Source organism: Uloborus diversus, chromosome 5 (genome assembly GCF_026930045.1).
Source record: "Uloborus diversus isolate 005 chromosome 5, Udiv.v.3.1, whole genome shotgun sequence".
Lineage (NCBI taxonomy): Eukaryota > Metazoa > Arthropoda > Arachnida > Araneae > Uloboridae > Uloborus > Uloborus diversus.
In genome coordinates this window covers 108974833-109079129 of record NC_072735.1, presented here as the reverse complement: position 1 = coordinate 109079129, position 104297 = coordinate 108974833, and the positions used below count along the sequence as shown (strand labels likewise).

The window sequence follows — 104297 nt, the reverse complement described above, 5'->3', positions numbered from 1 at the left end:
GGGACTTTTCCGCAATATCAAAGGGTTCATTACACTCCAAAGTGGATTACATAAGGATCACATTCCGTGATCCCGTATGAAACTGAAGTAATGAAAGCATGGGGGAGTTTTTTTATTTATGGAAGCAGATTGGACTTGGAGGCATGTTCCAGTAACTTTTATCCAGGCTTGTTCCGAACAAACTTTGATGTAGAACATCTAGTTTTGACTAGTAGAAATTTAATTACATTAAAAAGTCTAAAATCCAAAAATCAAAAACGTCAAAAAAACGAACGCACTCCCGTGGAGTTTAAAAAAAAAATCCTTTATATTCAGTAAACAATGAGTTCATTTCTCTTAAAATTGAGAACAAATGTGATTACATATTGCAGCGTTCGGAACTGTATTGTATGTTATCTTCATACATATTCTATAACCATTTTATTTTTTTGAATGGCATACTATTTTCTAAAACGGTATTGTCTTAGTTATAATTTTGAAAATCCGAACAATTTGAAAATCCAAACTGCCAGTGGCCCCAATTAGCTCGGTTTTTTTTTCTTGATATTCTACTGCATAACAATTAGCAATCAAAATTCCCATCAGGAAATTCTACTAATGAAGTTAGTCATACTAGTGAAAGAATTACTTTAAAAAATAATGAATTATTTGAGTAGTGGTAAATGTTTGCTTGTACAGATAACGGTAAAATAAGTTTTTTTATTAAATTTATTAAATAAGTTTCTTTATTAAAGAACATTTTCTCATAAATTTGTTAAAATAAGAACCAAAACCAAGAAGTTCTTGAACCTTTTGAATTTTCATAATACTTCAATGAATAAAAGTAGCGGAAAGATTACAAAAGGATATTTTTATAACCGGATGGTGTGATGAATCGCACTTTTGTGAGTTTATTTGAACCACGTTTTTATTTTCTCCATTTCCTTGGCTTGCCCTCTCGTGAAAACTAATTTTAAGTGTAATTACGAATGTGTTTGTGCTATAAACAATTTATTCCTACCATCAGTTGCAGCAATTCTTTATGATATTTTAAAAATGGATTTGTCTCAATTGTACTGAATTTTGATTAAAACATTTTTCGTTGATACAATACGAGTAAACAGTAATTTGTTGTCACTGGTATTAGCGTGCTGTTCTGTCTCGTTCTTCAGCTTTATACTCAGCAAGATAATATTTATAATACCTTGAGCTGCAAAAAGGTAATGCATAATCAGTTGGAACATATTTTCAGAAATTTACATAATTGTAAAGAATTCCGTAAAAAACGAAAACGAAGAAAAAAAAACCTAAGATCAAATTCATTGCAAATTTCAAACCAAAAAATTAATAAAAAGCAAACACAAATATATTCTGAACAGGAAGAAATCGTTCAAGATTAAGTTGTTATTGGAAAAGAATTGTCGCTTGAAGAACATTAACTATTTATATAAAATAGTTGTAACTGGTTAAGCTATAAATATTATAACGATACAAAAAAAAAAACTACCCAAAATACAAAAGAAACATCCACACACACACACAAATGATTTTTTTCAAAACCAACAAGATTAAGACCGGATTATTTGAAGATGAAGGACTTTCATGCAGCTACAGGAGGAGTATCGCGCATTATTAATAGTACCCTCGTCTTGCGTGAATTTAGAAGGAATATTTTCAACTGCAGGAAATTTTTTCACTAAACTGAGTTCCAAGTTTAGTGACAATTGAATAGATGAATTATGTTCATCGCTTTTACTGATTTTTTTCTGATATTTGTTCCTTCCTCTCACATTTGTTCACAATAAGTAAATAATGCATTTTTTGCATAAAATAATAAAATAAGGCAACGAACCATTATGTTTTTCAATGGTTTTTTTAAGGATATTTCTAATACCGGTATTAATAAGGCATTCCGGTATCACGTCAAAAAATACCGAATACCGGTATTGCATTTTTGGTCCGGTATTGTAATCCCTATACACGAGCTTAAACAGTTTGTAACTCGACTAGATGTTGTGATTTAACTTTAGTTAAGTAAAAGAACTTCAGAAAAATACTCAAAGGACTGTGAAGATACTATATAGCTGTTTTAGTTTCTTCTAGGAATAACGTTGTGAGAACTAAAATCAAAAATTTACTTGCATCGTAAGTACAGGGTGTTTCAAAATGAATAGCGGGGTTTTAACATGTTATAATATTTATTACACCAAACCTACAGCCACAAGTGATATATCAAATGAAAGAGAAACTCAAACAGTTTTGTTTGTTGGCATCAGTGCACATGCGCGTGAAATGTTTCTGCTGCAATCCGCCTTCTTATCTGGATACTTTACAGCTATGGCTCTTTTCTCAACTGACACAAAATGAACCAGAAAACTTCATTTTTCAGCAAGATGGTGCGTCGCCTCACTGGCATAATGAGGTACGCGATTGGCTTAACCTAACTGTACCCGACCGCTGGATTGGCAGTAAGGGGCCTAATGACAGGGCTTGTTTCTCATGGCCTCCACTGTCACCCGACCTAACGCCGTGTGATTTCTATCTTTGGTGGGTTATTAAGGACCGTGTGTATGTGCCTCCACTGCCAGCCGACCTTCCCGAATTAAGGAACAGGATTGAAGCAGCTGTTGCAGCAATTACTAATGAGACACTCATCAAAGTTTGGGAAGAACTCGCATATCGTCTTGACGTGTGCCGAGTGACGAATGGTGCTCACATTGAACACTTGTGGGCTATTATGCAAAAAACTGTTTGAGTTTCTCTTTCATTTGATATATCACTTGTGGCTGTAAGTTTGGTGTAATAAATATTATAACATGTTAAAACCCCGCTATTCATTTCGAAACACCCTGTAGTAAATTTCACTGAATTACTTCATTAAACATAACATAATCCATAATTTAATTGTTAGTACTTTTTTGCTTTCTTGTTTATTCATTTAATTTCGGTAAGTTTACCCTTTTCAGTTAAAAATAATTACTTTTAATGAATTATTTTTAATGCTATTAATTATGTGTTTATTACATTCAGTTTTTCTTAATAGTGAATAACTTGCTAAATCAAGTTGCTAGCATTTGAACCGCTGACATTTGTTTAAGCTGGGCCGACAAGATAAAAAATAAATCTTTACTAATAATAAAGCTCGAATTCTCTCTGTCTGGATATCGGGATCTCTGTCTGGATCTCTGTGACGTGCACAGCGCCTAAACCGTTCGGCCGATTTTCATGAAATTTGACACAAAATTAGTTTGTAGCCACTGGTGCCCACAGGAAGGGGGGGGGGGGATTATGGCACAAGTTGCGCCATCAAAAATTTTGGGTGCGATTTTTTTTTTTTTTTTTTGTAAACGAAATTTTTGGAGGAAACAAAAATATTTAAATTTATTCATTAAGAAATAGTAAGATGCAAGAATTATGAATTATACTTTTTTTACGCACTCCTTCCAAAATTTAGTAGCATTGAAAAAGAAATTTTTCAATAAAGACAGGATGGCATCAAATAATCTGTTGCAAAAAATGGTCAAAAGGTTTAAATTTCATTTTAATTTATCATGAATTTTTCTGGAACTAGTACAGATTTGTACCATGAACACGTGTGACAGCGATAAAAAAGAGGGGGTTAAAAACTGATAAAGTATTTTTTTTTGTAAGAATCTTGATCATTATGCTCCATCCTTTCACTTATTCATTAACCTGAAAAAAAATCAATAAGAATTCATCTTAAAGTTTAAAAAATATATTTATTTTAACCGTTGCCTGGCCAACATTAATATATCTTCTTTAAAAAACAAGTTTGAGCTTGTGTAGAATTTTTCATATCATTTACTTTGTATCATTTAAGTTTTTTTTTCTTTTTTTTCAATTTACTATGATTTTTTGATCACCAAATTTTTAACAATGTTTGACTCCACTGATGGAAGTAGAGTAGTTTCATCTTTTAGGGTAACGACCCCAGTAACTGGTACTTTGAGAGTTTGTCCTCAAACTTACCTCTCTTATCATTACTTAGAAAAAAAATATTCACTTGCAAATATTTTTGTATCAAAGAATGCACATCTGTGTATCTGTTTAGTTCACTAAAAACAAAAATATTTGAATTGATATTTTTATAAAAATATGTGTATAAAAAGTTACCAAAATCACCAGTAATTGGCACCTGATACCCCAGTGTATGACACCTTGAGATCTAGTAATTGGCACATGTTAATATAACTGGAAAATCACTTTATTTTTCACTTTTAGACTACATAAAAATTTCATCATCATAAGAAACATAATTAATGTTAATTTAAAATGGTTAATTTTACATATATAGATGTTGAATCACACATCTTAACGTTGAAAAAGTATTTTAGAGACATAAAAATAAATTTGGATTGTTACATGGAAAAAAATATCGAGGTTATTGTTGTTTCATTAGTCGGTATACAGTTTTTATTTTACGAATTATATATAGCCCACACCACAGAAAAAGGCACAGAAAAAGGAACCACAGAAAAAGGAACATTAACCTGATGAATCTAAGGGGCCAAAAAAAAAAAATGAAACGATTCTCTACAGTCGCAATACTTTACTGATAGCCAAACATATTTGTTTTTTATTTTTTCTCCTAAAAAATCAACAGTGTATTCTGTAGGATTCAAATCAATAGTAGAACCCATATTATATTGTTGCTGCAAAAGTATCAGAAATGAAATTAGTGACATATTGCACAACACATTAGTGACTATAGGCAGATATGCCAATTACTGGTGACTGGCAAAACAGAAGCACCACTAAATGGCATCCAACATTACTTCAAAAATACAAAAAGGGATAAAAAATATACTTCTACCCACTCAAAGTAACACCTTTCTACTAAACAAAGCTTTTGAAAATCAAAATTTAAAATATATTTTAAGCCGGGTTATAATGGATTGATGTGCATGCTTCCCTTAAGCCACAAAAGAAGATTTTGCAACAAAAATGGCTGATTTGACACAAGCCACAATTGTTTCTCTGGCCCATGCATTGTTACCATCTAGTAACATGAATTGAAGTTGTAATCTTTAAAGTAAATGTATATTCAGTTGATATATAGCCTTCTACTTTTAAAAAATTGGGTACAAATCTTATTTTAGGACATTTTTGTTGGAAGTGCCAATTACTGATGACCTGCCAATTACTGGAGTAGTTACCCTAATATCTTAACTATTTTTCACAAACCATTTTTACTTTCTTCTATATGTAACTCAGACGTGTAGTATTCATGACGTTCTCGAATTTGTTGTGCTCAATAGATGAATCATTTTGACCATTTCCGGAAATATCAAGTTCTGTATATGTGTGTATGACTGATTTTTGGTGGTTACATGAATGCGTGTTTAGGACTTCAATTTCGAAAAGCGTTCAGAAGAAGATTCCCTTATCATCATTAATGACCGTCATAAATTTTGTTTTTAAGGCTCGATTTCAAAACAATTTCTGAAGCAGAGCTGTGAATTTCTTTCTTCAATCCCATTATTGTAATTCATCTATAATAGATTTTCTGGAAGCTCAATTTCGCCAAACTCCTTGTGGACGGCAAATGAACCTCTCATCTCAATAATCTTCTCTCATATCATTAATCTTCCGAAAGATCGTCTAAAACTGCCATTTTAAAGATACAAGCTCGAAACATTTTCTGATGAAGGTCCCCAACCTCCCCTCCTGCTTCCCGCCGTTCTCGCAAACATCTTAAAAAATAGTCGTCAAATTCGTTTCTAGGGCTTAAATTCTGAAACATGTCCGGAGAAAATCTTCCGAGAATCCCCCCCCCCCCCCCCCCCCCGGTTCACAACATCATCGAAGGTCGGCTAAAATTGCATTTTTATAGCATCAATTTCGATAAACTGCCACAAGATGGCATTCAATTGCGTTTTTAGCATATAAAAGCTCAAAAAGTCCCCCCAACCCCCTAAAACGACTGAACATTGAAGACAATCTACAATTGCGTTTTTGAAGTTCCGATTTCGAACAACTGCTGCGGAAGAGCCATGGAACTTCAATTCTGCTTAACATTACCAATGATCGTCTAAAACTGCGTTTATAGAACTACAATTTCAAAATAGTTCCAAGGAACGACTCATGAATTCCCTTCTCCCTATCCTTACTTAGGATTGTCTAAAACAGTGCTATTGGAGTTTTGATTTCAAAAAATTGCAGCAAAGGACCTTCGAAACGAACATTACTGATAACCGTCAGAAACTACGTGTTAGAATCAAGTTTCGTGGGAGAGCGTCCGACAACTCCCCCTCCTTACGTCATAAAAGGTCGGCGAAACTTGCGTTTTAGGAGCTTCAGTTTTGAAACATTGACTGCCATTTAACATTGCCAAAGATTGCCTACAATCACGTTTTCAATACTTTAATTTCGAAAATTTTTCAAATATAACCGAAAACGATCCACAGTTGCGTTTTTTAAAGGCCTCAATTTCGCAAAATTGTCGCGGGAGGGTCAACAAGCGCCTCTGCCTAACATTACCAAATATCGTTTAAAACAGCGTTTTTAGATCTAGAATTTCAGAAAGATTCCCCTTCCCCCACCCCGGTTACATTACCAAACATTGTCTAAAACTGCATTTTTTGGTGTTTCAATTTCTAAAATTTGCCGCGAGAAGGACACTAAAACTTTCCTCTCTCTAACATTACTAACGATGGTCTAAAACTGCATTTTTAGAACTACAATTTTGAAAACATTCAAGGCCACAGCCACTGAACTCTCTTTTCCTGACATGATCGAAGCAATCTGCAAATGCATTTCTAAGAGCTTCAGTTTTGAAAAATTTCTGCCAAAGAGCAACCAAGCCTCTCCTCACCCTAAACATTATCGAAGATCGTTTGAAACTGCAATTTTAAAAATTATCGGGGGGGGGCGAAAACCCCAAGAAATTTTTGTTTCTGAGTTTATATAAAACTTATTGACCGGGTTCTTATCGCTTAGATCTAGTAAATACTCTCCCAAAGCAAAAACTGAAAATCTACTCTATCTCTCTATTTTAAAATACATTAGGGGAAAAGGTGGGATGAGAGCACTTGCTGAAACATACCTTCCCTCTTAGTTTTTTGCTCTCACGACGGCTCTGGGAAATTTAATATTATCATTATCTTAACTGCGATTTTTACGTAACTTAAAAATTTCGCTGAGACAGACAGGCAGCAAATAGAACGAATCTGGTAGCCGCAACGTTCAAAAAAGTTCCGAGCAAGCGGTAAAATTTAGCGAGAACCTAGTTTATTGATTGCTTGTACTTGAATTTGCAGTCGTAAATATAAGCAGTTCGTTTTCGTATTTGTTGTAACTTTATTTTGCTCAAGCAACTCTAATTCTTGAAGTTTTTTCAGATAATATTTTGATTAATTCAGAAAATTATGTGAATTTAACAGGAAATTGGTGACTCTAAAAAGTGTTATGTTTAACCTAATTTGAAAACAAGAGATTTAGGAAAAATTTTTGATGGGATTTTGCGCCATTGAGCTTGGGGGGATGGGCACCCCTGTTTGTAGTATTGGGGTGTACACCTCGAAGCGATTTTTCAAAAATTCGATTTTGTTCTTTTTCTATTCAAATTTTCAGAACATTTTACCCAGTAAATTATCATAACGTGGGAGAGAAAAATTACGTAATTATCATGACGTGGAAATGTAACATGAGCGAGCCATTTAACATAGCCAATTTGCGGGAAATTCATCATCCATTATTTGTAAATATATAAACGAACCAAATGACCTTTTAATTTTCTACTGCGGGCAAAGCCGTGCGGGTTCCACTAGTTAATAAATAAAGTAAGAGCAAATTTTACACAACCCTCAACAAATCTAATTTTAAGTTGATTGTGCTGAAATTAAATCCTTTTCCATGAAAATTTATTGTAATTTTGATCACTGCCATTTTTACTTACTTATTTATTTTTTTGAGAAAAAGAAGAAAAAATATTTAAAATGAAATTCAACAAATTACACCTCGATAATTGCTTGTAAAAAATAAAACTTAGAGCTCTTCTTCTGTGCTGAAATTAAAGCTCTCAACGTACTGGTACAATCAATAAATTCATTACCTTTGTCAATGTTAAGTACCGAGAATCATTATGTATGAATTAGAATAATATTCTTTTCTATTTCATGAAGCAAGAAAACTATGTTCACTGTCTCCATAATTAATGTTTAAGTGCTATTGGTTTTTCAGGCAAAAAGTTCCGAGTTTTTCAATATTAATGATTTTTGAATGTTCGAAAAATACCATTAACATAATGGAATAAAGCATTTTTTCTATATATAAGTACTAGTGATGTTCCGGATATCCGTATCCGTATCTGTATCCGCGGATATCCGAGGGAAAATAAAGATCTGTATCCGTATCCGTTACTTTTTTGACTTTTTTAAATATTTGAATAAAAAACTCTTAAATTCCGTTTAAATTAGGTTTATTCCCTATTTAAATTATAAGGTATTATTTCAGAAGCCAGTTTGTACCCCCCCCCCGCCCCTCTTGCAAAACGGAAGGGGAAATAAGTTTCACAAGTGTGTATCAGTGTGTCTTTTTGTGGCATCGTAGCTCCTAAACAGATGAACCTATTTTGATAGTTCATTTTTCGTTCAAAAGGTGACTTGATCGAAAGTGTTCTTAGCTTGGCCTTGTTTTGTAGAACTTTAATTATCGGAGATATTAATTAAAAACCGATTTTTTAAAACTTTTTTCAATTATAGTAGTAAAAATTTACCCGTAAGTTAAAAATGTTGGCCCTCATTGAAAGAACGAAGTTTTCTGCGTTTGATATTTATTTGAAACTTCCAACTTATATATAGTAGGAGCTATAATCTTGTTAAGTAAATTTTAAATGCAATTCTGAGCCTTTATACGCGTCATTGGGAGCGGTTTCATAGTCGGAAGATAAGGAGAAAAAGCTCAATGATTTTAAATTTTTACCTGCTGTCAGTTCATATTTGTTAACAAATGTGTGTTCTGAGCCGCGAAATTCATCGTAATATGAGGTCGGCTCTCAGGGACATGTTTTGTTTTTTGAATTTTTAATTTAATATTAGTTTTTGTTATTGATTTGGGTTTTCTGTTATTCTTCATTTTCGTTTTTCTCGGAATCCTTTAAGACTAAATTCTCTATTTACTGTTTGTAAAGGTGTTCCCGGCTCTGTATTTCGTCGGTCAGTGAAGTTCGGTGGGATGGGTCAGCGCTGCATTTATGCTGAAATAAAATGGAAAAATTATTTCTAGCCTGCCCAGTAGCAGCTTTACACTCTTGCTCCTGTATCCTACATCTACCGAGTAAGCAAAAAATAATTTTTTACATTCCATCTAAGCATTAATGCAGCGCTGACCCATTCCTTCCAACTCTCCCTCAATTTTAACGGAGGTTTCTTTAAAGAGTAAATCATAGTCTTGATTATATTTCTGCCGCAGTTGACATTTTTTGAAGAAACTGCCATTATTCTGACGGGAATACCTTCCGTAACAAATTTTACACTTGGATAGTTGAATTGGGTTGAAAAAAAAAAGATATCTGCATCCGTATCCGTATCCGCGGATCCTGACACTAATGATCCGGATCCGTATCCGTATCCGCGGATCTACTTTTTTAACGATCCGGCACATCATTAATAAGTACATATTCCACAAAATTCATATGAAATACGTATTCAAAAATCCTCTTGGAAAAAGAGTGCAAAATTTGCATGATAGATCAGGATGAATATAAATTCCATTTCAGATAAAGTAAGTAGCCTGAAATTTAACAGGTACGGATAGCTGAATTTTATTTGTTCATTGATACAATATAAATTCACTCGCGCTCTTTGCTCATGGAGAGCAACAGTATCGTGTTCCATTGTGTGAATATTTTAGTTTTATAGACATGTTCATGGGGGGGGGGGAAGACTAGTAATATTGCTTGCTTTTTGTAATTTTTTCATTGTGCCTTATACAGGGAGAACAGTAATTAACGCACTGATGTTAAAAAATAATTTTTCGAAAACTACTGATTCAAGAAAATTTATTTCAATTTTAAAACAAAGTACAATGCATGGGAATTTGTTTGATACATGTTTGATGTGTCTTTCATTCCCAGGTATGATATGGTGCAAACAAATAGCGAAACTCTGCATCACTCAATGAAGTGACGAAGTGCTTTCAATAACAGTCTGAATTGCAGTTTTCAGGACTTCGATGCTCTTGGGGTTTCCATTGTAAAATTTGCCTTTGATATAACTCCACAAAAATGAATCGCAGGGGTTTAAGTCAGGAGAATAGGATGCCGAATTAATTCCATCATTTTTCGATTTTGCCAAAATTCGCTCATTAAAGTGCTCTTCAAGCAGATTAAGCACTTCATTGGTACGATGAGGTGGTGCGCCGTCTTGCATGAACCACGTGCTTTCGAAATTCAGCTCAATTTAAATTTCTGGAACGAACTGATTTCCCAAAATTTCCACACATCGTTCAGAAGCGAGTCTGTTCGTTTTCTTAAGCTTAAAATCAGTTGAAAACTTCCTTTGAGTCACAGTTGGGCAGTTGTTGTTCAAATAATACATTCAAACCATGAAAAAGCTCGCAAAAACGCTATATCTCGACATTTTCACTGAAAAATAAACAACAAGAGCCAACTCAATAACATTGCGCAAAAAAAAAAAAAAAAAAAAAAAAAAAATCCGCCAACGCACTGAATCTAACCGCCAAGTTTGGACTTGATACGCCTAACAGTTTTCGAAAAATTGAGATTTCTTTTCAACGCGTTATTTACTGGTCACCCTGTATATTTTAGTTTCAATGAAATTTTTAATAGGTCACGTAAATAATTTTAAATAATCTTTTCCCGTCATGATAATGCGTTCTTTTTAATCTTTTGTTCAACTTGGTCTGATCTTTGTAGATTCTTATTCACTCTTTCTCATCTTTAAAGTAACCCCACAAGCATTTTCATCATTTACGGAAAAACACTGTTGTTTAAAATTTCCATTTTTGTTTTTTTAGATTCATTTTATGCTATCAGCTAGAGTTTAGATCAAATTTGTACATTTTAAATCGTTTTAAGAAGGAGTTGATTTCATTCTTTATTGAGCTTTTCTAAATGCTAACCAAATTATTTGTTTCACAAAACATTGCTCATTAAACATGAACAAATTTCAACTTTAATTTTCGCACACTAATAAAGAATATTATTATTCAAATACTAACTCAGGCCAGTCATTTAGGTGATCGGGGGAGAGGGAGGGATCAATAGCCTCCCCCCTGGAATTTGAAAACATAACGTAAATTTACATTTCTTATGTTTGTTGCTGTTTTTTTCCTATTATAGGTTTTGAACCCAGAATTTGCCATTAATAATAATTTATATTGACATATCAGCGGTACTTGCACGGCCTTGCTCATGGTAGAAAGTTTGAAGGCCATTTGGTTTGTCTTTATATTTACAGACAGAGACGCCGGGTTTTGAAAATCAGTGGGGGTGCTCAAACACAAAGTGCAAGAGCAAGGGGCATCCGATCAAAGGCAAACATTCATAATGTAACTTTGAAGAAAATGTGCTTCAGTTTTTTAAAGAGAAATACTTGACCGAAATTATTTTTTCACGAGAGAAAAACTCCGCAAGTGCAAGAAAATTGAATTGATGCAATTTTGTGCCAGAGAAAATATTAGTTTGAATCTTCATAAGTGATCAAAACCTAACAGTTCAGTTTTTTTTTTTTTTTGTTATGCTTACCTAAATGTAAAAAAATAAATAAATAAATGTACAAAATCAAACAAAAACAAATTGTTACTAACTGCTTACCAAATTTTTTTAAATGAGAAAAAACGAAAGTTGTTAAAATTAAGTACTAAGATTAGTATTTTTGAATAATAATAATAATAATAATAATAATAATAATAATAATAATAAAACCTTGCGTTGAATATGTTTAAATCCGTGTTAAAATAAAAACTGAAACCGTCGACGTAAATTATATAAACCATGAGAAGAATCTGAAAAATTGAACTTTGAAGAAAAAGTTTAAAAAATAACTGAAATACATTTTATTTTTTGAATTCTTGGATGGATGCCTTGACGTTCTATCTCGCTTAAAAAGATCTTGATTGCGAAAGAGCAATGAATTACACCTGTCAAATAAGTTACGAATTATCTAGCGAAGAAGTAATATAGTATTTGGGAATTAACATTTTTTGGGAAATCCCGGATTGTTATAAAATGAAGTGACCTTCGAGCTTGTTAGCATATGTAGGAAAAAATAGATACAATACAAATATAGCATATCAATGCGAGAAAAAAAGTATTCAATGATGAATGAGTGAGGGTAAATTTCATTAAAGGCGACATATTTTTGCCTCAACGGGACTAAAGAAAGAAAATGCTCAAGGGGGGGGGGGAGGGGAAGCAACTTTCTGTGACAGTGAACTTTAGCAGATCTCTAGTTTGGAGATCTAATTTATTTAGAAAATAGATTTCCTCCTTTATCGTATTTTCTGCTTTCGAATACTTACTGGTAGTGGGAGGTGCCACCATAAATATTTTACGGGTTGCTCGAGGATCGCAGCATCCCCAAAGTCGGCGCTCCTGCTTACAGATAACTTCTACTACACTTAAATAAATTTTGTTTCTCAAAAATTCTACATTTTCAATCGATTTGAACATTTTCTACCTATGACTACCAGTTGATTAGCCCATTTTGCGTCAACAGCGGAATTTCATGCGAGAAAAATGCAACAGAAAAAAAAATGTTTGCATGTAAAGTGTGGCTCAATTAGAGATGTGTCGTTCATGAACGTAGGAGTCAAAAAGAACGAATCTTTAAAATTAACGGATTTCTTCGTTCACTTAAAAAATGAAAGCCCGTTCTTTTAAACGGTGAGCAGTTTGGAACATTGTATTGATGCACTTGTGATAAAATCGCATTAAAAAAATTAAAAAAAAACATTCATCTTTAAATTTTTAAGTCTCAATTTTCTTAGTACAGTACAATATATTTATTTTGAATCTTTTTACTTTCTGCCTTTTATTTATCGTTTTTCTTTAACCGTTGCAGTTCATTTGCAATTTTAAAATGTATCCATTAGTAATGTTTTGTGCAACTTGTTTGGGCTACTAACAAAATGTTTGGACATTCCACTTGTCCCGTTCCACACAACTGATAAAATCCTTCTCACGCTTTCTGTCGCCAAAACTATTTCTAAAAATGCTTTTTATCACTTTTCTGCTGCTCCTTTTGTCTTTTATAACATTCCTATCAATTACCATCTATATTGATTTGGCTTTATTTTCAACTTGCTCGGCGACTTCCCAGTCGCTTATTTTACAATTAATATCCAGAGATTTTAAAAATAATTATGGCTATTTATTTTTTTTTCCTTTAAAAAAGTGTTGCGTTTTTGAGTAATCACGATTGCTTATTGTTTTTATTAGGCCGTTCTTGACGTTGTGGTTCCTTTTTCAGATTGGACCGGGGAATCTGCCAGCACCACCAGCCCCTACTCCTCTACCACTGTACCTACCAATGCACCCGCACTATAAACACACATACACAAACATGCTCCTACACACACGCACACGCACACACCCACACACACACACACACACAACACACACACACACAACACACACACACACCTATACACACGTAAACACGCTGGATAAGAGGTAGGCTTGGGCGACCCAGAAGCCGTTTCTAAAAACAATAACCTCAGTGAGTAGGGTCCTGTTGCAACTTGTGATCGCGAAAAACATATTTTGAATTCAAAGTGTCAGAATTCAAATTATTATCCACTATAATATTAAAATCTGTTCGCGTCCGTCTGTCTGTCTGTCTGAAGATCGATCTTCTCGAGAACCGCTGCGAATCAAGAGTCAAACGAAATACCAATCAATTCGAAATTTTCCAAACAAAACAATGGGACCAATCTCGTAATTGTGCGACTTTAATTAGCGGAGATATTAATTAAAACGTTAATTAACATAACGTTATTCAGGAATTTTTATTTCTTTCCTGTTGCCATTTTGCATATGGGTGAGCAAGTAAAATTCTAATAATTGTTTTAAAAGAGATTTTTTTGGCTGCTGTCCAAATCTTAAAACAGCGTTTCCATCTAGAATTTCATTTTAAATTAGTTTAAAATTGGTTGCTCTATTCAGACATAGCCTTTATTTTATCGTCTGTCCTTTTTTTATTTTTTACATTCAACGTTCTTAACTCTTTTCAGCATATGAAAGTTGTTTCTTCAGCTATGTTTATTGATTGTAGTGTAAGTTTATCATTCACCGGTCTCATATTTTGGTACATTTAGTATGTGCGACTAATTATGTTTATTTTGTTGGACTTTTTCCCGTCACATGGGTGAGTTTTCGAATTGTAATAACTCTTCTTTTACTTCATGTTTCTTTTTTTAACTATTGTTTGTATCATTAAAAGAACTGTTAAACTAAGTTTGTTTGGATTTCTTCAAGTGAAACAGAGTTGAACAAAAAATATTGTTTTTAAGGATTTTAACTAAAGCTAAATTGGAATCTGATGACTTGGTATTAAATTAATGCTTATTGGTATTTATTTAGTCTTGGTGCTTTAGTTTTACGTAATCAACCAAAAAGTGTATGTCATTTTATGTAAAAAGCTGATTGTAATTGTACATAAATATTTCAGATATAGTCTATCAGATGTAATTTATTTTAACGTGAGCACAGATTATAGTTGATAATGCATATAATTTTCATCTCTTGTGCTAATTGAAAATACTCATAACTTGTATCATTGATAACTATGGTTAACGTTAAAGAGATTTTTGCCAAAAATATGCTCTACTGGTGTTTTGCAAACCTTGCATTACGCGTATTTATTTACTCCTTAGCTCTTTAGAAACTTATGTCAGAGTAATACAAAAACATCAATTGGACATCTCTTTCATTTTTTAAGTAGCTCGTGCAACGCCGAGCACGCAGCTAGTTATTATTATTTTCTGTCCTCATCGGTACTGTGGAATAATTTTGAAGCTCCCTAACACTTAGGTGAGTCTTTTTTTTTTCTTTTTAAATTAAGTTATCCGGCACTCTGGCTGAGCTACCGATGTATTTGTTGCAATCTTTTCTTCGTTATACATGTTCTATTGGTAATATCATACGTGGGTCATTCTCTAGAAATGTGAAATTTTCCGTCCCATGTTTGCTGCAACCTCATAAATCGTTTTAAATTATTTTTTTTAATACCATTTATTTGTCACCTTCTACCAAACAAAATAACATGGATTTAACAGTGATAGGCAATACCTATTTTTGTTGAGACTAAAAAAATAAACTAAAAAGTCAAAGCTGTCTCTAGACTCAATGTTTGTCTTTTATGATCTAACTATACTGCAAATAAAACTAAAAAATATCTTGAAAAATATTTTTCATAACTGTCTCACATAATCAAATTCAAAACAAAGTTTCTTTTTTGTTTGATTGCAATTTAGAAATTTTTGAGGAACAGTTTTAATTTGTCCCTGACATTTTGCATCATTACCATCCAACAGTTTTTATACTCTTTCATGACTACTTTGAGGCACTGTTAACCAGAACAGTATTCAGCTTTAGTAGCAGCCACCTTAAGTTTGTTTGAAAAGCAAATATTTACTGTGTAGAAATCTTCATGCGTCTTGCAGCTTAGATGTATAGACATCAAATTAAGTAGAAAAATTTTATTGCTGTCATTACCATCCATACCCATTGATAGTTATTTTAAATATTATAATGTATTTTTGTTTTTTATTTGCTTACATTAGATGAACCTTTGATCAAAATGTGCAAAATTTTTAGAATGGTAGCTACAGTTAAGTTCATGTCAGGTAAAATAAAGTGAAATGTCATTACCATCCATGTCATTACCATCCAGCACAAAGCATTTAAAGATTTGGATGGTAATGACAGACTGAGGATAGAATAAAATTATTTGCTCTGTTTTTTTAATTATATACATTTTTACCTTCAAATTCAATACATTGAATTGTTTTTAATATTTTAAATGCATAATTTTCTTAAACTTACTTTTTGAAAATTATCTGTAATGTATAAGTACCTGTTGGGCAGTGGGTTGCTGTTATTTTTAATGGTCTATGGTTCCCAATTAACTATCATTTTGTAAATTACATTTTATTTTAAATTTATTGGTTTTAAATGTAATGTGTCTTAGGATGATAATTAATTCAGCCCTTAATGTGCAGGTGTTGTTGATTCAAACCAAAGTAATAGTCTGAGAATCCACTGTAGGGTAACACCCCCAGTAATTGGCACGGCACCAGTGATTGGCACTTCCAACAAAAATGTCCTAAAAAAGGCTCGTATCCAATTTTTTTTAAATAGAAGGCTATATACCAACTGAATGTACATTAATTTTAAAGATTATAACTTCAATTCATGTTACTAAATGGCAGCAGTACGTAGGAAAGAGAAACAATTGTGGCTTGTGTCAAATCAGCCATTTTTGTTGCAAAAGCTTTTTCTCTGGCTTAAGGGAAGCATGCACATAAATCCATTAAAATCTGACTTAAAATATATTTTAAATTTTCGTTGTCAAAAGTTTTGTTTAGTTGAAAGGTGTTACTTTAATTATGTAGAAGTATATTTTCGTCCCTATTTGGAATTTTAAAATAATGATGCACTCTCAGAAATGGACTTTCAAATTTGACGAAATTTTCTTCGTTTTTGACGAAACCACTTCCAGGGATATGCTCCGAGCGAACATTTCGTCAAATTGAAGAAACTGCTTTTGTTAGTGGTTTGAGGATGCGAATTTCGTCAAATGTAACGAAATATTTCTTCATTCTAGTTTCGTCAAATTAACAATCATTTTCGTAGTTTTAAGAGCATAGTTTTGTCAAATTAATTTTGTCATATATGAGGACGTTAATTTCGTAAATTTTTAAGAAAATTTATTTCCTTTTTTTTTTCCTTTGAGCACATTAGTTTTTTTTTTTTATATTTGAGAATACAGTCGAACCTCGTTAATTCGAACACGCTTAAAACAAATAACTGCTGAAATGAACTTTTTTGCAATCCTCGTCTTATTGTTTATTGTTTTTATAATAATCGATTTTAATGGTCCCTTTAAGTTCGTTATAACGAGGTTCGACTGTATTTTATAAGATTTGTGTGCGTGTGATCAAATCCTACCTTCAGAATCTTACCACCATAGTTTCCCACTTTATTGCGCATAGTCACTTTTACAGGCCCGTCATTTACGGGGTGAGGGGTCAATTGACCCCCCTCCCCCTCCGTCTTGATTTTTGAACATCGGCCGTTGTTTTAGTTCGTTTTCTGTAAAATTTTTATTCAGTACAGACTCTTTGTCATATTTGGGAAAAAACTGAAACAACGGGCCTGCAGCCCCCCCCCCATCAAAAAAAAGACAAGTAATTTTTGAAAAAAAGAAGCACATAAAATATGTCAAGCTAATTTTTATTTATGTAAAATTGCAAACAAACAACTTCTTAAAAAAGGTAAAACAAATCATTGCAGATTAAACTCCCCATGGTATCTAGTGAAACCCCCCATAATGGGGGTTTTCCTTTAAAAAATCTAATTTTTGTCGGATATTTTCCAAATTTGGCACAGAGGTTCGTTATTGGAGGCTCGGGAATTCACACAAGGTCGTTTATGTCCCTCTATGTGGGCGGGGGGGGGGGGGGGGGGCGGGGGGGGGACAGACAACCCCGCATTGGGGGTTCTCCGTATTAAAAAAATAGTTTCTGTCCGATCTTTTTTAAATTTTCCACAGAGGTTCTTAGATGCTTAAGAATCACGCAAGGTAGTTTTCATCACTTTATAAGGGGAGGGGGGGGGGGGCGTTCCTTGAAAAAATCCAATTTCTGTCGGATCTTTCCAAAATTTGACACATAGGCTCTTTGATGCACGGGGATTCACGCAGGGTAGTTTTCGGCCTTCTATGGGGGGGGGGGGGTAACCCCTATGGTAGTTTTCGTACAAAAAATCCAGTTTTTGTTGGATCTTTCCGAATTTGGCAGAGTTTTGTTATTTGATGCTCAGGAATTCTCATAGGGTGGTTTTCTTTCCGCTATGGGGGTCAACCCCCATACGGGATTGGTTCTTATAAAAAAACAGTTTTGATCATATCTTTTCCAAATTTGGAACAGAGGTCCTCTGATGCTCGGGAATTCACACATGGTAGTTTTCAATTCTCCATGATGGGGGGGGGAGCAACCCCGCATTGGGGGTTCTCCTTATATAAAATTTTTTTTTTGTCTGATCTTTTCTAAATTTGCCATAGAGGTTCTTTGATGCTCAGGAATTCACGGAGGTTAGCTTTCGTCAATGTATGGGTGGGGGGGGGCAACCCCAATGGGGGTTTTCATTGAAAAAAATTCATTTTTTGTCGGATCTTTCCAAAATTTGGCATAGAGGTTCGTTCATTGATGCTCAGGAATTCTCATAGGGTAGTTTTCGCCCCGCTATGGGGGACAACTACCAAATGAGGAGTTTTCTTACAAAAAACCAGTTTTATCATGTTTTTTCCAAAATTGTCACAGATGTCCTTTGACGCTCGGGAATTCCCGTTTTCGTCCCACTATGGAGTGGGAAACCACGTGTGTGTGTGGGGGGGGGGTCTTATAAGAACCCAATTTTTGTCTGAGATGTTCCAAATTTGGTACATTTGTCTTTTGATGTTTCGGAATTTTCATAGTGTAGTTTTCGTCCCGCTATGTGTGGCTAACCCCATAGGAGTTTTCATTATAAAAATCCAGTTTTCGTCGGATCTTTTCCAGATTCGGCCCAAATATCTTTTGATGCTGGAAATCCACATAGGATAGTTTCCCATGGGGTAGTATTCATATGGGGTACTACGCCATGTGATTAAAGAAACTATGTGCCAAATTAGAAAAAGATCTGACAAAAGCCTGGATTTTTGTAAGGAAAACTCCCCTAATTGGGGAGGGGGGGGGTGCCCCTAAAGCGGGAAGAATATTTCAAACTGTTTGAGCTACATCGCTACATCGCGATGTAAGGATGGCGATGCATCAGGATGTAGAAATTCCTACATCGCCCTGCCCCTACTGGGAATATGAAAGTGCCACTTTTATGCACAGTTAGATCGATATATGCTTGGGAGAAAATTGCTGAGAAGTTTCTTCTTCATTGCATCGCATTAAAAAATTCCAGAAAAAAAAAAAACATTTTTATCCAACTCATACCTCAAATTTCAAAGAAAAAGTACAATAAAATGGACAACTTTAAGTTAGTACATATTTGTTCTAAAATTAGATACAGAAAATAAAATTAGATAATCTTAAGAAAAAGCTTACATTTTTCTTTTTCCAATTAATTATTTGTTTTATTAATTTTGCTTGTATGTAGAATGTTTATTTGGCCAAATTTATGTTTAACACAGGAGCTTTATTATTGCATGCATTTCATACTTCATACTTTGAAAACAATTCCCTGCCAAAATTGCAAAAGGTATTTGAAAATATAAATCTTAAAAAAATGCAGATGTGAAATAAATCTTTTGGTAAAATTAATTTAGTGTAATGTTTGTTAAATAAGTATAAAAATATACCTTTGCTTTTTACCCCTAAGTTTTTATTTTTATTTCCAAACATGTGTAACATGAAATCAATGTATAATATACGAACATTTAGAATATTGTTATAATTATGAAAAGTCTTCGTCTGTCCTTGTTCCGATTATCTCCGTGATGTTGGATCCACCCTAAAAAAGTTTTAAAAAGAGAATATATACATAATAAGAAAAGGTTAAGTCCATGGGTGTATGCCCTCATGCACATGTATCTTTTTTCTATTTCGAGGAAAGTTTTACGATTAAATTCAGCAGTTTATTTCTGAAATAAAACATGTTTTCACGATTTCTTTCAAAATCTGAGTTTTTTTTTCTTAAGTTAAAAAGCTACGATTCGTTTGTGACTTTGAAAAGCATCTGATTTAATTTTCATATTTTTCAAAATATATGATTATTTCGATGCTGACAGCTTTTTTTCAAGCAGATTTCGAGAATGAGTTTTTTTTACAGCGGATGAACAAAATTTTTATTTAGGCAGATAGACTCTCAGTTAGTTTCTGAAATTAATTTCTGAATAATATTCTAGAATTAGAGTTTCTTCAATGTATCGAGAATCAGCATTATTTAGCCATTAAACGAGTTAATTCTTTTGCACATCAAGTCGTAAATTTTCATGTTTTTGAGCTACAAAAAAATCAAAAGTGCGAAAATTGTTGGTCTGTGATTTTTTTTTTTTAAATTTATTTTTGATTTTAACCAATAGCCAAAATACACCGTTTTTTTTCCGATTTTCGTGTTCCATTTTCTTCATGAATGTTTTCTGAAGTACTCCCCCCCCCCCCACCCACCCAAATTAGTTCCAATAAAGTAGTTATGAATTAAGTAGTACTGAAACTGGTGATTATGATTTTATTTGCACTTTTTTCAGGGATTTTATTGTGCTATGTTATCAATAAACAACATTTACTTACCGAGCTTTACCTCCTCAAACCACTACCAAATTAGAGTCAAAAAACCCAGGCTCCAACACTCGAAGCCACGCTCCATTTCATAAATTAACTAGTAATCACATAAAGCTACCTTCTAGCTGATGGAAACGGATTTAGTAGAAAAAAAAACTGATTTTTTTGCAATACTGGGGGTAGAGTACTTACAAAATGGGGCGTAGCTTAAGGGCGTGTGTACTTCGGATTTTTTTAACTCAGCTGGTAATGATTTTAAGAGGGAATGCTTGCCAAGTAAAGTTGTTAATTGATAGTATAGTACCTTGAAATCTTTAAAAAATATTCGAACAAAATCATAAAATCATCAGAATCGATCACTAGTACAAAAATATTCAAAAACGTAGCTCTATTTACTAGTTTGGGACGGAGACGAAGGGAGTATCACCTTTTAACTAAGCATATTTGATTCTTAAAATATGCAATTTTCACGCAGTAAATAAAAAAACGCCAAGGGAGAAGAGCTGCCAAAGATAGGGGAAATCAATAAAAAAAGTGCATTTTCTTGTTTGTTTGTGTCTTGAGAACTAATTAACTGATATCAATGGATTTTATTTCAAAGGTATATAATGAAAATAGGGACTAGTGTGGTGAGCAAATCTTGTTACATATATAAAGCTTATCATATATTTTCATTATCCTTTTAATTTTTCATATATTTTCATTATCCTTTCAATTTTTCAATTGAAGTTCGGTTAAATTTTCAGACATTTTACTTTATATCCAGCAAAATCACAACTCCAACTAAAAGATTTAGATTTATTGGAAGCTCATCTATAAAATGCATCTTAGTCTGATTTAATGCAGACCGGGATTTCTCACTTTTTGTTGACACTATCTTGAGGCGGCAAATATGGCAATAAAATTAATGCTGCATTTATTTTTGCTGTAGAAACTATGTATAACGGAAAAATTCATAATTATGACAAATCATGTAACACAAATTGACATAGAAAAACTTATAAATTTAGTGCATAAAGTGGGAAAATAAACAACAAAAAATGCTTATTATTGTTATTACAACTTTCAAACATGCTATACTATCTTTTCTTTTTTTCTTTTTAAATCGAGGTTAAACATTAAAACTTCACTTCAATAATTTATTTTAATTTGCGGAAAAATTGAGAAAATATTGAAAATATTCTGCTGAAATATCAAGCACAAAGATAGAGTTCTTTATGGAAATTAATATTTTCTCTATCTTAAAATGATTTTATCAAATTGATATTTACTTTACTTCATGTTTTATGCAAGTAAAAAAAAAGGCTGCACAAATAATGAACATAAGCACTTATTGCTAGAAACATCTGCCGCAGGGAAAGAGATTATATAAACAACGTGCGGTAAGCTGGTAAGCATATTGGGGGATTGGTATATAGTATTTGTTTAAGAAAATAAAAATGCAGAATGAAACTAATTTGAATCATTAAACTAAAAAATACACTTCGTTTAACAGAATTATTTTTGTAAAATTCATGGAAAAGAATGAAAACTCATAACCATGTCATATATTCCATTCTGAAATTAAAAGCTTCAAAGTTCTATGCCTTTTATAAAAGCGCTGTATTAATCATCTGTGTTAGTTAAGCTACGGTGGAGGGTTTTTTTTTTTTTTTGTAAGTTTAAATTCGTACAATCTTTTTAGTCATGTTTGTAATTTTTTTAACGAAATAAAGGAAGTACGCTTTTGAAAACAAATGTCAACGAACCAACATTTTCTTTTACAGATAAAAAAAAAACAACGCTAGCTAAGCCTAACGTGGAGGTGACTCAAAGTTAACACACCCAGAATTCTAAACCTAATCGAACCGTTCGTTTTCAATTTTAATGTGTTTTAAATACAACTATAAACACAACACTAAACAAAAAATGTAACAATACATAAAAGAAAGCACACTGCAAATACAAATTTCAATAAATACTAACCTTTTTTATGAATTCTTTAGAATAATTGAGGTAAGATAATTTAATGAGCAAATATAAGATTGAAATGAAAACTCCCAGAATGCACTGCAATGTGACGAAATCGGGACGAAATAATTTCGTGAAAAATTTGAGATTTCTGGTTTCGTCAAATATCACGTGATTCGGTGACAAAAGGATCGTCGAAAATAACGAAATAGTGCTCGAGGATTGCCGAACCGTCAAAATTGAGCGTTTCATTTTTGACAGTGTGGGTGCCATTTACTGGTGCTTCAATTTTGCTAGTCCCCAAAAATTGGCATGTGTGCCAAGTACTGGGGAAATAGCGTCATTTCCGCGATAAAGCTGAGTGAGGTTTTTGCGTAGATTACGAATATGATAAAGCGGAAATTGAAATCGGTAGCTTTTGTACAGTAATTGTCAAAAAAAGCATCAAAATCATCACCAGTGACTTTTACCAGAAAAAAATCCAAATGAAAGTTAGTCAGTAATTAATTTTATACTGGAGGCTTCGTCCTTTGCTCGATTCGCTCGCTAACCCCCGTTCGACACCTACAGTATCTCAATGCCGCCTGCAGCGGGTAGTTTTTCCAAGAGAAAGAAAACCGACTTGTTGCATTTGATAAATAAAAAAGAGGAAAACTTATGCAAAAAAGTATCCTATATGAGTTTTTAACTATATTTGGAGTAAACCTAACTTGGTACCTTGGTAGCATTCGTAAAATCAAAACTGTAAACCGAAGGATGAAACAGCATTAATTTCAATATCTTTTCCATGGAACATTTTAAATTTATGTTTTTATTTCTCTAAAATACTTTTCCAACATGAAGAAGAGTCATTTAGCATTAATTTATATAAAACTAGTAGTACCCCGCACGGCTTTGCCCGTAATAGAAAAATTAAAAGGTCTTTTGGTTCGCCTGTGTGGCGAATTTGCTCTCCAATCGGCTTGTACCCATGTTACGGTTTCACGTTATGATAATTTCGTATCTCGCCAATTGAATTCTGCCCATGTTACGGTTCCACGTTATGATAATTTCGTAATTTACTCGTCCATCTTATGATAATTTTGTTCCTAAAATTGGAATAGAAAAAGAACTACATCGAATTTTTGAAAAATCGGTTCGAGGTGCACACCCCATGCTATAAACTAATTCTGTGCAAAATTTCATGAAAATCGGCCAAACGATCTAGGCGCTATGCGCGTCACAGAGATCCGGACAGACAGAGATCCTGACAGACAGAGATCCTGACAGACAGTGATCCTGACAGACAGAGATCCCGACAGAGAGACTTTCTGCTTTATTATTAGTAAAGATTATCTACTTTACATTAACATTACTCATGTTTCTTATGCTGATAAAATTTGTATGTAATTTAAAGGTAAAAAAAAGTGATTTTCCAGTTCTATTAACATGTGCCAATTACTGGATCACAAGGTGTCATACACTGGGGTATCAGGTGCCAATTACTGGTGATTTTGGTAACTTTTTATATGCATATTTTTTTTATAAAAGTATCGATTCAAATATTTTTGATTTTAGTGAACCAAATAGATGCACAGATGTGCACTCTTTGATACAAAAATATTTGCAAGAGAGTATTTTTTTTTTCTAAGTACTGAAAACAGAGGTAAATTTAAGGACAAACTCTAAAAGTGCCAATTACTGGGGTCTTTACCCTATGTCCAGATCAAAAACAAAAAGTAATTTTGTTGGTCCGCAGAAGAGGACAAGCCCCAGATAGCCATAGAAGAGATGTTATACATTATTAAAGATCCTCCTATACTCATTTCTTGTAGATATTTTTGTTTAGCAAAAGAGGAACATAATTCGGTAAAGAAACTCGCAGCATCTGTATTTAATGAAATATAAATACATAAATAATGACGTCATAAAATTCTGTTTTGACAAAACATAGCATTTTGACGCTAATTTTACTGTATGTTTGCTTAAAGTTACTTTAAACATGTATATGTCATCAAAATCCTTCCATGGTCATTACCATCCTTGCTATAAAATTGCTTATCCTCAAACTATTAATGCTCCAATTATTAATTAAATATATTTTAAATAGTTATTTCTATTAGTATTTTAGAAAGTATATTTACTTTAGGTTATAAGACTTAAGTTTAACGAGTAAAAATAAATGAAATAATGTATTCAGTACATTAAAAGAGAAAAAGAAGAATCTAATTTTTTTTAAATTTATTTATTGAAAGACTTAAAATGATATATTTGTATTGTTTTCAGTCAGGCAATTACTAGTACTTAATTGTAAACCTTAAAACTACTAAAAAAAATTATTTTATGGAATTTCTACATGATTTTTAACATGGGATGGTAATGACAATTTTTCTCATTTTTACAAACTAAATCATCAAAATCTGCAAAATAAATGTACATGTTCAATGAACTATTGTAGTTCAACCAAGATACATATATTGTCTTTCTAAAAAATGCCAAACTGCATCCTTCCTAAAAAGTTCAAAAAGTTAAAAATCCAGGATGCAAAATTCCACATTGCTGGAGAATAATGATCCATGTATATATACATTGTTATAGTTCAAAAAAAAACTTAATAACCGACTTTTTTACACGCTGAAATGGAATCTGCGATTTTTTTAAATGGAAAACATATTTTACCATTGGCAACTGAGAAATAATCCAATAAAATGAACTATAACACAGAGGAAGAGTCATTTTGGTGCCCGGGTATAAGGAACTTCTTTCGTATAATTTTGGTGCACTGAGTTCAAATATGACATCAGTTTTGGCCCAGGAGTTCACATTTATAAAATATAACATTGAAATCTTTGTGACAAGGGTTTAAGTTACATCCATAGATCAAATAAAATACAAAACATGGAATTTTTATTCCTATTGTATTGTGCAAATATTCAGAACTCAATTACCAAAGAGACCAATTAGGCTGTTGACCAAGGGTCCCCGATTTTTAAGAGCTCAAAAAAGACTAAAATTGTAGTAGTCTATTATTTTAGAAAAGAAAAGAAAATTAAGCTACTCTCCTTTATTTATTTATATTTTTTTTACAAATGTGGCATGCTCTGCCTCCCAACAAATATTTTGAATGAGAGGTTCAAAATCTCAACACCCCTGAAACCATCATTGCTGGTTCTCCATTAATGTTTATGTTTATAAGACTTGACTGTAGAGGACCCCCAAAAAAGTTTGATTAGGGTCACTCTTTATATTAATCGAGTCCTGAAAATATTATATACAAAGATCCAAATTGTCTCAGATCACTCAACGCGAATATATGCAAAAAAACTATACTTGCGAGCTATTTACTCCATGTAGTGAATTTTCCCGAACGTAATTGGACTGAAGACTGATAATAGGGAAAATATGCTGGAAGTAATTTTTGTTTCAGTAGCCTATACTTGATTTACAAATGTGCAAAATGGAGTTAAAACTGCACATTTTGGGTAAAACGGCAGAACTTATCTGAAAAAGTAGAGCTGCTAGAGAAAAATAATTTCATATTTTGATTCAGTGCCTCAAACGTATCTAAAATCAGTTCCCAAACTCTAGGCACAAAAGAAAAAATATTTGGGGAATTATTTTGTTCCTCTGCGTAATTGTTTTATGCATCTAAACCTGAATAGCGTTTTTGTTATTAATTTTTCATAGCCATATTTTCTTACCTTTAGATTATTTTAGTTGTCTTTCCTCCAAAGAATATTACTGATCTAATGAAACATATTGAATGTAAGTGAGTATGTCGTTCAGAGAAATCACTTGCGACTTTTTTAAATGAATGAAGTCGTACAAATGAACGGATCAAAAGAAGGAACGATCCTTTGATGAACGGATCACTAAAAAGAACGACATTGCCCACCTCTAGGCTCAATATTGTTGGTGCACGGTGGAAGTGTTAAAAAACATGGAATTCGTAGGAAGTGTGAAAGGCAGAAAAGTTGTAAGCAAATCAAGACTTCCACAATTCATCTGGGAGTTTGACGCCAGCTTTCAACTAAAATTTATTTCCCATTGCAAGCCAAAAACGCCGCTTCAAGAAAAAAAAACGTGTTTCACAAACGCTGGATTATAGAAACACATGTTTTTCTAGTTTTCAACTGGTTTTGAATTGGATTCGTCCAAGACCGAGCGCTAACCGTTTTAACTGCACTGTATTCGTTTCCGCTTGTCGCTGAATTATGTAGTTTTTGGCTTCAAATTTGGGGAAAAATCACTAAGATGTTGTCAAATGCCATTCAATACATGATGTCACTTCTGTCGCATTACTTCCGTGATTTTACTACCATTGTAAGTTTCTTTAACTTTAAGACTTATGACTTTCAAAAACATTTGTTTTTTTTACCGATTTAACTTCATCAAAAGAGTTCGGTTATTAAGAAGTACTTGATATAAATGTATTTAATTAATGATGAATCTAACAAAAAAAATTTTTCCTGGAATTAGCTGGAATTAAAATGTTTTCACTATTCACAAAAAATATTGCCATTGTAAATTGAATCAGTAGTAATAAATCTATATCGCATAATTCAAGATTTTTCAATTTTAGTTCCGATGCAACCAGTGGCGTAGCTACAGTGTTTGCCGCCCCGGGCGTTTCTTCAACTTGCCGCCCTTTCGTTGTAAAATAGCTAATACATTAAACTGTCAAGGGTTTTTTTAATTAAAACTAAAGATTTATAGGAAAAAAAGACGCCATTTCTACATACTTACAAAAGAAAAAAAACAGAAGAGTTGGGAGCACACTTGGAGAATATTGCTAAATTTATGGGAAAAAACGCAATTTTAGGCAATTTTTAGTAAAATGAAGGGAAAGGTAGAGTTGGGTTTGCTCCCGATTTTTTTCAAAGCTAAAGCTTCTTTTAGTGTTTCTTTATTGACGTTAGGGAATCGGCGGGCACCGCAAGGAAATGTTCCGAAATCAAAGTTTTAAAATGCAACTATAAATCAATCTGCATTTCATTTTAATCAAAATTTTAAAATACTCTGTGGGTGGTGAGGTTAAGAAAATCGAAAATTTTCAGCTCTAAAATATGCAATTTTAGCCTATGTTTTGCAACGCATTGCATGTGTATTCTAATGCAGTTGTAGTCGTTAGAGGAGAGAGGGGTGTTGAGGTTTCGTACTGAAGTATCTTTGGTGATTTACAGGAATGGGGAAGGTTTGGCTTCTTTCTTTGAAAATTGTTCAGCACCAAAGTCTCAAAAACGCAGTTCTAGGCTATCTTTAGTGACGTTAAAGGGTTCCTTAATGACACCAAAAATGTTGTGAACCTAGACGGCTCTCTCGTGGAAAATTTCCGTAATTGACGCCCGACTTTTGGCTTTGTTTGACATTGATAATGTTAGGAGCAAAAGGGGGGCAGAGGAAGGTTTCCCTCCCAAAATTTTCTTAAAGCTGCAATTTTAGGCTAGCTTTACGAAAGAAGGATTAGTGAGCTCTCTCACCCCCTAATTTCAAAAGCAGAATTTTGGGCTGTCTTTGGGGACGTTAGGAAAAGTTCTGAGGAGTTCGGCTTTCCTTCCTCGGAAGTTTTTCGGAATTGAAGTTTCCAAAACGCAGTTCTAATCTTTGGAGACGCTAGATAGGGGGGGGGCACTTAAAAAGGTTTCTCTCCCGGAAAAATTACGAAACTGAAGTCCTGAAATGGTATTTTAAGCTACCTTTGATCACGTTAAGAGATGAAGGGTAATCAAGGTTTAAATGCTGTTTTCACAAATTGATTGAAGTATCGAAGCTTTAAAAACGTTATTTCAGGCTATATGTTGAGACTTTAGAAGAGAGGGTAGGGAGTTTTCTCCAAGAAATTTTAAGGCCTAAATATGTACTTTTTAGCTGATATGCTCGCTACGTTAGAGCAAAAGAGAGGGTTCGGGGTTCTACACAAAAATTTTTAAACATTGAGGTCTAAAACCGTATTTCTAAGCTATCTTCTGTGATATCAGGAAAAGAGATGAAATATTCGAGAGCTCTCCCTTGCTAAAAACATTTGGAGCTATCTTTCCCGCCTTTTGACTACAGAGTGGAGGTGAGAGAGGTTTCTAACTGGAATTAATTAAAACTGAATACGCTAAACGCAATTTTAGACTATGTTTGGCCAAGTTGAGGGTCCAAACCAAATGATGAAAAATGAAATTTGCTTGCCTTCCATAAGGAGTAGACTAACTTGTGATCGAAAGTTATCGGATATATTTTCTACTCTCAAATGCGAAAAAACAGAAATCCTTTTTACTTCTTTTGAAATAGAGAACTCTTGTAATGAATGAGAAATCAAAGCAAACTATGAAAGATATAAAACCACCCCTGTGATGAGCAATAAATTGTTCGTGTACCATTCTTCATCTCTCCTTCCCTTTCTTACTCTTGTCACGCCCCCTCAGAAAAAAACAAGGAATTGTACTGATATGCTATCAAAAAAGACTTTTGAAAGTTTTTGAAAGAAAGCAAAACGTTTTGTATAAAAGTAATTTTAATGTGGTAGTGTTAGTAACAAAAAAGTCTTACAATTCGAAGATTTTCTTTTTGCCTGCAGAAACAGATTAAAACCATAATTTACTTGTTTGAAAAATATGTGTTTTTTTCACATCAAAAGGGTTAATTTGCCGCCCCTCTAAAAGTGCCGCCCGGGGCGGACCGTCCCCTGCGCCCCACCCTAGCTACGCCACTGGATGCAACTATAAATGTAAGGCAAATGAAAAAGAAAAAAGAAAAATTTTGTTGCGTTCAGAAACCTACGCAAAATAAAACAAACATAGGCTTTACAAAAACATATGAAACAGGAAGGAAGTTTTCTTTCCTTAAAAAGCAAATTGATACTGTTACAAATTCTGTAAATAGTAATTATTGTAGTAACGTAACCTGTAAATAGTTTCCCGTAATGAATATACAACCCCTTAACATATGGCTAAAGTATACAACCCCTATTCTTTTTTCCTTTTCATTGATCAAAATTTGATAACGGTCTACGCATTTCGCGAAGAGGTAAGAATGTTGTAGAAAATTCTTTTCGGTGTATATAAGCCGTTAGCGATGGATAAACAGTTAGTTTCGATTCAGATTTCGAACTGAGGAGAGCTTTTGCTCTGTTTATAGCGAGGCATTTCGCTGTGTTGTTTTCGTATTTGGAAGTAAATACGTGTGTAAACGTTGAGTTTACGGTGTTGTGTGATAATTGCTTAATTGCTGATGAATAATTTAGCAGTTGTTGAAGATCTTTCCTGTACATAGTGTAAATAAATTTCCTGTGTTTTTATCAAGAACTGTGTCTTCATTTCAAGAAAGTGGAAGTCGCACCGAATCCGTTACAATTTGGCGCCCAACGTGGGGCTTCTTCTGGACTTTCTTGGAGTGAGTGTGACTTTGGACATTTTTTTTTCATAAAGACTGTTTGAATTTATAGACTTTGTTTTTATGGTGATTACTCGCGCAATGGATGACCAATTAAAACAACTTCTGGCAGCAATTAATGCCGTGAAAAGTGACTTGACCGAAAGTTTGGCGGCTAATCAAGAACAATTAAAAAATGATATGGCGACTAACCAAGAACAATTAAAAAATGAATTGGCGACTAACCAAGAACAATTGAAAAATGAATTGGCGACTAACCAAGAACAATTGAAAAATGAATTGGCGACTAACCAAGAACAGTTAAATAGTGATTTAACTGCTAAAATTACTACAAGTCAAGATGAAATAAAAAGGGACCTAACGTCGATGAAAACCATGATGGAGAATCAACTAACCGCAATGGGAGATAAAGTTGAGGCTCTGGAAGAAAAATTTGATACTGTGGAAGAGCGTATCGCCAATGTGGAAAATAAGTTGGAAGAAGAAGACAAGAAATTTACTCTACTTAAAGAAGAGATCTTTAAGGACGTGGAAAGGAGACTGGCGACCGCGGAAAGCAGCTCTGTACAGTTTGGCGCTCCCACATCGGTTGCTCGACCGTCCATTAAACTTGCCACATTTGATGGGAAAACTTCGTGGCAGGTTTACAAAACTCAGTTCATGATAGTGGCGGAAGCGAACGGATGGGACTCTGCTACCAAGGCCTGTCATCTTGCAGCATCCCTGAGAGGTGACGCAGCGGACATTCTCCAGACCCTTCCGGACAGCCAGCGCCTGGATTTCGCCGCCCTCACATCTGCGTTGGAGCTTCGCTTCGGTGAGAAGTGCCAGAAAGATTTCAGCCGACTCCAGTTGAAATCCCGTTTCCAGAAAACCGGGGAAACCCTGCAAGAGCTAGCGGCGGACGTCGAGAGATTGTCTCATCTTGCTTTTTGTGACTGTCCTGCGGATGTTCGAGACAACCTGGCACTCAACTACTACATCGACGGGGTTCGAGATCCGGAAATCCAGAAAGCTCTACGGATGGCGGATGTCAAAGACCTGAGTTCTGCTGTTGTGTATGCGATGAAGTTGGAGGCCGCCCAGCAAGCAACCCGCAAGGATCGCCATTCAATCCGCGGCGTGAAAACTGATGAGCCTGATCCGGTTTCGTCACGTTTTGCTGATCTGGAAAAGCAAATAAAAGAAATTGCAGGAATCCTCAAAAGGAATTCGGCTCCCAAGGACCATAATGGACAATCACTTAAGTGCTGGAAATGCGGTAGTGAAGGACACCTGCGAAGGAGTTGTCCGGCTCGCCAAGCTACGCGAGGGAAGGAAATCACCACCACTAGAGCTCTGCAGATTTCCTCTTCTAGTAGTGGCAGTGATGGACTTTTCATTTACGCACATGTAAATGGGAACCCCTGCAGACTGATTGTCGACACTGGAGCCAATGTGACAATCATTAGGACAGATGTGGCTCGTGAATTTGGATTGAAACTGCTGTGGACATCGCCACGCGTAAGTCTCCAGACTGTGACAGGTGACAAGATCGAGATTGACGGTAAAGTGGACTTGGAAATAGTGTTTGGGAATGCCACCTACCATCATACGGCATTCGTCGCTAATATCACGGACCCCTTCATTCTCGGATTGGACTTTTTGAAGAAATATGACTTCACTCTCGACTTCAAGACTAATGAGCTGCACTCGATGAGAGAAGACATAGCCGTTTTCCCTGCAGAAAGTGATGTAAAATCCGCTCATCAAATAATAGCCCAAACCGATTTATCGATTCCCTCAAGGTCAGAATCATTAATACCTGGCTCCCTTGAAGAAAGCAATAGTTTTCGATTTGGACTCATTGAATACCCTAACCTAAGCAATAGCCTAAAAGGAGTGCTGGTAGCATCTACGCTTGTGGACCTTTCTAAGGATGTAATTCCTGTGAGAGTCGCCAACGTGAGTGAAAGGCCAAGGAATATCCGGAAAGGCGAAGTGTTAGCAACTTGTACTCCCGTAAACTGCATCATTAGAAGAATCAATTCCCCCGAGACTGTGTCTTCTGAGTCCTTGACATCGAAGTTAATTGGGAGTGCACCCTTATCGAAGGATCAAAGAACTGCTGCGGAACAATTGGTGGACGACTTCAAGCATCTGTTTTCATCTACATCGGAGGATGTGGGCCGGACGAATTTAACGCAGCATAGGATCTACACTGGAGAACACCCCCCTATTAAACAGCATCCAAGACGACTACCGTTCGCCAAGAAGGAAGAAGTTGAAACCCTCCTGAAAGAGATGAAGGAGAATGATGTAATCGAACCTTCATCCAGTCCTTGGGCGTCTCCCATCGTCTTGGTCCGAAAGAAAGATGGCTCCACCAGATTTTGTGTCGATTACCGGCGGCTGAATGAAATCACCAAGAAAGACAGTTACCCTCTTCCACGGATAGACGATACCTTGGACACTCTTTCCGGACACAAGTGGTTTTCGACCCTGGACTTGAAGAGCGGCTACTGGCAGGTTGAGATACACCCTGAGGACCGAGAGAAGACAGCGTTTACAACTGGACAAGGCTTATGGCAGTTTAAAGTGATGCCCTTCGGCCTCTGCAATGCACCAGCTACGTTCGAGCGTCTTATGGAGACAGTGTTAAGAGGACTCTCTTACGAATCCTGTCTGGTCTACTTAGACGATATCATCATCGTGGGACGCAGCTTCGAAGAACATCTGGCAAATCTTAGGAAGGTGCTGCAAAAGCTTAAGGAAGCCAATCTGAAGTTAAGTCCGTCCAAATGTAATTTGTTCCGCCGGGAAGTGAACTATCTTGGTCACATCATCTCTTCTGAGGGTGTGCAAACCGATCCAGAGAAGGTATCTGCGGTCAAGAGTTGGAGTCGTCCCGAAAACATCCATCAGCTGCGAAGTTTCCTGGGGCTCTGCTCGTACTATAGGAAGTTTGTGAAGGGTTTTTCCAACATTGCACGACCTTTGCATAAGCTGACGGAGAGCAAGCAAAAGTTTGAATGGTCCAAAGAATGCGAAGATGCATTTCTACGACTGAAGGAGGCTTTAACATCAACGCCTATCCTCGCCTATCCTCAGCCTGAAAAATCCTTCATCCTGGACACTGATGCGAGCAACGAGGGCATCGGAGCTGTTTTATCCCAAGAAATTGACGGAAATGAACATGTCATCGCTTATTGGAGCAAATGCTTATCAAAGTCGGAGCGAAATTACTGCGTCACCAGAAAGGAGTTACTGGCCATAGTGAAAGCTGTAGAACACTTCCATCATTACCTCTACGGCCGAAAATTTCTGCTTCGGACAGATCATGCCTCATTAACTTGGCTTTTGAACTTCAAAAATCCGGAAGGTCAGATAGCCAGATGGATACAGCGGCTCCAGGAATATGACATGGAGATCAAGCATCGAAAAGGGTTATCTCACGGTAATGCTGACGCTTTATCAAGGAGACCTTGTCCTGAGAACTGCCACTATTGTTCCCGAATCGAGAAACAGTATGGAACGACTAGCCCTACCGCCTATCAGGTGACAGTGACTCCAACATCATCAGAACCTGATCCATGGAGTGATGACCAAGTTCGAAAAGATCAACTTGAAGACCCCGACATAAAACCAATTTTAGAGTTCATGGAAAGTGACAGTCGACGCCCTAGCTGGCAGGACGTTTCCATCTTCAGTCCTGCAACAAAAAGATACTGGGCTTTATGGAACTCACTCCATTTACGGAACGGCGTGCTACACCGGAAATGGGAATCTGACGACGGCAAGACATCTAGGTGGCAGTTACTACTTCCTCGATCCAGGATTTCAGATGTTCTGAAAGAAATACATAGTAGTGCGACTGGAGGACATTTTGGTGTCTTGAAAACTCTCAATAAAGTTCGGGAACGCTTCTTCTGGAGCAAGGCGAAGGATGACGTGGAGAAGTGGTGCCATTCTTGTGACGCCTGTGCTGCTCGTAAAGGACCGAAGAAAAGAAGCAGAGGGAAGCTACATCTGTACAACGTTGGAGCTCCTTTCGAACGAATTGGGATCGACATCCTGGGTCCTCTACCAAGAACTGCTGATGGGAACAAATACATTCTTGTTTCCATCGACTACTTCACCAAATGGCCGGAAGCATATCCCATTCCAGATCAAGAGGCTACCACCGTAGCAGAGACTCTAGTCCAACATTGGATCTCGAGATACGGAACACCTTTGCAGATTCATTCCGATCAAGGGAGGAATTTCATCTCTGCTGTGTTTAAGGGCCTATGTCAAATTTTCGGAATTGAGAAAACTAGGACAACACCACTACACCCACAATCGGACGGCATGGTGGAGAGATTTAACCGCACAATCCTGAATAATCTCTCACTTATGGTATCCAGAAATCAACAGGATTGGGACAAGAAGCTACCTTTGTTCCTGCTGGCCTACCGCAGTGCTGTCCACGAGACTACCGGATTTGCCCCATCTCAGATGCTCTTCGGACGAGAGCTTCGGCTACCTTGTGATCTCGTCTTCGGTCGTCCTCCGGATGCGCCTTCATCGCCTGAGGAGTACATCCAGGATCTCCAGGCCCGGTTGGAAGACGTTCATAACTTCGCACGAGAGCGAATCAACATCGCGGCGGAGAAGATGAAGACCCGATACGACACAAGGTCTACTGGACATGAATTCAACGAAGGCGACAAGGTTTGGTTATGGAATCCCATCCGACGGAAAGGTCTTTCACCCAAATTGCAGTCGCATTGGGATGGACCCTACAAAGTCGTTAACCGACTAAATGACGTCGTAGTGAGGATCCAAAAATCACCTAATGCAAAATTTAGGGTTGTACATTATGATCGGTTAGCCCCATACTATGGCCATAGTTCATGAGTATTATGTAAACAACCATGGTTGATAACATAAAAGTTGTAGATAATTAATTTTTGCTTTTAATGTTTAGTAATATTTCTTGTTATTATTGTGTTTTCTGTATCTGTTAGTTATTAATTAATGTGTATATTTGTAAACTTGTGATAGAAGTTTGGCACCCTTTCTGGGGATTGTACTGCCCGGGACGTGCAGTCCTTAGGAAGGGGGCAATGTTACAAATTCTGTAAATAGTAATTATTGTAGTAACGTAACCTGTAAATAGTTTCCCGTAATGAATATACAACCCCTTAACATATGGCTAAAGTATACAACCCCTATTCTTTTTTCCTTTTCATTGATCAAAATTTGATAACGGTCTACGCATTTCGCGAAGAGGTAAGAATGTTGTAGAAAATTCTTTTCGGTGTATATAAGCCGTTAGCGATGGATAAACAGTTAGTTTCGATTCAGATTTCGAACTGAGGAGAGCTTTTGCTCTGTTTATAGCGAGGCATTTCGCTGTGTTGTTTTCGTATTTGGAAGTAAATACGTGTGTAAACGTTGAGTTTACGGTGTTGTGTGATAATTGCTTAATTGCTGATGAATAATTTAGCAGTTGTTGAAGATCTTTCCTGTACATAGTGTAAATAAATTTCCTGTGTTTTTATCAAGAACTGTGTCTTCATTTCAAGAAAGTGGAAGTCGCACCGAATCCGTTACAATACATTTTTTCCGAAATTCAACATTTATAAAAGAACGTTGCAATAGCGCTTACTGTGCGATAAATAAATAATAATAATTTATAATTATGTTCCGTAAATAATAATTTATTGAACATAATTCAGTAAAAACTAAGAAAGTAAGAGCAGCCGACTGTATTTAACATTTAAAATATTTCAATTTAATTCATGTTAATAAAACAAAAAGGTTAGGATTGTTACAAAATAAAATACATTATTGAAAAGGTTGAGGAAAAAAGAAACAAATCGAAACAAAAGAACACAAGAACTAAACCGTGTGGGGGGGGGGGGAATTCCGTTGCGAAATAAATTCTATTCATTTTTAATTTTTGATTTATTCACAAGCTTAATCATTTAGCTTACTTAAAGTAAGCCTCTGATTCCGATTTTCTAAAAACAATTCTTCACATTTGAACGAAAAAAAAAAAAAAATCCCCTTACTTAAAATGCTTATACCTTTTTTCTCGTTAATTAATAGCTTTCGTTCTTTCTTCTAAAATTTTCTGGAAATATTTTTCCACTCTTTCGAATGAAACCAAGTTTGAGACAATATGACAGTTATTTCGAGTAAAAACATTCATTTTCGGGTCAAAAAATTAAATTTCGAATTAAAAAAAAAAGAACTTTTCATCGAATTCTATTCGAAACGGTCTGTAAACCATTCCAGAACTAACCTAGACAAGCTGAAAATTTCAATTAAATCGGTCTAGTGGATTCTGAATTTACACCGAACACACAAATTTAGATTTGAGTTTTAAATTTATTGAATTTTGTTGTAGCTCTAGCTTTGCATCTCTTATAACCATCTAGATACGCATGTCCCATCCATTTGTACAAAATCTACTGCACTTATTTTCGCAAAACTTGACATACATGTTATTTACCTCGCCAATTTAATAGTTTTACGAACAAAAAACCCATAATAAGATTATGGGCCTTAAACTGTTAATCTGATATACTGAATTACAATATTATCTTTTGTAACACATTATTTTTATTACGTTCTAGTTATTTGAACGTGTGCAGCAATCAGTAAGATTTTATTAGCTACCATCTTGAAAACCGCCACTGTTTTTTTAGTGAAATACATGTTTAATTTGAAACAGATTCCATTCCATTACTCTGAAACTCTATCTCCGCTTTCTCCTAACATTCCTGATCACACATTCGATCTGAAAATTGTCCGATTGTCTGAAAATACTTAATTCTACGCAATCCTCTATGAAGTATTATTCCCCAACCCGATCACAATATTTACAAACAAGAGAGAATTTGCGTTTAATAACAGAAATATGCTGGAGAGGGGCAAAGACGGCACAATGCCGAAACCCCTCGTACCACACAGCAACAACATTCAATCGATATAAACTTCAGATCCCTTCCCCCTAATGGCGCATGCGTTCCAGGCGCTCCCGAACGGTTACAGTTAGGAGCACGGGGCGCCCAGACTCAAAACACGATTGGATTTTTAGCGATGCGCATGTGTGGAAATACTTGCTCCGTGTTTTCCGCTTGCCTCCAATAATCCAAGGAAGCCCAAGAGGGAGCAACAGGGGACGCGACGAGATGTAAGAAAAACGAAGAGAGAGAGAAGGATTTCAGGGTAGATTACATTCAGGAAAACATTGATTTAGAGAGGTGAGTTATGTGAAAGCTTGTTGCCCAAACGTTTTTGCATAATGTTTGTCCGTGAGGAATGCTTGAACATTTTTCAGCAACACATTGATAAACAAGAACACATTGCAGTTTCAGGAAATAAGGGATGCTAATAAGTATGATTTTTAACATATCGTCGCCCCAGAGCAACAGTAGGATAGCTTAGTGTTATTTCTGGGATTAGATGTCTTACTGTTGCTCTGAGAGCACGATATTATTTGTCAATGAGTAAAATTTTACTTAAATGAGGATAAATTGCATTTAACTGAGAATTTAAATATCTACGAAAAGGTAAAAGAACATTTGAGAGACGCATAGCTATCGAACATTATTTAATATGGAAATATAATATAATTTTATATTAATGTGAAAATATACCAAAAGGCTGTGGCTTGTGGGAAATGCTTAAATTTTCAGATGAAAAATGACCAATGATCATAAATTTCGTTTGTGAGAAATAAGGAAGTAAATTAGAATGAGGTATGTTTTTACTGTATTAGTTCCTCGCGAGTGAAAACCTTAATTTAAAAAAATAATATTGCATTTGTTTAAATGTTCAGGTATTAGCAAAAATACACCCAACTCAATTGCACTGATGTATAAAACACTATTCTAATTTGAAAATGTAATTTGATTTAACTGTAATATAATATGAGTTAACTAATAGTTTGAAAATATATATCAAAGCATAATGATTCATGGAAAATGCATAAATGTTTTAGATGAAATTTTGATAAATAAGAGCACATTTCTATTTTAGGAAGTGAGGGAAGTAAATTAGAATCAAGTAGGGATTGCAATATCAGATCAAAAAATTCAATACCGGTATTCGGTATTTTTAAAACGTGATACCGGAATACCGGTACTAATACCGGTATTTAAAATTTCTCAAAAATTGCTTGAAAGCATAGTGTTTCGTTGCCACATTTCATAATTTTGTACAAAAATTGTATTATTAAGAACAAATTTGTGAACAAATATAAAATAAACAAATGTCATAATAAAAAATCAATACTAGTACAAAACATAATGCATCTATTGAATTGTCTCTAAGCCTGGAACTCATTTTAGTGCTCAACTTTCCTACAGTTGAAACTACTCTTTCTAAATTCCGCAGTTTGGTGGTACTGTTAACAATGCGTGATAAACCTCCTCTAATTTAATTGCCTAAAAGTATTTTATCTTCAAAAAAATTCGGTGTGTTGCATGTCATTTTTGGTTAAACCCTTTTGTGTGTGTGTTTCTTTCGTATTGTGTGTATTTCTATTATTTTTTTAAATTTAAAGCTAGTTGAAATTTCTCCCCTTTCCAATATTAACATCATTTTCTCTTCAACAGGAGGGTTTTTGTTTACTTTTTATTAGCACTTTGGTTTGAAATTTACGATAATTTGACCAAATGTGATCTTATTGGTTTCTCTTATTCGTTTTAGTTTTCTTTTCAAAATTCTTTGCAATTATAATTATGTAAAAATCTGAAAATATCTTTGAATTCGTGGAACATATTTATGTTTTTCCTCTATGCAAATTTTCAAGGCAATATATAATTTCTAAATATTATCTTGCCCAGTATGAAGCCAAATAGCGAGACAGCACAACAAACCAATACCGGTGCCAACAAATTACCATTTGTAATGCTAACAAAAAAAGTTTTTGTCAAAATTTAGTACAGTTGAGACAAACATTTAAGAAAAGAAATCATAAAGCGTTCCTGCAGTTGATGGTTTGAATAAATTTTTCATCAGACAAAGGGGGGGGGGGCATTCAAAATTACACTCGAAATTAACTTTTCCAAAAGGGAAAATGAGCTATCAGGGAAATGAAAAAAAAATACATGGTGCACAAAATACTTTTGTTTAATGATATTCTATTAGTTGATGCTTTTGAAGCTAAATTTTTACATCAGTAGATTGATTTCGGTTCTGTAGCATGGGAAAATAAATGTACATTTAAAATATAAGTAGATATTTAATAAGTTAAATTGAAAATTCTTGAATTAAAACTATTTATTATTTTCAACTAATACCGAAAATATCGGTATTTTCTTTTGCAAATACCGGTATTGCGAAATTGAAAAATTGCTCGAAATACCGGTATTCGGTATACCGGTATTGCAATCCCTAGAATCAAGCATGTTTTTCAATAGATTTCCTAACGAGTACAAAACTTAACTTAAAAAGAAATTAAATTGCATTTGGCTTATAGTTTGGCTATTAGCAAAAGTGTTCACACAATTTGACTGATGCATAGCTACATAATGCATCTTTATGTGAAAATTTAGTATAATTTAAGTACAAAATTAATGTGAAACTACTCATCAAAATGCTTTGGTACGTGGAAGTGCTTAAACATTTCAAATAAAGTTACGATAAATAAGATAGAAAAAATTTCAATTTCAGTAAGAAGAGACATAAATTGGAATCAAATATGTTTTCCACATATTGGTTACTTGTAAGCTTAAACGTTTAATTATTAAGAAGAAATGAATCTGTCTTGGATTGAAATTTTGGCAGCCAGCAAAAAACAAATGCTCAACACAATTCTGTTGACTCATAACTAAAACTACATAATAAAAGACGAGCAACATTTTAACGAGAAAATGTAATTTGATTTAGTATGAAATTAATGTTTAAATATATATTGAAATACAATGGGCCATGTGAGGTGCTCAAGAGTTAAATTAAATTACGAAAAATATGAATACAAATTCTTCAATTCTGGGAAGGAAGAGAAATAAGTTTCAATTTCCTGGCGTTTCAATTAACTGTCCTTGCTAAGTTTAGATAAAGACATTACCAGTCATTGCTGATTTCTTATTAAAATTTTTTAATTTTTTTTTGGTGACAACCAGTTATGTGTTATTTGATACCATGGACATTATGTTTATCAAGTAAGGAAAGTGCATTACTTCAAGTAAATGCACTTCATAGGGACACAATCTAACATGATGTTTCGTTCTACAGCAAGTACTTCATTGTCCGACAGCAAGTGTTTAATTGTTCCCCAACTGCAAGTATTTCATTGTACCCAACAATGAAGTTACTAAATTAGACATTATTTACAAACTTCTAATGTTAATTATCTTCATTTTGGTGTTGGAGATGAAACATGATGACAACCAACATGATGTTCATTGTACTCCGACAGCAAGTGCTTCATTGTACCCCGACAGCAAGTGTTTCACTGTACCCTTCAATGAAGTTACTTCGTTAGACATTATTTCCAAATTTCTAATGTTAATTATTTTCATTTTTGTTTTGGAAATATGAAGGCACCAGCACAAAGATAAGACAGCGCAGAAAAAATAGTTGCTACATATAATGCAGTAAAGCTTCGTTCACGCGTCTTTCAAAGGACTGACCTGAAACGACGTATAAATGAAAATGATGTAAAATTGATGCATCAACAAAGAACTTTCATTTTTACAAATTTAACCCTACTAGTCCAAATTTGTGCAAATATAACAGCTTTAAGGTTCACATACAGTTTTTTATGCGATCAACATGAATTATTCTGTAAACGTGAAACATTGATTGATTTTTTAAAGAAACATACCTTTAATCAAAAAATGCCTTACATATCTTTAATATTGATGTAACTATTTCACTATTAATATGTATGTACCTAAAGGCGTTTCACACAAAAAAAAAAAAAAAATACAGTCGCCTGTCTTTCTGGTTGCGTTTATGCATTAATTATAGCATTAATAATATAATGACCAAAAAAAAAAGCTTTCCCTTTGTTTGACCTTTCATGCGTGTGGACTTTCCCTCTCTATAGAAACCAAGAAAGATAATTCAAGTAGGAACTTTTACAATTTTAGGCAAGTGAAAATGACGCATAACCGATGTTTTGCGGCGATTAAATGATGATTTTTTGCATTAAAATGGAGAGGAATGAATTGTAAATTGATGAAAACGTCGTACAAATGTAGAAGACGTATAATAGAGAGATGTATAAACCGTACTGTACTGCAACAAGATGAGAGAAACAAAATTGCTTTTAGTACAGAAACTTTCTTTCAATGAAGAAAAACCAATACTCTTTTACAACTGATGTTGCAGATTGATTGATGTTTGAAGTTTCAAATCACTTCTGTAACTACAACGTATAGTTACATGACATACATTTTTACGTAAAGGGCTGTCCACAAACGATGTCTCACTCAGGCAGGGATGCAAGTGGACTCAAGTGAAATTTTCTGAAGAAAGTGTAAAATTTTCGGAAGCAAGCTCGACCTCCCCCCCCGTCCTCTCCATGCTCCGTAAAAACTCTTCAAATATGCATACAAAAATCATTAAAAAAAAACATTTTTAAAGATTTTTTCTTTTCTATAATTTTTTGGTTTTAGAATGTTGCCAGGCCAAAACTTTCGGAAACGGCAACCCAAAAGTTTCGAAAATGTTAGAAATTTTGGATGACAAACACCCCCTGCCTCAGGATTTCCAGGTATGGCTATTATTAGCCAATTTGGCTATTTTTGATGACACCTGTATGGAAAAAATTCAAAAGCGCTAGCAAGCTTCTCAATATTGGGAAGAAATTTTACAACTGTAAAATGGAAAGTCTCCCACAAGTTGCGCTTTAAGGGGGAGGGGGGGGGGATCAACCGTCATAGATTTCGCTCTTTGTTTTGTTTTCTATAATTTTGTTCCTCTATGCTCTCGCGAGATTTTATTAAGCTGACTACCAAAGGACACGACCTTGATGGTCACGGATGTGGACGAAATTCTCGATTTAGGTTATTTCCCATTAAATATGAGCACAGGTAAAGAAGTTTGACTTCATAAGCCCTAGTTCGGCCGTAATGGGGGTCCAAAATTTCTAGTTTGGCACCAGAAAAGCAATGGTTTTTCCTTTGAAATTAACCTTTTTTTAAAAACTGTTTTCTTGATATTGCATTGCAGTAATTTCTCAACTCAATGCATTCACAGTAGAGAGTAAATTTCACCGCCCCTACGTTGTACTAACAAGATAGATGTTAGGAGAGGCGACAGATGTTAGGAGAGAAAATATTGTGCCAAATTTTCAAATTCCAAAGAAAACGCTATTTCAGTTTCGAAGTCAAACAAGCAAATTTAGACCCTCGTTTTTGCCAAACTAGAGCCTATGCACTCAATCTATTTTACCTGTATTTTTTGTATTTTACCAGGGCTCATATCTATTACGAATTGACCGAAATCCAAAAGTTTATCCAGGTTCGTCTCCCTCAAGTTTTTGCCGCCCGAACCTCACTGATTTGCAGGACTCCAGAATTGCAACATGGTGTTTTCATTGTAATTTGGATTTTTGGAACAATATCTACCCTCCCAAGACATTCGGCGTCTTTTGTCAATACAACGAGGGGGAGGGGGATTTATTCTACGTTGTGAAGGCATTTAATTGACTCATACTGCAACGCAAATGCAAGAAAAGGGTTAAAAAAGTTTTATTTCAAAGGGAAAACTAATTGCTCTTCTGGACTGAAATAACTTTGGAAACTCGCTGCAGCCGAACTAGGGCCTATGCAAGCAAACCGCTTTACCTGGGTTCATATCTAGTGTGAACTGATATGACCTAAATTCAGAATTTCATTTAGATCTGTGACCCTTCAGGTCGTGCCGTTCGGTAGTGAGCAATATGAGAAAATGTATTCTCACCCAAAGATTTCCAATTTTTTTTTTTTTTTTTTTTTTTTTTTTTTGTAGGGAGGGTGATTTTTACAGATTGGCATTTTTTGGCTAATTTCACGAAGTCCTTTTTTTTTTTTTTTTGAATTTTCACATGGGAACCCTGGTTTTACTTTGAGGGGGGTTGCATGAAATTGTGGCAGTTTATGTCAAGGAGGAGGGGTGTGGTAACAAGAAACGTGATGCCAAGTATTTTCTATGAGGATACATTTATGAAAAATAGCGTGACAGGTGACAAGGGTTGGAAAGGGGGTAAAATGGAGTGTCACACTTTGCAACAAAAGAGGGGGAGGGGTAAAAATGCTGAAAAAGTGACATCATTTATGGATAACCCCTAAACTGCAACTTTCTGTGAGTAATTTAATTCATTTAAAAACAATATTTCGTTGTACCTCATCTTCCCCTACTTCATTACGTTGAGAAGGTTGATCGTTATTTTATTTTTCAATACCAAATGAAATTGGATAGGGGTAAAATAAACTATCATTCAGTCTTCGCTTATTTTTTGCTTTACATTTGATCTTTTTTTTTTTAATTATTATTCTTCCTTCTTAATTTTTGATTCATCTCTTAATTTATTTAATGTCAAAGCAAGTCAAAAATAGAATAAAAATATAAAATAAGTGTAAAAGATTAAAGAAGTTATCAATTAATTTTGTTCTTTCTTTCCCATTATCAAATATTTAACTTGTAATAAAATACTTTTTGCTCGAAAGATCCTCGTGTGACTTCATCTGCTAGTTCAATTATTTTCTTAGAGCACTTTTTTTTCTTCATTTTTCATTGGAATAATTGATTTTCTTGATCTATTCTATTTCATTTCAATTTTCTATTTGTAACGCTGTGCATTTGAAACATTGCTAAATTTTATTTGGTTTAAGAATTCGTAAAATTTTCTCTTTGAACAGAATCAAAAAGTAATTTGATATGGTAATATAATTTAATATTTATGCATATCATTTATAGCTGTTATTTCTTCAGCAGCTAATATTTAATAAAATTTAAAATGAAAATGTGACTTAAATTTTTCATAAAAATGCTGCTTCTTCTACCGGTATGGAAATACACATATAATTACGAGAAATTCATCCAGAACTAAACGAGCCTACTTTCCTGCATGTCAACATTTATTCTCTAAAAGTAACCATATCACTCTCTCAATAATCTTAAGCTCCAAATTACGGAAAATATACATTTTTAGACGTAAAGCCTTTTTTGAAAAAAAAAAAAAAAAAAAGATTAGGCAAAAATAAAAGCAATTGAATTATAAAAGAAAAAAATCAAATTTACTCGTGCAAACTGCTAGGCACATTTCATTGCAATCCAACGGGTTTTTTTTTTTTTTTACAAAATATATTTTAAAAAAAATCCATGTTTATGCATGCAAGAAGAGGAAAAACAAAGAAAATACAAATGAATTTCTGAAAATTTCCTCCAATACAAAAACTTCCAAGTTTAACCAGCAAGAAAAGAAGAAAAAGACATGATTTACACAAGAATCTAACTTTAGCGGGATAGTAATAAAAACATAGTTCCTGCTTTCAAGAGAATTATTAGTATTTCTAAAATTTCCAAAAAAAAAAAATCATAAAAACTAAAAACATATATGCTATTTGCTTTTACTTTTTAATCAATGCGAAGAGTACAAAATAAATAATAATAATTATACTGTTTGTTGTTAAAAATGTTACGCATCAATAATCATTAGTGTCAATAAAAAAATCGTGTGCAGGTTTCTTTCGTTTTTAACTTACATCATTATGATTGAATCAAGCAATCTCTAATTTTCGTCAATGTTACGCCTATACGAAAAAAGGCATTTCTGTTTCTATTAATTAGGTTTTTTTTCTTTCCTGAAACAAAAAAAAAGACAAAAAACATTTTAAGAATATCAAATTTCTCGGTTCTATGAAATCATTTTTATTGTTGACGTTCGTTACACAAAAATCCAATTATTTCAAGGCTGAAAGATTAACTTCAAAGCTATCATTGCTCATAACTTACTACACAATCCCGAAAACAAAGGTACGCATTTCATCAAGAACAGTTAATTATTAAAATTAAAATTAGCATTTTATGCGCAGCGGCTGGCATTACATACATGCATGATTCTAAAATACGCAAGGTTTGCCAATCTGCAGGGATTCTCAGATTAACGGTGGAAAAATTGAATAAAAAATGTCAGTTGACTCTTTATAAAATATGTACGATGGCTACTCATACGTGACCAGAAGTAACGAACAATGTTGTGACTCATTTTCAAGCGTTCGAACCGTTTTTATTCCCTTGGAATGGGTGTCGAGTCACGCGATTTGAGATTCGGAAGCAATTGCCATTCAAGGTCCGTATTCCGTGAGTAGCCATTTAATGAAACCTTTGGGACAATTCTTAGTTATGTGTTGAATGTTTTGCCCAATGGTTAGAAATAAAAGTCATGTGGTTTTGTCTTGCATGAAACAGTCATCAGAAATTGCTCTTTTAATGGTTTATGTGACTAACGTTCAATAAAAATAAATTCAATTATTGATAATTGCTCGAACCTGTGCTTCTTAATAGAGCTTCCATGATTTTTCCTTCATTATTTATGTTCCAAATTATTGCTGTTGGTAAAATATACTGACGTTGGTACAGAATGTATTGCTTTGAAGAAATATTTCGAAATATTCATGATAGCCTAAAACTTTGTTTGCCTATCATGATCATAAAAGTATTTCTCCGTTTTCCAGAACAACGCTTCAGGTGGCAGAAAATTATTTTAATAAGCTTACTTCAACAATTTCCGATAAAAACGAATCATGATTTGGATGGGTTAAAATGAGTGGTGAAGTCGAAAATTTTAATTTGAGTTACGCAGGATTTTGGATCATCTTTAGTTCCTCTATAAAGTTTATCAATTGGGCAAAGAAATACTAAAATATATTGGCTACTAAGAGCAGACAAAAATTGTCCACTAATCTGAACTGTTGTTTAAGTACAGTGTTGTAAGTCAGTTTGCATGCTGCTGATTGGACCAGAAGCCATAATTTTCGTTATTTAGCTACGTTTTCTTTTATAATTACTTCTTTCGTCCAGGCACAATATCTCACTACTAGCCTCACAAAATTCACTCCATCGCATTTTCGTTAGAAAATCCAGAAAAGTCAAAAGTTTATTTTTCATTTCGTAACATAAAATGAAAAATTTACTTAGTTACAACAAAAGCTTAGAAATGTTTCACTATAGAAAATTAAAAAAAAAACTTGGCTTCCATTTAATTTTTGGTTAAAAAAAATGTGTGGGGCAAAGTGAAATAGTTGGCATAACTTACATTTTTCAAAATAAACTAATTGGAAATTTGTTTTGTAATTCACAGTAGGTAGGACATAGAAGTTAAACTTGCATTAAAATGACATTTTTCATTTTTGTCAGTTTGTCAGTAAATTTGTACCTCAAAAAAAAAAAAAAGAAAGAAAGAAAGAAAGCACAGACCCCGAAGAGTTCCTATTTTTCCTACTTTTTCCTACTTTTTAGAGCTCTCTCCTTATTTTCCTACTTTTTCCTTTTTTTTTCCTACTTTTTCTTTCTTTAGTATAGCACTTCTAATTGTGCATTGATTCTTATTTTTACAATGTCACATCTGTAATTTTCTGAATGTTTCAATTTTGAAAAGCAAAAGAAACAAGCAGATCCTGAGCTTTTCATTGACTGACTGCAGTAACTTCTGGAATGAACACGCTTAAACACGCGGCGTTTGCGTGTTTAAAGTTAAATTTTCGTTAGTGATTTTTTTGCTGTTGATACGTTTATGATCGACTTTTCTTTTTATCTCCCCGACTTCAGTTCTACTGTTTTAACGAAACAATAAAGAAATAAATACTGGCACATTCTGATGCAAAAATATATTATTTACCCGTCAATTAGAAGCTTTAATTAAAGTAAACAGCCGACTGTTCAAGAAGTGCTGGAAAAGCCGAATTTCCTATTTGCCAATTTTTTGTATAGTTGATTACAAGAGAAATGGAGCTCTATTTAAACAGAAAGGCAATGTAAAACCTTAAAAGAAACGTAAAAAAGTAAAAAATGAAAAACCTGTACACTGTACATATTTTATTGATGTTAGTACAAAATAAAAGCTACAGATAACAGAAATTCGCAAAAACGAACCACTTCAAAAATAATCGAGGAAACTAACTTTTTTCATACATAAATATGATTATTGTTCATTCTAAGTCGTAAACATGATTATAAAATCTATAACATTTCATTTTTTTCCTTTGCAAAGAGTATTTACAAAAAAAAAAAAAAAAAAACTGCGAAACCTAAATGGGCAAAACGTTTCCGATTTTTGGTTCCCGATGTTTGGAGTAAAATCGAAAGTCAATTTAAATGCGAGATTCCGTTTTTATTTCTTCACTTTTTTAAAAGTTGGGGGATAGAGCCACAAGCAAATATGTACTGATTTTTTTTTTCTTTTGGTGATGGATATTTTCTACTATGATGTATCATAAATATCGAGGTGTTGCTCATCATTTTTATGTGCTGATGCGCTCATGGCAATGCGGCATTCTGCACATTTTTTTTTAATTTTTTTTGACAGACTCTTACTCTTTTTCTGGGTGCGGCAATTATACCGATGCGACGTATCTACTGTAAGTTATTGTACTCAGGACGCCTTATCAAAGGGAGGGTATATAGAAAGAGATATATGCAGGCATTTGATGCCAGGTGCTCCCCCCTCACTCTCTATTTCATAAACAATTTCCGATTGAATATTTTTATTGTATGGTGAGGATTGAGAGAAACTACATGCTTTCCCTTTTATGCAAAGAGAAACATTAAGAACTGATCTTTGTCTTTGATAAAAATGTTATGTTTCCCATCATGTTTTTTTCCGTGACAAAAATGTTGGAACAAGAAGCGGGGTAAAAATCATCGAACCAATAAAACAATATTCGTTTTTATTGCTTGATTAAAATTAAAACTGGCCAATCATTTTGATTTTTCCCCTGGGGGTAGCTAGCGAAGGATGTATACTGTGAATGCAAATTTTATCTGAAAAGAACAAAAACTGCACAAACTCTTGTATAGTTATGCATTAATTTTCCAAAGCCAGGGAGGTGAGAAATTGACACCACTGACCCCCATAAATGACGTGCACGAAACAAAAATTTATGTTGAATCCTAAAAATACATAACATAGTACAAGCCCTTCAGTTTGCTTATTGCGTCATTTATTTAGTTTTATTCTTTTGTTATAAATTTTATGTCCCATATTTGAGAACAAATTTATTTTAGTTCTGTACTTTCAGTCTATTTCTTTTTTTCCAAATTCAAACATCTGCCCCTGTTTTTGCAAAAATGCATGTCAGTTGCTGATTATTTTTAACTAAAACTAATTTAATATTTACTTTGCTTTTTGTATCATAGTTTATGACAACAGGAGCTAAAAGTGTTAGTATTTTCAAATGATAAATGGATGCTCTCGAAGGAATGTTTTCGTTTTTGACAAAACAAAATCTTTAACAAAAATGGTTTTATTGTACCAAAATATAAATTTTATTTATTTATTTATTTTTATTTATATTTATTTATTTATTTATTTATTTATTTGCGATTACTATATTGCATTTTATTCTTTAACCATTAAAAATTTTATTACTGTATTGTTGAAAAGTGTTTCTTTGTTTGGACTTTTTTTTCATATTTTTGTAATTTATATCTTTGTTTCCACTAGTTTATTTTTCATAATGGTGATTGTCAGCTTGTTTCTTTCGTTTTGTTTTTGCGGCTAGGTCTTACATTAAATTCCTTTGATACTTCAAAAGTACTGTTGGTTTATTTTTGGGACAGTTTTAAATCAAAAATACTATTAGTTTATTTTACATTAGAAATAAAATTCTCGCTAAATTTGTTTCCTCTTGACGTGTGTGTAGTCCTGTCTCTTCCTATTTTTTCCTACTTTTTTAAGTTATTTTTTTCCTACTTTTCCTACTTTTTAAATTTATGATTCCTTATTTCCTACTTTTTCCCTCCAAAAAACCACTTCGGGGTCTGAAAGCACAAAAATTTCACTATGCCCCATGTCTGGAGCAAATTGAAAAGTAAGATTTTTTCTAATTAAATATTTTCTTTCATAAAATTAATTAATGAAAAAACGAATGAATGAACAAATGAATCAATAATGAAGAAATAAACGAATAAATAATTAATTAATAAAACAAAGTAAATGAATAAGAATATAAATGAATGATTAATTAAATTTAATAAATTCTCTAATTGAAATGAGTCCGTTAATAAATGAGTATATATGTGCGCTAATAAATGAATGGATAAACAAATGAAATGAAGTACTTCGCTCTGCCGCATTCATTTTGCCCCTCGCGTATTGGACAAATTGTACCAAACATCGTTGGAGCAAACCTAACCTGGCAGTGTCTTAATGCTGTAGTCAGGATCTGCCTAGCCTTCACAATGCTGCCAGATTAGATTTTCTCCATCATAAGATCAAAACAGGCTTAATATTTACTAAATAAGTAGGGGAATGTTTCGTAAAGTGAACTAGCGGGGCAAAGTGAAATGGTGATATATTTACTCTACTTTTAGCGCCACCAATCTAATAACATTTTAATTTTGTAGTAACATGTTTGGTCTATTGCAGTCCAGAAAAAATTACCTCTGAAAATTGAAGCATATGATAATACAAGCAATTTTTTTAAATTGATACTCATATTGAAATATTTTGTTGTAAGTCAAAAATTATTTTTTTTTTATTATTAAATGGTTAAGTTCTTGTTATTAACATTTCAAATATTAATTGAAACCTATTAATATTCAGTGCAGTATTTATTTCCTTAATATTAAGCTTATTTGTATTTTAACTGTTTTGTACAGTTAGTCAGGTGCATGCGGGGCAAAGTGGATGGGGCAAAGTGAAATAGTTCAGTTCATTTACTTGTTCAATCATTTATTAAATTTTTTACGCAATCATTAATTAATTTATTTATTTAAATTCTTTCATTTAATAATTCACTTTTTTTAATTCGTTCATTATTTTATTCCCTCATTTATATTTTCTCATATATTGATTATTTTATTTAATTATTCCTTTCATCATCAATTCATTTCTTTATTCATTTTTTTATTTACTCATTCATTTAGCCAAAACTATTTTTAAATATTTAATAGAAAATAATTTATTTTAAAAATATTTTATGTTTCACTTTGTCCCATGAAAAAAAAAAAAGAAATTTTTCCACTTTTTTTTTTGCAAGTACAAATTTACTGAAAAAAAGAAAAAAAAAAACAATGTTTGAATGCAAGTTTTATTGCATATTATTCTTTCTATGTGTACCGTAATTTTCAAAGCAAATTTTCAGTTTGTTCATTTTGAAAAAAGGTGAAATAGTAAAGTGATCTCAACTATTTCACTTTGCTCCACATTCCCCTATTGCACTGGTGTATCTCAATTGACGTTTAAAATGTTAATTGAAAAGCTTTATCATTTCATAACATAAAAAATTGTTTTTAAGAAACCAAAAAATTTTACAATATAGCGACTATTTTCTGAAAATGACTTGCATAATTTTTACCTTGATTTTTAGAGCAATTAAAGTTTTAACTGGAATCAACTGTACGTTAAAAAACATAATTAAAATATTGTTTGATAAGTGGCATTGCAAACTGAAAATACAGGGAAATTCCATTACAACGCATTTCAAGAGATCGATAATTTCATTCGTTACAACGGGAATTACGCTTCATGGAATTCAAGCAATTTTATGACTACGAATTCGGGGCTGAAAATTTATTTCCCTAAAATTTCATTGTATTGATGTTCATTGCAACGGGATTTCATTGCATTTTACTAATTCACTGTGCCCTGCTCTTTCACTTAACCTCACATTCCCCTACTTTATTTAGCCAAAAAAACAAATTGCAGCGAAACTAAATTATTTTGTAGAAAAACATTTGCGAGCTTGTGTTGTAACTATGTAATTTTGCGTACCCACCTTATGTTTCGAAAACGAAAAAATATATCTTCACTTTTACTGGATTATCTAACGAAAATCTTCCATAAAGTAAATTTTCAGAAGCTAGTAGTGAGACATATACTTACATTTCATATTTTATACAATTCGAATCAATTTCACTAATGAATACAAAAAGGAGGCAAATAAAAATACTTATTTTGGAGAAATATTTTCTCTGAGGTAACCACTTGTTGGGTAGGATAAAATTGTTGGTAGGGGACCATACACCCATAGTAAAGGTTGTTTACCATCCTTTTACTTGATCAGACGCTTTTGTCTGAAACGAAATGAAGGTATCTGATAGAACAACGGTTTCCTAACTTTTAATATCTGCGCTAGTTTTTTTCCATACGAAACTTGTTCTGCCTCCCTCAATGTTCATAAATTGTTATTTAATAAACACTATCCTAGTGTTGCAATTTGTGATGCCTTTTCATTCAAAAGCTCACTATTTGCATTGAAAAAGAAGTTCCCTGAAACCTTGAAACACGTGAATGCAGTAATCTGCTAACTTTGTGCGTCAAAACGTTGTTGACCATTTACTTCTCCGCACAAAGGTATTGATTTCTTTTTAACAACATATTTATTTTATAAAGTACCCTTTATGCACCAAAACTTCGTTGTTGTTACATTATACTAGCTGTGCATTGTTCGGCTTTGCACGATCTACATCAACAGTATAAGTTGCATCATGTGACACATGTTCAGCAATCAGGCTTGCATAAAAAAGTGAAATTTTTCGTCAACGGGTAGGAAAGAGCAATTTTATGACTCAAAATTTAAATGTAGTCCTCTTTGATTTTTTTTTTCTTTTTTTTATAATTCCGAAAATAAATTCGTTGTTACTATTAGGCGTAAACATTCCGTTTCACGAATTTTCTTGCGAAAACCTCTAATAAGAATTCCTGAGCATCGAAAGGCCTCAGTGCCACATTTGGCAAAGATCCGTCGTAAACACTATGGATTTGTATTAGGTTAAGCCCCTGCATGAATTCTTGAGCCACAAAGGATCTCTGTGCCAAATTTGACGAAAATCCGACTGCACATCCTCATACAATAATTGTATATCTCCCTAATGAAGTGAGCTCCACAGATTGGAAATTACTGTAACAACATCAACAATCTCAATGTTTTTATCGTATATCGTTCTGTTTCCTTATTCGTAGAAGTTTATCGTAAAAATTTATACTTTCCTAATCAATATACTTATGTTTAAAGCTGGAAAACTGGTATGCAGTACATTCTACACTGAACAATGGGGACATTGACTTTTATATATGGATAGTCCTTTGACCTATCAGTACAACTTCCACAGAAGGACATAAAAAGCTGCAGGACGAAAAAAATAGCTTCTGCTAATCACGCAAACTTATCAAGCATTTGCTTTTTGATACTCAAACTCTTATTGCTGACTGTTGTTAAATTTCTGGTTCATGACCTCTTTGTGTCTTTGAGTGAGTTTATAGCATCGAAAATATGGTCTTTGATTTCTGTAAAGGAAGATGTACAAGAGAGAGATTGCAAAATTCATTACTAGAATTTCATTAATGCGATGATTTCCTCGTTGCCTAAAATAAGTGCTCCACCGCTTAATAGGTAAAAGGCAGTAACTGCAAATTTTTCATTTTTCATTTTATTGCATATTTGTCATCTATTGTACGTTATCTTTACTGTACAAGCTCGCTTATTTGGTTTCCGCTGAAAAAAAGGCGCGAAAAAGACGTCCATTTCCAACATTTCCCGATTGTTAGTATTGAATCAGAAAGGCGTTTCTTCAAATATCTCGAAAACTCATTTCTGTATATACTGCCGTTTACCTGCACACGGCAGAGTACATGTTTAAATCTTGGGAATTAATTCAGAAAATAAATATCAAGAGTACACTGTTTTTAATTTTAGGATTAAAATGTCATTTAAAAAATCAAAATTGATGAACTGTTTTCAGGGTGTGACTTTTTTCTGATGGAGTCCATCCCGACCTCTGCCTAACCTTTAAGGATCCCAAGGGCCCCTAATACATTGTTTTTCTTTATTTATTTTCTTATTTTACAAAAATGATTTAAAAAGCTGTCAGACAAACTGTCGCCGGTTGTACTTCCGGTACTCAAAAGCTGTGTGTGCATCAATAACAGTTTCATATTCACATTTTTAACAGAAAACATTACATTCCATAACACATCATTTATTTTTTAAGTTTGTATTTAAATTCAATGTTGATTTAATGTTGATTAACTCATTTCAGTCTTTTTTTTCTTTTTGTTGATAAAATTGCTCATTAAATTTTATAGTTGACACCCAAAGTCAAAGTTATTGAGAAGCAAACGAAAAAAAAGTATTTTGTGAAACATTTTATTTATAACGAAATTTTATATTATCTCCAGAAGAGAAGCCATTTCACAAGCTAAGAAAAAAATAACAGTTTAGGCTATAAACCTTCGCATACGGGTCACATTTTAGTCACTCTGCTGTTAGGGATCCAATCCTGTATAATTACGCAATCAGTTGTATGCAATTTAGGGAACGTTTTGAAATGTAGGGGACTCTAATATCTTCCATGTTCCTAATATCGCCCATCGTAATTTCCTAAGGACTAGTGTTGCCACACAGACGATGAATCTTGCAAAGTTGACTCAGTGGGAACTGTCAAACTTCGAAGACACAAGTGAGTTTCATTTTTGTACTGCGAATTCTTTTGGATTTTCTGGTGAAGTGATTTAAAAAAATACTCCACTTTTTATCAATTTCGATAGTAGTAATTAAGAGTATTGCCTCGTTTCACTAACGCTATGTAAAACTAAGGGTAATTGGCTATTGACTTAGTTATATTAGTTTGCTTGTTAGGTTGTTCCTAATTCGCTCCCCTTCCCCTAATTCTAGTTATCCCCCAGTAAGCGATACACAAAAACGGAGTAACGAAGACCTAAACACCCATTGCAAACTCCTCAGCAACATCGTCCATGTGTGTTCACAGTGATATCAACTAGAACCCTAGATCGTAGATCAAGTATAGCGACAGGTTCGCCATCTTGGGGTTAAATGCCGCTTTCTTCCTATGTCTGTTATGATGAAGTAGCGTGTTTTGTTTCTTGATTGTGTTGCTTCTTGACTGTAGATAGACATGGAGTCAATAAAAAATCACAACCAAGAAGCAAAACACGCGACTTCACCATAACAGACGAAACATAGGAAAAGAAGCGGAGTTTAGCCACGAGATGTCGGGCGTGTAGCTATTTTTAAGCTACAACCCAAGGCTTTAGCATCAACCAACATCAACCCTTTCGTTACCCTCTAAATCAGAGCTTCCCAAACTGTGGTCCGAATCCATGCCAGGGGGTCTGCGGTGCTATCCAGCTAAAACGTTAAATATAATTGAGATTAAAGATGAGTAACGATATTTTAATACAAAAAGAAAGTTTATTTATGAGGAATTAAAAAGTTCTTGCTTAAGTACACGCAGGATGCAGCAGCAACACCCCCCCCCCCTCCCCGTCGGAATTCTCGGGAGTAAACACACTACATATTAATTTTTCGTACAATGGCGAAGTTCAAATATTTTAAGTAAACTGCAAACATTGATGCATATTTTTACAGCTGGGATACTATATTTCAAATAAAACATTTTTATTCCTAATTGAATTTCAAATAGAATTTTACTTCCATGAATACTCAAAATAATATTGTAAGAAATGAAAACCACACAAGAGCTGTGAAAAATATACAGAACGATGAATTAATAAATGTAAAGAAAAAAAAGCGTAAAAATATGCTAGAAAAAATATATTTAAGTGTGTCGAATATATTTTTTTTTTTTTTTTTTGCTCCCGCCGGGGAGAAGAGAGTCCGCGAAGTTCAAAATTATTTCGAAGGGGGTTCGCGGAGGTCTGAAGTTTTTCGAACCTCTGCTCTAAGTGAAATTCCAGGGCTGGATTAGCAGCTGTTGTCAGCAGTTAGAAAAAAAAAACCCTTCAGGGGAAAAAAAAAAGAAAAATAAATTATTTTCAAATAAAAAAAGAACCGACTTCAAAAAACCAAGAAGATCTAAAAAGTAACAAATAATTGGTCATACTTACATACGATTTCGTACCCAAACGTGTAAATAAAATTTATTTTACAATTCCAGTACAAAAATCAACCAAACACCCAATTATAAAATAAACACTGATTTTAATTACTGTACGACGAGTTATTTTAATACCTAACTAATTATATACGATCTCTTAATTTTTAATAACCATTTGAAATCTGGGCCTCCTATAAACTACTACCTACTGAGTAGGTTTAGTTTTAAAAACTCGCGTTTTGTTAAAGTAGTGTTTAACTCAGGATTTGGTGGGTTGTCAACGTTACGGTAGTAGTTTATAGGAGGTTCCGACTTCAAAGGGTTGTTAAAAGAGATCGTATATAATTATTTAGGTATTAAAATAACTCATCGTATAGTAATTAAAATCAGTGTTTATTTTGCAATTGAGTATTTAGTTTAGTTGATTTTTGTACTGGAATTGTAAAATAAATTTAATTTATCCGTTTGGGTTCGAAATCGTATATAAGTATGACCAATTATTTTTTACTTTTCAGATCCTCTTGTTTTTTTAAAATCGGTTCACTTTTTTATTTGAAAATTATGAATTTTTTGCTGTTTAGTGGTGTAGATTTAAAATAAGTACGTTGGGTAGAGTATGTGGTACACTCCTTACGTACATCTCGAGTGAGAAAGCGTCGATCACAGGAGTCAGAAAACATATTAAAGATGAGCAAAATAGAGAAAGAAATAGAGCAGTAATACCTTCTCAATGATTTACAGCGTCTCGGAGACTTCGGAAGACTGAGAGAGAGAAGAAAGGCTTTTTCAAATACGCAATTATTTACAAAGAAAATTAGCTTCATCATCAGTTTGATTTTATCAAAGTATGCCTTCCGATTTTTAGCATCTGCAAAGTTGATGTTGAAATCCCCACTCAAAATCATTGGCAAATCATCAAAACTCTTCCCACTTTTATTTTGAAGTAATGCAAAAGCGTCTTTAGAATAAATAAATAAATTGTCATATAGAAATTATTTTATTGCACTTGAAGACTTATCTGGTGAAATGCAAACCGCAACCGTTACAATTAACTTTCCATTTTCAGAGTGGCAACGGCAAACACAATGTTTCACCGACATCAGAAACATTGTTTTTTCCCATCTCAACAATACCCAGCACACTTAAACAAGTTTTCATTTCAAAAAGACTATATAAGGGTGAGGATCGAACTCACGAGTTCGGTTCTTGAGACTGACGCGTTGCCGATCTCACCACTGAGCCTTGCAATCTTAACAAAAAAATCGCACGTAAAAGGGCAGAGAGAAGCCGCGCATGCGCTGTATTCTATATGTTGATGAGGTGACGGTTTTTCGGTGTCGCGACATAAATGGTTTTTCCCCACCTTAAAAATGCTCAACGTCCCTAAAGAAGATTTCACTTCAAAAAATAAATAAAAAAGCCCCTTTTTAACAAACCACTAGCTGATCAAACTATAAAAAGAAATGAATCATGATAAAGAGCATCCCGTTCGGTTGATGACGATGAGCCACCCTACGCGTGAATGGAAAATAGCGATGACGATCATGACGCGCAATGTGGCGTTTGTGAAGAATTTAATTCGTGTGACAAACATTGTGGAATCTTGTTAAAGATATAAGAATTATTTTTGTTGGTTTTATAAAAAAAATACTACAAAATAATTCGAACGAGACGTAAGTTTTGTATTTTCTAAGACTGTAGCTTGTTAGCTCACTACATGTTTTTCAAAACGTATGTAAATACATGTACAATAAAATAATATTTGAGGCAGTGAGAAACAAAGGGATGAAAGTGACAAAATTAAACATTTGGAGATAACCAATACACATGTTAGGTGAACTTCTCCTCTGTCTTTGGGCAAGAGATGGTATTAGTAGCCTTGGTAGTTGCTGCTATACAGCATGATTTAGAAAAAAATTACAATGAAAGTCTACCTAGGATGTTATCTTTAAACGCGTTTTACTCAAAACTTGAAAATATCACTTGCACCACTTTGCTTCTCACTGCCCCTTTATTTCTTAAATTATTTGATTTGCTAACATTTTCTATGTAGGCGATATTAAGAACACCTGGTCCTCGGTATTAAGGACAACCTTTTAAAAACTGACCAAAAATATTGTTCAGCCATTTTTTTTTTTTTAAATTTTATTGCGAGAATTATTTCTAGCCACACAATGTCGCACAGTATTAGACTGATTTCATACTTATATCCGTAATATTTGTGCCTTTGGAACTCAAATTAAGTCAGCCCGTGACACCTGAACTAAAATTCAGTGGCTAACAACTTTTCAATTAAAAAAAAATTTCTTAAAATCCGAATCAGTACTTCAAAGCTCAAAATCGTACGGCTGCCAAATAAATGTAGTGAAACAAGTCCTCAAAGCAGGTTAAAATTCCTCATTCCCAGCTGTCCCAGACCTGTTGAGATTTCACACTTATACACGAGGATGTTTGAATATTAATTACCCGCCAATCACTTTGAAAAAGCCTTCGAAAACAAACAAAATTATTCGTTTTTCAAATGGTTTTCTCCACCTCCAAAGATGTACAAAATTTGTCATCGCTAACCCTGAAGAATAGCAGTTGTCACTTTCCAGAATGTTTCCGGCTGTCATACTTGAATGAGTTGCAAGGTAATTTGACTTGCAAATCTCAAAGAAAAAATGCAGCTAATCTTGACCATCAATTTGGTGTGACAGTCTTCACCACTGCTCTTAAATAAATCTTTCCTTATGAACAAAGCAAAAAAAAAAAAAAAAAAATTGAGTGCCGGAAAAAAATTAAGTTAATGCGGATTCATTTTGCTCGTTTATTTTTTTTTAAGAATGGAGCATTTTCTCTTCCTTTCTTTTTAACTACATGACATTTAAAGTTCCATAGTCCTGATAGCAGAACATGCCACGGCAATGTTAGTGACATCACTGCGAGTCTCAATGTCACAGTCACATAGCAGTGGAATTGTGTGACAGAAATGTTTGACTTCAGTCACACTATGATTTTGATGTGACATTTATGACACGTTTCATACAACTTCCCTACGATGTTACTGCAACAAGTAATTTGTGGTCGGTCACTTTGAAACTTTGTGCAAACGCTACTGCAACTTCACTTAGTGACGGTATTAAAAGCGAAATTGAGTGAAACATCATCCTCAAGCATGTAAATGTCTCTTCCAAAGCCTTTTATAAACCTGACTGCTTTCTGAATATATTCTAAATGAGCAGTACAAAAAATTATCCCTGCACACTTGTTGGAGACAAGACAGAATGTCTTACGGAGGAGCAAGTTATGAGTTTTCCACCTGAGTTTGAAAAGTAAAAGAAATTGAAAAACTTCAGCAATTAAGATTTTGATAGTAGAAAGCAAAGAAAATGGCAATTACAAAATGATCACTTCTCGAAGGTGTATATAATCTGCAAGTGAAAGTCCTGTTGCTGAGCCTGAACTTTTATCAAACGATGAACAATTGCTTGATTTTACCAAGCCATCTGTCGACTAAATGAATTGTGTGTAGACAGTTTCGGATGTCTGCGTGAAACGTTTGCGATGTACAATTAACGGTACGATGGTTGTAGAAAAATCAAAAAAGGGTATATCATAAGTACATATGACAACGTTAATGTAAAATATTTTAATTTCTTATTCCTTTTGCTAATTTCAAAATAACTTATTTTTTTATTGTGTTGCTCATATAATGATTTGCACTAATTTAGTTAAAACATACCACTTTTATCACGCATAATATATTTTGTGATGTTATTTCACGTGGGAATATTATCCATTGCAGAAGGGCGTTAATTGTATGAAGGTCAGAGTAATGTGCTCCAAAACTGCAATCTTGTTTTTTCATGGTAAATAGTTAAACTCGCATTAGTTAGCAGTGATGGATTTTACATAGCATCTGCCTCTGATTTAAGAAAAGTAGGAGGTATTATCATTTAGTTATCGTTGCCTTGGCGTTTTTTAGAATGTTCCTTTTTAGGTGGAGCGTAGTATCCTGACTTAATGTATTAAAAGGTAATTTTTAGTATTGCTGGTTTTTTTTTAGATAGGAAAGTTTGAAATTAAGCGAAAAGTTGTTCAAACCAAAAAATAAAAATGGAAATGAGTTGTTCTCGCCGAGATCTTCCAAAGAAAAAATGTTTGTTCGAGTTGGACTAGAACCTCAACAGTTATTAGTGGAGCAGACAGAACAACAGACGCACATTTTTCCTATCTCAAAAAACTACCTTCCAATTTTTTATTTTTCATTATCAATTTAATTTCCTGATTTATTTCTGACGTTTTTTATTTAAGTGATATTTTTAAGCTGTATCAAACCTTCCTTTCTGTTTTTGATTCTTTTTTTTAACTTTAAAGCAGGCTAAAAATAGGTCTATTATTGTCTTTATACAATTGCACGCATAGTACAAGAGAGATATGCAGGAAAGATTTACGACACCCTGTGCCCTAAATATCTTAAGATGTTTTTTTTTTTTTTCTCCCTACGCAATCTTTTTATATAGTCATAGAGCAAAAACGTGAAACAAAGAAACATCTATTATATATGTATTCTAGGTTTCTTAGCGAAAAATGTATATGTTAGTGAAAATATTATGTTTTGTCGTTAAAATATTTAGTAAGCGTATATTTTTTATCCATAAACCCAAAACCCAAGAATTGCAAACAAAATCCCAAGAACCCAAAATCTATATTTGATATAAACTCTTGACGAAAAACAAGCTTTAGCAACCCACACTTAATACTTTATTCCTCATAAATTTTATTTCCAAGAAATTGTTCTTTCTTCCTGTCATCATACATCATTGCATATCATTACCTTACCGTCTTACAAAAGGAAAGTCGACCGAGCCTTACAAGAAAAAACAAGAGCGAAACATTTTAACCCTGTTCATATCTCTAGCAATGACTCTCATTACGTCTGCAGTCCAAATAAAAACTTCCAAAAGTCTAATCTTTCGCACTTTAATGGCCTTAATTGTTTCCGCTGATATGCTGGGCGCATCCATCTCGGCCCATGCGCTCTGCCCCTTGCTCTCCCGCATCACCCGGGATCGATAGAGGCTGAGGATGGCCTTGACCGCTATCGAGAGAGCACATGCGCGGTATTCCTCCAGAGCGCCTATTTTTCTAAGTTTATTGTCCTTCGGTCTTGTTTTTGTTGTTCATGGGAGGACGAAAATTTGGTGGTGAGGATTAAGACCGGAGGAAAAAAGGAGAATTGTTGTCTTGTCATCATCAACAGAGCATTAAGATGATGATGAGACAAATTAAGAGTCTGTTTAGGTTAGGATTCTCAGAATATTTGTAACAAGACACATTGCAAAAACTTCTTGACGCATATTTATACCGTTAGCAGTGCAACAAAGACATTTTTCTTTCTTCTCTTTTTTGGTTTAGGTAATCAAATCTTGAACAAATTCGATTGAAAGTAAATTTTATAAATGAAAGAGAAGGTCATTCACATTCAGATACTCACTCATATTTATACACATAAGCCGTTTAGTTTTGAAAAAGGGTCTAGTCGATTTTTTGTTATTGAGAGATATTTAAGGTAAACAGTTTCAAAAATCGGTTTTATTAATGAAGAGTCAAAGCTTTCATCTTCCAAATATATGGATTCTGAATAACTACTTTTGTGCTTGAAAAGTAACAGAATATTAAAAAAAAATCTATAAAGGTCCAAACAAGCAGGAAAACTGTATACACGTGTCTTGGGGTTATAAGAAACTCCTTTTTCAATACAAAAGAAGTGAGCTTATGGAGGAAAAGATATCCGAGAAAATCTGGTTTTTGTTGGATGCTTAAACAAAAACGAACTTTCTCCCTTTATGCGTAGTTTTATATTCTTTTTCAAGGATTCAATTTTTTGTGGGACGCCTAAATTGTTACAGAAAAAAAGATCATGCGAAATCCTATCTATCATTACCACTATTCTTCTTTTTTTCAGAAATCCACTTTATCCACTTTCAAAATCAACGGTTCGTTTATTTTTGGAGCGAGAGAAAAAAAAACTTTTGTGCTGCCTTAATCAAATTCCTTAACAAAATTAAATTTAACGTGCTATTAATATACTTGTAAGACTTCATTTGGTTGAATGTATTGCTTTTCTCTTTCTTTGTGTAGTGCCAACCTTTACTTTTCCAAACTCTTTTTCCTCTTAAAAATATTTAAATTGACTAATTAAAAAATTTACTCATTTTGTCATGTTGCACTCGTATATCATACAACGCACCAAAAAATTTTTTAAAAAACTCCATCCAAGTGAAAAATTGAGGCTCTTGTTTTTCTAGTATTTTAGGTACAGATCCTTTTCGTTGAATTCTCAAACATACTTCATATTTCTTCAGAATTGAGTGAGACATTATTTAATTCTACAAATTTCAATTAGATTAAGAATTCTGCAAAAAAAAAAAAATACAAAAAGGATATCATGTAATTAGCCATTTTGTGGCATGAAGCATTGAAAGTTGAAAATTGCATATAAAATATCTATTCAATATCTTGTCGCTCGTTTTTCTAAAAGCAGTATAACTCAGTCAGATCGAATTTATCTTTTATTAACTATTCTCAATCAATAAATATGTAATATATTACTTAATTTTAGCATGATAATGATGAATGATTCAATAAGAAAAACATTGCCTAGTTTCCATAGTCAAATTCGTTCTACACCAGAAAAGTAAAAGAAATGAAACTAAAACTAAGACGAAATCCCATCCATCATTGAATTCCTAACTTATTAAATTTTCACAATCTTTTTAATAGTGGTCAGTGAAATAGACGTCTGTGACAAGAAAATCTTTAACAGTCTTGTGCACGCATTGCTTTCTATTGCACCGAGATCTTGGGCGTGTTAATGAAGACCACACCCACGGAATTAACTTTGACCGCTTTTATCTCTTAGAACGGATAAATACCGAAATTGAATCTTAAGTATTTCATTATACTCGTTAACTCTTCAGAATAATGTGTCAGAGACCCTTGTGTTGCTTCATTTGACATTTTGGAACATTTGCTTAGTGCAGTTTTAAATTCTCAATGATTCTCCAACCTGCTATAGCGAAGTAATTCGTGGTCTGATTTCAGCTAATTCCTCCTGTTTTTGTTTGCTTTTTTTGTGTACACATTATTTAGCTTTTAATCTAATTATTTACAATAATTATGAAGTAGGGTAACAGCACCAGTAAAAGACATGCTTAAGACATCGCTCCTAGGTTAACTCCATTTTCAGAGCCTTTTAATGTATTTAGACATTTTTAAAACAATTTTTCTCTCAAGCAACTACATCTCATCTAACGTTTGGCTGCTTCTGGATCCTCTGAATTAGTTCATTCTATTTTTATTTGCTCTATTTCGAAAAAAAGGCCGACCCTAGTAACAGACACCGAAAATTCTGATGATACCTAGTAACAGATAGGATGAGGAAAGGATGAGTAATGGATAGAATTTCCCTTTTCTCTTCAAAATATGCAAAAGTTCTTTATTTTTAGATCTAAAATCTTACTGAATTCAAATGAACATGAAACATCGGCAGATCTCGTAGCAGCTGTTCATACCCTTCCACCACTGCCTTATAAATACCAAATGGCTCGTAAAATTTACTCTGATAACACTAGATGGTTACACCGTATTCATGGGTCGCAGCAACATCAGTTTTACCCCCCTAAAATTCTTATTATTCAAATTCAAACTTATGACTCTCTGTTACTGGACCCTTGTCTGTTACTGGTACAGTTACCCTATATACCCTATAGATCCTATATATGTATCAAATTGCAACATTTTTTTTTTCTTTTTAAGTAAAGATTTCAAACCTTAAAGAAATAGCTTTTTATTTAAAAAAAAACTCATAAATCATGGAAAAAATGAAATTTAGACTAACTTCATTTTGATCTCGGTTTAGTTTAAATCAAACATTTTCGTATTATTTTAAAATTGGAAAACCGTCTGCACTTCTTCTAAACACAAATTTTGCATGAAAGTAGGGATGTCGTAAAATCAGGATGGTAAGTGCTTTAAGTTGTATCATAATGTTTAAAACATGATGAAACACAAACCATTCCTGCCATACATCTTCACTTTTAGATGGTTCGCTCTGAATTGATAGTCGCGTAGTTCATAAACAATCAATACACCAAGAGTTTTGAAGTGAAACTGCTTACAGAGTGGCATTTATTTTCTTTTTCTAACAAATTTACACTTCGTCTCCACGCAAACATGTTATTTTTATTCTTAAAATACTTCGAAACTACTTTTTAGGGTTTCAGGAACATTAATTCTATATTGCGACGTAGAAATTCTTTTTTCCCCAGTGGCTTTGGATCAATAATTAAAAGATATTTCATAAGAAAAAAAAAATATTTGAAAAAAATCCGTCAGGAGTTTTCAACATTTCCATCGGTTTACTACCTGTAGCAACTTGATGTTACTGTTTCGCCCTGGGAGTAACAGTTATTTGAGAAAGCGATGATGTTGCCAGGCAACCGAATGCTGGGAGTAAATTTTCAACTGTTTCATTTCCTACATTCTTGCTCTAGTCAAACATTTTGTATTATTTTGTCAGTGTTGCAGACAACGGGGAAATATATTGGATTAAACGGAGACGCAATTTCGAAATATCATTTCCAGACATTCAATTTCATTTGCTACTAGATGAAATTTACTTTATGGTGAAAATAACCACGTGTAACACAAGGAAAGAAATCATTTGCCGGATATTAATGAAAACATCATAGAGCACTAGTAGGGGGAAATGAACTTAAGATCCTTAATCATCATAAAAAATAAAGGTATAGAAACGCAAATTAAGAGTAAGAGCGAAGTAAAAATTAGTCCATTTTTTTATGATTATTAAGTTATTAAAAATTATTAGAATGTTATTTATTTGGATCATTCATTTGTATTATCATTTATTATCTATTTATTTATACTTATTCATTTACTATTTATTTATTTATACTTACTTATTTATTTATTGAGCAATCAAGATTGCTCACAATGCAGTTCAGGATTTTTGACGCTCGACCTCGAACGAGTTAAAATCAAAACCAGTTGAAAACAAGCAGGGGCGGAGACAGAAATAACTTTTGGAGGGGCCCGGAAGTTGAATAGCGCCCCCCCCCCCCCTTTTGTTATGAAATAGTAGGAGGCGTACTATTTCATAACCAAGTTTTCATAACCTAATTTTTAAATGTTTTTAGGATCCCTTAAATCTAATTAATCTACCTTTAAGTACATAAATATTATGCACTAATGTATTTTGAATGTGGATATAAAAGATTTTTAACATTTCAAGCCAATTAAATACTAAACATAGTATAATTTCATCGAGAGGCTATAAAATGAGTGGTTTGAATTAGGAACATCGTGATTATGATTATAACACGATGGCAAGGTTTTTAAATAAACCCATACCTCATTTGAGTTTTTCTAAATTAATTTAGATTTCAATTATAAAATGGTATGTAATAAAGAAAATCATGGCTTCAAAACATATAAGTTTTACTGAAAATTCAGAAACTATTTCCTTGGGAATTTCAGTGCAGTTGCTGATTTGTTTTTTCAGCCATAAAACAGTTGGGATAACATTTTGATACTACATGCTGTTATTATTAACGTTACACTGTTAAAACTACAGGTTGCTTTTGGCACCTGTCAGGGGTGAAACGCTTGTTCACCAGTGACACCCGATAGAGAGCCGAAATTGTACCCTTAGCAAATGTGAAAAACTGGCTCCCTTCACCCAACGTGCACCGTAGGTGAAAGATGGTACCCTAGGTGAGAAAAATGGCACCTTTATTGCTTCCTATAGGGATCCCCCCCCCCCCACCGGTGTTGTGTACGTTTTTGAATACAATTATGTTTTATTTATTTTGATTTATATATACGAAGACATTTGATCACATTTCAACTTTCGAACATAGTTTAGAAGTGTTCATGACTTTGTTCGTGCACTAACTTTCTTATATTCACACTTGAATTGCTCAGTAATTAATATGTTGTTGACAATTTTTACTATAATCCTTACCGAAAATGAACAGGGAAGGTATTTATCAATCATTTGCCGGAACAACCAGAAATATTAGGTAACATTAGATTAGAATCATGGGAAAATAAAAGCGTTTCATAAACGTTTAAAATTTTAATCGAGTTTAACTTATCAATACTTATTATAAGATTCGATATTTGGGTATCCTTATGCGTACAAGATAATGCTAATTTAAAAGCCCTTCTTTCCTATGTCAAGTTTTCCGTTAGATTAAAAATAAAAACGAGTAGATATAACTACATTCGCTTCATGCAATAACGCCTAAGAAAGATACCTTAACCAAACACGATGTGAAACTCATGAGTCAAACGCTGAGTGAGAGAGATTTCTTTTCACGCAGTTTTTTTTTTTTTTTTTTTTTTCTCTGCCTTTGCTGCTCTGTTCGTTTCCACTACGTAGTTATTTCATTGAGAAGAAATAGACATTGGTATATAGGCTGCTTACGTCGATGCATTTTTATTCCGGGATTAGCAATTCAATTATCAGCTGATTTAAACGTTTTTATTTTTAATATTTTTGTTGTTGTTCAAGATCGTACTGATAGATAGTTTTAGGTAACAGTTTTGCAGGATATAAATAGCAAGATATTAATTACTAAGGTAAACGGAACAATAAGCAGTTGTCAACATACTTTAATCACTTTAAATATGTTCGAAAGCTCTAAGAGTTACAATATGATCAAATGCCTTTACTTACGTGAGATTTCGAAGATTAATCCACGAAATTTTCAGTTTTGTTCTTCATTCAATGTGAAAGTAAATTTCGTTGCAACTTCCTTCGTTCGCCATTCAAACTGAAGTTGTCGTTGGACAATAAGTCAGAGCGCATGCGCAAGGAGTCGCTCTCCTATTGAATGGTCTTTTAACACTTTTGTTGACGTCGTTCACCCACTGAGGAACCAAAAGCACCTTAACGACACTTCCTAGCCTCTGTTTCACCCTGAGGCACCGTTTTTTCACCCTTGGGTGAAATTCTTTACCCCTGTGGCACTCCTGGTTTTAACTGTGTATGGTTTTGCCAAGAAACTAACATGCAATTTATTTCATTTTGCATTTTTTTAAGCTGAAAAAGAAATCTATTACTTCGGAAATGGTTTCCCGGATCGAAATGACTCTTTTAGATGCGTCTATACATTTTTTTAAAATGTTAATTATTGATTCCATCAAAGAAGAATTAATGGACAAATCGTGATATTATGCACCCTTGAAATCGAAACCAGTGTGTTAAATGTATTCTGCCGCCCTGTCCACTGACTTACTTCTATAGCAAACAAAAATACTTGCATTCAAATGTGTCTTATGGGTTTTGTGTTCTTAAAAAAAAGAACTGTAAAAAAAAATTTATTCTATAGGGAAGTCAAGTAACAAATAATAAATCAAGCAGTTAAATTTTATCCCTTTTTTTTTGGGGGGGGGGGCTAGGCTCATCCTAAAAACCGCTACTGAAAACAAGAGATGTATGGATGGCTGTAATCAAGTGATGGCGAAACAAGTTGTAAAGTGGATTTGTTTATATACAATAAGAAATACATTTTATTTGAACTCTTTCGCCTAACTTCCAGATAAGGAATAGATAGCTGAAGTCGTGATTTGATTGTCGTGTTTACTGCCCTTCATATTTCCTACGGATCCGATATTTTTGACTTTTCCATCGAGAGCCGACAATGCTGAGCCACACTTTATTTATTGCACATTGCCGTAGCTTGTAAGTAGGTTTATTCGCTTTGTGATTACTAAGTTTCGAGTCACGTGAAGTAAGCAAACGTATATACGTTTGTGTCCTATTTCGTTGAGAATGGCAATGAGTTACGGATAAAGCCAGGTATAAAAAAAAAAAAATAAATAAATTTTCAATGAACTCATTTATTTTTGTCTCATCTTTATGGGACTTTAATTAACGAAGGTATCACTTGAAAAGACAATGGGGTTGTTTCCGAAATTTTAAAAGTATTTTTTTTTCTGAAACGGCATGCTTAAAAACATAGGATTTAACCATTTTTCAAATAATTTGCCTAAGTTTAATATTTTTAACAATTATTTTAATCGGTGAGCTGATTGAAATTCATTTTTTACGCTTCTGCATATGACATCACAAATGATGAAATGCAACTCACTGATGCCATTAGCGCACAGCGCAAATAATCATAACCTGGTAACGCGGTATACAGCAAAGCGTAAACATTTAGCGCGGCAATGGAGTAGCGGTTCAAAGATTATCACTTGTGACGTCCTAAAGATCACGCCTTATTTTCAAAATCGTAAAGTAAAAAACATTTAAAAAAATAATAATAATAACTGTTGGGAAAGTAAACGTTTTTTTCTGGCTCCATGCTTTTTTTTTTTTGGCTTATTCTATCAATTTCAGTCACTAAAAGTAGTACGTTTGACTGAAGGAAACAACCGCGTTAACATTTTTCGAAAGTTTGGTGATGAAAACATGTTTGAAAATTAAAAGTTTTGATTCTATTCGAATGGGGTCGTTTCCAAAATTTTAAAAGTGTTTTTTTCTGAAAGAGCATTTTTAAAAACATAGGATCTGACCATTTTTGGATAAATTTGTTTACTTTTAATATTTTTAAAAAATTACTTAAATCGGACCGCTTTCATTCTTCACGGCTTCTGCTGATGATATCACAAATGATGAAATGTTCAGTGTTGCCATTCACAGTGCAAAATATTTTATTCGCATCTTTACTCACGTGTATTGGCAACGATATGGTTGATAGCAAGAGCAGAGTGCAATATTTAATTCGCTGCTTGATTATCATAACGTGGAAACGTAGTAGAAAGATGCGGCAAAGAGCACCATTTGTGACGTCATCAAGACCACGCCTTGTTTGAAAAATCGGACATTTTAAAAAATTAATTAAAAAAAACTGTTGGGAAAATAAAAGTATTTTCTGGGTCCATGGTTTTTTTTTTTTTTTCTCATTCTCTCCATTTCAATGATTAAAAGAAGTACTTTTGAAGGAAACCACCCCATTAGCAGACATTTTGTGCAAGAAGGATTTTGTTTGGTGCTTTTAAGTTAGTTACGATTGGATTTATAGGTATTTTAGCTCGGATTAGAGAGGCATTCCTCCAAAAAAATCCTTAACTAGCTCTTTTTCTTCGCAACGATGAATCTTTACGCATCTTATTGATGCGTTTTTTTCGCTAAGTTACATATGAGCGTGTTGTTGAAGCTTAGATGCGATTAAGAATGGCGATCTCATATACTACTTATTACTTATTTACTTTTACATACATAAGCCAGGGCACGCAAATTAAATAAGACATAGTATAGTACACTGTAATCGTTATTGTGTTATCAATGATGCAAGTTAATTGTACTTTTACAATTTAATTTTAAACATGAAAGCGTAATTAAGAAACAATTGACACAGCTATAATTAGTTTCAAATTCGAACGCTTTTGAATTCTAACAGCATTTTAAGAGCTAGAATTATTTAGAGTTCATGAATTGACTTCTGGATTTGGTTGGGGGGGGGGGGGGAATTGGCAAACAATTCGGTTCCTACAGGCACGAAGGTTGCTTGGGATCACCTTGAAGTGGTGCAATGTTTATAAAAAATCAAAATTTAAGAAAAACAACTTCGGTTAAACGAGGTTTAGGTTAAAAGGGCTTCGGATAATCTTGGTTCTATTGTACATATTTTATTTAATTTTTTATTTTTTTATTTATTGTATTATTATAAAATTGTACACATTTTTTACTGCATAGATAATTTATTTTTTGATGATAACTTTATATATTATGTATCACGCTATAACTTTTGAAGGTATTCCAGATCCAATTTAATTATGAGGGTTCCCGAGAGTTGTCTTTGCTTTCATAATCGGTCAGTTAAGATCACGACAATGATTTTCTTTTTTCTTACGCCTTTTTGCTACAACTTCGTAAAAATACGAAAAAACTAGAATTTAATTGAATTTTGAAAAGTTAGAAGTTGAAAATTTCCTTTTTTTTTATAAAATGAAATTTCGTGCTATAATGTATGTGTTAGTACTCATTTTCAAAAAAAGGCAGATTCCTTTTTTGTACGAAGAAAGTTGAAATGTAAAATAAATAATTTAGTTGCTGTTTTTATGTTTTACGCTGCAGTATTTTCATCTCATTTTTGTGTTATCCGCTCTTCTGCACTGTTTAAAATTTTATTACTCCATTTTGCCAACGTAGCTTTCTCAAAAGAAATGTAACAAATTCCAACCAAAATATAGAAGAAAAATAAATTCTTTCTTAGTCTCATTTTTTAACAAAAATGGCGTGATCGTTTGTCTAGTTTCTTATGTTCTAGAAGCGAACCCTGGCTCTTTTATCTTTTACGCAGAAGTATTCTTTTTTTGTGCGAAGTATTTGTACGTGATAAAAGCTAGCACTTAAGTTCTTTAACGGAGAACACTGAAGTTTAAGTGGTTTTGCATTAAAGAAGAAGTAAATGGAAGATTTTTGAAGTACTTAAAAAAGTTTCTTCGGTGACGGAATCTGGAAGTTTTTGATTGGTAAAACTTTCTTTTCTTTGAGTTATTTTTAAATATTTATGATATAACGGATGATAATCTATGAAGAAGCAAAAAAGTAAATACTAATTTTTTAGTTAAGTTTTAAAGTATGTAATTTTTGGGGACTTGCCATAAAGAATGTCTTTTTTTTTTCAACATGTTTGACCCTTCCCATGTCACAAATTGTCACACTTCACCATAGCTCCCTCCCTTTCCTGTCACACGTCACGTAAACGTATTGCTTTATAAATATTTCAATTTCAGCCAAAATGTGATGTCATACTTTTTGTTACCCCCTCCCTCTCCATTGTCAGAAACTGACAATATCACAAGCAGCATCCTCCTTAAAAGTGAAATCATTTGTAGGCGACCCCTTATAGTAACTTTGTTCTGACCGCACACATTGACAACACGTCGCTTTTATCTTCATTTTTACATCATTCTTAGTTGCTTACATGAACATACTAGTCTTTTATAATCCTACTACTGAATTTACTTTTTAAAGAAAAGCTAATATATATATATATATATATATATATATATATATATATATATATATATATATATATATATATATATATATATATATATATATATATATATATATATATATATATATATTATATATATATATATATATATATCAGGGGTGATATGATCAGGAGTATCTCCATGAAAAAATACCTGAACTTTTTTTCCAAGGAGAAAAAGTGTTTTGATAAGCATATATAAACATTACGTGTATGTACACATTATTTATATACATAATTATTTGTTGGGGCTATAACTCGAAGTTTTTATTGGACTTAATACGTCCATGTGCATAGAAGGAATTAAATTCGTTTAATTTTTCTAATTTTTTAAAAATTTTCAAAGAATGTTTTATTTTTCTCCATTGTATCTGAATCCTTAACCATTAATTACATTCATTTACTAAAAGTGCATAAAGATTTCCGAATTTAATAAGTTTCATGCAAAAGGGGCAGCATGTATTATGATTACTGTGCAATAGGGCTGGGAGATATCCGAATTTTAATACCACGATATATCGCTCTCCATATATCGATATTTTCGATACATATAGGTCGTTAAATTCAACATTTTAAGGGGGCGGGACTGCAAAGCCTATTACATAAGCTTCTGCAACAGGAAAAAGCCATAGGCCATCGTGGTGAATAAATATTTTAGCAATTTATTCTAATAATATAGCTAGCTATAGCAAGGATTTTCATGCGTTTGTGTCGGGGAGGGGAGGGGGGAACTTTTGGAGAAATTAATTTAGAAGAATTTAAGTGTTTTTATTAGTGGGTGGCAGTTCTTGACGGAAGAGGAGGCTTGGTAAAATTGAGGGGTGCCATCGCAGTCGGGGGAATGGGCACCCCTAGTTAAATCATCTGCATATTAAGATATGCAACAGAGAGATGCTAGCCATCTTGAAAAGAAAATATTAAGGGGAAAAATATCAAGTAACCCTCCTTCCTCTTCTCATCCAGCCTTTATTCCATCTCCCACCACAGCTGTTCTTCAATAATTACCATAGAGATTGCAAAACATGAAACATGACGGTAGCTATTTTTTATACCAAACGAAATGTCTTCAATTTGGACTTTCGACGTTTCATTAAACATCGACCAAAATTTTACAAAAGTGGGTTTTTCTGAAAATAAAGGAGTTCCGGTATTTTCGAAGATGAAGATACCGGAATACAATCACCCCTGTATATATATATATATATATATATATATATATATATATATATATATATATATATATATATATATATATATATATATATATATATATATATATATATATATATATATATATATATGAAAAATGTTTTTCCTTTAACTCATTAAAGTCCGATTATACATTATACGTGCTTAGCTAGCGTACCAAGAAAACTCAGCTAAGAAACAATTTCATGCTAAATACTATAATTAGTTTCATGAACCCTGACATTTTACATCACCTAAAGGTGGACGTCTCGTGTCATTGCTTGGAAATTGTGTCACGTTTTATAAGTTCAGGTAAAGTCTTTTCCCCCGCGTTTGGGTAAAATTATTTCTTGCATATTTCAGAACTTTGTACAATTTTTCGCCATAAAAATGTTTCTTTCGGTTTTATAATGCTATGTCATAATATTTAAGAGATGTCTGTTGCAATCATGGAAGTGTGTGCCCATGACAGGGATTATAAAATCTTACGTGGTGCCTCGTCCTCGTCTTTGAGTGATGTCCAACAACAATAAGAACAAATCTTTTGAAATCAAGCTCGAGATAAATCATTTTAGTTTATAATTCCTTGCCTTATTCTTTCACTATGCACATTTATCATTCGTTGAATTTTCAAAAATGGTAGTACTTGGTGAATAATATGAAATATCCCGCCAGTGACACAGTCAAAACTAAAATTTATTTTGATAGCCTATCATTTCACGCTCTTTAGTAAACTTCCTTTATTTCTCTGCGGTAATTCATTTTTGTTGACATTTTCACACCTAATTCTTTCAGTATGTACTTTAACTCATGGAGTTCTCATTCATGTTACTACTTAGTAAATAATTTGAAATTACAGTAAAACCCCTCAAATGTGCGGATGCTAAGGGGACGATTTATTTTGCCCGCGCTAGAGGGGTGTCCGCAGGATAGGGGTTTAATAATGTCATTTGCCTTGGAATCGGGGAATTAAAAATTGTCTGCATTTAAGGGGTGTCCGTTAGGAGAGGTTTTACTGTACTTACAAAGTAATAACGTTCTTAATTACAAAACAATTTTCATAGTAAATAATTTATTTTAACTAACGAATTAATATTTCACAACGCTTACTAAATCCATAAGTCTTGTAAATGAAGTGTTAGTTCCATGCGATCGAAACATTTTTACAAGCTTTTATTAAAATCAGATAGTCCGTCCATTATAGATTGTAAATACACACATATACTCTCAGATAATACTCTCCCGCTTTCGGAATAGTCAAAAAGCACTAACACATTTCATGCTTCATAGTTTATATTGCGTGACAATATATGAGTTTAAATTAGTAATACTTTGATTTTGCTCTCCATTTACTTCAATTTTTAAAAAAAAATCTCTAATGTAATAAAAGAATTCTCGTGTATCTTCATCAATTACACACCATTTAAAATCCTGAAAAAAGCAACACCAGTCGAATTTGTACTTTTCTCAATCCATTATTGCGGGATAGGCATTTTTGCATGAAATAAATTACAGTTGAATTTTTTTATACAAACTGCCAAAAATTCACAAGTTTGTTCGTATTAAACGTTATTCGTAACATCCGTGAATAAATAAAATAGTGGAAATAAAAAAATAAATAAAAGCATATTTAAAAAAGTATTCCAACTATTTTATTATTGCTAATACACACATCTTGTGCTTGTAGTCTAATCACATTGAGAACATTTTTGCTTACTTCTTAAAATTTAACAGTTTTGCGAAACAAATCTTTTATGTTTTAATTATTTTTAGAACTACGAAATTTCACCATTCACATAATTTTGGCGAAAAACGATAGTGCTATTCGTATATCGATATTTTCTGGCTGCATCTGCTGGGCTTTCTACAATCACATAAAATGCTAATGATTTCTGAAAAAATAAAGAGTTTTGCTAGTCAATCATGACAATTTTGAATGAAGAGCTAAGAAATTTTTTTTCGTCTTAGCCGAAACTTGCATTCTAATGCGAGTGTTATGAATGAAATTTGTAGTGTATTTAAAAAGCACGCAAATCTTTACTAACAAAATTATCGTTTTAGCCGCGATTTCATGTTAACCGGTGTCGTATTAAAAGAGTTCAGCTGTATTTCCTTTTAAAAGACTTTCTCTTTCAGAATTCTCCGTTCTGAAGAATGGCGCTGAGTTGTGGAGCCAAGTGCGCTAAAGGTGTACTCATAGCATTCAACCTCATATTCTGGGTGAGTTCCTTCTTTCCTTTCATGTGCCTCATCTTAGTTTTTAAAAAAGAATGACCATTCAGTATTGTAATATTAATTTGAGCAAGCTCATAAAAGGTGGATGTGGCACTAGATGCTTTCTCACATCACGACACCCCACATATCGAAGAAATTTACTACAGTCATGCTTCATCTAAAAAAAGTGGTGAATTTTAGTAATAGCATCTGCTTCTTTTCTGAAAATTTGAATTCAAACTTTCACATTAAGTCTCATCACTGTTCAAAAATTGTTTGTCAAAAAATCAATAGTCTAATATGTTTAATTTCATTTAAACTTATTTCCTTCCTATTCTGTGTGGTTGAACTACTGTTCATCTGTGACATGTTTATCATTCAAGTTAACTGTAATATTGCCTTGTAACATTCCTATTGGACATTTTGAAACTGTTATTTTTCTTATTTACCGTAATTTTTTCACTATACCCTGCGTGGTAGCGATATTTTTATACTTGATACAAACCTTCAAAATTATAAATAAATTACTCCTCAGAGACTGATCAAACCATTTAAGTCCTAATCATAACAGGTAACGGAAGTCTGTGTGATGCATGTATGCATGGGCGAGATGCAGAAGGGGTCTCAAGTCCCCTCTAGACACTAAAAGTGCCAATTTGAAGGTAAAGTTTGTACTAAGTATCAAAACAACTCAACAGGAGCATTAATAAATGACTGTAATTCTGTAATTAAAGTTCTCTTCACTTAAAATTTTTAATATAATTTTATTTTACATCGAATTTACTTTCACAACAATGCATTTTAGTTAATAAATTTGCCCTCGAATGAGAATGGAAATTTATTTTGACATTGGGATTGCATGTATTATGTTCCTAAGTGACACTAATTATTTGAAAACGTCTCCAAGATGCCAACAACAGTGACTTGAAATTCCCATTAAGATATGGGCAGTGTTACCTAAAAATATCTGTTGTAATGAGGACGACAGATCCCAAAAATTCTCATTGAAATAAGGTAAAAAGGAAAAGAAATTTAGTAGGTAGAAAGTAGAAAAATAAAATCCTGTAACTAAAGCTTTAAAACTTAAAATAATTCTTAACTCCCCTCCCCCCTTACCTCTAAAATTACACACATGGGGATCCATGTATGTACAGGCGCGGATACAAGGGGACGGTCATGGGGGTCGTGACCCCTCCCAAACCATGGACAGTATTTTCTCAAATTCTGCCACACAGCTTGAGCTTTCGAAAAGAAACGAGTTTTTCTTACGCCGACGGAACCGTCAAGCTTAAGAAAAGGATTTAAATAGATTTTTTTTTATAAAATCGAAATTAATCGATTAATTTCCAAATCAATTTTTAATTAGCTAATTTTCAAAATTGATGAATTTGATAATAAATTGATTATGTTTGCGCCTTATTTCTAGCCGATTCGAAGATTTTCATTTACACTCGAAAGATTATTCGTACCTCAATGCAAAATCTTTAACATGATCTCCCTTAAAATGTTGGTCTGTATCCACCCCTATGTGTGCCCAAGTGGTTCTATCGAGACCATTGCGACTCGCAGTGGCGTGACATGTTGTGCTACCGGGGTTTCTCACGTGTCTCCCCTTCTCCCTAGCTCTCGGGATGTGCCCTGATCGCCTTCGGCATCTTCATCCTCATCGAGGAGGAGAAGTCGACTCTATTCCGCCTCTTCCAGGCAGACGAGCAGTATGCGCACATCCAGTACTTGGCCTTCGCCTTCATCGCCATCGGAGGACTCGTCTTCATCGTCGGATTCTTCGGATGCTGCGGAGCCATGCAGGAGAACAAGTGCATGCTCGTCGCGGTATACTCCCTCTCTCTCTCATTTCTGCGCATTCTCCCTTACTCATTCACGCACGTTCTCTTTTGTTTATGAATTGAATTGAATTCGATTGAATTTTTTTTCCCACCAAGCTTTTTTTATTATTATTTTTTTATTTTTCTAATGGCAAGTATTCAAGACACCAAACTGTGCATCAAAGAAAATACAAAACAAAAAGCATAAAAAGACAGGAATGGTTGATGACAGTGAATCTGCCAACCAAGGGCGCTTATAGCTATCCAGCATCGCTCCCAAATCGGAATTCGAAGAAGAGCAGGTTTGAAATAGATAGAGCAAATCTATATCTTCTATGGGGCAAATGGAGTTAAAAATGATATCGATTCGATGAAGGTGTTTTCGATAGCAACAGCCAACAGCGTTGTTCCTAGGCCATTCTGTACTTCCAGAGTCAATGTAAACCATTGTTTACTTTTAGTTCTATATTAATTCTTGAGAAAGGTTTCTGAGACCTTTTACACCTGAGGCAACTACGTTGAATCAACTTTCGAACGGTAGTGAAAGTGAAGTTTAGTAGAAAGTGTAGTAAACCATTCACAGATGTATTAATTATCTTTTTAGTCAATTCAACTCATCGGAATATCGCCAAAGTTTTGCTCTTCGCACAAGTAAACTAGTTGAGACAAATCGGCTCAGTTTTAAACAGCTTTGCGGAGCAGCCGCACGAAAAAATTCGAATAATTATATAAGATCCTATAAAATTAACTATTATAATGAAAGTTAAAGTTTTTCTCTTTTCATTATTAGAAGAAAAGAGCATATTAGAAGAAAAGAGAAAAATTGATTACACTAAGTTGCCTCGTGTGAAGACTACGAAGAACGTCAGTTAATTAATTTACAGGCAACTTTTTCGTAAGTTTATTCAACTAAGTTGCCTCGTGTGTAGTGGGGCTTAGCTTTGAGAGAGCTGGAACTTATATCAGACTTGTTGATCATTTTGCCGTACTACCATGGAACATCGCGTGGAGGTAGATTTTCTGCGTACCGAGTTCCACCAGTGAGGAGAAAAAACAATCATGGTTGAGGAATGAATGGGGAATGTGGGTTAAGTAGTGGAGTTAAGAGTAGTTAGTTAAAGTTCGTTAGATAAAGTCAAAGTTACGTAGTTAGTAAAGTTAAATTGAGGAGCAAAGTTAAATGGTAAAATATTTTCACAACTTGAAGCGTTGCCTTTCTAGCAATATTTTAAATGTGTTCTCCAACATATAGTCAGTTCCAGTCAAAAAAATGCTGTAAAGATCAAGGTATGCAAATGAATGTACAGTTCGTCAAGTACACATGGGGAACGTGAAGAATTTTATTTCGCTTACTTATTCATTCCAGTGGTTGGAAGTAGCGATGCTACTGTAGTAGCTACATTTTTTAGCAGTTTGTAGTGTAGCGCACTACTTTTAAAAAAAAAGTAGGGTAGCGAGTAGTTCGATACAAAAGAAAAGTAGTTTATAGCGATTTCTGAAGCTATTTTTAAATAAAGTTTAAAAAAAAGAAAAGAAACGAGGTTTCAAACGAATCTGACTGGTGTAAGTCTTACGCAAATAAAACTTGCACCAATCAAATTTTTAAGACTGAAAAATTCGAGCTGACCTCAGACATGTTATTTTGACGCCAAACGTTGTATCTATTGACGCAGTCAATTTTTTTGGAATCGAAATATTTACATTTCCCCAATATTCGCCTTGAAAAGAGAATGGCTTAAAAAGAAGAGAATAATTGTTAACTGCCAATTTAATACCGCGTTTGTATTTTATGGCAGAGGGTGGGATAAAGGGGGTCAAAAGGGTATCCATACGATTTTTTATAAACATACCAGTTATTTTAGACACTTAAAAACACCCCTTAAACTGTTTTAAACCATTTCTTAACTTCCTATTACATTTAAACATAGAGAACTGAAAATTTACTGTATTAAAAAAAAAACTGTGTTATTGAATAAAAACGGTTAGAATGCACAAAATCGATGGAGGAGAATGGTATAAAATGAAACAGTACAATACGTTTTAGTATGTTGCAATAATAAAATGCAGCATTACAATAGTACTGTACAATAGATTAGATACAGTAATTATATTTGACGCACTTTGACGCACAAACATCGAAAATGTTTGCATTTCTTTAGTTGTCAAAAACTTTCTATTTTTCCTTAAATGTTCAAACTTCAGATAAACTTATGTGAAATTATGGATCATCAACTTCATATTTAGAATGAAAAAGATGCGGAGTGGGGATTTGTACATTGAAAAAGCGATTTTTCGACTAGTACAGTGTAGGGAACTTCCGCTTTCAATAATGCTAAAGGGGAAGGTTCATTCACGAAACTAATATTCAGTACCCAAAAAAAGAGGTGTTACTTAAGCTCCGCAATTCCCTTCCGAAAATTTTCGGGTTGCAGGGTGAAGAATTCGCGTTAGCTCCAAAATTCGTTACTCGCGAAAAATTCGCTACATATAGCCATTTCACATAGATTGAATCTCGTTGTAGTGCGGATTCACTGTAGTTTAAAATTGTACACTGAAGAAAAGTAAGCATTTATAGTTATATTTCATATTTTGGATATTTATTAATATTCGATCATAAATACTAGTACCGTTTTTGGTATTTTTACTATTTCTTTTTTTTTCTTTTCTACTGATTGAAAGTTGGTGTATTAACATAATAAAAATCAATTATTAAATACTGTAATGTTTTGAGGTTATTGAGTAAAATTGAAAAATGCTTTCATTTCATTTTATCAGTGGCATAAGAAAGGAGATGGTATCCAGATCTGGACCCCTAATTTGAAGCTCAAAACCATTTAATTAGTTCCTACAAAATATATGATCCTATAAAATTAACTCTTATAATGAAAATTAAAGATTTTCTTGTTTGTTTAAGAAATGTTTTTCATCATCTAAACCAATTTTACGTATGTGTTACGTGTGTGTATAATTAAAATCAAATCATGACTTCATCTATTTACATTTCAAGTAGCCAAGTTGACCTTCTTGAATTAAATATTCTTGGTCGGGAAAGGATTAAACGTTTGAAGGTTGAATTCGTTCAACGTTTAAATCCTTTCTTGCAGCGAATATTCGTAAAAATCGTAAAAAATGTTTGGAATGACGAATTGGCTAATTAAAGGGAAGAAAGAATAAATAATTCTTAGTAACATTCCATGTTCAAATGAGCAATTTATTAATCTAAACTACTTTCTGAATTTTTTTGTTCAACCCACAAACGGTGTGTATGTGTATGCTTTTTATTTATTATTTTTTACAAAGTTGCAAAGTAATGACTACATTTCAAAAGTAGTTTGTAGTTACTACATTTTGAAAAACGTAGTTGTAGTTAACTACATTTTTTATAACGTAGTTGTAGTTTGCACAAGAAAAAATTTAGTTTTTCCAACCACTTATTCATTTATTTATTAAATAATGTACGTATCAATTTATTAGTTGATTCACTGACATCACTTGATTTATTAATTCGCTTACTTATTCATCCATTATCTTATTCACTCATTTACTTTTTAATACATTAATTAAACAAATTTTTATTTATGTTTTTATTTATAGTTTCATTATTTATTCGTTCATTCATTCATTCTTCTGATGAAAAATATTTTCAATAATCAAATAGAAAATATTTCATTTGAAAATCATTTTACTTTTCACTTTGTCACAAACGTGAGACAAAATGAAAATGTTCCTTTTTTTCTTTTTCTTTCTTTTTTGAAGGGGTAAAGTTTACTGCCAAAGAGGGAAAATAATATTTGAATGCAAGTTTTTTTGTTACAAATTACTTTATTCTTTATGAACTGCAATTTTCAAAACAAATTTCCAATTTGTTCATTTAAGAAAACAGTAAGTTATCTTAACTATTCACTTTGTGCCTCATTAAATTACATAGAATTGCTATATTACGTCCCCCCCCCCCTCTCTTTCTCTTTATTATTTTACTTTATTATCGTGTTATTTTTGAATATTTTTTAAATTCATTCAATATTGGTTTATTTAATTTCTCTTTTTTTATTCATGTATTTTTTTTAATTTTACTTAATTTTATTGTATGACTCCTCCCTCAATCCAATAACATAAATTCTTTGATAGATTAGGCAAGAAAAAAGAGTGTAATTACAGTCCGATAAGCTCGCACACCACTTAAGAAAACAAAAAAAAAGCAAAAGGAAATAATCACAATGAGAGCTAGATTACAGCTAAGAATCTTAAATGTTTATTTACAACTACACATTAAAGTAACTTAAAATAATAGGTATAAATTGTAAATTTTTTAACTATGCTATTGAAAAATAAAATATTTCATCATATTTTAACTGCAAATAAAATCAGATATTTTAAAATAATTCGTTAATTTATCCGTCAACATTTGTTTTGCATCAATTTGTTTTAATCCATAACACAATTTATTCCACATTTGTGATCCAGTTAAGGTTAATCCATAGACTAATAATAAGAGTAGACCGAGCTTTCTCATTCTTGCTGATGAAGAAAATTGGTTCATAGATGTATCATGTGACTAGTGGAAGGGCTTGGCGAAGACTTTGGCAGCATGGTTGCTAGATGGCAGCATTATCTATAGTTTGGCATTCGACATGTTTTTTAAGACAATGTGTTTTCATTAAAAAAAACTTCCAGGTGCAGAGATTGAACTGTTTTTCTTTTAGTTATGCATTATTTTGACATTAGTAATAGTTTTTGATCAGTTTTCGGTAACTTTTATTTCATTTGGAGCTGTCAGCGTTGGCGTGAACGAAATGGCGTAAACGTTTTGCGTTAACGCAAAAATGTACTAATCGGTATCTTAACCCTTTCAGGGGCGCATCATTAATTTTTGAGAAATATGAAGAAAAAACACCACAAGTAGGTTTATTTGATCATCTAGACATAGATTTTTCAATTAAAAATTTTTTTTTGGTAACTTTTTTCGCTGGGGGTGGTGTCCCCATTAATTCACACCCCCCATCTGGGGAAGGACAAAAACATGTTTACATATGTAAAAATGAATTTGAATCATTTAGAACAATATGATTTAGTACCTCAGGAAAAATCAAGAAAAATGATTCACTCTTTCAGCGCTAATTAAAAATTTTACAATCTGAAACAAAATTCCAATTTTGGGGTAAACGAAAAATTGAAAATTTGATGATTTGGACAAGAAATTGAGTCTACGAAAAAAATATTTTTTTGTTATTCTGCCATCTCATTTTGTTCATTGAACTCAAAAGAAGAGGACTCGAGCGATCTTGATTCAAAACATTCGGAAAAAAAGAGAAAAAAATTTATAAATTGGTGGTTTCACAGCGCTACCACCGCCCCTGAAAGTGTTAAATTGAAACTGTAGTTAAAAATCTTACCGTTTGCTGATTCTTCTTGGTCGCTTGCATCTTTTATTGCTTAGAGAGTTATTGAAATTGACTAAAGAAAATGCACAATACTATCTAAACGAAAAACTCACTATATTAACAAAATATTTACAACTTAAAATAACAAATTTACAAATCGAACTCCATAAAAGATCATTCTTCCGTGTTCCATCAATTCTATTTATTTTATTTCGCGCTGGCGTTGATCGTCTGCTACGATTAACGCCCGCTGTTGCTAGGATATCCACCAGTCACATGGTTTGGTTTATGAGCAGTAAAAGGGTTGCCATAGCTCGGTCTACTCTTATTATTAGTCTATGGGTTAATCTCTGAAGTAACGTTGTTTTATTTTATTTAATCCCCTCGGAGGAATTGACCTATCCCAATTTATTGTTTTATAAAATTCTCCATTGCTAATTTTAAATGTGGAAGTTCAATGTACGTACGTTGCTGTTTGTCATATTATAAATGTAAATATTTCGGGACTTATTAAGTTTAACTAGTTAAGTATCTGCCAAAATGTGCAGTGATAAGATATGTGAAATACGCTGGAATGCGGCTCTACCATGCCGTAAAGTGAAGCAGGGAAAACGGTTTTACAGAAATAGGCAATTTGAAGTACGTCAGGTTCACCACTGCAGGGATCGAAGTAGTTCTATATGTCCTACATTTTCTATATTTTCAAGAAAAGCATCAAAATCGTCCTATATTTCCTATATTTTTGAAAAATGTCGTATATTTCCTATATTCCTGTTTTTTGTTGTTGTTGAACCAGGAGGACATTGATTCTACAAATTTTGGTGCATGGTGCACTAAAGGAGAAGATGATTTTACCGCTTTTTGCCATTTTTGCAACTGTTCAGTGCCCATAAGCAATAGTGGATTTTCACAATTGAGGCACCATGCTAAAACATTCAAGCATAAAGAAGACTCTGAAAAACGTCAGGAGGATCCTTCTCAAGCTCTGTTTGTTCTTAATACAAGTGGTAAAGGGTTCAGTTTAGTTGTAAAATGTAAGAGCAGTGGAATTAGTACTTGGGTCATGAGTGAGGAAGAAAAAATAAAAATTTTCTTTGTTCAAATTTTTTTAACTATTTCGTCTATAAAATACGCTGTTTTGTTTTTTTTTTTTTTTTTTTTGTTTTTTGTTTTTTTTTTTTTTCAAAAATTATTCTTTCAACTACAGGAAAGTCATTTCAGATGTAAGGAATAATTTTATTTGAGGGATTTTTTAAAACGAAATCATTGATAAGAATAAATAAATAATATATGATATGTATTATTTCTTTTTTCATAGCAAAATTATTCATGTAATGTGTCTTATATTTGTCCTATATTTATTGCGGAAAATGTCCTATATGTGACAAGTCGCTCACTTCTACCCCTGCCAGTGCTACAGAATCATTTTCAATTAATCATACAATAAAAGAAAGTCATATTTCTTCCTCTTTCCATTTCACATTTAAAGTAAAAATATTGTTCATGTATATGTTAGGTGTTTCTGAAAAATGAAATTAATTGAGCATTTTTTCTTTTGCCGAACTGTGCAAAAATTGTCAAGTCCGTTACAAAACATATTAAATTGATTTTAGATAAACGAGTTCGTAAAAAGTTCTGAAACTTAGTTGCACTGTTTGTGTTTTGTTTTTCTTTAATTAGGAGTGTGATTGTTTAATACTTGGTGATTTCTTGAATTCCAATAAAAAGAACTTAATTTGAGAAACTCAAATCCGCTATTTGTAGCAAAGTAACGGATTTGACAGTAACAGCAAACTATCTTCAGAAGGCTACATGTTAATTAATAGCATTAAGAAATGAAGCAAAATCCTTTAATATTTAACTGACAAATGATATTCAAGCAAAAGAAAGAACTAAATTTGTAATTTTAGCATTAAAAAAAAAGGTAACGAACTTGACATTGAATAAAAATACGCAACTTTAATTGTTTATACAAGTTTAAGAAATTGCTTATATAATTACTGTTTCTTTTCACCTGCAAAGCAAATGGCTGCAGATAACTAATCAAAGTCTTTTCATTGAAAATGTATTGCCATCTCTTGATGTAATTGAAAACCATTTTTTCATGAAATTATACCTTATAACGGATTTGATAAAATAGGAGGGACAAAATATTTTGTGGGATATCTTGAATTTAAAAAAAAAGTATTAGTCTTGAGACTATTATTGATGCTATATGAGAAATTTTAGCGGATACACCAATAATTTTAAATGTTTGAAAACATTCAAAATTATGGTGATTACTTGGTAAGAATGTGAGAAAATATTTTTGGATGAAAGGTGGAAACGATTAAGGTCTTTTAGCCACAAATGTTCATTTTAAATTCACAGCTTCAGAAAAAAAGCATTTTGTATTTGACCATTTCAATGTATATAAATAGAAATTCCTTATTTTTTCCAGTATTTCATATTCCTTTTCATAATTCTTGGGTCTGAACTTGCCGTTGGTGTTCTTGCAATTATCTTCCAAGACAAAGTAAGTTTAGAAGCATTTCTTTTTATTTTAAAATAAAAAAATCTACTAATCTTTACAAATGAGCTTGATTAATCTCATTGAATGGAAAATAATGGAGAATTTGCTGCGTTACGTTAGTTGAGTTGTATTTATGAAACCTATTCTTTCGCAGTCTTATGTCCTGCGGAAGTTTTTTTTTTTATTTCCAATGCAGCAGCCTTTTGGATATTATCCTAATGCCATACAGAAATCGTGTAAGAGATCAAATTATCAAATACTTATGCAAACAAGATATACAGGGTGTTTCGTTTTAACCTACAAGACCTTTATTTTCGCAACCGTTAGTCTTAAATGTATACTTCCAATCACAAAAAATGTTCAAAATCAGATGCAGAGTTAAGATATTGAAAATTTGAAGCAAAAATAGCAATGAGTCAGAAAATACAAAATTTAACTTTTTATACGGGTCCCTTAGGTCCCTTATTAGTTAGATTAGTTAGATTAGTTATTAGGTCCCTTAACTAATATGAAGGGAAATAATCTCGATTGAAAAATATTACTTATACAAAAAACTTGACATTTGTGCGATCAAATCTCAAGGAGATATTCGAGTTTAAAGTTTTAAGGGAACATACAAAAGATGAGATCGGAACTTATCGCCCTTTCAGAGGAATGTCAGGTTGTCGAAGTAAAAGAAAAAACTAAGTATTTATATTTTTCATTGCTATTCCAAAACAAATGCAAATGTTATGCCATGATACGCAAGAACACACTACAAAACCTCGAACAATTGAAAACTCACACAATACGCACACATATAATTTCAAACTGTTGTTAACAGCTATATTTACTCCCAAAAGGCGTTACTGAGGGCGAGTGAAAAGTAGTGTAAGTCGCAAAACGCTCCGTTTCATAGCTCGATGAATATTGGTCGTACTAATGTCAAACTTTTCCTGATAGAATGATTTTTCAATAGAGAAAATTTCCCTAATTATAAGTAAGTGAACCTGGGGCCCGTATGAAAAGTTATATCTTGTATTTTTTGACTCATTTTTATTTTTGCTTCAAACTTTCAACATTTTAACTCGCCATCTGATTTAGAACATTTTTGCAATTGGAAGTATGCATCTAGGACTAACGGTTGCGAAAATAGAGGTATTGCAGGTTAAAACGGAATACCCTGTATAAAAAGTACAGGAAAAAAAACAACAAAACAAAATTAAGGAATCAAGTAAACAAATTGATTAAACATGTTCTACGGGAGTAATCCTTTCAGAAGAAAGATTTGAAGAATAATAATGCATGAAGAGTTAGTATTTCTTCAAGGCAAAATTAGATGTATTATAGTTAAACATAACGTGTTGAACTTGTTTGATTGAAACTTGATCGGTTAACGATATGATTTTCAATGCGATGAGAAGTGAGATGAATTAGCATCGTCATACTAAACTCAACCTGCAAACATGTTTTCTTTTTCCTTTCTTTTTTTTTTTTTTTGCATTTAACTTCTTAAGACGAGATTTATGGTCATTCCATTTCAAGCCATCCAGTAAAATAGCGTTTGGACAATCTTAAATATTGACATTTTTTGAAAAGAAGTTTGTAACCCTTGAAAATATAAAGAATTATAACCCTTAACTTTAGGAACAAGTGTTTTTTTTTTCCAATGAGAATGGGAATGGAGCAAAAATCTCTCTCTTTCATAGTTGCTTTCTCCCATTGGAATTCAGGTTTGGAATTAGTAAAACCTGTAAAGTTGACCACCTGTCTAAGTTGACCGCTATTTTCAGGCAGAGAATTAGATTTATATCATATAATTCAACCTCTATAAGTTGACCACCTTGTTTAAGTTGACCACTAAAGTAGTGCACCGCAAGTGGTCAAAACTTACACAGGTTTCCCTATTTTCAAGTACAGTCGTATCCCGACTTGGATGCGTTCCAAGACTCCTCGCGTAAGTCGAAATTTCGCGTTGTGGAAAAAGGCATTGTATATGATTTTTTATTAACATATCCAATTATTTTACACATTTTTAAGCACCTTTCAAACTGTTTTAAACCATTTATTAACTATATATTACCGGTTTTTATATAAAGAGCTGAATTTTGCTGTATTTTTTAAAACGCTGAATTATTCAACATAGAATACTGGTACGATGCACAAAATCAATAATCAATGGGTCGACATAAAATAAAATGATACAAGTCGTGCAGTATGTAGCAATTATAAAGCACTGCACTAAAATAGTACTGTGCAGTAGATACAATAATAAGTTACATTTATAACTTAAAAATTGAAGATGATAAGTTATGCTGCGCAATCAGATCGTTATTCTAATATATTTTTAAATACAATAGCTTGACATTTACATTTATAACGTTTCCAGTCTATGATTACGCCCCTCTTTCAGGGTCTCTATAATCCACAATATAAGAGCAGCTTCCGATTTCATACTGTTTGCATTTTGCTTAGACACTACTCTGCAAACTTCATATTAAAACTAAATTCTGAACTTGTACGATTTGCCTTTTCTTGAATTTTAATTGCACTTATGGAAGGTTCACTAATACCTAATTGTAGTGCCACCTCCGATCCACTTTTTAGTTGTTCAAACGTATAAAGAATCTTTACCTTTTCTTAAATTGTCCCAAATTTTTGCTTTTTTTTCCATCTTCCTTGGCAAAGCGATGTTTAGACTAGTGCGGTTTGTAAGTACTTGAGCAGTCAGTGATGCTAAAAGGATGTAAGTGCATTTACGAAGTCAATATTTAGTAGTCAATAACAAATCAGACACTTAGCACCACGATTCCTTTCAAATATTTCAAATATTTTCTTGTTGTGAGCGAGAAATTCGCTTTAGCTCTAAAATTCATTGCTCGTGAAAAACTCGCGTTATAGCCATTTCGCGTAAGTCGAATCGCGTTGTAGCGGGAGTCGACTGTATATTTAATTCTTAAAGCATGTTACAGCCAAGGTAGGATGTTACACTTACTTACCTTTGCGTATATTATTTGACAACATATTTGAACAAGAATACCATATTATAACATGTTAAACTATTTTTTTTACACATTTTGACTCTTGTTTAAAATGCCAAGAACCACACTACTTTTCGTAAAAATATCTCGAAGACTTTTTATTGCTTTTAAGTTGTAACCTCTATTTTTATCCTATTAAGTTTCATTTATTTTTTGCTGCTTTGATACCCTTGTAGTTTAACGTTTTGAAAAATCTCGTAGATCTCATATTTAGGCAGTGATGTTTTAGGTTTTTATACTAAAATTACATCACAGTACATGGTACATTATGGAATTATTCCAATATCGTGTAAATAAGAAACAATGGTTCAATGTTCAAAATAACAATTTCGTTTTAAAATGATACTTTCGAGTTTCCACTAGAAGATTTTCAAAAAAGGAAACTGTTAAACTCTGGTAAAACATGTTTATACCATGGTTCACGCGTGAATGCTTGGAAAAATCGAAAAATTAGAAATAATTTATTTTAAGTACAATAGACTTTCATTTTGTACAGAATGTTACCCAGTAGCAGTAACAAACATTACTAGTAACACACTTGTTATTTCTGGATTCATCACAAGGCATTACGGACCTTACCTTTTATTAAACCGTTATACGTCCTTAATTCACGTCTAAGTAGTTTTTCGCGCTTCGTGTTCAAGTGTTATCACAATTTTTTAAAAAATTGTGTTTTCTGGTTTTAACTTTTAAGTACCTGGACGACCGAGCCTCGCTCGGCTTTAAAAGAATTATTTTTTGTCGACTCGTATTTTTCTAAAGTTCGATACTTTTTTAAACATACTTGGAAAGCATCACGTTAACAAAATATTAAAGTTCTCGATGCTTCCAAGACGCGAGAGATATACATGTAAACACTTCATCAGCATTATAATCATTTCAGCTATAAGAAGCCTACTACTGAATATTGGCCTCCTCTTCCCCACAGTCATCCACCTAGGGAAGTTCTGAGCTGGTTGCGTATAAATATTTAGCGCACGGTATTGTCAAAAAAGTAGTTTCTAAGACCAAACATCGCGACAATAAATATGAAAAAAAAAAATGATTGAAAATGCGCCGCTACCTTCTTATAACACTAAAGTACCAAACAAAAAAGATTCTGAATGCAATTAAATCAACATTTTGCTTTAAACTATCTCTTAGGGGAGCCTGGGGTAATAAGAGATAAAAGGGGTAACAAGAGACAAAAATAAAATGAAGTAAAATAAAATGTATACTAATATTCCAAAAAACTTGAAACAATTATCTCATATAAGTGCATTAAATGGACTCCTCTTGATTTTTCAGGCGATTATTCAACTTAAATATTTTGATTTAAAAAATGTTCAAAAATTTCAATAAATTCTTGTCTCTAAAAACCACATGTGGGATAATAAGAAACTAAGGCTCTTCAAACATAGCAAGGTAAAATCCTGTGGAGTAATGAGAGACATCTGCAAGCAATTCTTAATCTGCCAATATTTTTTAATTTTTGATATTTTCATCTGTTAAAAAAAAATATTTTTTTTCTCAAAAATTAATGTTTACAAATGTGTTTGAAATTCATTTCTTATAGTTCTAGGTCCTAAATAACATAATATTAGACTTAATGATAGTTCTAATTAATGAACATAACCTTAAGGATCGATCAAAAACATCAATCTAATTTTAAGTGGCCAGAAAATATTTTAAAACTTCTCTAAAGTATAGTCGAAAGTAGGTACAAAACGTATCTTTAAAGTATGTATTATTAGAGGTTTCTTCTAGTCCCTAAGTATAAATGAACTTGAGCTATTTATTTTCTAATGAAGTAGTAGTGATTTATTAGTAACTTACAGACATTCTACACATAAAATCATACATTTATAACATCTAAATATGGTTTACTATGATGAGTATAGCTGATTTTAGATTTAGGCTATGTTGAAAAAAAAACTATTCTATGAGCTTGCGAAACTTAGACTAACCATCAAACCCGTCGTATTTTACCTGAAACAAACAAAATTGTTAGTATTGGGTAGTAAGAGGCACCTGTCTCTTATTATTCCTACAAAAAAATAAAAATGGGATAATAAGAGACTGGCCTACAACCTGTAAATAAAGGAGACTTTCAAGATTTCAAAAAATAGTACTGGTCAGAAGTTTACATGTTCAAACACATTAATAACTCCCAAACACTTCACCTACAACATTTTAAGGTAAGATCAACGTGAAATTTTTTTTCATTGCATGAAAAAAAAAATTAAAAACATGTTATAAACTTTTAAATAAGTGCATTGTAGTCAAGTATACATATGGTTCTTTATATTACGTATTTTTAAAGTTCTCTAAGAATATTTTTTATTTGTGATTTTTTGACTGCGTTTCTTATTACCCCTGTCTCTTATTACCCCGGCCTCCCCTACATTTTGTTTCCACTGTACAATTTTCCTGTCATTAATTAAAAGACTTTGAACTTGGAGCCAATTTTACTGTGGGTAAATCAGTTTTTAACCCAAAATTTCCTTTCATACTATGTTGCAATTCACGATTTTATCCCAATCTAGATTTTCATTTGGAATAAGTACTTTTAGTGTAGTTGGTCACTTTACGCCAGAAAATGCTACATAGCATGCTATCCATAAAAACTGATGATCCACAAGACACTCCAACCAATTATAAAAACAAAATATAAACTGCTTCTAGACATATGTTTTTTTTCGAAATAAAATTTAGATGCGGGATTTTAAAAAACATATAAAACTATTTGAAGTGTAAAAAAGAATATAAGTAAATAAAATAAAATAAGATGGTCAAGCAATAGTTTTGCTTGAAAAAAAAAAAAAAAAGCCTTACTTCGACTTACATAGTGCTTTTGAATTTGTTTTTAGCCAAGTGTGATTGAAATGAGCCAAAGTGGCTAATATCAGCCAAGCCTGGCAACCCTAAGCAAGTTTAAAATTTTAAAACGAGAAGGGACAAATTTTCATTGTTATGGTTGCAAATCGTCTGCTTTATGTGTCAATTCACAGTTTTTTTTCAAGGCTGAACTCAATTAGACTTTATATTAAAAAACTCTTTTTTGAAAAAAATCGCGTTTTTACAGAAAAAACGCTGATGTAGATGAACTTAGAATGCTAAACTACAATTAAATCCAAAATTTCATCCAAATCGCTAGAGCCGTTTCCGAGATACGAAATATATACATACCCACAAGAATTGCTCGTTTAAATCTATAAGATTAAATATGCTTTATTATTTGCTCGTTACCTTTTATTATGTTTGTTTTGCATATAATTTCTTTTGTTTTGATTTACTAAAGAATGCTTCCATAATCGTTGAGAAAGCATCTTCTGTCATGTCAGTTGTGCCTGTAGTGAAACCTTTTATTCAATTTGAATTCTAGAAGCATTCAAGCATATCATTGCTTTCTTTCTCAAAGGGTGTGTCAGAAATGGAAGGCAAATTAAAGGATACGCTGAAAACGAAATACGGCGTCGACCAACCTATTACCCAAGCTTTTGACCTCGCCCAAACAAAGGTAAGAAACAGTTCTACTAGCCTCTTAGTGATTTTGACGGCTTGTGCTTGCTTATTTTTCAAGTGATATACTTTTATTTTGAAAAAATGTAAATCCATTCCATGCGAGAATTAATACTCTAACCTAAGATTTGCTTTGCAGAGCTTGAGTCTAAACATGCCCAATAACATTTTAAAATGCTGTTAAAATATGCTAATAGCACGTAAATTGGCCAGTTTAAAAAGCTTAGGATTTAGCAAATGAATTTTATAGTAGCTGGAAATCCAAATCAAGTTTTGACAGTATCTTATACATATAAAATCTGAGTATCTATCTATCTATCTATCTATCTATCTATCTATGTCCAAGCTTCTTCTCCCGAACGACAGTGAACTGACCATCGAACCAGGTATCGATGGATTCGTAATCTTCCCGTCTTCATGTTTGGCTATTTAACATAATCCTCTGATAATAATTAGCGGAGATATCAATTAAAAACTATTAATTGTGACTCTTAGATTTCAAAATCAAATCCCTATTTTTCGAAGGCTTTCCTCCATTCAAATTATTATTCAGTGCTTCATCTCAACTTTCCGCAACAACGCTTTTATTAAAATGTATAGCGGTGAAGAAAATCATTGAGATGAAAGATCTGTTGCCATTTTTTTTTCTCGAATAAGAACAGGTAAAACTCTTGTTTTTGTTTTGAGGCTTTTCCTGTAATCACAGGGGATTTAAAATGTTTACTTTTTGGGAGTTTTCCGCAATCTGCCGCAAAATTTCGCTGGCCATTTTTTTTTTGGTTCAAGTCTGAGTATTGAACTCGCGTCACTTGACATAACTTATATTTTCGAGGAGGACCGTGCACGTCGTAAAGTAAATGAGTGATTTACATGCAGTTTATTTTTAGTTACCTAACCTTAGTTAAACCTTGCTTTACGCGCATTTATTTATTCCTTAACGCGTTAGAAACTAGTGTCAGTGTACTACAAAAGCATCAACTGGACTGCTCTTACATTTTTTAGGTAGCCCGTGCAACGCCGGGCACGCAGCTATCTTATACATATAAAATCTGAGTATCTATCTATCTATCTATCTATGTCCAAGCTTCTTCTCCCGAACGACAGTGAACTGACCATCGAACCAGGTATCGATGGATTCGTCATCTTCCTGTCTTCATGTTTGGCTATTTAACATAATCCTCCGATAATAATTAGTGGAGATATCAATTAAAAACTATTAATTATGACTCTTAGATTTCAAAATAAAATCCATATTTTTCGAAGGCTTTCCTCCATTCAAATTATTATTCAGTGCTTCAACTCAACTTTCCGGATGAACGCTTTTATTAAAATTTACAGCGTGAAGAAAATCATTGAAAAGAAACATCTGTTGCAATTTTTTTTCTCGAATATAAAGAAATAAAATTAGGCTTTTGTTTTAAGGCTTTTCCTGTGATCAGGGTGTTTAAGTTGTTTACTTTTCGATTATTTTGCCGTAATCTGCAGCAAAATTTTGCTGTGTTTTTTTTTTTTTTGTTCAAGCCTGATTGTTAAATACGCGTCACATGACATAACTTTCATTTTCGAGGAGGACCGTGCACGTCGTAAAGTAAATGAGTGATTTACAAGTTATTTGAGTTCTTTGAGGGTTTGTACCTGGAAAACGGATTGATGTAATTCTTGTAAGACCATGTGGATAGAATCCATCCAAATATTTATCTGAGTGGTATGTTGCATTAATAAACACCCGGGCAACGCCGGGTAGTAGACTATTTTATGTAAAAAGCGGATTGTTATTGTGCATAAATATTTCCGATATAGTCTATCAGATGTAATTCAGTTTAACGTGAGTAAAGATTATAGTTGATAATGCATATATTTTCCCCTTTTGTGCTGACTGAAAATGTACTCATAACTTGTATCATTGATAACGATTATTAACGTTGATGAGGTGTTTTGGCAAAAATATGTTTTACTGGTGTTTTGCAAACCTTGCTTTACGCGCATTTATTTATTCCTTAACGCGTTAGAAACTAGTGTCAGTGTACTACAAAAGCATCAACTGGACTGCTCTTACATTTTTTAGGTAGCCCGTGCAACGCCGGGCACGCAGCTAGTCTCATAATATGTGATGAAATAATGTACTCAAAAAAGTTAATTATCACCTGCATTATAAGTGACGGTAGATTATTTAAGACTGACCGCTAACATTGCTACTGCTTCTGAAATTTTAAAAATAGCTTATAAAATCTTCAATAATTATTGTTATTTAAATCACAGTCTGGGGAATACATTCAAAATTTTAAAGTCATTTCCACAAGGAAAAAAGGAAGAGAAAGAATCCTGTGTTATATCCAAGATATTACAAAAAAAGGACCACCAGAAACCAATATTGCATATATGTGTATGGTTTCACAAAAAGGAAAATGTAATTTTATGAAGGGAGAAAATTGGAGACTTCAGCGAAATGAATCGATATTACATATATAATGTTGAATATATCCGTTGTTCAAACCCATTCACGGTGTGAATGCTCTTCAAACTTGCTTTGACTCTGAATATTGTATTGATCGTATGCAGGGGCGTGCACAGAAATTTTGGGGCCCATCACAAATGACTTTTTCGGGCACCCCTCCATATTGTTTACCCCTATATTTCACCCCTAGTTTTAAAAATATTGGACCCCCTTCAGGCTTGGGCTCAGGCCAACAGGTGTCCCCCCCCCCCTCCGTGCATTTCCCCTGATCGTATGTAGTTAAATCTGCAGTGGTGTCAGAAGAGGGACTTAGCAATTTTAAGACAATCTGGAGCTAACCTTCGAGGTTTTTCTACTACGGGAGGACCCTTTGTTACTATGTGGTGAACAGTTTTGTATTTTACAATTTGATTTGAATTAGGTAATTTAGTAATAGCAGGAAATTCTCGCAATAGTTTATGAGATTCTGTATCCCCAAAAAGAGAAATTTGAACCGAATGTAGTTTCGAATCTATAATTCGACCTGCTGATTGCAATTTTGTTTTCGTATCTCTCGGGTATTTATCGCGAAGATCTGGGACCAATTTAAAAAATGGAGGAAATCGAAGAATAGATGAACTTACATCTGCAATCAGGAAAGTCCATAAGAAGTTTCGTCTTAATTTCAGATTCAGGGATAAGTTTTTCTGACCGTAAACATTAATGTTGGAAAAATTTTCTGCCAAAAGGGCTTGTTGTGAAGCATTTCGTTTTTGGTAGGTATTATCTGGAATTAAACTGACGTCTGACCCTGTGTCAACCAGAAAAGATATATTTGTTGTCCGGTCGCGAATGAGCAGGCGACGTGATTAGGCAAGGAATAAGTCACCGCTCTCTATTCCTGGCTCGTTTCGTTTCCCTGCCACTAGCAAGGTTTTACGCATTTTTCTTCATTTGTCTCCAAAGCGTCTATTGTACCAACGAATTGAAAAATCACGCTTACGAGAAACACTCATTTCACGTCCGGGTCACCATTACGTATTGGTGTCAGAAGAGGGATATTGACTACATAACTCAGTTTTTGATAAATCACTGTTTTATTCATGAAATTACATGTTCACTTTTCCAGTGACAATCTTCCTCTGACTGCCAGTGCAATTAGTCTTGTGGGATTTCAAGTGGTTGCACAGTTGGGGTTTAAATAAATTGCGCAATTGGGATTTCTCCTTTTGCATGTACTGATCTGATGAATTTTTTTGGTTTCCCACTAATCTGCCTTCCAAGGTAACCTGAACTCTGTTTCTGATATGAAAATACCGTTCAAACTTCGAAATTGTGATTTATGTTTTAAGCTGACCCTAGATGAGACTGTCTTAACAAGGGAGAAACTGAAGATAAACGCAGGTAAATACCATTAAGAGTTAAAATTAAATGTTTTTGATCTCAAATGGCACATTTGGCATTGAAAAATTTTGATTCTGTAACCTTTGGGCGAGTGCTGTCTACAGATATTTGCTTAAGCCAAGTGACCTCGCTAAACAGACTTTGCACTTATTCGAAAGATCTTTAAGAATTAAGTGCCTGTTTCAACCCCGATTAACTGACAAAGTATTAAACCCGTATCGGGAGCATTGAAATGAAGAACGCAAACCAAAATGTAAACTCATTCTTAATACCACTAAGAACCTTGCCAAAATCTCAAAATTATCTCTGGTTAATTGTGCTACATTTGCAGATTTACAATATTTTTTTTATTTTCAATTGAAAAACTACAGAGGTTTATAACGACATTTGGTTAATTGGTAACTATCTTTTCTTTGCAGTTTCAATGCTGTGGCATCCGTGATCCTACAGATTATGAGGATAGCGCCTGGAAGCGGGGGAGCGGCGCGGGGCGCAACGTGAGCCCCTCGTGCTGTGTGCTTAGGAATGCGGGTCAACCGGGGGCCTATCTAAACCCCCAGCCCCTCAATGAGAGCATGTGTCAGAGGGACGACGGCTCCAATGCTCGTTTCAGACACCAAAGCGTAAGTTACTGTCTTTCTCTTAAGTAGAATTTACTCAACAGCATTAAGCTCAAGTATTGCTGGACCCAGTTTGTAAAATCAGAAGAAATTAGAAACAACGTTCTTAAACATTGTTCATTGATTTTAATTAGGCTGACTTAGAAACGATAAATCGTTCCTTTATCGTAAACAACGCTAACCACTAAATCTGGAGGAGTACTTTTTATTAACTAATTTTATTTTTACCTCTAAAACTTGTTAAACGCTCTAAACATTAGATTCATCTGAAATTAATGGAAAGTAACTTTAATCTCAATTTCGACTTTTTCCTATTAACTGCTACTAAATGTTTTAAATACTTAGAATAAAGAATCTGAAAACCATAACTTTTTTAATATAGTCGTCTAACTTCAAGGTAATAAAACTGTTCATATTTTTTTTAACTTTTTTTTTTGTTTTTTGTTTTTGAGATAGTTTTGTTAGGAATATATTTCACAGCAAGTATCTTGTGCTACTATTAGTAGCAAATATCGAATCTTTTTTTTTCCTTTCAAGATATTTCCTATTAAAGGAGTTAAACCATTACGAGTCAAATATGTGTCCGACTGCTGTTGTAGTTGTTGAAGACTTAAAATTTATAACTGAAAAAAAAAAAAGAATTTTTTCGTATGTGGCCGTGGTAGCAGTGATGCAAAATCGGTGAAGATATTCAGATAAATAATGCGCATTTTTCAGATAAGTAAACTAGTTGATTTTTCGACTGTCGGAAAGAGTGTAGGAAAGTGATATTGAAAAAATGGAAAATTTGTAACGGTGAAAAAAAAATTTTTTTTTGTTTTCTTCCTAGTTGGGCTTCTAACACAATGTCACTTGTATCTTCATTTCTGAGGTTTCAAAAATCGGCAAAATGGAGCTGTTTTCTCAAAGAGAATCGCTTTAAATGATCTTCTGTACCTAACGCACTTTAGTAACACATATCACATATAGATATGATCACATGATCACATATAGATAGGGGGCACACTAGTGTTCAAAGGTTGAGCATTACTGAACTATATGATACCGATTTCTTCGTTATACATCAACATAAATTCTCTTTTCGGATAACAGAGTTTTATTAGCTAACATATCGTTGATAAGACTACAACAATTTTTTTCAGATTAAAAAATAATAATGATGAAGACTTGTTTTTAAATAAGTTAAACGCATTGTTAAGAAAGAAGAACGGAAAGAAAGAAGAATGGATAAGGAAGGAACATAAAATTCTTCCATTGCTTGCATTGGCTAGCATGCAACCTCTGACAATAAAGTTCATTGAATGAAGTCAGAAAAGGTCGAGCTGGAAACACTGGCGAAACGAAACGCTGCACCTGCGTAGCGTCAGGCGTTGACCACCTACCTCCACCGTTGTCCAGTTGAGCTTCATTTGTGTACCATGTAAGATTAGTTATACTAAGGGAAGTGCATTGGTTCTTAACAGCGAACAGAAAAATGAATGAACAAAGTTCATTTTACAGGGTATGTTCAATAAGTATCGGGACTGGTTCCAATAATCAAAATTTATTACAGGTATCAATACAATTACTTAATAATCTTCAAAATACATTCCTCCTGCTCTGATACACTTAGTTTGGCGCGTCTGTCACTCGTCAAAAGCCCGCTAGAAGTCCGTTTTCGGAATACTGTTGAGAACCTTTGTCGTCACCTATTGAACCGCCTCAATGGAGTTGTACCGATGTCCTTTGAGCTCCCTTTTCATTCGTGCAAACATAGGCGTCGGAGTTGGGGGAGCTGGGGGAGCTTGAGCTCCCCCTGGAATATTTCAGACCGGCTCAGCTCCCCCGGAAAAATTCTCGCACAGCAGCTTTCTGTCGTACATTGTTTACCTCAAACCTGATTTCAAAAATGTGATCTGCCTTTTCTAAGAATTTCCACCTAATAAGCAACAAAAGCAGGGGACAGAGGGAGTGGTCTGTGCACTTGAGTCCACCTTCACCCTTTCTTTCACTGTTTACACACCTCTTGATTCCCGGAAGAAAAATAAAAGAATTTTAGACAAGCTATCCTACCGGCTGTGGAAAAGTGGGCTTTGCCCCGCGGCCTGCAAAAATCAGTACGATAAGGGTTTGCTCCTCACCTTGAGCTCGTGTTTCGGGAGCGGCATCGCAGTTTAGTTCACACTTTTATTACTTTTGCTTCGCATGCCGTTTTTTTGTCACGTTATCACAAAAAGGAAGGTGAGTCAGTTTGGCATTTAAATATGAATAATACGGAAGGTGCTACAGACATAACTATAAAAAAGGTTACTAAGGTAAGCAACTTGTTTAAATCAAATGATTTCAACTTTCCAGAAACTTATCTTACTTTAAGATATCTGACTCCTTAAGGCGCAATGTAAAGAATTTCCAGCGGAGTCCTTTGAAACTGGTTGATTAAAATAAACTTGCAAAATATAACGTGAAAGTTAAACTAAAAGACCAAGTGGTCGTGTTCTTTATTCATTGCAATTACCTACATAAAAAAAAAACTCGGGGAGGGGAGGATCCCCATTTACAAACAAATTAATTAATTTTTTTTTTTTACTCCGTCGTTTATTTCTCTCTTTTATCATTTTTCACTCCTTTATAAAAAGTTAAGCCCCGAACAAAGAAAAATCTTTAAATACTTCCCAAAAGTCTATGTAGTTACAAAACAAGAAACAGTCCTAAACTAATTCTCGAGGGATCATGAACGTACATATATTTCGGATTTAAATTCTATGTTTCGATCAAAAGGCACCATCAGATCGCAAAAATGTCATTGTTCGATAATCTATCGAAACCGAAAGTAATTTGTTGCCAGATAGAGACTCTGTAGCGCTCGAAATAGATATTATTCAAAAATTTTTTTATTTATTTTTTATGGGAAATATTATCAAAAGAAACAACATAAATCGGTGGCGTACTCAGAAATTACTTTTGTAGGCGCAAATCATTGCTGTGATAAAAAATGCAATTTTTAGAACTATCTCACTGTAAAAAGTTTTTAAAAAAATGTTCCCGTTATTTTGTATCATTTTAAACCGTCAGGGATAGATTTTTTTCATGAAGTTATAAAACTGCAAAGATAAATATCATTCAAAGAATACTAAAGGTACAGGAACATTTCAGGAACAAAAATTCACATAAATCAAAATCGGTGAAAAATCTTCACTATTATAATATTCCTAAAATCTTTCAATGATTACAACAACAGTTACTACGTAAAAATCAGTTTTAAAAAATGCGAATTCATTGAAATGAAAAATTTGAACATAATACTTTACGAAGTTAGATTTATTTGAAATTTTTTGCTTTCCTAATTTACGATTTTTTTTGTCACATACAGATATACTTTCATGCCAAAATTGTAACTTTTCATTTATTATTTTTCATTTATTAAAAAAAACTCCTACAATATTTTATAGTTTCTCTCAAAGACTTTTACTAAAATTTTTCTGAACAATAAAATATATAACGAACACTTCATTTTAACACATTTCCAACGTTCTGTTTCTCCACCCTTCTGTTTCATCTTTTTCCCTTTTTCTAGTTCTCAGAAAATAAGAGAGTCTTCTAAATGCTACGCTGCCGAAGTCCTTCCTTTCCTTCAAAATTATTACAGACGAGCGCCTAAAATTTTGTTTTCAGGACTCGGTTCCCTGAAAATTTCTGAAAGAGAGTCCCTGAATACCTTCTTCTCCAACAACATGGGAAATTAAATAATATTCCCTTTTTGGGAATTCAATTTCAAAAAATTGCTCGGCGCCTAACCAGGGGTTGATTACGATTACTGGGCCTGATTGCCAGGGCCTGATTACAATTAGACCTCGGCCTAATTGGCCAGGCCTAAGGGGCCCCAAATTACTGAAATAATTATGCATAACCTTACAACTATACGAAAAAATTCCATGTATTTTTAAAAGTAATAATACAAAAAAAAATGACATTTTATTTAGAAAAGAACTTTTTTAAAGGAGAATTTTTATTAATTCTGCCACTAGCGAATTTACCATGCCACAATTTCGAGTGCCCCGAAGGAGATTCGTGAATGCACATGATAAATAATTTACATAGTTCTGGGCCCCGAAAATGCATTCCGACAGTGCTAATAGAGTCTTCAGGGAGCCATGAAATTATTGCAATCCTAGGGTCTCACATTTTGTTATTCGGGACCTGCCCCTAACGCTGACAAATATCATCCGCAGTCGCATTTTTTAGATTATAATTTCGAAAAAAATAAGGAGAAGGAACCTCTAAACCTTTTCTGATAACATCATTGAAGAACGCTCCCTAGGACAACTTTGAAAAATTACCAGAGTAGAGCCCTAGTACAGCCTTTTCCCCTGACATCATTGAAGATTGTCTACAATAGCGATTTTGGGTCTTAAAATTCGAAATATTAAGAGGGAAATGTAAATCTATTTGAAAATTCGATCGAGGACAATCCCTCGAGTCATATTACTAGTTTCACTAACGTCAACAAATATGGTATATAATCCGCTTTTACGACATTAATTTCGAAAAATTTTCAGGGAAGTTTATTCGAACCTTTTTTTCTCTTAACATTCCAAAAATCGCTTAAAAACTCGTTTTTAGAACAATAATTTTGAAATTTTCCCTTATACGCGCTCATCTTCGAGAGCTGATCGATCCCCTTTCAAAACCAGAGTTTTATCACCTCATTATCTCCATATACAATGTATTTATTAAATATGATTGAAAATTTTGCTGGGAAAGAGAGAGAGATGGAGAGAGAAAAGCTTTGAGAAGCTAATATCTTATGGGGAAAAAATTTAAGTGCCTCCCCCTTTAAATTATTTTCTGGTTATGGCATAATGTGTCTCAGCTCCCCCTACTTCCACCAAGTTCCTACGCCTCTTTGTGGAAACAAGAATAAGTCTGGCGAAGCCAGGTCTGGGCTGTAGGGGCCAAGTCGGGGCTGTCCAAAATTTCTTGCGAAATTTCCACCTGCCAGTTTTTGTTCCTCGCTCAAGACTTTCGGTGCCAGCTTCGCGCTCACTTTCCTCATCGCAAGATCCTTTGTTACAATGATGTGGACGGTTCTGGCTGAAAGGTCGGTCTCCTCACTAATAAGGGCGATGGTTAAACGCCTGCCAGAGTCCAAAACTGTTTTCACTTTGACCACCTTGAGCGGTTGGAGCAGTCGTCGGGCGTCCGACGCGGTGATCGTCTTCGACGAGCTCCCGGCCTTCTTTCAACATTTTGCGAAACTTAAAAACTCTTGTGCAGCTTAAGGCATCATTCCCATAAGCTTTTTTAATGAGCTCAAGGGTCTCAGATGCGGATTTCCACAGTTTAAAGTAAAATTTCGCAACGTTCCATGCTGGCGTGATGACACCATAAAAAAAAATCCCACGTCACAAAAATCCGCCTCCTGTCTCAACGCATGCCCGCAGGCGACTGAATTACAGTGTGCCTGAGGGGCGGTGAATCCCTCTACCGAAGCCAACCGGCCGGAGCACCCCCCAACTCTCCGTTGAGGATACAACGCATCAGTCCCGATATTTATTGAGCAGACCCTGTATAATCTGTTTAAACGGTTCCTGAAAAAAAAGGGGTAACCAACTTGAGAATCCACCATACTCGCCAGATCTCAATCCTCCAGACGTCTTCCTATTCCCACTACCCAAACTCGCTTTGAAATGAAATAGATTTGACGATATTCCTGACATCCAACGAAACGTGACGAGGCTTTTGAACTCCATCTCAAAAGAAGATTTTTTGCAATGTTTCTAGGACAAATATAGTAGATCTCAGCAGTGCATAGCTATGAGAGGTAATTGTTTCGAAGGAGAGTAAGGTAACTTTCGTTAATATTTCATCAATGTTACAGGACTATTCCCCAAACTTAATTGTCAGAGGTTGTATAATTTTTTTTAAAAAAAAGGAATTCAACTTTTGCATAGTATTTACTCTCTTTATATTTAACACTGAGTATTCGGACAGCATTTATTATGTTGCAATATTTCGCTCGTTTGAAAAAAAGAACGCCGCAATACGAAACTTTTAATTTTTTTTCGCTTAAAGGTCTTCAAAGTACGTTATCTTCCTTGGAAAATAATGAGATTTTTTGTTCGAATATTAAGTACTAGAGAGTACTAGAATTGTATTTCTTCGTATTGTGGCACTCTTCTTCCAAATGAGCGATTTATTTTTCTAAACATTCATGTATAACTTTCAATTCTTACAGGGATGCAAATACAAACTCGAAGAGTTTTTGAAGGAACAAAGCATGCTCTTTATCGCCATTGGATGTGGAATAGCAGCATTAGAGGTAAGAATAACTTTTCGTAGCTAATCTTTAGGTTATATTTAGTTTTTAAATCTTTTTTTTAATTTAACGTTATACTTTTTTGGATATTTTTACTTTTTGTCTTTGTTTTGTAGTGAAAGGGGTTGTTTTTCGTACCTTCACATAACTTCATAAAAATATTCACATAGAATGTAAATAAAATAATAATAAAAAAAACTCAATTAGTTTTCACCCCTAATTATTTTTAATGTACATAAAATAATTATACACATAAACAGCTAAAGTGATCAAAAAAGGTTGAAAAAATAACTTCAAGAGAAGAGAATAAAAATGAAAGTATGGAAGATACATTATAAAATATAAAAAAAAGAAAATAAAAACTTCTAAAAATGCAAGTACCTACTGCAATTCTTTGATGTATATCTTCATTCTTTGCACAGAATGAAGAGACAATAATTTGTTGACACATAAATACCCAAAACTAATGCTCCTAAAAATAATGTAAGGTTTTTATTACAGCATGTGATCCGTTCGAACATCTGACACTGTTCCATGCATATTTTTTATAGCTGTCGATAAGGCTTTGAGGAATAGTAGTCCCACTCTTCAAAAAATTCAATTTTGAAGATTCGCGTCGTAAAAATAAGTGTTGTTCCTGTACAGTAACTCGTTGGAGTGTGTCCCAAACATGCTAAATCTGATCACGTAGGCAATGGTAAAATATTTTCAGTTTGCAACGCCACCTATCTTGTTAACATATTAACAGAGTCAAATATATGTTTCATTCTACATTACATATAACAATGTAATGCATTATGAAACATGTATCTGACTCAGCATGATGACTGATACGAAAAAATAGTAACCTTTGAAGATCAAGGCACATGATAATGCAAACCATTTTCAAAATTTGATATTGATATTGTTATAGTTTGGAGAATATAAAGAATATTTTTTAATTTAAAGATGATAAAACTCTTGTTATTAATATTTCAAATTTAGCCCTACTGATATTCAATGTAGCATTTATTTTTTAAATATTATGCACGTTTTGTTGTTAAATGTAAAGTACAATTTTAAATGTATGCGGGGCGAAGCGAAATAGTTTATCTGATTTATTTAATTATTAATTTATTTAGATACTAATTGATTTATTCATTCATTATGTACTTCATTTCACTTATTTATTCATCCTTTACTAATTTATTCACTCATTTATTTAAACATTCTTTAATAAATTTATTGACTGATCTATTCATTACATATTATTTATCATTTTCTAATGTATTCATTCATTCATTTAATCACTCGTTGATTTATTTACTAATTGATTCATTCATTACATATTTTATCTATTCATTCAATTATTCATTCAAATTTGAAGTAGAAAATATTTGAGACGAAAAAAAATTTAATTATCATTTTGCCCTTAGTATGAAGAAAAGTGATAATTTTCCTCTTTTATTTAAAGTTACAAATTTACTGCCATAAATTAAAAATAACATTTCAATACAAATCCATTATAAAACATACATCTTTCTCTTTCTATGCAATGAAATTCTCAAAACAAATTTCCAAATTATTCGTCGTGAAAAATGCAATTTTGATTTGCTATTTCACTTTGACCCACATTCCCCTATCCTATGATCCATTTCGCCTGTACTATGTTCCAAACGAACGTTAAGGTCTTTAAAAGCTTCTGTTTTCTGTAATCCCAGAAATGTCAGGTGCCATTCTCCAGGCTGAATCATAAGTGAACAGCACTTTGCTCCAGCCATGTCACATTCAGTTTCTAACGTACCGTGTGTTATTCCGTGATTTCGAACAAACTGTATCCTATGCTGTGACCAAACGGACAGAAAGATGTTTCGAGTTTCTGTTTTTTGTACTCCAAGAAAACATCAGGTGCGATGCTCCAGACTGAATTGTAGATGAACAGCACTTTACTCCAACCATGTTACATCCCATTTCTAACGTATCGTGTCCTATACTGTGATTCCTAACCTACTGTGACCAAACGAACGTAAGGTCATTTCGAGTTTCTGTTTTCTGTAATCTCGGAAAACGCAGGTGTCATGCTCCAGACTGAATCGTATGTGAACAGCACATTACTCCAACCATATCACATCCGATTTCTATGTTGCAAATACAGTCGAGCCCGCTTATGGAATATCGGATAATAGAATATCCTGCTTAATGTAATAAAATTCCAATGTACTACAGTTTTGGTGTGTGCTATTTTTATCCCAGATAATGGAATACCTCGCTTATTAGAATAGTTTTTTGTGGCAAATTACCTATTCCATTAAGCGGAATCTACTATAACTATAAATATTTACACCAATTTATAACAGCAGATAAGATTCAAATGTATAATCAAGATTGCGAAATATATATTTCAGAATTCGAAAGAACTCCTTCAGCGAGTATTAATTGAGTTGTCACAAAAAAAAAAAAAACCAACAGAAGATGCACTAAAATACTTATTACTTTATCACACCCTCAAAACTCCATTTCCACTCCCTAAAATATGTGACAAACACGGATAGTTTTCATTAAAGATGTGTTGTCTTATTGCTTACCTCTTGCTTTCCCAACCCACAGTCAATCCTTATTGGAACTGTATATGATATCTCTTTCTATTTCAGATATTCGGCATGATCTTCTCCATTTGTCTCTGTAAAGAAATATGAGAGATATAAGTCCGGGCAGTCCATTCCTTCGAACTCCTAGATCTCCAGTCAAACTGCTCATTCCCTCTTTTTTTGCAACAGCAACCACCAACTGGCCACAACTCTCTTTTTTTTACAAACTGTTCTGTGGTTTGTGCTATATATCATTATAGTATGTGTTCAGAGAACGATCTACAAACCAGCATTTAACTGTCGCTTTTCCACGTTAACGAAAGTTACTAAGTTAACTTTTAAGAGACATAAGCAAAAATATGCAATTCAGATAAATCAAAAATAAAAGATTTACGACTGTGAAAAGCAGATTCTAAGCTCATAAAGACAGTTGCACTTTTTTTTAACCAGATATAAACGTACAAAGCTGGATGAGGGACTCCCGATCAAATTCGTAAGTTCCCATGAACAAAAACCACCAAAATTTACTCCAAAATTTCGCTTACCAAGTCTTATGTGAATTTCATTCCCAAAGCAATTATCAGTTCTTGTTCTGGATTAGAGTGAAACGTGAGCAATTTATGATGCTAACCTTTCTGCCCTGAGGCGGAAAGATTAACATCCCCTGATTAATACAGAATTTTCGTGCCTGATTAATTTCGAGCCTACATCTACTCTGCCTTTAAATAGGGGAGATAGTTATAAACATGATTTCAATGAAAGAACGTAACCAATTTTTCAATTTCAAAAATAACAGTGAAGATGAAAACTATAAACCAAAATTTTCTAGTGACATTCCATATGACAAATAAAATATGGAAGTCACATACTTTGCATTTTTTACATCGGCGGAAAAGGAAAATGTGATCACTAAACTTTGGCAAACATCATTTCTCGCAAACCAGAAGCAGAACTGCAAAATTTGATATTAGTGCATGTTGAAGGAGGATTAAATTCAAAACCCGCGCAACACCCACGCGCATGTCCAGAAATCTCATTTGAGTTATTCATGATCTGAAGAAAAGTGAACAATTTAGGTAAAATATCAACCAGAAACACAGGTCCTGACTGATGCTTACAAGTCTTGGTACGATGCCAAACATGCCTTATCTGGCGATGTTAAACCATGGTCCAAGGAGTAGACAATTAACTATATGTCCGCTAAGTACTTATATTAGTGACGGAAAATCTTTTATTTTCCTTTGCTCACGATTTCAATAAGCTTTCGTTCGATGGATTTTTAACTTTGTCCAGCTGCCAAAATCCATAAAAGCGGTTTCCGTTGGTTGATTGGAAAAGAAATGAACACTAAAGTACCAAACTGGCAGGCAAGTAAGCCGCGGAAATATTTCTTTGTTGCAGTTAAACTAAAAGAGGAAGTCTTTTTTATGTCTTGATTGCAGATTCGTCTAGAATGGAAACAGAGTTCGCGTAAGGAGGGATAACGCCATCCTACT

General features: G+C 33.5%; 1 protein-coding gene across 1 annotated transcript; it reads left to right on the top strand.

Moving 5' to 3' along the window:
• The first annotated feature begins 36866 nt into the window (after window positions 1-36866).
• Window positions 36867-102994, top strand: LOC129222614 (CD151 antigen-like). The gene is made up of 8 exons (XM_054857139.1): window positions 36867-37001; window positions 73164-73247; window positions 74865-75074; window positions 82889-82963; window positions 89381-89479; window positions 93739-93942; window positions 100154-100237; window positions 102865-102994. The coding sequence occupies exons 2-8, from the start codon at window positions 73182-73184 to the stop codon at window positions 102907-102909; spliced, it is 783 nt and encodes a 260-aa protein (XP_054713114.1). The 5' UTR covers window positions 36867-37001; window positions 73164-73181; the 3' UTR covers window positions 102910-102994.
• The last annotated feature ends 1303 nt before the right edge of the window (window positions 102995-104297 follow it).

What these genes read in the sequence shown, in the direction of transcription:
- LOC129222614 (XM_054857139.1), top strand. Translation starts at nt 73,182, where the DNA reads ATGGCGCTGAGTTGTGGAGCCAAGTGCGCTAAAGGTGTACTCATAGCA. An exon ending in TTGACCTCGCCCAAACAAAG is followed by an intron (nt 89,480 to 93,738) that starts GTAAGAAACAGT and finishes TTTTCTTTGCAG; the next exon opens with TTTCAATGCTGTGGCATCCG. An exon ending in CTCGTTTCAGACACCAAAGC is followed by an intron (nt 93,943 to 100,153) that starts GTAAGTTACTGT and finishes CAATTCTTACAG; the next exon opens with GGATGCAAATACAAACTCGA.